This window comes from Marmota marmota, unplaced genomic scaffold (genome assembly GCF_001458135.2).
Source record: "Marmota marmota marmota unplaced genomic scaffold, marMar, whole genome shotgun sequence".
Taxonomy (NCBI): Eukaryota; Metazoa; Chordata; class Mammalia; order Rodentia; family Sciuridae; genus Marmota; species Marmota marmota.
In genome coordinates, this window is record NW_025999949.1 from 16,294,215 (window position 1) to 16,438,393 (window position 144,179).

General features: G+C 38.4%; 1 protein-coding gene and 1 long non-coding RNA gene across 2 annotated transcripts; both read left to right on the top strand.

The window, feature by feature from the left end:
* The first annotated feature begins 6,556 nt into the window (after positions 1–6,556).
* LOC125616526 lies at positions 6,557–55,855 on the top strand. The gene is made up of 5 exons (XR_007347167.1): positions 6,557–6,606; positions 9,137–9,178; positions 31,755–31,869; positions 33,196–33,381; positions 54,937–55,855. It is a non-coding gene; the product is annotated as an uncharacterized LOC125616526 (long non-coding RNA).
* Positions 55,856–60,902: 5,047 nt separating this feature from the next.
* Slc30a8 (solute carrier family 30 member 8) lies at positions 60,903–98,370 on the top strand. Its single transcript, XM_015486512.2, has 8 exons — positions 60,903–61,221; positions 70,802–71,001; positions 79,846–79,992; positions 84,029–84,182; positions 86,681–86,831; positions 88,434–88,539; positions 94,814–94,948; positions 96,292–98,370. The coding sequence occupies exons 1-8, from the start codon at positions 61,151–61,153 to the stop codon at positions 96,435–96,437; spliced, it is 1,110 nt and encodes a 369-aa protein (XP_015341998.1). The 5' UTR covers positions 60,903–61,150; the 3' UTR covers positions 96,438–98,370.
* The last annotated feature ends 45,809 nt before the right edge of the window (positions 98,371–144,179 follow it).

Genomic DNA, 144,179 nt, shown 5'->3' on the forward strand with positions numbered 1-144,179 from the left:
GACCAGCCCAAAGGGTTCATATTTAGGGTCCAGCAGTCCACTCCTCCTGTCTGCTCTGCGTGTTTATGAATTATGAATGGTGATGGACAACTTCATTCTTGCCACAGGAGAGCGGGCAAAGGGCAGTACAATGCTGGTTAATTGAGAGGCTCTCGTCTTTTCCCTGTGACAGGAGGTGGGAGATTCTGATGTGAAGCAGGCACATTTCACTGGGAAGGTAAGAACCTCCCGCAATACTTTCAGAATAAGGAGCACGCACATTTGTGTGCATCTAAGTTGTGATGTTCTTAGTGAAATAGAGAAAGTGGATTTTGTTTCTGAGAGATAAGGCATTCTCAAATTTGAGAGCACAGTATTTCTAAACTCTGTGGCCCTTCTCCTGGATTTTGTATGCAGTGATTTCCTTATGAGTCAACATAAAATCATAGAAAGGATACTGATGATGCTGTCTGAGGATCTGAGCTCTAGTGTGGATTCGTGGATTTGGGCACGTTTTAACTTGTCTGGTCCTTAGTGTTTTTATCTATAAAAATGAAAATACCCATTTTGAACTGACTACCAAAGTAACATTTTTATGGTAAGTGTTCTTTGAAAATGGCTACTGCTATACAAATGAGATGGATCATTATTCCAGTGGGCACTGGTGTCAGAGCCATCTCTATCAGTCAGATGGTGGCTATCTTCAGGTCTGTCACACTCTCTTTTGACCTCATGGAACCTGTATTTGCAACTACCCGCTTAACATCTTCAATGCAACTAGAGGCACATTCAATTTGAAATGTCTTAAATGATTCTCATTATCCTCTGAAACTGTTCTTTCTCCTCTGTTGTAGTTAATGACTCCGTGATATTCTTCATAGCTTAAGACAGAAATCTGAGGAATCCCCTCTACTCTCATTCACATCCCACAAATGAGTCTCAAGACCCATGTACCTGCTTCTATAACATCCCACAAGACTCCATCTCTTCCTGTCCATTATCATCTGTGTCCTAGGTTAGAGTCCTTGTCATTGTGGAAAAACAAGCTTCATGCTTTAGAATACATATTTTGGAATTATGCATTAGTATTCTTTTTAATGTCTATATTGGAAGAAATCAACAACAAATTTGGTTTGACACTAACTAGCAAGTAATCTATGCCTCTTAGATAGTGGAGAAGTTACAGAAAGAAGTCAGTGTGCATTACAAATACAGTGAGTAAACCCAATTTTAAAATAGCAACCCTAATCTAACAAGTGCAACTTCCTATAACAAACATATAATAAGTCAATATATATATATAAGCACAGGCATGTAAAACAAGCTTGCCATTATCTTGAAATTGAAGATTATGTTCCATAAAAGAAAACTACAAATCTTTGTATCTAGAAAGCAAAATATTCTTAGAAACCCTTGTTCCACTTTTAGCCAACTTCCCAGACCTCAATTTTATAATATCACTTTATGGAATAGTATAGATTTAATTGTTCAGTATACCTGACTAGTTGTCTTCATTTATCATGCTTTTATGGGAATCAATTGGCAAATACTTTCCAACTGTTTTGTATTTTTATGACAAAATATGATGTCTATTCACAGGACTTTGCAATCTCAAGGGCTTTTCCACCAACAGCTTTCCTTCCACTTGAGAGTTCTTACAAAGTGTCATTGTGATATGTGCTCTGTGGTTTCAGTGGCAATTTTAATCAAGTTTGAATCAAAGTTTGTGCCGCAGTCCGGCTGCAGCAAAATAACCGGGGGGTGACGAATAACTTGTGTACGTTGATACAGCAGGAGTAGGAGCCGTTTATTGCAGGACAGGAGCAGTATTTATACATTCCACACAGCTTATCTAATTAACATAAACTAGATACATCAGTCAACCAATCAGGAATCTCCACACTTAATGGCTCACTTTTGTTACTTCTCAAACCACTCCCTCTGGCATTTTGCCAGGCACCATCCAGACTTGTTTACGAACTCTAACATTCCCCTGGCAAAATGCCAGGTGTTATTTTGACTTGTTTACAGACTCTAACAAGTTTGGTTGGGTTTATGGCTTTCTATTTCTGCATAATCTTTTACTGGACTATTTAAATAGCTTTCTTACTGGTTTCCTTATCTTAAGCTTCACCTTCCTTCAAATCATTCCCCATCGTGACACCAGTGATCTTTCTAATATGCAAATACTGTTTAGTCACTTCAGTGCCATCAATGCCCAGGGGCACCCTGGCTTCAGAGATTGTAAACTATGAGAGATGTACATCATACAGGCAATGCTGTAAATGCTTTTTCTCCTTAGTTGATTTCCTTATTCATATTTGTCTTCAAAGACCACAGGACTTACAGTACACCAAAGTGCAAGCTTAAAAATCTTAGTCTAGTACACAAGCTAAGTTTTCCAATGAGCTGGTCTCTCTTGTGTCATGTCTATCCACTCTCTTCCCTGCTCTTTGGACTGACCTTTCCTATGTTCCTGTCTTTTAAACAACCATATGGATTTGTGTGTCTGTTCTTTACGTAGAATTCCCTCTTGCACTGCCTTCTCTGATAAACTCCTGCTCCTTCCATCTTTCCTCTTTTTGTTCTTTCTGAATTAAAAATGAAATATTTTGGAATATTTCAGACTTTAAAAAGTTACAAAATAGTACAAAAAATTTCCCCTTCATCTAGAGTTACCTGGCTTTCCAGGTGCTAGTCAATGTTATTGTAAAGGTATGAAAGCACAGTTTATCCCAAGCATTTCCTGTCAAAGCATCCAGATAACACCATCTTTCAAACATTTCTAGTCAAATGAATGTCTCAAGAGAAGGAATAACTATTTTTTTTCTGTATTTATTCAAAAAGAGGAGCTACTTTTTTTTCCTTTTGGAAGGCAAGAAAACCCAAAGTAATCAGATATAAAATTGGTTCCTCTGCCTTTTCTTGGCTTCAAACGTTTAAACTACAGTGAATTCTGAAAAATGTGGTTACTTATCAAGAGCAGTGAAGAAAATTGCAAAGCCATCTCTCTTAGTCATCATACCACCTTGTTATATACTCTGATTACCTAAAAGAAAGGTAGACTAAGCTCTTTTAGAAAGAACACTGCTGGATTGAACCATATGAGGTTTCTATTCCTCCAACATACACCTATTTCAGCTCTCAAGTTTGGATTTAGTTACTTCTTCTTTACTCCTCTCTTTCTTTTCTTTTCTTTTCTTTTTTTATTATTAGTTGTTCAAAACATTACAATCCTATCAAACTACTATGTCACACTGTCTTTTAATTATTATTTATTTGTTTCACTAGAGTCTGATCTCTTTGAGAAGATTCGTTATTTGTCTTTTTTGGCAGCACCTATTATGCTGCCTACCAAGTGTAGAAATTTCATGATATTTGTTTGGAAGGGACATTTTGGCATTGAAAAAAGAGGGAAGTCTTCTTGTGCCAGCTTTTGGTTGGGTAGGTTCTGTTGCTCCAAATCTTCTTGGCTGACATAAGTAATTGTAAAAGTTTCAGAGAATTGCTGGTGCGTTTTTGAACTCTATCAAGTGATTAGCACATGTAGCATTAAAAAGACCTCCTGTCCACCCCCAAAGCATCCTGAAATGCTGGCAATTGTCTCTGTTGGAGACTGGGACCATCTAAACTATGAACTTTAGAAGGTTAAAGCACAGGTGTGTTTCATCTGTGGTTTTTGAATTCTTTCTGTTTGAGACTTTTTTCTTAATTAATCCCAAATTTTTAACCAGCGAGGCAAACTTAACACTTTACATAAAATAATAAATAATTAATAAAAGGAAGTAAAAAATGAAGATATTTTTTAACAGAGAAGATTTTTAAAAACTAAATGGGAGAAACAACATGTTTCCTTTTCCATCAACTCTCTCTGAGACTAAGCATCTAGCATGAAGTTCTCTCCCTGGAACACGGTCTCAAGAGGGTCCTGTCTGAAGTCTCAGTTGCTTGGCCAAGTATTGCCCACTGGTGGTCTCTTTACTCTGCAAATATCAGGTCTCTGTGTCTCCCAAGGAGCTTGTTAAAAATACCAAGGTCAGGTGTCTGGCTCACAATGACAAAGAGAAAACCTTAGATGAACATTTCAGTACTTCTGCACTCCAGGTTTCTGATTCTTCCCATCTTTCTAAAGAGAAGAAGAATAATATCTTAGGGTGACTTGATAGTACATCTCTGTGCCTGTTTTCTGTAACCATATAACAGGATACTTTTCCAACCGAACATTTTTGGTGTCTCTTTCCTTTCACTTCTTAACTTTCTCAGTAAGTATGAACACAATTTATGTTCAGTTCTTATCAATTTGATTAATGCTCTGTTGCTGTTGGCATCTGATTTTGGTTATACTACGAGTCTATGGTCTTGGGTGACAAACAGATAAGAATAGAAGAATAGAAGAAAACTACTTTATTTCATCATTTTTGAGATGCACAGCTTTTGAATCTTAAGATCTCCAAAACTGGGATGCATCTTTTCAATTAGTAGCATTTCATAACCTCTTAGTCGTGGCTGCAGTAGCACAGTGGTTGGCAAAATTCAAACATGCATTCAAAGTGTCAGCATAAAACCTGCTGAATGGCTGTCAACAGAATGGGAAAAGAAATCCTGGAGATAGGAGTAGATTCCTCTTTTAACTACTAAAACCCATTTGTTTTTTTCAGCGAATCTGTGATCTTTGAGCCAGAGCCTAAGAAGACTACCTCTACATAATTGTAAAACCATGTTACAGGACCAAAGTACAGGTTTTTGTGATATTATAGGTATTAGGAAACGTTTCATCACCAGCTTCCTCATGAGTGCTTTTCTGGGCACAAAGAATGATTCCATGTGCAAGAACATGGATATCATTGACTTCAACTGGAAAAGTGATGAAGGTTGAGTTTTAAGGAAGTTCTAGAAATACCTTAGTCAATTTATTCCATTTGTACTTTCCTTTTTAAGTTTTATTGGTGTATTATAATGACATTTAATAGTGGGATTTATCATGCCCTATTACTACATGTGCGCAATAAAGACTGACCCTATCCTTTCCCAGTACCATCCCTTCCCCTCCATTTCTCTTTTTATACATACACAAGATAATTGATGAGAACAACTATGTTTAAGATGTGTAAACATCTTTCAATGAATATAAAAATTTCCAGTGATAAGAAGATCTTACGTTAATTAGCCACATTTTTTTTTCTTTCTTAGTGGTAACAATGTAATGGAGTTTCTTAGTCTGGGTCCACCATGGATTTCTTGGAATGAGTTCTGACAATGCTGCTGTTTACTGCTTGCTTGGTATGTGCCAGACACCCTCCTAAGCAGGTCACAAGTATTAACTCATTTAATTCTCATAAGCCCTATGAGATAGGTGCTATTCTATTCTTATTTTACAGAAAATAAATGAAGTCAGAGTTGTGATTCTGACTTTTGGCAACTTTACAGATTTTTGACTCAAGGACTTTCTTTTCTGTGACACTTGGTTTCTCATGTGCAAAATGGGCATCATAAAGTCCACCTCAAAGGACTGTTGTGAAGATTAAATTAGCTGATGTATTTATGTTATACCATGTAGCACGTGAAAAGGGCTTAAAGAAGACTGCAGTTCAACAAGTTAGAAATTCTCTTTTCTTCAGTAATAGAAATAGCAACACAATAGTCAAGTTGCTACACAACTTCTATTATTCTCTTCTACAACAGGATCTTGATTTTGTTCAGATATCTAATACCTCTGCCAGTGGCCTGTGTTCCATAGGGTCAACTAACTGATCAGAACTCTATCAGTGGTCTTTGATTTATTTTTTAGCTCATGATACTGTTCCTCAGGAACCCAGGGCTCAGCCAATCAGATAACCGTAAATCCCCAATAACAAGGAAGTGGCATGGGCATTTGGTCCAATAGGGTATGAAGACATTTGTGGGAGCTTCTGGGAAAGAATATAGATAAATATATATATTCTCTTCTGAATGTTGTGGAGTCTAGCACTGCATCAACCATTTGGCCACCAGCTTGAGGACAAAGCTGGTACATGGTGAGGGACAGAACGAAGAGAGCTACAGAGGAATAGAGCCAGCTGGAGCTACTGAAAAAGTCAACTCTGCAACCCACTCCAACTTTGATTTCCAGGTGTCAGGCCAATCTAATTCCTTGCTATTTAGATGGCTTTGAGTCAAAATTTCTTTTGTCTGTAGCAGAAAGCATCCTACCAGAATAACTAGTTCCAATTACTTTGCTCTTTCCTGCTCCAGGTAATGTTCTAGGCATCGTTATACGTTATATGCATCCTTGCCGCCCCACTATATTTATTTTAAAGCTGAGAAATATAGGTCAAAGGCACAGAATCAGAAAGTGGCACAGAAAAGGTGTGAACTTAAAAGTTCCTTTTCTTTTTGTTTTACGGTGAACTTAACCATATATTCTTGTTCAACTGGTACCCGGTACAATTTTATAAAACTTGTTAACATTTTGTTCATTGTAGCCTATTTTGTGTGAGAAATATCTGCCTGGTTTTGCCTCAATAGTTAATCTAGTTTAAGTATATCTACTTCAACATCTTCCTCCAAACTCACTACTTCCCTTTTCCTTTTGCCCCCAACAGAACTATTTGCGTCTTGGTGAAAGTGATTCCTCCTGCACACAGGCAGGTAAAGAGTGGACTGGTCCAGGGGAGGGGAAATCCCTGAGGTAGAGGTCTGGTGCTAACTCTGAGAGCACAGTGGGAGTGTTAGTCAGACAGGGTTGCTTAACAAATGCTGCAGACTGGGCGGCTTAAATAATGGAAATGCATTCTTCATGATTCTGGAGGCTGGAAATCCAAGGTTAAGGTATCAGCAAACTTCCTCCCCCCCCTCCCCCCCCTTGCCCCAGGCCTCTTTCCTTGGCTTATAAGATGGCCATCTTCCCAACTCTGTCCTCACTTGGCATTTCTCCGTGTGCAAGCATTTTTGCTGTTTCTTCCTCTCCTTATGAGGATATAAAGATGCCGGTTAGATTGGGTTACAGCCCTCCCTAATGGTCTCATTGAACTTTAATTATGACTCTAAAGGCTCTATCCCCAAATGCACTCACCTTGGGGTTAGGAGTCAAACATGAATTCTGGGGGAACATAATTCAGTTCATAATAATGGAGGACAGTGGGGCCCTGGTGAACTGGAGACCAATGGCCCATCCTTCTAAAGAGGGCCCCCATGACTGGCCGCAAGGAAGGAGGACCCAGCATGTCAGGTCTGACTTTTCAGTTCACACTTGGAATACAGATATTTAAGTGAAATATTTTACTTTAAAAAAAAATGTTGCCTAATTAACAAAATACATCTGTGGCTGGATGCCTTTCTGTGACTGGGGATTAAATAGGCAGTAACTCTAGATTTACAATGATGGCTTCTCCTTTTATCATTTTCTTCTCTTCTTTTGCCACCTCTAAGTACTATTTTGCTGGCCGTACTCAGAGAATATTTGAGTTGGACTCAAGTAGTAGCCTAGCCCCAGTGAGCCATGGGTCAGAGGTCACTCAGTTGTCAAGAGTCATCTCCAGAGTCCCTGAATTAAAGTGAGTCAAGTTTTAAGAAGTCAGCTGTTCTTCAACAGACTTATAAACTGTAATCAGTTCCACTTAGATGGAAACATATAGTTATATTTAAGGAATCAATAGCCTCAGTCAATTATTAAAGTAGGTTAATAGCTACTGAGTGTCCAAGGACTAATGCCATGTATGCAGTGATCCATACCCTGCCTTAATTATAATTGGTCTAGGTTCTTAAAGCACAGGGCACTGTCTAGATGAAGTATGCAATGACTCCCTAATGATGAAAAGTAAAGTGTATATACAGGGACAGTGAGAAAGAGCCAAGTGATTAAAAGAGAAAGAAAAAAATAGCTGACCAGAGAAAACGTACTTTCAAAGAATTTTAAGGATGAAAGTGTATCTGCTTAATTTTATCCCAGTTTAGTGGTCTTGGGCTAAGTCCCAGGGCTATAGGGTTTTCAAGTACTAGACATTCAACCAGCTAGGTTTTAGGGAGAACCATCTGGAATATCCAACAAGATATAGTTTGGCAGGCGTCTTAGGCAAGAATGTTTATTGTGATGTTGCAAAGTATGAGAGCAGGCAATTTAAAAAGAACTGAATGCCATGTAATAGGACCTATTAGAATAATGCGAAGTTTAGGACTATGAATTAATTGAGAGAATTGATGAGGGGAACCCTGGGAGACACTATGGTATAAGGTAAGGGCTTCATCAGCAGTAGGGGATGAGCCTTTTATATTTACTTTATTTATTGATTGATTTTTTTGTTTGCTTGTTTCTTTGAACTGGGTCATAAAAAGAGAAGAAAATAACTTCCTTTACTTGATGCACAGAGAGGATCTCAGAAGAAAGATCCAATCTTGCAGTTGGGAGAAAAGGAGCTTCATATATTTTCCAGAAAATCAGAGGCAGAAACCAGATAGATTATTACAAAGTCACTGGGTACAAAGTACAAAACCTCACGTGTACCAAGACCTGACTGCAGGGTAAACACCACTAGACGTGAACATGAACAGCTCCAGAGGAATATCTCCCTTGTGGCAGAAAGAGTAATCCTTCCCAAATATTCCATCTGTTTCCCCATAATTCCCAGATTCCTTACAATTAGTTGGGACCATGTGACTCCTCCTGGTCACTGAAATGAAAGCAAAAAAAAAAAAAAAAAAAAAGGCATATGTATCTCCCACCTGAAGGCAGTAAAATGTATGTACACCTGCCCTGTTCCCTTTGTGGTGGGTGCTGTGTGTGCTACCCAGTCTGCGATTAAGGAGACTGTCATTCCTCTGGCTGCTGGGAGAATTATTTGCTGAAAGGTCTCAGCTGAGTTGCTTCCAGGAGTTGTTCTCAGTAGAAGAAAACAACTACCCCAAAGTCATGCCCTCTGTCTGGAGTCAGTTCTGTCAAATGACTGGTTGAAGTTAAGATAATAAAGACATAGGCCTCTTACCTTAAGGTGAAGCAACTGTGAAAAACTACCATGACCCCAGAACACCCTGTCAGTCTGGCCAAGACATTTGTTGTTAGCGCATCACAGTTCAACAATTCTCTGTGCAATTCATTCCGCTCTCTCCCTCGCAGATATCCCTTCTGAGTTCACTTCCCAATAACCTTCCTGCACACAAGCCTTTATCTCAATCTGTTTTCCAGGTAGCCTGATCTGAGACACTCTTCTTCCTGCTGTTTAGAAAGGTAAGTGTTCCAGACCTTGTAGCTATGAAATGGCAGAGACCATTCATCCGGGTCAGTGAATGGAAAGAGACCATGCAGACCTGCAGTAGGCATCTGAACAAGTGAGAAATAATCCTTTACTGTGTGGAGACACTGAGATTTGGAGTACAACCTAATCTACCTGGACTAAATGCACCGAGTGTCGTTCATGCTGTTGGTCCTCCTGGGGAACTGGTGCCAGCAGCACGGGTCTCGTCTTCAGGCTACTTTCAAAATGACTCCACTGGGCTTTGTCAGCCCCAAGATAAGAGCTCAGAGATTAAGTAAGAGACTCTTTATACACTCAGTTCTGTCCTAAAATTTAATGTGTTTTTGACTGTAGTTTTATCTGAGAATTACATAATGGATCTATTTAATAAATGAGACCACTTAAGGCCAATGGAGTGTAATAGGCCTCCCTTTTTTTTTTTTTCCTGTTCTATGCTGTGTTGTTTCCCCAGATCTATTGACGTGGGAGGACAAGAGAAGAAGAGGAGAGGATTAGAAAAATTGGCCTCCTTATGACTCATGCTTGTGGAGTCTGGCAGTGAGAGTTTTTTCCCTAAGTAATCTGCAAGGAGACCTCTGGAGCCCTATTTGGCAGATAGGAGGTTGTATAAGTTTTCTCTAAATTTCTTCATAGTACTGAACAGAGATCCCTGAGCAGTACAGGTGGGAATTTGTGATTTTTTTAATATCAAATTTGACTATGTATTACATAAGAGAAGAAATAGGAGATATATATAGTCTTATTAGACTATTAGACAGGGATGTATACTTCTCTGCTTTGCCCCACTAGGTAGCCCTAATCCCCTTTAACAGCCCTTTGCTCACACCTAGCTACATTCTCTAGAAATTCCATTTCTTCCCCTTTGGAAAGCATTACCTTTTGTAAGTAGAAGTTTTGGATCCTTTGGTCCTTTGTTCCTCCTTTGTGTTTTTAAACCCCTGAATTTTAGACTTTTTGTAGGTGTGAATGCCCACAGTGGGCAGGTGGGAGGCTCAGGCCCCTAAGCAGATTCTTTGATGCCAGTGCAGTCTTCCCCTGAGAGGCTTATAAATGGCCTCCATGTGAAATGTTTAAAATCAAGCACTTTTTGCACAGGAATAATGATGAAGGCATCGTTCTCCTGTGAATACAACTTGAACTCCACTCCTTGTGAAATAATAGCCCTGGAATTAGGAAGCATTTGATTCCTTTCTGATGACATTGTGAAGTTTTTTTTTTTTTTTTTTTTAATTAGGCACAGTGACTGTCAGCTATTGAAGTAAGTGCTCCCAACTCAAGTTGATTATTTTTTTATGCTCGATTTTTTTCCTTTGATGAGATTTGGAGGAATTCATCATGTTTTAAGAACAGATATGCACATAACAGAGAAAGAGAAACAAATTTGGCTACCCAATCTTCATTTTCCCTTGGCTCTTTAATAAAGTGCAGGAAAAAAAAATTAAGTTCTGTTTACTGAGAAGTTGCAATATACCAAGGAGTTTATATATCTTCTATTATTAAATGGTCATGACGACCCTGTTTAAAGATGGGAAAACCCAAAGATTCATTAATTTTTTTTAAAGATCACACTGTTATTACTAGTACTCAAAACAGCAAGGATTTAAACTTGGGACTCTGTCTCCTCGTATCCAACCCTTTTCATCATTATACCCATTAGTCTCTCTGTAATGAAGTTCAAAATTATCGCAATTGCTCATCCTCTAGAAATTTCCTTGTTGATGTCTACTATAATTAGAATTCCAGGTTGTTTGTGAATGCTAAAATGTATCATTAGAGTTACTCAGATCTGAAGCAACCCACTCTAGAAGACTCTCTAGAATGTCATAAGGCAGATGAATGTATATAGACAGTGGTTTGAGAGAAAAATGTGAACATTCTACCCAGAAAGATATCAACATCATAATAACTTTCATTTATTAAGCTCTTATTATGTGACTGGGACTGTGCCAAGGAGTTCTGATGAATCATCTCATTTAATTCTCAAGACAACCCTAGCAGGCAAAAACTATTATCATTTCCATTTTATACATAGTAAACTAAGACTTGCAGCATTTAATTATCTTGTCCAAAGTCATACAGCTAATGAGTGATCTGGTGTAGTCTGATTATCTTCCATTAACCATAGAAACTTGTGTGGAATAACTGCACAAGGAGTTCAAAGGGAATTTAAAAGTTCTTATTGGATACACAAGAAAGAAAATGAAGGTATTTGTTGGACAAGTAAGAAGAACAAAGTAATTCCAGGAGAGTCCAAGTGTTTTGGATAACGGTAGATGGATAAATGGAGCAATCTGGAACTGCGCTCTCTTCCTTGCACAGGAATTGAATCAGGTCATGGCTCTTCTGACAATCTGCACTATATTTCATGTCAAAAATTAGAAATTAAGTATAAGCAGATGCCCCATTTCATGAACAGAGATTTTTGTTGGATGGATGTGTCTGTTAAAGTTGACTCTTGACTGTGTGACAACCCAGGCCATCTCAGGATCTCCCTGGGAACTGGTCACTGAAATTGCCCAGCAAGGGTGGACCCTTAGCCCTGGTGAGAGAAGATGAAGGCTCCCCCTAATGCTCTACTGCACAACATATCCTAGTTCTTAAACAGAGGGTCAAGAGAGGAAATCAGGACTATACTACTTGTAATATTTGTGTCACTGCACTCCACTAGTGGGTCTCAGCTTTAAAAGTTTAGGAATGCATAACTTGATCGCTTACAATGTGTTAGTCAACTATGGTTGAAATGACATTATATAAAAACCCATCTCAAAATATAACTGCCTTCCAACAATAAACTCCTTATTTCTAGCCCCAGCATCTGTGAATTGGGCTAAATTAGGCTGAACTTCAAGTTGTAGATTAGGGTCTAGATTGGCTCCATGGTCCAGAAGCCACCCGAGCATATACTTCCCAATGGAGAAAGGAGGTAGAAGCACAACCAGGACAAGTTAAATGATGCAAACCCACTTTAAATTCCTATTTATGTCACATCTGCTACCATTGTGTTGGCCAAGGCAAGTCACAAGACCAAGTTTAGAGTCCAGCAGTTGGAAAATATACTACCTACCATGAAGGCATGGAAACATTGTGAGAACTTGGAAACCATCTAGTTAAATCTAACATTTAAAAGATGGGTTGGGGAGAAAATAAATTATCAAGATGAGTGCTGAGAGATGTAATTGAAATCTACCTTGTATACAAGTCAGTTGTTCCTCCCAACTTTATTTTTTTCTTTACTACTAGCTGATGTGTACATAGAAGTTTCACAGGCAGTGTGACTCTCAGAGTCAGTATTTAACTTGACAGTATTCGCACCTGTTGGAAAATCTATTCCAATATAGAAACATTGAGTTATAATGGAATTTCTCAGAAGTGCAGTCCATCCAGGGATTAGATAAGAAGGAGAAAAGCATGTAATTGGGCATTTATCCTTGTCCAAAATCTAGGAAGCTGTGTTGTGCTGACTCAAATAGGGAGTCAGCAGTAATAATTCATATTAGGAAGAAATGAGAGCCATTTTGTAGAGAGTCAGAAACTTGAAACTCAAGGATGAGTTAAAATAAAAAACAGATGGTAGTCAGCAATAGCATTTGCAAGTGTGGACACTGGTGACCACAAAGGTATACTAGGAAAGCACATTTTCTGTCTTGGGAGATGTTTTTTTCTTCCTTAACCTTCATTTGGGGTGTCTCAACATCTTTTATTTGTTGGGTCATTCTTCCCTCTTTCTATTCTGTCCAAGCAACTCCAGCTAAACCTGCACCTCCTCATACTACCTTCAAGTTGGTTTTATTTTTTCTAATCTTCTCTATTTTCTCTGGATTATTCCCACATCTTATTCGTCCTGGTATATTTGATATTCTTCATTGAATTTCTGAAACTGTGATCATGGAATATTTTCATTCAGGGACTACTGACCTAACTCATTATATGACATACTTTGCGATTAATGTTTAATGATACTTTTCTCTGGCTCAATGTCAACTGCAGTTTCTCAGAGTAAATAGCTCATCTTCCCACATTTCTTTGGGACACTCTATTCCTCCTTTTTATTGTCTCCTAGTTGTAGTTTTAAAAAATGTTTTCTGTGTGTTTTAGTCTTACTTAAAATTTATTAAATTATAACTTATATAACTTCTATTTTCTGTTTCTTCCTGCGTACTTAACTCATCCTGATGGGAAAGTGGGGAGAGAGAATTGGGAAGTGGGGGGAGAAAGCGGGGGGAGGGAGGGAGAGAGAGAGAGTGGTGAAAAAAGTTAATGTGTAGACATGTAGAATGGGAAAGAAAGGGAGGAAGAACAGATAAAGGATGGTTGTATGGAAGGAGGGAGAGAGGAGGGGAAGAGGAAAGGAGGGAGAGAGAGAATGAATGGTGGAAGAAAGAGAAATAAACAGAGAATGTATAAGGCAGAGAGGTAGGAAGTCAAGAAAAACTTAGGTATGTGAGAGAAATTGTGTGTGTAAGAGAAATTGCATAGCAGGCCCTGACTACATAGGCCCTTGGTATCTAAAAGATTCACTGTAAAGACCCCTAGACCCCTTGATTGTCATGTGTGAAACATATAATCGGAAGGGAAATTGTAAGGGGAACAGAAAAAATGAGCCCAGAAATTGGAAGAAATTCTGAAAAATTCACAAATTTTGTGAGCATTGGACATGACATAGGTACCCCAGTTAGTTTTTTCTCCCTTATTCCTACAATCCAGTATCGTTAACATCTCTTAAGTTACAACAGTCCAATCATGAATATTTATGACTCAAATATCTGCTAAGAGCTGCCACTCAGTAAATATTCCATCACTGCCACTCAAGTGCCAACAGTGAAAAGCAGTCAACTCTCGTATCTGTAAACTAGATTTGCCAGTTACAGCTGCCACATCACAAGAAGCTTATAAACTCAGATGTCTAAGGCAAATTTTGTTTTCCTGTCTGCTATCTACTGAAAAGACAATACAGATATTCACTTAATAAACTTCAGAATGCTTCCACTATCTTCAGGCAAACCACTCCTTTTTCTAGATGCCCAGTGTGCCTGTAGACCCTACAAATGATTTCACAGGTGGTGGTAGGTCCTGTCCAGGAGTCTGGATGTTGGAAGCAGAGCTCACGTTTATCTTGCCATAGTAGGTGGGTTCCAGCAACTTCGCCCAGCATGGAAGGCAACACATGGATGGATCAGATGCCATCCCAGGTAGTGACTGAGCAGCCTCTCTCCAGGGAGCCATTGGTCTTGCTCCCAAATTCACTGAACATCAACATATTCTTATTTTATTAGTCCTCACCATGTATTTCACCTTATTGCTCTCTTCCTCCAGTTTCTTCCTTGGCTTCTGGGACATGAGTAGACGTCTGTTTCCTTTTTATATTTCTTCATGTTCTCTCAGATTTTCATCCATTCCACTGCATTTGTGGTGTTACTCCATCTTCACTTTACAATATCTGCAGGTGAGTTTCTTCTAATTTTCTAGCATTAACATATATGAAACTACAGCATCTTTATAATTTTCTAGCACAAAATTTCACAGATCACAACTTATGTAATCAATTGACTCATTGGATATCTCAGTGTGGATTTCCCTTAGCAATCTTGCTACCATGTTCCTAACTGAATTTTCCTTCTCTTGTTTCCTCAAGAATGATCCTTCTGTTTGTGATGATGATGTGGTAGATTCTTATATCAGCAAATGTTGCTATTATTGATTAGTTGCCCAGACCTGAATCTGACTCCTATTTGCTTCACATCCTAATACCCCAGCAGCCAGAAATCCTTATATCTCTTCTCTTTAAGTGTCCCTCAAAACATTTTCCCTTCTTTCCATTCTCACCACAGCTTCCATAGGAGGCCATTATTTCTGATAAGAATCCGGAGTACAGCAAGGTTCAACCAGCATCTGCATACTAGCTTTCTGTATTCCATACTCAACTCTGAAGCCAGAATGAGCTTCCTGCTCAATCAGATCACTTCTCCTTCCTCCTTCCAACCTTTCAAGGGCTGTACATTTCCCTTTATGTAAGGGCCAGTCCCTCTGGTGAGATGTATGCACCTCTACTCTGCCTCACTCCTGCTCGCTTCTTGGGGCACATCTTTCACCTCTCTTTTTCTGAACCCACAGGCTGGCCATGCTTCTCTCTCTCTCTCTCTCTCTCTCTTTTCTGGACATGTCTTGTTTCTTTTTGCACTTGGGATTTTGCTCTTGTTCCTTCTGCATGGAATAATCTTGATAACTCCCAATAAACATTTTATGACTGAATTTATCAATTAACACCTCTAAGTAGTCTTGTCCTCCTTTCTTCATTCATTCACACACTTGCTAAATATTTCTTAAGGACCCACACCATGCTAGGAGCTTGTCTTGGTCAGTCTGGGATGCTATAACAACTAACGTAGATTGGGTAGCTTTTTAAACAACTCAATCTCTGACAGTTATGGTGGCAAAAAAGTCCTAGCTCAAAGCACTGGCATACTGTGTCTGGTGAGGTCTCACTTTCTGATTCATAGATGGTCATCTTTTTGCTGCATCTTTACAGGATGGAGAGGTCAGAAAGCTCCTGGGGTCTCTTTATAATGACACTAATCCCATTCTCTAGGGCCTCTCTAGGGGGTGTGCGTGGAGTGCTGGTGGAGTTCGGGCAATAAAGCTTCCTTTTTGACAAGTGCTTTGTGGCGGCTCGGTGATTTGTGCCCAGCCAGACTGCGGCAGGGCCTGCTCTCATAATCTAATCACACCCCAAACTCTACCTTCTAATTCCATCGATCACATTCAGAGTTAGGATTTCAATATATGAATTTAGTGATACACAAATAATCTTTTTAATAGTAGAGATACCATACTAAATGTCTGAGCACTGTGTTTGGTGGTGGCCCCTAAGATGTCTCATAGCACCCAAACTTAACTGTATATACTTGTCATGTTGTATTGTATTTGCCCTTTATCTAAATGTTCCCTCTGCCTTGAGTACTCTTCAGAAAAAAACTAATTTCTTTCTTATTTGTTATTTTTGTTGCAACACCAAGCTTAGTGCCAAGTAGCTTCTGAAAATATTTCTGCACTGAATGTGAATAGACCATTTCTTCTTCACTCCTAGAACACAGAAACAGGTAGTAGAATATGTTCACAATTAATATGAAAATGTATTTTTTTCTTTTTCTTTTCTATTTTTTCAATGAGGCTGTTAGGGGCCTGTTCATCTCAGCAGGAGCCTGAACACCTGCCCCTGAGGTAAACCGTGGCAATTCTTCCAGCTCCTCTTGGTGTGACTTCTCTAGCATTGACGTGTCCGAGACACAGAAAGCCAAAGCCCTCTTAATATACCCCATGTCTTATTGTAGTTGATCTTGAAAGAGGCATGGCCAAAGCCAACTTCAGGGCAAGGGCATGAGTAACTGTGCCCATCAACAATGGCAATATGGTCTCCTGCACAGAATTTCTCTTATACTTTTCAGAAGCCTTTTATTTGATTTCGCTAAATATCCTGGTTCCCAGGGGAAAAGCCTGATTCACAGCCAGATTTCAGTTTCTATCCTGTCTCCTCGGCTGATCTTGGCATTGTACCAGCAAGCATATGGTAAAACTCAATAAATATCTGTGTATTGAATTATCTTGGTGGTAAGGGAAAGGAACCCTGCAGAGCCACACAAAGCCACATGGGTCAGGAGCTTTGTTCATCTTTAATCGGTTCAGAACTCTTGGGACTAGAAATAGGGTGGATACACACTGGCTAAAAAAAAAAATCACCTGTTTCACTTCTGTGTTTCTCTCATTGTCTTTTTTCCTCTCTACCTCTCACCACACAGACAAATCTTATAAGTTAATAGCATGAAGGTATTTCTATGTGCTATGTGAGACAGTTCAGTTGACTTAGACTTTGGTGGCAGTTTCGGGTGGTTCAGGTGCTCACACACTGTGTGCTGAAGAGTGTGAGTGAATGCACGCAGGGTTCTCACCATGATTCTCAGACAAGCTATGGTGTTCAAAGAAACATGAAAGAGGAAGGAATCCCACCATGTCTTTTCCTCATTTACTGTCCTGTATTAGTCAATCGCTTATGGTGAAAATGGTGACATGGAAAGATTGAAGAAGAGAGGGTAATTCTTTTTTTTTTTTTTTTGTGGTGCTGGGGATTGAACCTGGGGCCTTGTGCATATGAGGTAAGCATTCTACCAACAGAGCTATATCCCCAGCCCATCTTTTTTTTTTTTAAATTTTCAGTTTCCTTACACATCCTTCATCACCAGTGAGCTGAGGGGAAATGGAATTGCAACAAGAAGTGAAATAAAACATTGAGCTAGTTTGGGGCAGTGTTTTTATTAGTGTAGTAAGACTGGAATACTTGTATGAGTTATGAAAGAAGAATTGGGTGATTTCAGTGATTCCTCCGATGAGCTAACTGCTCTTATATTTGCATTTAACTGTCATTGCATGATTTAAATAGTTAAAGTCATGCTAATAATTTCACTGTTTATTTTTCTTTACTTAGAAGACACTGAACAGCAAATTAAAATACACAATGAATGACAAGGTGAGACTGAAGACATGGAAGGAAGAGAGAGCTTTATATCTCTAGATTTTAACTTGTGCCCTTTTTCTTGGTCTTTTAAACAAGAAGTCCCATTTTCATTTTGCAGTGGATCCAGAAAATTATGTAGTGGGCCCTCACTGCCAGATTGAGGTTGTGAACACTCATTCATTTGATGAATACAAACTTGGTACTCATTAGCACTCAGGTCTAAGGAGATAGGTTAGATAAAGAAGGAAAGATGCAATTACAGTGTAGAAAATATGAAGCTGAACTTGGAGAGGGGCCCTTAAGGTGATATTCTGGTATCTGGGAGGCCCAGAGGTAGGGCTTCCATGGACACTGCCCAAGCATGGCTTCAGTATAACATCTCTAGCATTGAAGTGCATACTCTATGCTTGGGACTGGGAGGAGAGACAACTTACTGGAACAATCCGCATTTTTCACAAGCTTTGTGGCTTATTCTGGGTTCTTCTCTGCTCTTAGTATTGCTTATATTCCCCTGTGTTAGCTAGAAGAGTTAGCAGCAAGGTTTTGTCCCTTCTAGTTCCTTCTAATCTATCCTTTCCAGAGGCCAATAGAATTAAGCCCTAACAACCAGGGTCTTTAAAAAGACAGAGCTCTGCTACCTTGAGCTTGTAGACACATTTATCTTTCCAGTTGGTCATGAGGTAAGGCACTCTCACAGCCCAGGTATCCTCCTTCTCTTTGAATGACAATAGCTCATGACAACTGTCTGTAACTCCTCTTAGACTATGACTTGACTGGAACTTCAGCAGTTTATTTAAAAGCAAAATCCAGGGAGTTGAGATGGGGTTTGAAGCTTCAACCAAAAAGACAAATGCTCCCACGTTTGCTCCTGGTTCTTGTCAGCTCTTTCTCTTCCCTTCTTCTCAGTGGTCTCTACCTGCCAAAGTAGCTGCATCACATAAAGGAACTTGTATCCTATTGGCTTATATACTTGTGAGGTTTGGTCATTGCTGGTGGTGGTGGGGGGAGTCTATTTTTTATTTGTTCAACTGTTCTCCCATTAAAAATAATGGTGAGTAACACTAGGAACTAACACTTGAGGACTGTATTTTTTTATTAGAAAAATGTTTTTATTTTTTCTGAAAATGGCACTTGTATGGCATACACTTGTTATTCATTCTGCCCTCCTCATCTCCCAAACCCTGTTAATCACAAAGTGAATTAAACAAAAAGCAACAAGAACCTTGTACAAATGCCATTCCTTGGGATAGTGAGATGATCAAAGCTGCTCAATAAGGCTTTTATAAAACCCGTGACCTCATTCATTCATTCAGTCACATATGCAGTATTTGCTGGGGGTCCTCGACTTGCTAGGCAGGAAGGAGGGTACTTGATGTGAAGTTGCAACAGGTCTGGTTTCATGGAGCTCCAGCTCAGAGTCTAGTGGGAGATGCACAGTTTTTCAACTGACCATAAACTCATACATTTGCAACCCAAGCTTGTTCCTATGAGGTAAATGTCTAAAAAAAAACCAAACAAACAAAACAAACAAACAAACAAAAAAAAAACCCACCCTGTATGTATCATCAAAAGAACAGGAAGTTGGACACAGTTTGAAAAAGAGTTTGGGGACATCTTTTTGCTGAGTCTGCTGAGCTGAAGTGCTGAGCTGTTGTAGAGGGAGCAAGTGCTCCTGTTTTCACGTTTTCTTGCTGATGTTCTTGGCCTCACTCTCTCATTAGCTCCTTCATGCCAGTTCCTGTGGGCAGAGTGGTGGCCCCGGAATCTGAAAAGGAGAAAGGGCTGTCTTGTTGCTATAGTCTCTCTTTTGCACTGTTGGGTTGGGCTTTTCCTCTCTGGGGGTGTGACTGAGGAGCGCTCACCTGCCCTGCAGCAGTGCAAGATTTGGGAGAGGCGTCGGTGCCGTCATCCATGTGTGTGACAGACATTACAATTCAACAGAGGTCTGTGTTCTTGTTGCACTTAGACAAATGAGTCTTACAGAATGTCTAGGTTGCTTCTAAATGGTTGGTATCTTGCCATCCCATCTTTCACATTTCTGCCTTGCTTGGTAATTGGAACACAATTGGTTCCATCCCAGATTATATACATTTAAAAATGATATAATATATAGGTTTGGGGCAAATGAATGCTTCTGATGCTTTGGTGCTGACCCTGATTTAAGATTTTTACTTTTAAATTAAGGAAGTTTCTTCTCCCAGATTTGCAAATGAGGCTAATCCACAATTCTGACTTTCTTGGAGCTCATTCACAAATAAGTTACTAAATGAATAGTGTCAAGTATTTGGCACCTGCTTGGTAAAGAAATAACAACTACCATTTGGAACCCTCTTCACTATTGTAGCATTATTATAAAAGAAAGGTCATCACTGTCAGGAAGCCTAGTGGGGACCATGGGTAGAAAGGCTGTGCAAGATGAGGGAGGGGTACATTGCGCTGTGAGTACTGTCAGGTGTTTCTGAGGATTATTTCAACTCCATATTCCACTTGTCCTTGAAGCTTGTAGTTCTCTTACCTCATTCTCATACACAAACCCACAGAGTCCTGAGTCATCTGTCCCTCTTTGCTTTATTAGTGCCTTTGGGAGCTGGAGATGCTGAGAAGTCTGATGGCTCCTGTCTCTTGGGAGCTCATATGGTAATGAGGAGGCAGAGAAGTTAAAAAAAAAAAATGAACAGAGTCAACCCCACACTTCCCTTCATGGATTCTCAGTCTACAAAAGGAAGAAAACTATTAAATAATACTTAATAATAAAAGTATTAAATTTAAAAATTATATAATATTGATGAAGCTAAGTAAAAGGGAAGAAGAGAGGGAAAAATATGGAGATCTAATTTAAAATTAGGGAATCTGGTCCACAATGACCTCTCTGGAAAAGGATTTAAGTTGAGAATGGCCTAATCTTTGTGTAAACATGCTTTGTGGGAAGAGTTTTTCCTCCAGATATTTCAATAATTTTATCAAACATAAGGCTATGAATATGCTTGCTGATCAATCAGGATAACTCAAAGACCCATGTTACAGTTTAAATCTCATGTGTTAGACAACTAAAGAATTTTCAGAAATGAAAAGATTAGATTTTGAGAGTTCTAGCCTAACCAGAGAGTTGTAACCTAATCTGGGCAGTAAGTAGGACTAACCGTAGGTGTAAGGTGTAGTTGGAGGAAGTAGGTCACTAGGGATACGCCTTTGGTGTTTATACTTTGTCCTTGGTGAGTGGAGCTCTGTCTGCTTCCTGACTCTTGTGTCCTGAGATGCTTTCCTCTGTTTGCCCTTCCATAGATGTTCTGCCTCATCTGTAGCCCAGAGCTATGGAGTTGGCCAACAATGGGCTGAACCTCTGAAACTGTGAGCCCCAGGTACACTTTACCTCCCCTAGTTCTTGTCAGGTATTTTGGTCACAGTGATGCAAAACTGATAAGATGACCCACTCCCTTTGTCCAGCTATTGTGGAAAAGTGGGAATGTTGAAACACTCCATTCAAAACCTCTGATATAGTATCACCTGTCCTACTTTAACCAGACGGTCCAGAGAGAGTGTGACTTCCTCCTCTCTGCAAATGTGTGTCAGGGATAGACTGCTGCCAGATATACTACAGGAATGTTAAATGCTCAATAACATTCTTTGAGAAGAGTTAATGGCATATAATAACCAAAAAAGAAACAGAGTGGCTATGTATTTGATATATAATTTTGATTTTATGTCCCAACTTCTGTTGGGATCCACATATATCTCCGATTGCTGAAGGCCTTATGGTCACCTCTAAGTCCCAATGCTTGGATATAATAGATGTTCAATTACGGCTCATCTCTTTTAATTCTGCTTTATTTTCATTTCCACACATTTCTCTTCCTAGCTACAAATGATTACTTAGAGATCTGGTGAGTGGCGAGGAACCTATAGAGGCATCCAGCCCAAGGGGTTATGAATTGTGTTTTGAGTCTTCTCAGGGATCCATGGAGGACTATCAGGGGGATGAGTAGATAGATGGATTGAGTAATCCTCAACTGCAAAGCCCAGTGGTGCCATTTTTGTACAATGAATTCATCTGAGGGTACATATAAATGTTTTTTTTTAAATGTCCCCTGATAATTATGTTTAAATACCACAAAGAGTTCTCTTTGTTTTCTGGAAGAACAAGCTGATCACCAGAGAGTATTGTTGGGCTCAGGGCTGCATGGAATGCAGAGTCACACCTCTGTGTAGGTCTCTAGGCTCACAGTCCAACACCCGTGGAGCTCTGTTCTCAAAATGTTCTGTCTCTGGCTTTCACTTCTCCTCAGGGAAAGCTACCTTGCTAGTGAAATTTCGCCCTGGGAACATCACGGTTAAGAATTTCTGATTCTATTCATTTAGGATTAGATGCTCACAGTTGGCTGGATTCCCTAAAACACTGTGCTGAACACAGAAATAATTGAGAAATGCTTCCAGACATAAAATGACAGAAAGTATGGGCCAAGTTGAAGTTGAGATTCAGCTCAGAAAAAGTGCAGCACACAACCTGGGGAGAGGATATCTACAACAGACACTAAGTGGGTGAGACAAATCCTGGAAAGCTCCCTGCAAGACTGGTAGGGGAGGAGTGGGCAGAAAAGCAGATTTGATTTTGTAATGGTATCTAGTAACAGAAAATAAACAGACTGCTTGGGATGGGGCACAAAAATTATGGAGTCACAGCATGTGGAGAAGATTGTCCTTCTGTTCTTTGGTAATACTGTTTTTAGAGAAAAACCTATTCCATTTTGTAGCTCAGCAGCAGAAGGATAGAGATGAATTGAAGGAGGCTCCGAGCAGAGGAATGAATGAGATAGATAATTGGCTTCTGGGGGAAGAGGTGATAACGGATAATACTGTTGAGGGACTCTCATAATAGTTTCCCATTACAATGCTAGAAACCAGAGACACCAAGTGGGGAGTGAAATTACTTGGGTGCACAGAGATTTAGTGGGAAATGATTGCATATGGTTAAGGATATCAGAAAATACATAAAACTGGAGGGAAACTTCTAGCAGAGAATCAATTTATCAGCAAATTGAGTTACAATGCTAGAAGCAGGAGCAACTTAATAAAAAGTATAAGATATGTATCTTTTCTCATAAACTTTCAGCTATGGAATGCTTACAGCCAAATACCAACCCTTATTCTTGAACAACCTTTGTTCTCTCCTGATGGTCTTTGCCCCCACAGTTTCTTTTGTCTAGATTAGTCATTATCTATTTCTCCTCCCTCCCACCCAGTATCTTTGAATGGCTGGCTTCATATTATTCAGGTCTCCTGTTTTCCCTACAATGTCACCTCCCCCTGTTTCAAAATGAGGCTTTGATTTTATTTATTGAGTTTTAGAGGTCTTGCTAAGGAAGTTGGTGCCTCTGCCAATATGTTGGAGTTTTAACCCCACATTTTCTTCTAGCAGTTGCAAAGTTTCTGGTCTAATTCCTAGTCAATGGGTGGGATGACATCAAATTAAAAAGCTTCTGCACAACAAAGGAAACAATTAAGATAGTGAAGAGAGAGCCTATAGAATGGGAGAGAATCTTTGCCAGCTACACCTCCAACAGTGGATTAATATCCAGAATATATAAAGAACTCAAAAAACCTTATCCCAATAAAACAAATGACCCAAATAATAATGGGCAGAAGACCCTAAATAGTCATTCCCCCAAGAAGAAATACAAATGGCCAACAAATATACAAAAAAATGTTCCACATCTCTAGCTATCAGGGAAATGCAAATCAAAGCTACTTTGAGATTTTATCTCATTCTAATTAGAATAGCAATCATCAAGAATCCAAATAATAAATGCTGGAGAAGACATGATGAGTAAAATTGTAGATCGTGTATTGTTGGTGGGATGGCAAATTAGTACAACCACTTTGGAAAGCAGCATGGAGATTCCTCAAAAGACTAGGAATGGAACCACCCAGCTACCCCACTCTTGGTACTTACCCAAGAACTAAAATCAGTGTACTATAGAAATACAGGCACATCGGTGTTTATAGCTGTGCATTCACAATTGAAACGTTATGAACCAGCCCAGGTGCCTGTGAACAGATGAAATGGATAAAGAAAATGTGACACATACACACAATGAGGTTTTATGCAGTCATAAAGAGGAATAAAATTATGGCATTTTCTGGCAAATGGATGGAACTAGAGAACATCATGCCAAGTGAAATAAGACTCAGAAATTTAAGGGTTGGATGTTTTCTCTCATAATGTAGAAGCTATAGCAAAATGATGGGAAAGGGAGGGAGGGAGGGAGGGAGGAATTCCATAAAAATAGAAAAGAGATCAGTAGAGTAGAGGAAAGGGAACAGGAGGAGGGGAAAGGGAGAAAAAAGGAAGTACTGGGAATTGAAATGGAGCAAATTATAATCCATAAATATATGATTATGTTAAAATGAACCACACTATTTTGTATACCTATAATTCACTAGTAAAAACATTTTTAAAAATTCTGAAACAAATAAGGCATTTGAATGCTTAGTAATTTGACAAATCACACCATGTCTTGCTGTAGAATCCAAACCCCCAGTATCTAAACTGCTTTACTCAATAAGAAATAGACCTTTCAATTAAAGAAAATATAGTTTACTTGATATCAGGGGGAGAAGTAATAACTTCCCATTTTAAGTCTAGGAAAAGTCAAACAAGATGTAAGAGAAGACCTGGTAACCACAGTGATTATTTGGGCTATCTTAAAGAAGGCTTCATGATGAAAATAGATGGAAACTCGTAAGAGAATGTAAGATAGACAGACTTTGTATAAACTTTGCAAAATAATTGTAAATAGTTATCATCACTTTTTTCCAGCTTTTGTTTTATTTTTCATTTGTTCTTTTTAGATATACATGACAGTAGAGTATTTTGACATACATACACATGGAGTATAACTTATTCTAATTAGGATCCCATTCTTGATGTGGATTTCCACTGATGGTGTATTCATATGTGAACATAGGAAAGTTATATCATATTCATTCTGTCTTTCCTATTCCCTTTCCCTCCTTCTCCTTCATTCCGCTTTGTCTAATCCAGTGAACTTCCATTCTTCTCCTCCCCACTCGTGTTGTGTGTTAGCATCCACATATTAAAGAGAACATTTGATCTTGTTTTTTTTTTTTTAGGTTGGCTTATTTCACTTAGTATGATAGTCTCCAGTCCCATCCACTTATCAACAAATGCCATAATTTCATTATTCCATAGGGATAAGTAATATTACATTGTGTATATACATCACATTTTCTTTATCCATTTATCTGTTGAAGGGCACTAGAAAACTTTTAGAACTCATAAATGAATTCAGCAGAGTAGCAGGATATAAAATCAACACCCATAAATCAATTGCATTTCTATACGCCAGTGATCAATCAGCTGAAAGAGAAATTAGGAAAACTATCCCATTCACAACAGCTTCAAAAAAAAATAGTTGAGAATCAATTTAACCAAAGATGCTAAAGATTTCTATGATGAAAACTTTAGAACACTATAGAAAGAAATTGAAGAAGACCTTAGAAGATGGAAAGGTCCCATGTTCTTGGATAGGCAGAAATAATATTATCAAAATGGCCATACTACCAAAAGTCCTATATATATTGAATGTAATTCCTATTAAAATCCCAATGATATTTTTCATAGAAATAGTAAAAGCAGTCCTAAAATTCATTTGGAAGGATAAAAGGATCAGAATAGCCAAAACAATTCTTAGTGAGAAAAGTGATGCAGGAGGCATCACAAAACCAGACCTTAAATTATACTACAGATCTGTAATAACAACAACCACAAAAAAGCATGTCATTCACATCAAAATAGACATAAAGACCAATAGTAGACCTTAAATTACAATACATTGCTATACTAACAAACAAAAGCATGGTATTCACACCAAAACAGATATGAAGATAAATGGAATTGAATAGAAAACATAGAGGAAAAACCCACATAAATACAGGTATCTCATTCTAAACAAAGGCACTATAAACATACATTGGAGAAAAGATAGCCTCATCAACAAATGGTGCTGGGAAAACTGGAAATCCATATGTAGCAGAATGAAATTTAATTATCATCAATCTTATGAGTGATGAATCTTACTTACCAACTAAAGCTCCTATTAATAAACTAATAAATCAGAATACTGTTATCATCAAAGGATATTATTTTTATTATTTGGTTTGGAACCAACATTGAACTAAGTGCTTTCATGCTTAGTCTCATCTAATCTTATTTATTTATTTATTTACTTTTATTTTTTTTTTTATCTCACCTAATCTTGACTGCAACCTTGTACTGTTTTTATATGTCCATTTTATAGATGAGGGGGCTGTGGTTTGGAGAGATTGAATGACTTCCTGAAGGTCACACTCCTAGTAAATAATGGAAACAAGATATGATTTGGTCAATATAAAGGCAATATACTCATCAGAAAAACCCTACAGGCTTTCAGTGCATATTGGCGATCATTTTGTAAGAATATAAAATAATTATTATTTATTATTTGCTTGCTCTATCTGAGCTATTCTACTATAGATTTTTATGTATTTATGGGATTCTTTATGTAGACATTATCTATACTTGCATAGTTTTAGTGGATGGGTATTGTCACCAGTTAATAGATAAGGAATTAAAGGATGTAGGCTGAGTGTCTTGAGAGGTCTCTCAGTGGGAAAGATACAGGTGAATTGTGCTCTTTCAATTGTCTCTCCTTCCCTCATAAAAAATATTTTTAGCATCTTTCTGCAGGTGGAGGGAGCCCAGATCTTATTCTCTAAGCACATTCTAACTTTCTTCCCCAACTCCTCTTTGAAGCTTTCAGTCCTCAACATAGAAATGCCCTCACTCTAGAGTTTCATGCTTTCCCCCCACTGTCCCACCAGGCAGGCAATGGGACATTTATTTGTACTGGAAGCAAGAAGCTGTTTTGGGCACTGGGGGCACTTGGGGATACTCTATGGTGAGCAGATAAGTGGGTCCTGAAATAGTGTTGCTTCTGTTCTTATAATTGTGAAGTCCATTTCTTCTGCTTTAGAATTTAGTCAAATCTCTAAAATCTAAAACAGCTCATGCCTTTTCATGGTAGATGCTCACTATCAAGATTTGTATAAGGAATGATTGAAGAAACCTAACCCAGATTAGGCTTGTTTTTCTATTTCTCTAGATGGAGTAATTTAGGTAATTTCATTAAATTGTTACAGGTGCCATTTTACAGTCTTCTAATGCATCAATAATAACTGTCTTCTGAGCCCCTCTTAATAGCTATTATGTTATTTTGTGTAATTTCCCAGAATGAGGCTAATCCTTTATGTATATCAAAAAACTGAAAGAGTGGATAAATCAAAGAGTGCATAGAAGAATGGTGAATGAAAGATAAGTATTGATGTAAGTTCTTGAATATTAGACTTTAAATAAACTCTCCTTTAAATTAAAAGATATTATTTTAACCTCCTTCCCTACCTTCAAACCCATATGCCTGTAGGACAGAAAGATATGAAAAAATGTGTGCTTACTTTGGTGGACACTTCGAGTAAAGGGTATGCATCTTTCTAGAGCATCATAATTGAATTTGATCTCACAGACCAAAATATGATCCACAAATAAGGGGTTCAGTGGAGAAATAATTTGGGGTTCTTGCACACAGTATCTCCCTCTGAGAGCATCTCAGTGTACATTAATACAAATTTAAGTCCAAAAGAAAAGACAAGAAAGCCATTCAACTCAAAATTATCTCAGGTATATTTACAAAATTCCCATTACCAGCCATTGAACACACTTAGGAAAAATGCAATTTTAGAGTGATAGATTTTGAAAAAAACATTTCCCTTTATTTGGATATATGCTATCTGTGAACACAGGCTTGCTATATTGTGTTCTACCTAGATATTACGTCATGGTTGAGTTGTGGGATTTCAGACTGGATCCCAATTTAAGATTAAATCATTAAGATTAAAAAAAAAATCTTCTAACTTTTGTAGTCATATACCTGTCTCCAAAGGATTCATGCAAACCCCTTCAGCCTGTGTCTCTTGTTGACTCTGTTTTCCTATCCCATGGTATGAAATGATTTTTTATTTTAATTAATTTGTCTTAAATATGTCTGTTTGTGTCTAAGGCGCATTTTTTAAATAAAATAAATGAGTTACCTAAATAATCTATCATTATTTAAATTTTCATTATAGCATACATTTATTTCTTTTTATTGATTTTTTGCCTTATAAAAAAGATGAATTATTAGACTTTTATTTAGCCCTTTCCCTTTCACCACCCGGGTAACTTTAGGTGCTGTATTAGTTTTCCAGAGCTACTATAGAAGATCAGTACAAATAGGGTGGCTTAAAGTAACAGAAACTTATTTTGTCACAGTTCTGGAGTTCAGAAGTCTGAAGTCCAGCTGTTAGCAGAACCACGCTCCAGCTGAAAACTGAAGAATCCTTCCTTGCTCCTTCCAGCTTTTGATGGCTACTGGCTTCCTTGCATTCCTTTGTCTGTGGCAACCTCGTTCCTATTTCACCTCCATGTTTGCATGGTCATTTTCTGTGTGTGTCTGGATGTCCTCGTGTCCAAATAGGGGTTAAAAATCCCATTTCCACACAAGGATGCATTTTTCAGTTCCAAGTAGATCTGAATTTTGGAGACACACCATTTAATCAAGCATAGTCTACTATCTGGCTCCCAAAAGTTCATGTTCCTGTGTGCAAAATACATTCATTCCAACATGACATTCTGAAGTCCTAACCATTCCAACATCAATTATAAAATAAACAAAAATCATTAAATAGCATTAACCAAAAAAGTTCAAAATTTCATATAAATCAAATATGGGGGAGACTTTGAGTATGGTCTCTCCTGGGGTAAAATTTCTCTCAATTTTTTTACAGAAAACAAATTATCTGCTTATAGAATATAATTATAGGACAAGCATAGGGTAGAAATTATCAATTCAAAAAAGAGAATTTGGAAGGAAAAAAGAAGTCATGGATCCTCAGCACGTTTGCAAACCAGCAAGGCAGGTTCCATTTGTTTTCAAGGACCAGGAGTGGTTCTTTGTGGTTGATGCTCTTCTGCTGGGGTTGAGGCATCAGCTGTTTCTTCTTGGCCCACAAGAGTGGCAGCTCTAGCCCCTCAGGCTATGTCTCTGCTCAAAAAGTCTTCTTTAGTTTTGCTTGAAATGTGTCACACTTAGGAGCTTGATGAGCCTGTTTCTTGCCTATGGAATCCCAGAAGTCCCATCGCCTTCCTTCTCTCCATTCCATCTCTGCCCCCTTCAGTATCTAAGCCGCAGTTTTGAGCGGTGTAACTTGCCCATCTCTGTGGATATCAAAGAGACTGTGCCATTAGACATAAAGTCTTTCCACAGACCTTCCCTGGATAACCCATCTCTATTTCTGAATTTTGCTGAGATCATTGATTGGATGCATAAATTATACCTGAAATGCTCCAGCTAAAGGTTGTCTAGCCGTAGCCTTGGTGTTCTTTTTAGAACATGCTGTCTCATGCTTTGCAATATGGAGAGGCTAAGAATATTCCCCATCATCAAGTTCTACTTCCCTTTTTTGTTTAAAAATTCCTCTTAAAATTCATCTGTTTTATTTCCCAATTTACTAGGAGAAACAAGACCACACCTCCTACACCTAGCTTGGAAATCTCATTGAAATATTCAACTTCATTTCTTACAAGTTGTACTTTCTACCCAATAGCAGAACAAAATTTTGTCAGGTTTTCTGCAACTTCATAACAAAGTTCTTCTTTTCTCTAGTTTCCAACAACATGTTCCTCATGTCTGTCTGAGACCTCACCAGTAGCATTTTATGTTCATATTTCTAAAAATATTCTATTCACGACAATACATATGTTCTCTAATACAATAAAAGCTTTATTGTCCTCATTTCTTCTTTCCGACCTCTCACTAGAGTCATTTCTACCATGTTTAATCAAAGATATTGGATCTATCAGAGCCCAGTTTTGCACCTCAAACCTCTTCCACCCTCCTCCCATGACTCAATTCCAAAGTCATTTCCACATTTTTAGTTTTTTTTTTGTTTTGTTTTTTTGATGTAGCACCTCACTTTCTAGTATCAAAATCTCTTAATCAGTGAAGATTCTCGAGAGAAACAAAACCAATAGAGCATACACACACATACACATACATACACACATACATATATGGATATGTATTTTTAAAAATTTATTTTAAGGATTTAGTTTATGTGATTGTGAAGTGTGGCAAATCTGGAATCTACAGGGATGGCCAGTAAGTTGGAAATAGGCAGGAGTTCTATGTTGCAGTTTTGAGGCAGAATTTCATCTTGTCTGATAAATCTGTTTTTTGGTCTTTTAAATCTGTTTTTTGATTGGATAAAGCCTATCCAATGCTATTGAGGTAATTTTCTTTACTTAATAGATGTTAACACATGTACAAAACACATTCACAGCAACTCCTAGGTTAGTGTTTGATTTAATAGCTGGGTGCTATAGTCTATTCAGGTTGACACATTAAATTGACCATTACAGGTGTTTGTCTCTACTTCTTTTCCACTTTCAACTTATTTCTCAAGAAACTGCAGAGTCAATTATACATAACAGTCCATGTGTAACTTCACAACATTGCCAAGAATAGAATAGAATTTTCATTCTCAATACCGAACATAATTTTTCAGATTGTTTTTTTGGTTGTAGCTCTTTATTGGACATAAATTAGTAATAAGTATTTTTTAATCTCTCATTTTATCACTTACTCATCTAACAAACATTTATACACTTCTAGAGAGTGAAAATAGTCTTTAAAATAAATGCTTTCTGCAAAAAAATAGAAATGCTTTGTAATCTGCCCTGCTGATTAGCCACATGTGCATATTGAACACTGGAAATGTGGCTAGAGAGACTGAGAAATTATATATTCATTTTCACTTAATTTAAATTAATTTAGATTTACATTTAAATACCCAAATGAAACCACTATATTGGTCAATGTAGCTCTGAATTATTAAATTTCTTTTACTAACATATAGAAAAAAATTAATTATGATTATTGCTTTAGTGAATGTTAGAGGAAGAGGAGATTTTATCAGCTGAGTTCTTTTGTAGATGAGAGTTAGAGATAAGCTGAGTTCTTAAAGGTCAGAGCCATGAGCAGAGTGCAGGATGCAGAACTTGGATTGGCTGACTCTCAATCCAGTCTTATTGTCTCAGCCTGTACTACATCCCCATCTAATTAGATCATTTGATTTTCCACTTGAAATCCCCAGCTCACTACAATTGACTGTAATTAACAAATGCCTCTAAAAATTGAACTCAACCATGCACGTGGTTTCAGAATGATTACATGTTGCCTGCGCCATGGCAGAAGGATCTGGCACTTTCTCCTTCAGAAGTCAGTTGACTTATGACACACCTGTCAGCCCTGTTTGGTGCCAACATTTCCAGTCATGCACAATCCCCCACAGGCAGGAAGAAGACCAATTTATCTGCATAGCACTTAGTCATCAGGATTGATGGAAAATGTCACCCAGACCACAAGAGGCAATTTTTACCGTAGCACCTTTCTTGATCAATCTCTAAGTGAGAGAAACAGCGAGAAGAGCATCCTATGAGTTTCTCACAGAGCCATTGATCTACTCTCTTATACTATGAATTTCTCTCTGTTCATTTCCACTGTGCAAAACAAACAGATTTCTATTGGCAATACACTTTTGCCAGGAAGCTGTCCTTGTCAAAAGGAGCTTAAGACTATTTTGCAGTTAGCAAACATAGGATGCCATATTGACTTTCATTTAATTTAATATCAACATATAAAATATAGACCATGAAGCCCTCAGAGGGAAGTTTGCCTTTGCTCTTTTTAGATAAAGCAAATTTAAGAAATAAGGGCAATCAGTTGCTGTATGAAATGGAGCTGTGTCTTGCAAAGCACATTGAATTTGAGGAGCAGATGGAAAGTGTCTGAGATGAGAACGATGGAATAATATAATTTCAAACATGCTTCACCAACAACAGATTTTCTGTCACACTGATCAATTATTGAAGATGAAATTCTTATACCCGCTAGAAATGAAGATTGTTATTTAATGGAAGGGGATGATACTATCTATCTCTTGGTGCAGACGTTCAATCCACTCTCCGTGATTGACACAACGATCCAACTTCCATCGCTCCTATGAGAGGTGAGTCATCCACCCATTGCTATCAGAGAATCAAATTTAGATGGGATATTTGAGCCATCAGCACAACTCTCCCAAATCTGCCCAGCTGAAAAATGCCAATAACTAACATTGAAAAATCTGTGGGATAAAGATAAGCCATTATAAAATCAACTCCAATTCAAAGACAGTAATTCGAGGTTGGGATAATTATTTTTACTTTGCTCTTATGGAAAACTTTCTTAAGTTATAACAAGTGCAGCAAAATCAAATCAATCCAAACATCATCTCCGTCATTCTCATCATGTCTGCCATTTTCTCATAAATCAGCTTGCTCTGAGACATATAATTAGTGATGTATAAGGTCCCTAGTTTTGGGGGAAAGCACTTCTAGGGGAGTCTATTCTTCACTATTTATCAGCTTGGTTTACATTTATGTAATTTTGTATTTTGATGCATAAATAGTATTTTCCCCATAATCAGCCATAGGGTACCAGTGGGGGTAATTAAAACATTTAAAATAACCATCAGCTGTATGAATAAAATATCAGCCATCTCCTAACAATTTTTCATATTTTAAATTTTTATTAAAGCTAATAAGAGTTTTGCCTGTGCAAGAACTGCTGGATGAGAAATCTGTGGGAGAAGCCAATGTGTATTTAAACAAGTAACTAAAGTCTCATGTTCCCAGATGGCAGAATAAGCAGGATGGTGTTTTGTGATATCTAACAGTGACCATAGCAGGTCTAATATACTATATTCGGACTCTCTCAGTTTAATATTTACACAAACTCTTTCCAGAAATGACTCCAAAGAGTAAATTTCTAGTTATGCTCTCCAGACACATCTTAAAGAAGATGACTCCAGCGTCCAACCTGAACTGACGAATGGAAAATGGTCTCTTTCTTCTCATTGTCTCATGACACTCTCACAACCAGGTCAAAACAAGTCCCCTAGACTTCAAAACAAGTCACCCTTATCCCTCTTTCATAAAAGATGAAGCCAAACTATGTTGCCTGTCTTACCCACATAGCTTCCTAGTGACAGAGATAGGATTCCAAAAATTGCTGGGACCCTTGAGGTCTAATGGATAAGCCTGGAGCTCTAGGCTTTCCTCCTGATGATCCACTCTACAAGAAGGCCAGCCAATTCCCAGGAGACAGAACAGCATTTCTAAGAGTTGAGCAGCATGGAATCTGCAGCACCCTCATCTATTCTGCTAATATATCATTATTGAGGACCTCCTGTGTATGATCCTATGGGCTGCTGTTTTATTTGAGGATCTCACAAACCTAAATTTCTGTTTTCAGTGTTATTATATAATTGAAAATTTTGTTTTTACTTTTTCAGTTTTGCTCTTGGGCAGGTCCTGTCCATGAGGTGGCATCCTGTGGCTCTAGCCTTCATTACCCTTAAGAGAAGATGGCTCCACTCATGGCTCCTGCAAAAGTCCTGAGGTTGAGTTTTCCTAGACTGATGTGCATCATGTGGACACATTTGAACCAGTCTTGGTGATCAGAGGGATTGAACACACGGGTGTGTGCCTCACCTTAAAGGTTTCTGGTGTGTGCCTCACCTTAAAGGCAGGGTGGGTGGGAACAGTCCCATGAAGAATTCATTAGAATAGGGAAGGAATGATTTCTCCAAAAAAGGAAGGTGTTATTATGATAAAGAAGGAAATAACATGGACAGGCAATAGCCATCCTTAGAGGTAAGTTACAACGATTGGTCTTTCATAAATGAGAAAACTGAGGCCCAGAGAGCTAAATAACTCCAGAAGAAGAAAGTGATGAATTGTAGGGACAAAGCCCTTAACTTATAGCTCCCGAGAACATTCTCCAAGACATCCATCACATCCCTGATCACAGGTGAGAAAGGAGCATTCCCTTCTCCTTTTAAACCTATCCACTGAAAACAGGAGAAAGCAAAAGAATTATGTAACTAGATTTTGTAAACTCCCAGAGGTGCTGAATATTTTGGCTAGAGAGTTGTTTGTTCACTGGTGTCTAATGAATGCACCTTACCTGACAATGCTGAAACACTATTTAAATACAGCATTCGCATTTTATGTGTGCTGAGGATGCATTGGTACTAAGCTGAAGAATTGCTATCTTAAAAGACTTCCTGGCTTTTTTAAGTTTTATCTCTCAAGGTAAAAATGCCTTAACAAATAGCCTTACTGCTGTTAAGGACAAATCCTGAGAATTCAAAGAAAGTCCGTTTAGGGAATGATCTAAGAGAAATGATCACCCTGGATGCCAAGCAGGAAATGGCTTCTGAGAAGAGCCAGCTCAGCACTTGGAGTGATTAAGACACTTAGAATCACCTTTCTTCTCTGACTCTCCCAAGCCCTCTCTGTTTTGAAAAATGAAACTGAAGTGCTAAGCAGAATTTCAGAATTGTTTTTTTTTAATCTCCATTACACCTTGTAAAATAGGTTTAACTGGTAAGATCATTAGAATTAAACTGTGTTGATTTGAACACCCTCCCTAAGAAAATGACAGATTATAGGACTGCTATGGACATTTGGAGTGGGCTCCTGACAGAGATGTTGAGGATGTGCAAATTCTTTTCACTCCTCTGAATTTTATGATTTGGCAACTTTGTTTCTTTTTACAATTTCCATCAAATAGGTGAAAATGGTAGTCTCACCCCTATGCATTCTGTCACTTTTTAGATTCTGATTGACAGAGCTGAGGACTTCTTTCCAGTCCCGTGGGTGTGAGTGCCAAAGAGATAAAATAAGCAGGGACAGTGATATAAGGTTCCCATGTGTCATGGTCCCCTGGGTGGGGAATTCTGACCCAGAGAATGTCCTCTAAGGGGTGGCCACCAGACTTGCAGAGCAAGACTGTAAAAAATTGACTGGATGACAGGGCAGATGTAGGGCACGTGTAGGGCACACAATGAAGCTTTGCTCTTAGGGGAAGAAAGCACACTGAGGTCCAGGGTGTCTGAGAGGATTGGGAAACTGGCAGAATATGGCGTCCATTCTTGGCAGAGCGGGAAGCGAGTAACTATGGGCACTGGTGTTGCATGTGTGTTTCTATATCCAAGTGCGTTTCTGTATCTCTCTCTGTCACTTTGCTTGATTATATGAGGAATAATCACAACCATCATGCTACTTCATACACCACCTCATTTAATCCTCACGGTAGCACTGAGGAATGAGATAGGCAGATGCAGCAGGTCATTTTTCTCACTTTACAGATGAGGATGCTAAAGTTAGAAGATGTGAGGTGATTTGCCTGAAAACAGGCAAGCATTAATTGGAGGCAAATCCTTGAGAATGTAGCCAGACCACACAGCACTATGATTAATGGCTTGGACTCAGAAATCAAACCGGCATTTAATCCTGGTTCTTCCATAACTGTCATGTTATCCTGGGAAGCTACTTAATGCTGAGCCCCAGTTCAACTGAAAATGGAGTTGTGATAAAATGCACACTTCTAGTTGCTTATTATGATAAAACAGATAATGTATATAGTACAAATCCTGACATGTATGTTCATTTTAGACATACATGACTGTAGAGTGTATTTTGTTGTATTACACATACATGGAGTATAACTTATCCTAGTTAGAATCCCATTCTTGTATTTGTATATGATGTGGAATTTCACTGGTTATGTATTCATATATAAACATAGGAAACTTATGTCCTATTCATTTTACTGTCTTTCATATTCTCATCCCTCCTCCCTTCCTTTCATTTCTCTTTGTCTAATACAATGAACTTCTATCCACCCCTTATTGGATGTTAACATCTACATATCAGAGAGAACATTTGGCTGTTGTTTTATTTGGGCCTGGCTTATTCCACTTAGCATGATAGTCTCCTGTTCCATCCATTTATTGACAAATGCCATAATTTCATTCTTCTTTATGGCTGACTAATATTCCATTGCACATATATATACCACATTTTGCTTATCCATTCATCTGTTGAAGGGCACCTAGGTTGGTTTCGTAGCTTAGCTATTGTGAATTGAGCTGCTATAAACATTGATATGGCTGTGTCACTGTAGCATGCTGATTTTAAGTCTTTTGGGTATTTACCTAAAAGTGGGATAATTGGGTGAAATGGTGGTTCCATTCCTAGTTTTCTCAGGAGTCTCCATACCACTTTCCAGAGTGGCTGTACTGATTTGCAGCCCCACCAGCAATGTGTGAGCCTACCTTTTCCCCCATGTCCTTGACTACACTTATTGTTACGTCTATTATTGATAATTTCCCATTCTGACTGGAGTGAGATGGAATCTCAGTGTAATTTTAATTTTCATTTCTCTGACTGCTAGAGATGTTGAACATTTTTTTTTCATATATTTGTTAAACAAAGTGTTTATGGTAAACACTAGTAGCTAACATTATTGTTGTTAACCAGGCAGGTTACAAATAGAGGACCCACATTTAGGAAAGAGAGGGAACTAGTTGACAAGAAATGGTGTTCTGGTTAGGATCTGGGTTTTGGAAACAAGAAGAAACCTGTTATCAGAATTCTGACAAAATGTAAGGTCAGATATTAGAAGCAGGTATCTCTTGCCTGTTCATGGTCCCTTTCTTTTTTTAGTAATAGAGGCCCAAGTTTCCTTTGGGGAACTACTCTTCCTAACTGAATTCTTGGTTGCTATGTTTCAGTGGGGATCTGCTTTCCAGCGCAGGAGGAGGTAACTACAGGCCTGGCTTTTTAGAGCGCCCTATTCAGCCTACTGTGATTAGCTGAGCTTCCAGCAAGTGGACTAAGCTAATCTAGAAGTGTTTGGGGACTTTTTGCAAATACTAGTAAAGGAAGCTCTGCCTTTCCATTGAGGCCGCTGAGCTACAACCCCGTCAGTCATCTTGCCGTCCCAAGAAGACACCTTCTTGATGGTGAAGTTCATCTGGAAGAATGGGGACCTGAAGGAATGGGGGCCACAGAGATGGAGGGAACCAAGTTACAATTACGTGGCTTGAGGTAGCTGAGTAGCAAACCAGCTTTGCTCCTGGTAGGGGTTATTTTTTCTTCCTCTTTATAATGAGAGAGTTTTATTCTCAAGTCTACAACATCTTTCTTGTTTCACAACTGGAAATGTCTAGATAACGAGGCCAAACTGTGTCTCTGGTGTGAGTCAAGTGGCCCCAGGAGGGTAAGACGAAGGCTGCAGAGATGAGAAAATAAGCAGCGGCCTCTCGTGTGTGTAAAGAAGGGAATGACACCCCGTCCCTCTCTGGTTTTGCTATTATTTCCTCCCTCCCGAACCTCACTTCCTGCAAGATTCAATGGCTGCTAGGAACAGGTTATGGCACCACCTCATGGGTTAGTTTATAAATGAGAAGAGACTTTATGTTTCCCAGAGACAGATTCATAGTGCCAGGATGACTTACACTAGGGACCTGGTGGGATGGGATTCCTGGAAAATGAGTGGTTTTAATGTGGGTTACATTTTTCTATTTACCAACTGTTTAGATAATTTTAACTAAATTCTGTTGTACTCATTCTTACTCTTAAGAAAGCCCTTTACTACATGACTCAGTTCAGAACAATAAATATTTTGTTTAGATAAAACCCTTCATCCACTGCACAGTAGTGATGTGCAGACATAGGAGTTGATTTATATGAAAGAACCCTTGAGACTCAGCTGAGTGTCAAGGTCTCTACTTCGAGGGAGAAATCCCAGGCTCTAATTGCAGCAATGCTGGAGAAAACAGGACAACTCAGACATCTTTTCCCAGAGCAAAAGCCAGAAAGCGGACATTGATTTCCTTCACTGAGCTGGGTAAGAAACATTAGCGAGGCAATGTCTCCAAAGCACAAAAAAGTATCTTGAAACACTCATTATTTTACATATAGAGACAAGAGTATATTCTGATGGATGCAGTCACAAATAAAACATGTTATTATGGACTTAACAGATAGAACGGTGGGCCTCTGGGCTATGTCTCAAGGGCTCTCTGCTCCCCCAGTCCTTGGTTTTCATGAGTGTGAGCACAGGCCAATCTACAGGCAGTGCTGTCTTTGTTTCATTGACTGCTGATTAGTTCATTAATTTGCTACTTGTTCACTGCACGTTTTACTATTTTCTCAGCACTAGATACAAAGAGTGGGTCAAGCATGGTTGGTCTTTCATTAAGTCCACACGTACTTTTTTGAGCACCTACTACGTGCCAAGCTGTGGGATATAAAGATGGATTAGTCATGGTCAGTGCCCCCTATGGTCTTTTAAAAAATTGCTCTTTTATTGGCACCTATTAATTATACAGAATGGTGGGTTTCAGTGTAGCATACACTTAAAAACATAATCTGATCAGTTTCACTTCCAGGACCTCCCCTCCTCTCGCCCCTTGGTCACCTGCTTCCACTCTACTGATCTCCATTCTATTTTCATGACCTCACTTTCCTCTTATTTTCTGCCTCTAGCCTCCACATAGGAAAAAAAAAGACACAATATTTTTCTTTCTGAGTGTGACCTATTTTGCTCAAAATTATGGTCTCTAGTTCCATCTATTTTTCTGCAAATAACAACATTTCATTCTTCTTTATGGCTGAATAAACTCTGTTTGGTATAAACACCACATTTTCTTTATCTATTCATCTCTTTATGGATTACTAGGCTGATTACATAACTTGGCTATTGTGAATTGTGCTGTTATAGACATGGGTGTGAATGCATCTCTAAAGAATGTTGATTTTAATTCTTTTAGATAATAAATACCAAGGAGTGGGATAGCTGGATCATATGGTACTTCTATTTTGAGCTTTTTGAGGAGCCACCATAACTGATTTCCATAGTGACTGTACCAATTTACATTCCCACTAATGGTGTATAAGGATTCATTTTCTTGCTATTCAAATTATGATCTAAGGACCAGAAGCAGGGGCATTTCCTACACACAGAATTGAAGACCCCCATCCTGAGCTGAATCAGAATTTCCATATAACAAGATCTCCAGGCAAATTTTATGCACATGAAAGTCCAAGAAGCCCAGCTCTAGGAAGCCTAATGTCATAGTGTGGTTTAGTAGAAAAGAAGGAAGTAGTGTCCTAAAAGCCTGGCTGTTATAGGTGGCCATCTTTTATTCTGTTGCTTGGATGGAACTGAGGCAACTTACTTATCTACGTTGTGACTCAATGTACTATCTTCAAAATACAGATCATAACATCTAACACTCCTTTTTCATGTGCTTTTGTGAAGCTCAGATGAGAAAATACCTGTAAAAGCATTCCAAGAGCAAGGTGTTTGCTCCTGTAACAGGTTTGAGAAGTCTCTGTGCATCAGGCCTGGCTGCAGTGCCCAGGAATAGGGACTTGATTCTAACTGAAAAAATTTCCTGCGTGTGTTTCTCTGTCACGGCGTTCTTATCTCTCCCATTCAGAGACGTAAATAACAGGCTTGTGAAGTACCAGCCTGCAATGAGGTTCTTACGCTTTCTAGCTATAGTATTCAGAAATTGTTGTAATCAGCATTTTATGTATTCATCTAATTTCAGTAAAACTCGCAGAGGGCTTGACCATAGGGAAAAACTACTGGGTATGGCAGGCTTGGTTTCTGCCCTCCAGTAGAGTTTAATTTAGGATGGGATGGCACAGACAAAGTGATTATTCATGGTATAGTAATGTAGGTGCTTTGAGCTTGGTGCAGACAATAGGCAAAAATATGGGTAGATTTATAAAACAGAAAACCTGTGTGTAAAATGAGAACATGACAGATTACTTAGAGACTACATTTTTTTTTAATCACTGCCCCTTTAGCAAACTTGCAGGGTAGGTGCAGGAGAAAACTCTCAGTAGATCATTGGAAAAGTCACGACTGAGCTCCAGATGGGAACAGACACCTCCTCTTAGCCAGGAAGGCAGAGAATTCAGACACATAGCAAGACTTAAAGGATCAGGAGCTCTTTTTCTCTCCCATGGTTTATACGGTTTCTCCAGGAATATGCTAATTAGCTTATTTTAAAGCTAATTAAAATTTTTCCTACACCTAGGAAAAATTGTGAGATGAAGTTAGATTTGGGTTTGGGTGAGAAAAGCAGTGCCAATGTCCATCTGACAAGACTCATAGCTCAACCCAACATTGCTGTCTCATGCCCACCCTGCCCATCTTGACCCTCTGAGTTGCTATTCAGATTCTCCAACCCAGAGTTCAAACCCCAAGTGGGTATGCTCAGTGGGAAGCAACAATTTGGTGATGTCAGAGAGAGCAGAAAATCAATCTGGAGGAATTAAGTTTTATTACTGAACACTTAAGCAGTGGGGTAGTCACCAGATTGAATTCCCCCATCAAAGGTTAAGTTGACCCTTGTCAGCTTTAAATCCCTAGCCCTCCCATTACACAGTGTTTTATTTAAAAAGTGAATTAATTGGCTTCTTAATGAGCTGGAGGCTTGCAATTTCCTCCTCCTCATGCAGCAGATTCTCAGATATGTGAGACCTAGACACGGGGTGGGGGCTGTGGGGGTTGTGTGTGTGTGACAGAAAGCTGTCCTGTTGAGTTCTGTGCTTTTTCAATCATAGAATATTCCACAGCTGTGCAAAAATGACCCTACTGGTCCCCAGGATGGTGGCCACAGAGGCCAGGAGGCAGCTCAGAAGTGAAAATGAGGAGATCTGAATTAAATTTCAGGCTCTATAAGATAATTACCTTCTTTGTTTTTCTACAAGGAAAACCAACAAGTGGAGCTGCTCTAGTTAACATGTGATTAGGCAAAGTTGTAACTCGCTAAAGATGACCTTTTCTTCCCATCAGCCTCTGTTCCAATTCCCTTTGTTCCTTCTTGAGGTCCCACCTCTGCCCCACATGACCTCTACCTTGGCTTGTCCTTGTGACATCCCTAAGTCCTTCACCAGGTTTGCATCTTATGCAATAGCAATAAGTATCCTCATTCCAATCACCCTTTCATGATTGCAGTTTTATGTCCCTCTAGAAGTAGTCTAGAGTAGGTAACCATACTCTGTACTAGAATACAGACAAAAATGTTCCCTTCTTTGCCAGAGATTCCTTTTTTTTGGTGAGAGACACAGATGCCAAACAAATGAATGAATGAAATGGGTTTATTTCCAGTTGGTAATAGTTCAAGCGATTTGGGATTAAAGGTGGGGTAAAGGTTTGGAGCCAAAGTCTCTAGATACGTTGGGTAAGTGCTTTTTGAGGCCATAGCATGGGGGCTGGGACCTAATCAGTGGGACATGGCCAGCAGCAATGCAAAGATTTGACATTCGGGCAAATGAGCCCACACAGGGGAGTCTTAGGTGCTAAGCCCTTGGTGGTCCCAGACTTTTAATACAGGAGGCTTTGGAGGGTAAACTGATAGGAAGGGGGTTTCAGAATTCGTCTGGTGACTGCATTTGCAGAGCAAGGACCATTGTTTTGTTTCTATTATGTGCTGATCATGTGCTTGTATTCTGAGCAGCTTGAGGAAGGTTTGAAGAGATTTTTAAGGAGGGGATTAAGAAATTGTTAACCAACTTTCCATATATTTCTTCTTGTAGAATTTGGTAAGAATTGGATGAAAATAAGGGGTACTGTTGTTGGAATTTGTTGTGCGAGGGGAAATGTTCGGGATGCTCTGGGACCTGAAGAGTCCAGAAGCACTTATATATACATGATGGCAAGTGTTTGCATTTTGTTCTGAGTAATGGGATGGCACTCAAGGGCTTTCATCAGAAGTGACATACTGGTGAGTTCATCTTTTACTCAGATAAGGCACCTGGTTTATGGGTATGATCAGATTACAATTAAACTGGACTAGAATATTAATGTCCCACTTCCAACACTGATATCACAGACAACTGAAGTTCTGTATAATTACTTACAATTGCTGCAACTGCAAAAGGCATATGGGTAACTCCTGCCCACAAGGGCGAGGGCTTAGATACAATGCAAAATAGAATAAAGGTCATTCCACGTGTCCTAACCGTAAATGCACCCTTTTCTAATCCTGCTCCCCCAAACCATACAGAGAATGCATGAGTTGCATAGTAGTAGGTGTTACTTTTAAGTCTGCCTTGATTTTTATTTAAAAGTTAGAAGTAGAATGTTTAATTACATTTTCTCCCAGGTGCCTCACAGGTAGGTAACCTCCAGGTCATTCTCTTTCTTCTTACCAACATTAAAATTCTCTTCTCAGTAACCATTGCAGTGAAACTGGAAATGTTCTGATGGTTTAATTTACACTCAAGTGTTCATTAGCGACAATGGCTTGCTGTTTGTTTTACAAGGAGCATTTGAACAGGAGCAGCGGTTTCAGTAGTAGGAACTCTTGGGACATGAGCAAGTTCAAGCAAAGGTCAGGACTGTGGGAGACCCAGGTTCAGTTGCCTTCCTAGGACACCTGAAGCCACCATGTAGATCTTCACCTTCACAGTATTGTTTGCAGTCTTGATGTCTTAGGACACTGCTTTCTCTTCCTACCACTGTATGGCATCCATCTTCTTGTAAAGGAATGCTGTGACATCCTAGAGAGGTTTCAGATGCAAAAAGCAAGGACAAATCTTTTGTAGTTACCTGCATTTCTGTAATTCTAGAAAGAACCTATCTACCAAAGACTTTTTCACTCATATGAAGCCAAAGGGCTCCTCTAAGTAACCCAGACACAACAACAACAATAAGAGCAGATGAGTGTAGTGTTTTCTGACTCTGTTTCCATCACGTTATTCATATTAACTCATCTAATCTTTGAATCAAGCCTGTGTAGCAGGTACTATTACCATCTCCACCAATTTCATAAACCATAAAAAGAAAAATATAAAGGAAGTCATTTATGGTAAACTCACATACTTGTAAATATGTGGATAATTTGGAAGATCTGAATATGCAGCATCACCCCCAAAATAGCCTCAGCCATACAGCCAGATCCCACAGCATACAATGTATTAATCACTCAGCTCATTTTGCAAAATGTGCCAAAGGCTTCTACTGTTGGGGAGGAGGATGCCTTATCAGAAAAATTTATTCTTTTTTGAAAATGGAATAAAACCTACAGAGAAGTTTTTGACTTTTAATTATTGAACAGTGAAATAGAATTTCAGATGGGTCTTCCATATGCAATTTATTTTATCATGTTTTATGTTGCTTTATATATAGATGTCAGGAACCATGTCTCTAAATGAATTTGGTAGAACTTAAGGGAAGACTCACAGTCCTGGCCCCAGAGATGAAGGTCTGTCTTCATCTCAGCTGAAAACTAGTAACATCTCAAGGACCAGTGTGATGAAAATTTCACTGAAACCTGAAATGATCAGAGATAGAAAGGCTTTTCAGATTCAGTATTTGTCCTCTGTGGTAAAAGTACGAGTTAATGCTAATGGTGGGGTTTGTCTCTTCTTTCCCTTCTTGTGATATTTGCCTTTTGCTTATTATGAACATGACCAAGAATTCATTTGCTAGAAGCCACCAAAATTATATAATTGTTCTTATCCCAACTTCCTAAAGACTTTAAGCGGTTACAAATTTAACTCAGAAACATTTTAGGTGATTTTTCCAGTTCAGATGCTAAACCCTTTCCTTTTTCTCTCTCTCTCTCCAAAAGGGGGAAAAAAAAGAAAAACCTTATAAAACAACAGTTGTTCACAGATAAAATAAAAGCTACTGCCCATCTGTCATCATTGGTCTTTTAAAACCACAAGTTGTCTTTTTAATTTCTCTTTAACTTTTGACATACAACTCAAAACAACTTTTCACAAGCAGGTTATATGTTTTTTTTTTCTTTAATACTGTCTACAAACTCAAGGAGGAGATTGGATTAAATTGGAAGCACAGATGATGGATACTCTTAAAATAATTGCTGCCTTAGTAGTTCAACATGTGAGCTTTGCCATTTTTTTTTACACTTTTAAGTGAACTAATCTAAATTAAAATCTTTGAAGATCAATAGCTCATTTTTTTCTACACCAAAGAGCATTCTTAATGCATTACCAGGTCAGGTAAGTCATATTTTCAGAAACTGAAAGTCTATAGCAGCCTGATGTAGATGTAGTGGAATATTTCACAGCAGTATATTTTTTTGCACACATACATTGAAAAATACCAGCTATGCCAGGTGTAAATGTCTCATAACTAGTTCTTTCTCTCAGCCCTCTTGAAAGATATCATCATTTTCTTTCAATGTGTAAAATTAATTCATCCACCTGGACTTTTATTATCTGAAGGACAATTTGAGTCATTCATCTTTTCATTGCTGTCAGGTGATGTTAAAATTTTGGTGACTTATAGAAAGAAAATAGCATAAACATTCCAGTGAATCTTGAGACTCAGGCAAAGTGTGGCATTGGAATTAAGGCAAATGTCCATGAACCTATGAGACAGACCTAAAATCCATGGGGGTTTAGATTTGGTGGAAGTTAATCATAGGCAGTACTCTTTTATTTGGCTTCCATGGCAAAGAATATAGAAGGTATAATTTCAAAAGAACAACTCCAAGTTTTGATTACCTGTATCAGAAAGATATGGGATCTAGGAAACTTTCCAGGTTGGTCCTACTTAAAGGCTAACAGAATCTTGAATATGATTTTGATAAACTATGAGAATAGCAAGCAGTTGAGAGTATTTCCTAAAGATAATCTGAAAGTTCCCCTGTATTCACAAAGCAACTCATAGCTTGAATTGTTGTTTCATACACCCATGTTTCATCCACTTGTGAGATATATGAGATCTGCTTGGGGCTGGAATTCTGTAGGGAATCTGCTTCTTTGCATCTTCATAATTTAGACTGAATTTGGAAAGGAGAAAGAAAAGGAGAATCCTGGATGGTTGAGGGTTCTGGCTGCTTATGTATCCCTTCCATTGCCACATACATTTTAGTCAAAGAGGAAACTGAGGGGAGAAGAAAAATACATTCTCCTAAAAATTATTCTGTCACCTTACTGTGACCGCCCATTATGGCCATTCTTCCTTTGCAATATCCAACTCTCCCAATCCTATGTCACGTCATCTGGTCATAAGCATGGTAATTAAGTCCAAGTTTTATTCTTCATGACTTCTATCATATAACCTTCCATATTTAAAATGCTTGAGTTTTGGGACATGGTAGAAGCTATAGTCTTGAAAAGGTGAAGTACTAAGTTAAGATGAAATGTAGGTGTTTTAAATAAATGAATCCAGTAAAGTGGCAGGACATAAAATCAATATGCAAAATCAGTTGCATTTCTATACACTAAAAATGAACTACACAAGAAGGAAATTAGAAAAAAATCTCATTTATAATAGCATAAAAAGAATACAATGGGAATAAATTAATGAAGAAGGTAAAGGACACACTAAAAACAACAAAGCATTGAAAAAAGTAAATAAGACATAAAAAAATGGGAAGACAACCTGTGGTCATGAATTGGCTGACTTAATATTGTTCAAATGTCCATATTACCTGAAGCAATCCCTGTGGAAATTCCAATGGCATTTTTTAATAGATATAGAAAAAATTTTAAAAATCCCAAAATTCATATGGAACACAAAGGACCCAAATAACTAAAACAATCATGAGGGAAAGAAAAAACAAAACATGTTTTGTAGCCAAACTAATAAAAACAGTATGTACTGGCAAAAAGAAGACATCTACAATAATGAAACAGAAGAGAAATCCCAGAAATGAAGCCATGCACATACAGTAACCTATATTTGAAAGCATACAAAGAACACATGATGGGAAAAGGATATACTCTTCAATAAATAGTGCTGGGAAAAATTGATGAGCACATACAGAATAATGAAATTGGACCTTTATCTTATATCATACACAAAATCCAACTCAAAATATATTCAAGGCCTAAACAAGATCTGAAGCTGTAGATTACTAGAAGAAAATACAAGGGAAACTCTTCATAATATTGATCTTGGCATTGATTTCTTGAATATGACACCAAAGGCATAGGCAACAAAACAAAAAATGAACAAACAAAACTACATAAATTGAAAATCCTCTGAATAATAAAGGACAATAGTCAACAGAATGAAAAGGCCACCTATGGTACTCTCTACTACTATCACATTGTTGATTGGGTTTGTAGATATGAGCTTTGGGAAGAAACAGTCAAACTATAGCACCTATTATATCCTACAACATAGATAAGTCTTAAGAACATCATGTTAAGTGAAATAAGCTGGTCTCAAAATGACAACTACTGCATCATTCCACTTATGTGATATATCTAAAATAGATAGATCCATAGAAGCAGAAAGTAGAGTAAGTTGCTAGGAGCTGGGATTGGGGGGAAATGGTGCTATGGTTTGATTGGATGTTGTTTGTTCCTCAAAGGTTCTTCTATTGGAAACCAGGTCTCCTGGCCGGTGATGTTGAGAGGTGTTGGGAGCTTCAAGAGGTGGGGCCTAGTGGGACTTGTTATTATATCATTAGGAGTGTTGTCCTTGGAAGAGATTAAGGGAGTTTCTTACGGGGCTGTGAGTTTATTCCTGTGAGAGGGGTTGCTATGAAAGAGCAATATTGACCAGTCCCACACTGGACTTTGGCTTTGTATCTCACCACCTGACCCCTTTTCCACATGTGCCTCCACCATGATGCCACCCACCATGATGGAAGCAGCCAGGGGCTGCCCCTCACCAGAGCTGGCAACATCCTTTTTGGACTATCAATCTCTAAAACAGTGAGTTAAATAGAACTTTCCCCTTCATAAGTTATCTAGCCTCAGGTTTTTGTTATAGTAAATAGAAAATAGAGTAATAACAATGAGTATACACTTTCATTTAAGTAAAATTAATAAGTTCTAGAAGTCTGATGTCCAATATTGTGCTTATACTTATCAATACTATTCACTTAAAAAAAACTTAAGGAGGTAGATCTCATGTTATATGTTCTTGCCAAAATGAAACAAAAAGATGAAATATAAGGTGTTCTTAAAGTAACATCTATGATGTGTAGAATTTTACTGAAATCAAAACCAGGATATTAGAGTGATAATTTACAATCGACACTGTTTTACTGGATATTTACAGTCAAGCTAATTACTTATTAGTAACTAGAGCTTAGAAGCAATGATAACGGTGGATTTTGCATGGCCTATAGAAACTTATTGTAATTGGTTTACAGTAGGAATTTATGTGGGAAAATGAGATTAAGAGACCTACTTGCAGCTGTAATGGTTAGGCCTGATATCCTTTAGTAATGTTAACATGTCCTGATAGCTTTTGGAGTTTAAGCAATATTCTAAGCATGGTTCATATATTGCATGTAATAATTACAACAATCCAGTACATTAGATATTATTACAATTGTCTACCTTTTGTACATAAGGAAATTAAACAAGACACTTTCCAAAGTTACCTACTCATAAATAGCAGAGTTCAGACTCAAGCCCAGGCCATCTTTCCCCAAGGTTTGTACTCTTAACCACAAGCATATGTCCTTGACCTCTCATTATTTAAACTCTACAGTTTCCAACAGCTGAACTCACCATCTAATGTGGCCTCAGACGATCCCATAGCTGAAACAGACAATTTTAAACATGTTCACACTCTCATTTGGTTGTACCTGAGAATGGGCTCTACACCATACAGAAGATCTCCCTCATTGAGGTCTATGTTTTTTTTCTTGCAAGTAAGGATCTTATGGCCTCTTTTGTCTCCTTGTTGATCACCATGTGTTTCCTTTATTCTACAGAGCATGTCAGTCTCTGCTTTGCTTTCTGTTTTTGCTCCTCTGTTTAGAAATCCTTGAGTCAGTTGCTTCCCAAGTCACGGTAGAGCTTGTTGTGGTCTGTGACACTGAACTGGACATTCCCTGTACCATTAGTCTATATACCCCAGTGGAGAGAAACCTGTTGGATTTATCCATCATTGCTGCTTCAGCACCAAGCATGTTGCTCAGCACAGAGTAGCATTCAGCCAATGTGCATTGAGTGAATTAATCCAAAGTTTCTCCATCCTAAGGAGGGCAGACCTCAGGCCAGTCTTCATTTCCCTCACCTGCACTATTTGCTCTTTGCCATTGGGAAATTAAACAGCCTCTTCTGGGCCCAAGTTTTAATATATAACAACAGACAGGCTGTGCCAACATTTAAACTTTCTCATTTACTCAGATGACACAGACTAAAGGTGTATTCCCTGACCAGAAGAGCTCATGTTTTAAAAATGTGACCTAGCTGATTTTATGCAATGCATAAAGAGACTTCAGAATAAGACTAATGGATGATATTTGCATAAAGAGGCTATCAATATTAAAATAACATGATGGAAACTTTAAATGTAACATTAATTAGAAACCTGAACTAATTTCATTATTAGCCATTAATACCCTTGGAACATGATCACATTTCTTGAAGTACTGAAATGAAAGTTTATTTGGCATCTTTTGTGTGCAGCATAATGTGGCGATTTCATAACATAAAGCAATATTTTATTTTAAAATTTGTACTTTGTTTTTAAAAAACATTTCACACTGCCATTTTTATAGCTTTATTCAGGTATAATTTACATACAACAAAAGTTCCCTTGTTTTAAGGGTACAATCCAATGATTTTTAGTAAATTCACAGAATTGTGCAGTATCACCACATTATAATTTTAGAACATAAGGTGTTATTCCTGATGTGCTTCACATACAAGGTTCTTACTTACCTTAATTTCTCAATTCATTAATGAGCCACAGAAAGGACCCTGAGATATTAGGTATTACGGATGAGGAAATTGAACAAAGAACTTTCATTTGGTATTGGCTGGTACAACTAGCTGTGAGGAAACCTCCATTCTCACACCTGTTGGGTGCACATCTTCATTATATCCTTGATAAGCAAATGCTTGGTTAATTTCAACTTGATAGAAAATGTTCAAGGTAGAGGAAAAGAAATGGAGGGATAGGGATGGGTGTAAAGACCAACTGGTTCTCATGAGCACATTTCCCCACAATGGAGTCTTTGCAGGCATTGAGACTCACAGAGAACATTGTCAGAGGATAGACCTGATTTGAATACTCACTTCCCTTACAGTAAGGTCTGGTCTAAGAGGGAATTGCAATCTTTGGCCACAAGATGAGCAGAGAAAAGGATTATGCTAATCTTTTACCATAAGAATATTCTATTAGTTAGGAGAGGCTAGTTTATGAGGCAAAAAATAAACAAGCCACAGATCTCAGATGCTTACATCAATAAAGATTTGTGCTCTCTCATATTAGGTCAGTGAAGAGATATCATTGATATCATTCAGGTACCCAGGCTGATGCTGGCTCAGTATCTACTTATATCAAGGGGGTCTCAAATTGATATTTAAATACCTCTACCAGAGAGTAATTTATGTGACTTTCATTTCTAAAACCAGTGGGCAGAATTAGCACCATGACTACATCCCATTTCCAATTTCAAGGAGGCAGAAATTTTTTCCTGTGTTCATAAAGAGAAAAAAAGAGTTGAAAATCAGTAAATAATTGTAAAGATTGCCTTATATGTAGCACTATTTAATGAAATGAGGAAAATAATAAATTGGGATACCAACATTCTAATGTCAGAATTGTTTTTAGTGAGAGAACTCTTCATTTGAGAAACTACCTTGATAGACATCTCAATGAGAGTTTTGAGAACTAACACACAGGGCAACAGAATATTATCAAGAAATTATTCCAAGGGTCTAAGTTTAAAATTTTGTTATGGTGTTTAGAGGGAGAAAAGAGAAGAAAATAAAAAGAATAAAGGAGTAGAAGTTGGCAAGATGGCAAGACTGAGATAAGTTGGATGTGAACCTTAAATGTATTTATAAAAATGACTGAAATGCTTTTTCAAAATAGTGATGTCACATGGTTGCAATCTCAGCCCTCATTGGTTTTTACTACCAGCCTTTGGTAAGTTGGCTTCATTCACCAACACACTGTGTGCATAGACGTCTGTTGTAAAGACATGAAGAAGAGTTTCTTTCCGGTACAATCTAATGCTAAAAGAAGGTAGCTTACATAGAATTGGACCCTGGAAGCAGGCAAATTCCTTCCTCTTTTGCCCCTTTTTATTCTCCATGAAAGTTGCAAAGATACAGGAAAGACTAGATTTCCACAGGCTCTGGAATTTAAGGTTAAAACCTGGTGTCTTGAGAAGCTAGGAGATCATTAGATGGTTTAATAAGACTACATCCAGGATTTTTATGAATTTTTATTCTTTTCTTCTGAACTTCCCTGTGCTTTTTAAGTTCTTTACCATTCTTTCTATATTCGTATGAATAGACACCAGCCCAGATTTGCATGACTCTAAGGTTGTCAGTGGAGGAGGAATCAGGCAATGATGCCACCAATTTTTATTTCTACTTCTGGAACCTCAGACAACGTATGAATTTTAGGAATATTTTTTCAGTTTAAGGAAAAAAATCTATGAAATGCTTTGAATGGAAGTGTGCATGGGAAATATGCTGTCAGTGGGAGTGGCACTGGGGAGAATAAAGCTCTTTATCAGCAACTGTTCTTGAGGCTTAGAAAATCAATGTGGCCAGGCTGCTGGGAAATGAAAGCCCTCCCACTACAGATTTTGCCAGGTGATTGTGCCCTTTTTACTAATTTCAACTGCAATTATAAGGATGATAAAATGGAAAAATAAATATTTGTGCAATGACTGAGAAAAGACAATTAGTTTTGCACCAGTGAGGAAAACTGCAGAACTTCTCATGTCCTATAATATTGGCTTTCTCCACATGTATCTTAAAATGCATGCTTACTGTACAAATGTACTTAGAAATTAAAGCAGCACAGTGTAAAGTAACAGAAACGAGACCACAAAACATCAGTATTTCAAGAAGAAAAAAAAATTAAATAAGATCTGGTATGTAACAATTTCTCTAGTAAATATCAGAGTTGTTGTTTTGTTTTTCCAAAATTCATCAGCTTCAACTATCTTCTCTCCTGAGCTGTCTCTTTCCTGCCTCAAGGTGAGCATGAGTTTCGAGGAGGCAGTGCAATTTCAGGCTTAATATTCCTGACACTTCCAAATATTATTACTTTTTCAGAGACATGAAAGTCCTGTCTGGGTAGCTTTTTTCCCATGTTATTGGTCTTGACAACTGGAGCTGAAAGTACCTTTGATGATGATGATGATGATGATGATGATTACTTTGATATAACAGACCACTTGATGTATTAATTTTAATGGCTTTTATTTATTGATAAATGACTATGAGTTTTATATGTGATATGTACTTTGTCTAAATCATAGCATTTAATTTTTATAACAGAGAAATTAGGGTCAGAGAAAAATCTACTTATCCCCATTTTGCTGATAAAAAACAGGTTCAGAAAGATGACAATTCAGCTGGTGATGCTAAGTCAACCTGACTTTGAAGTCTTTACTCTCAATCACTATGTAATACATTCTTAGCAGTATATTCCCTCCATCCATCATCAATCCATTCATTGAATATATATATATATATATATATATATATATATATATATATACACACACACTATTCCCCCACAGTGTGCTAGATACTCTACAGGAACCAAGAACTGGTGATAACAATAGTATGAAAAGAGCCCAAACCCCTTCCCATCAAGAGCTTACTTTCATATAGGGTAGATGAGAGACAAGCGAGCAAATAAAACAGAACCAGAGAGGGCCTCAGAAAGAGCAATGAGGGCTCTGAAAAGAAGCAAAGTACAGAATAAGACAGAAACAGGGAGGTGGCCGAGATCACGCTACCCTTCACAGGGAGATCTGAGACGGGCTCTGTGAGGAAGTGCTGTCTGCCAGGATGAGAAGACACCATCCAACTACACAGAAAGGTAAGTGGTCCAGGCAGAGAAGGCATTCAGGGTCTAATAGGACCATTTACACATAACTGAAGCTCACTCTTTGCAGTGCTAATTTTAAAAACAAGGCAACCAGTGGAAATCATCTACAATTAATGATACATTATATATATATCCTTTAGAAGCAAGACCACTGGGGTTGAGGCTGTAGCTTGGTGGTAGGGCACTTATCTCGCATGTACAAGGCATTGAACATGGGTTCAATCCCCAGCACCACACACACAAAAAATAATAAAATAAATAAGAAAGAGGCTACCAGACATGTCCTTGGGTCTTCATTAAATACATTGAGGTCACTTTTATATCTACAGGTGCCATTTTAGCTCAGCAACTCTGAAATCTAATTAACTACGTGCAACACATTTGTTTTTGAAACTTAGGAAAGCAAATCTCATGCAGAAGTTCTTTCTGGGAAAGTGATGGGCAACCCATACTTCTAAGGAGTCTTTTCACATTTTTTAATGTCTTAGTTAAGTTTCTCTTTTGGTAGCCTTCCCATTTCCTCTCATCTGCTGAATAATAAGTTGCTGAGTGTTTGTAAACACCATGCTGAAGAGTAATAACTGAAACTCTGTATGCAAAAGAGATCTGCAATGCAGAGCGACAGGATAATTTTGCCCTTAGGGTGTTGGAAGAGATATTATTTTTGTGTGTGTGTGTGCACTGTCATTACTCCCACAATTAAACTAAGCCAGAAAGATTCACCTTCTTGTGACATTTCTCAGCAAGATAGGAAAATATTTGCATGCAAGTGACAAAGTAAATGTTTCATTTAAAACATCTAACTGTTCAGAACAATAAGTTTCACTGTCTGTAATTCGAGGTCTAGAGAATGAGTTTTTATTTTAAGCCACGAGAAACTACAAGATCATATGTGATGTGTAATATTGTTTTTGACTGACAGAGTCAGACCTAATAATCCAAGAAGAATCCTTTTCCTAATTTTCAGTGTTGACACTGAGGGTGAGTGGGAGAACAATATTCACTTTTGTTCTTCCTTATTTTTTGTCCAGGCTTTGCTAATAAAAAAGAATTTAAGGATAAACTATTGGCAGTGCTGTGACACATTTGCGGGTTTGTTATTGCTATGGCCTATCGCCCACTACCAAAAGTATTGGTCTTCAAGGGCAGTTCTTTCTTGCATTATAAATTCTCAGAGAGCAGAAGTTACAGCTGTCTAAATTGTGAAAGCTCAGCATGGACTTGGAGCTTCATCATGAGACATGGGGGTTGGGAGGAAGAGAAGGATGGAGCTGAGGTGGTAGTCATTGGGAGAGCACTGAGCTCAGTTGTCTCCCAAGGCTCCTTGCTCTCACTTTTCACTTTTGTCCAATGAAAAGCAACTTCTGTGCACTTCAGCCTTTTCCTTTGCTAGTAAACAAGATAGGAAGTGGGAAAAAGTGTTGCCCTTGCTAATTCACGGGGTGTTATGGAATAGCAGCCACAAGCATCAAACCTCCCTGTCCCAGCGGGTAGAGGACAGACCTGGAAGTCTCTCAGAAACAGCCACAGGAAAGAAAATAACTTCATTATTGATGCTACCTCAGCAGTCACAAGATAGTGGCCTTACCAAAACTCTGGCAAATTTGGTTTAAAAACATCTGTGTGTGTGTGTGTGTGTGTGTGTGTGTGTGTATGTCCATAAATATTCAAAGAATTTTGTAAAGTTATTCAGAACAGTCTTTAAAAATTGACTTATTCCTGGATCCCAGGAAGAATCTTAAGTAAGAGGAGGACTTAATGTCCCTTGTCTACTTTCTTGAATTTTGAACATACTTTACCAAGCCTGCATTTTACTTGAGAAAAAATGTTCTTTAGCTAATATTTTTTACTGACAGCATATTTTATTTATTTTATCAATAAATGGCTTATCAATCTTTAATGCAATAAAATATGTGGAAAGTGTTTTGCTTAGTCAGAAGGAGAAAGGAGATATTTTCTTGATGAGAGTCTTATTAGGATTTGACTTAGTAGCTAATGACCACGAGGACTAGAGTGGGATGTTCTGAAGCTTTTATTCTGGCCAGTCAGTCATGCAAGGGATGTATTTGGGCAGACAGTGAATCCATTATATCCAAACTTTAGGACTAAACAGCCTACCACTTTAATTAGAGGCCTAGTCTTTATTAAAAAGTTGAGGAAATAATGATTTATTAAAATGTGGATTAAAACAACTGTTCCTCATTTTTTGACAGCCACATCTTTAATAGTAAAGAATCACTGGGCTTGGTGGTGTATGCCTGTAATCCCAGCGGCTTGGGAGGCTAAGGCAGGAGGATTGCAAGTTCAAAGCCAGCCTCAGAAAAATCAAGGCACTAAGCAACTCAGTGAGACCCTGTCTCTAAATAAAATACAAAATAGGGCTGGGGATATAACTCAGAGGTTGAGTGCTCCTGAGTCCCATCCCCAGTACCTCCCTTTCCCAAAATAGTGAAGATTCTAAGAATTGATGAAATTTTAGTATTCATTGAGACATTACATTAACCATAGAACTGATTTCTATGTATATTTCCTTCAACAGAAAAAGTTCAAGGGATCTCTGATTTTACTATGCGAGTTTTCTTGGGAACTAACCTGTGACAAGGAAAGGCAGGTTATGCCAAATTCCATTCTAACCATTTCTATCATAAACTGCTTATGTTGGCTGTATTAATTTGCATTCCCTCCAACAACAGCAAAACTCACAATAGCCAAGTTATGGAATCCACCTAGGTATCGTCAACAGATGGATGGGTAAAGAACACAGTGGAGTTTTATTCAGCCATAAAGATGAGTGAAATTATGTCGTTTGCAGGTAAATGGATAGACCTGGAGAACATCATAACCTAAATAAGTCAGTCTGAGAAAGAGAAGCATCATATGTTTTCTCTCATATGGAGAAACTATAGGGAAAAAAGAAAGAAAAAAAGATCTCATTAAAGTGGAAAGACCATTATGGTAGAGAAAAAGGATGGGGGAAGGGAGGAGAGGAGGAAAGGGAGATACTGATGAGTGAAATTGGTCAAACTGAGTTATATGTATATGTGAATGTGCCACAATGAAATTCTTTATTCTGTATAATTAATATGCACCAATAAAAGCTGTTCATATTGTTTATAACATTGACTTCTTTTGCACAAATAACACTTAAAATAGGATAACATTGTCATTGTGTCTTGGGTTTTTTTGTGTGGTAGCTTAATGTGAACATTCATAATGATTAAAATGAAACTTTCATTCCTTGAATGATGAAGTATCCCATCTCTGGTGAGGACACAGAATAATACGACTCTAGGTGTTCAAAGAGAATATTATTCTAGGCACACGAAGCTTTTAAGAAATCTATTGCTAAATACAATATTTTCAACGAAGTTTTGTGTTTGCTCATGATTAAATATTTGTTCTCTTTCAGAGTTAACTGACTGCAAAGAAAATGCAAGCCCTGTCATCTGTTGCCTGGCCAACATCTGGGTGATTGGGTGGAGAGCTTAGGTTTGCACTAGGTAATATAATGCCTCACTTGTCTTCGTTGGATGCAAACTCAAAGAATCACGCTTTGCTGGTGGTGGTGATTTACTACAATTGGATTAACAGCATTTTCAAATGTACACTCACTGGAAGCAAATTCACTAATATCAAAAGAAGACATGAATTAGTTGCAATGCCTTATGGTTGTGCTTCCAAGCAGAAAAGACAGCTGCTGTCCCTTGCTGCATTTTGGATTCCATGTGACAAGCAATGGCTCAGTCTTTCAAGGGGAAAACTCTGAGGAGGCTTTTGTCTTGTCTCCGGGACTATCTCCTGAGAGGCAGTCCTGTCAGCCAGGAGTCAAATAAATTCAGGCTTCGAGACTCAGAGGAGGAGATGAGCTGTGCATTTGCTCTCTTGGCATGCATCCTGGGGTCCCTGTGAAGATCCTTCTCCTTAAGACAAATTATGGGCCCCTAAGAACTTTCACTAAAGGAAACATTACTCATGCAAATTAAATAGTGCATTCTAGATGGGGTGAGAGGTCTCTATTACTAGTATTTTGTTTTTTTAATTTAGGAACTTAGGCCTTGAGTTTTCAGTGAAGCTCTGTGCTATTTATAGACCATAGAGCTGGAATATTAGACACTATGCATTTGTCTACCTTTTGCATTCCAATGCTTTGTAATCACGGTTTAGGTCTTTGTAATCCTTGCCTGCTGGTATAAATAAGAGAGACAGACATTGTTATGAGATTGTGAAACAAAAACCCTGTTGCATTAAAGTTTGTAAGACATATTCAACCATGTCTAGCCTGCTGAGTGATTTTTTTTTATTGGTTGTTCAAAACATTACAAAGCTCATGACATATCATCTTTCATACATTTGATTCAAGTGGGTTATGAACTACCATTTTTACCCCAAATACAAGTTGCAGAATCACATCGGTTACACATCCACATTTTTACATAATGCCATATTAGTGACTGTTGTATTCTGCTACCTTTCCTATCCCCTACTATCACCCTCCCCTTCCCTCCCATCTTGCCTCTCTACCCCATCTGCTGTTATTCAATTCTCTCCCTTGTTTTTTTTTCCCCTTTCCCCTCACAAACTCTTATATGTAATTTTGTGTAACAATGACAAAATCATGGAATTTGCAGGGAAATGGATGGCATTAGAGCAGATTATGCTAAGTGAAGCTAGCCAATCCTTAAAAAACAAATGCCAAATGTCTTCTTTGATATAAAGAGAGCAACTAAGAACAGAACAGGGAGGAAGAGCATGAGGAAAAGATTAACATTAAACAGAGACGAGTGCTGAGTGATTTTAAGGGTTAATTAGTTCAAATTTACAGAGTGCTTGGAAAAGAACATGTGGTATACAGAAACTAATTAATAAAATATACACTTCATAAACATGTCAACCATCCCACCCTAATCTTCCCTTCTCCAATATATTGCTAGTTTATTTTTTTATTATGTATTTGCCTTTATGAGACCCAATAAAATATTTCTCTTATTTTTTTAATATCAATATTTTATCAAGTATTTCTTTTCTCAATAAATACAAATTGCATTTTGTTGGAATATTTCTACAGCTCAATCTCTTTAAAAATAAAAATGGTAAAATAAAAAGTTATATGGTCCTCATTAATCAAGAAGAAAATAAAATCAGATGGCTTTCAGTCCATTTTCCAGTAATGTATGAAATATTGGAAATGGTTGGTGTTTTATATATGTTTACTTTAGATTTAAATGAAATTTTTATAATGCTGTCTAAAATACAACCCAATTAAATTTCTAATGTCTTTGTTTTCATATGTCTGAATAAAACATTTGAAAAACTTATTCTGTAGTAATACAACCACCTTGCTAAGGAAATTCTGCAGGAGTTGGAAATGGTATCTTTTCTGTCTGTGTGGGGGTACATAAGTCTAGACTCTTTAGTAGAGGGATGTTCTGGTTGAGTTTGGAATTCTTCCCCTGTTCTCCTAATGGCACTCTACAGGTAAGGGGGTGTTATGGACAGGCATAGAGCTATCATTTGAGAAAGTTGAATCCAGAGAATTTGAGAGAGCTACTTAAACCATGCAGCCAATGGCAGGTTAAAGTTCCCAGGACTTCTTTTCTATAACCTCTACTTCATTAATGGATAGCTCCATTCATGGGTAATTATGGGTAATTCTTAGCTTTTTGCCAAGACTGGGGCCAATTTCTCAGGAGCAGCCAAGATAATTTACTTAGACATAACAACACAGCTATGTAAAGCTGACCACAGTAGAGACTAGACTAAGACCAGTTTGTACATATCACCTCCTTTCTCTTCACAGGAGCTCTGGAAGATTCTGTTACAGCTTCCATTTTATAGATGGGAAATCGAATAACTCAGAGGTCACTTCACTTATATCTAGGAAGTTGTCAAACCACAAAAGGGAGAAGGAAGTAAATGGGATGAAAGTCCACATTATTATTTAAAAACAGGCATACTCTGTGTCTTTTTTGATAAGAGTCATAGGCAAACGGTGGCATCAGGAAACATTTTTGAAATGTGGGTTTAAGTTTGGGGAGCATGAATAGTATGAACTTGGCACTCATGTCTAGGGATGATCACAGTCGCTTTGCATAAATACATACATCCTTTCTGCCAGTGAAATATAGAACAATGCTTAAGACACTTGGGCAAATTATTTTCACCCAAGTATCAGCTACTGTTTATAAAATCCTGTTAAGACACTGTTGCTGACAAGAGTTAGCACTGGGGAGCCAAACCGGTCCTTCCCTTATGTCAGTGATGTTCTTGTGGCTGACAGAATACTTATTCCTGGAGGTAACTGTTCTGAATTGTGCTTTGCCCCTTTCATTGTTACAAACTTGTGATGGAGAGTGGGTGGGAAGGACAACCTGTAATTCAGGGTGGTTTGGAAGCCAGTTGCCTAGGAAACTGAGATGAGCAGCATAATGCTCACCCAAACCAACTGTCAACAAGAGAGGGGATTTTCTGATTTGATCCAAGCTGCTTTCCAAATATATATACCTTGTGCCTCTAGTGGAGCCTATAGGACCGTTGGCCCTTGGTGAGCATGCGGGAGTGGGCCACAAGTTAGTGGATAGGAAATTTTTCATCAACTGTGCTGACAAAATATTTGGGAGGGGGCATTATGCTGCCCTTAAAATGAGTTTGTAAGAGGATAAGGTGATCAAGTGAAGAAGAATTTACATAGCATAACATACAGGCAGTCGGTGATCATAACTTATGTGCATCCACATTTATAGCAGCAACGCTTACCTTTTTTTTTTTAACATAAAAGTTTCATTTGCTGCAATCCACTGCTCCCTGCTCTTACTCTATGCACACCAGATGCTCTGGTTTATAGTAATTATCTTCAAGAGTAGCACTTAGACATTCATAAATCCTTGATGAAAATGGTATCTAATTTCTCAAAACTTTTAAATGATGCATATTTAATTTTTAATTTGGAACGTTATCATACATGTTCACACATATATTTTGTAAGTCTGTATGTACATATTTTAGTTGAACCATTTTAAATTGCTGATATTAGAGACTGTGACAATAATAGCAATTTTGTATAGTTCAACTCATAAATACATAGAAGAAATTATAGAATAAGATTTTTTTGAATTTTTTTCCCCAATTTTTCATGGATCTCCTACTTCCTCTTTCCCTTCTCTACTTCCTACTTCCCTATATCCTATCCTATCCCACCCTCACTCTCTTTTTGCCCCGCGGGCAATCCACATTATAACCAACTATATAACTTCTACACTCCTTGTTATAATTTGGGTCTGGAATGTTCCCCAAAGGCTAATGTGTTTAAGACTTTGATGCCCAATGCAACATTACTCAGAGATGGGGCTTTGGGGACGTTACTGGGTATGAGAGCTCTGATCCCATCAGTGGATTAATCCATTCAAGGATTCGTAACTGAATGGATTATGGGGAGGCAGTGGAACCTACCTGGAGGGAGTAGGTCCTTGAGGGCTTACTCTTGGTGACTATGCTTGTCCCTGGCCCCTTCCTTTCTCTCTGTTTCTCTGCTATATGAAGTGAACACCCTTCTTCCACTAGGCCCTTCCACCATGATGTTCTGCGTCACTCAGACTCAAAGCAATGAAGTCAGCCAACCATGAACTGAAGCCTCTGAAATTGAGCCAAGTAAGGCTTTCCTTCTTTAAGTTGTTTTGTCAGGTACTTTTCACACTGATGGAAAGCTGATTCACACACTCACAGACTCAGATAAAAGTATGTCTATGTATCCATGTTCATACTAGTGAGAAAAGCTACGATATGGAATCTCTGACTCCAAGATTGATTTGGGGGTTTGTTTGCTTTGCCTGTTATCTATAGCTAGATATTCTTTTTCCTGCCTATGAATATTGCTTCTCTTTTTCCTCCTATCATTAATGGATTTCAGCCTGTTTTTAAATATTCCCCTTATTGTTTTTTAACATTAATTCACTTGAATTCTAATTCTCTTATATGTGCTAGAAACTACTTACAAATGATTCAAGCTGTAAAGCATGGTACCATTTCACAAAAGTGGGTTCATTCTTCTTTTCTGGTTTCCTAATTTTGCCTCCACAGCGTAACCTATTATTTTGCAAAGTTAAGGATAAGCACTTTGAGAAGGAAATACTTTGGTCGGTCTTCTGTAAAAGACCCAAAATTTCAGGCCATTTCCCTCAAGGACAGATGACCTCCCCAGAGTTATTTCTCTGGTTCCCCACCATCAACAGAAAGTTAAAAGTCAGTTAGGCAATAGGGCCATATGATTACACCTGGTGATTTATGTCATATGTGATGGTCTTTGAAGTCTTATGATTTGTAAGAGGGGCAGTTCCACCACAGAAGTGACAGGAGATCTTACATTCTTCCTCCTTGCCAAGGGCAGCTTCTCTTCTCACTGCCAACTTCCATCACGATTGAGCCCCATTCTTCTGATAGGGGATGATATTTATCTTAGTGAGAGAGCTTCACTCAACAAGATGGGAAATTTTCTGTGACACTGGGCCACAGGGTTATTCTGGGACTATACCACTGTTTTCAACAGAGGGAAAACAGAGGGAGAAGGCAAGGAGGGCTCAGGGTCAGGGGCTCACCGCTTTTTCCATTCCGCCCTGACTTACCTCTTTATGCATCTGTGCAAGTCTGTGGTCACATACAAATACCTGCTGTTGACCTAGCGCTTGTCAATGGGTTATAGCTCCTTCTCCTGTGTGGAAACGAAGTGTTTTGTAATGAAGTAGAATGTCAATTACCAGGAGCTGTGAATTGAAGGTCTCTGGGGAGCAGCTTAGAAAGCTCCGTTCCTGAGAGCTGTGATTGGTATGCCTGATAGGGTTTCCTGGGTGAGTCATTTATCCTCAGTAGTGTGGACCCTGGCCAGGGAGAACACGATTCACTCCAGTTCTCCTGTGAGTGAGGGATGTTATTTACTTGGAAGCAGAGTCTACCCTTCTTCTGCCTGTCAAAGGGTTTCAAAGCTGCTGTACCAGGAACAGGTTCAGAACACCGACTTCAGTGACTAGTGACCCTTGTCCTCCCCTTCAGTAGAAAAATTCCTAAATATTCCTAGGGGAAAAGAAGCAAATCCTGACAACTGCTTGCAGATCATCTTAGAACTCAGTCCCAGAAGAAATGTTTTTAGGTAGGAGGAAAGAGTGAGGCAAAATAAATAAATGAATAAAAAAGGAAAATAAAATTAAAAAATCCAAGAGACTGGTGTACAGAAGGGTAGCTATTTGTAGCTCACTCAGGTGTGCTCTGAAGGTCAAATCCCTACATCAGCATTTGGTAGGAAACCCTTAAGCTTCTCTACCTTTTAGAAAGCACAATTTAATCTCTCCCTCCTCTCTCTCTCTCAAACACACACACACACACTTCATACTTCATATGATCCCACCTGCAAGTCTCCCAGGGAGGCAGTTTCTATGGCCAGGTGATGTTCCAAGGAGGCTGTAATTTCATAAACCTACCAAGAAGATTGACGTGGGAGGCTCCTTAATTTAAGTCCTGGAAGGCTTTTTCTATTTTCTTTGGGAAGTGTGTGAATAATTGCAGTGCGGCTTTGCTTCCAAAACTGGACAGTGAATCAAACAACAACGTCGACAACAACAGCTCTTATCCGGGCCACCATGGAGTTTCTTGAAAGAACTTCCCTGGTGAATGACAAAGCCCCTAAGATGTACGCTTTCACACTAGACAGGTAACAGACATCTCTGTCTGCTTCTTCACTTTCCATGCCTTAAATATTCAACAAATGCTCGGACGCTGTTGCTTCTGAGTGTTTTGCAACTTGGGGGCATTTGGGAACATTTTAGAAGCAACTGATTGACTCATATAATACATACTCTGAAAAGTGCAATACTCTATATAGTTGATTTGATTCCTTAAATATCTATTAAGTGCATGATGAAAACATTTTTAGTAAAGCATTTTTTCCTCTGGTCTTTTTTATTTTACAGAAAATAGACATATACCATCTAATATATTTGCTTTTCCTTCTCTCAATTGCTCTCCAATTCTAGATCATAAAATGTATTAGTTATATTTAGAAACAATTAAGTCTTTACTACAATGGGGGAAATTATGGTTATATTGATCATAAAATTAATTATTTTATATCAATAGATATGTTATAGTAAACATTGCAAAATTTAATGTTCTACAGTTTCAATTCCTTTTACTGTCTCCCACAGTGCTATATGCAATGTACTTGTTCATTTTTTTCATATTCAACAAATATTGATTGGATGTACCTGTGCTAAATTTTGGATGTATGACAAAAAAGAAAATATTCCTGGTCCTAGGTTTCTGTCCTCTTGAAACTTTAGAGTCTATTGTAGAATACACATAAGAAAGGGCAATTAAAAATAGCATGCTGGGGGCATTTGATGAGACTACATCAAGGGAACCTAGGTCTTGGTTGAACTTTGGCTTCAGAGCTTTTTTTCCTCCAGAAGTTAACAGCCTAAGGATTGGAAAATAAAATGGAATTGGAGTAAGTTTGGGGGTCCCTGCATAGAATGCGGGATCAGAGAATGTATATCAGATTGAGACCATGGCACAGTAAAGAGAGAAACGTATAAGAAAGAGATCTTGGCGTGTTTTGGAAGATCAATCAGAATGGGGACTTATGAGGAACACACTCAGTATATACAAATAAATGAATTAACATCTGAAATGAATTCACCTTGGGAACAGAATTTAAGAGAATACTTACTCATAAATAACATGTAAATATGTAATGCTTTTGTTTGTTTCCTGGAACCAAATTAATATTATAAAGAATAGCAATATATGTTTGATAGCATCAAATATTTTAGTAACTGCAAAGCAATTTTTTTTCTAAAGGATATTTATAAGTTTGCTTTTAAAAAAACTATTTAACAAAGAATCTAGCATCTGTATTATCTCATATTGGAATAGCTGTTTCTTAGATGAGATGTAATTTATTTTGGTCATGAACACCAAAAACAAAGCCTTATGTTAAGTCAGGCAGAAATTTTGGGTGACAAATTTTTAACACTAAGGACATTGCTAACAGATCATCTCTATGTCATAGAAACCACAGTATTTCTTTTCTTGTTAAGATAGACTATTAGCACTCTGTGGCCTGTGTGTGCGCACACACAAACATACACACACACACACACACATACACAAAACCATTTATTGTTATAGTTCTCATTCACCTCATCAATGGGCATGGTTTTCAAGACATAGTATTTTTCGAAGTCATCTTTATTTGCTGGTCAAATAAAAAGACTAAATCTGGAGATGATTTACCCTGCTCCTTCTTTTTACTAGGTAGGCAATGAGTACCAGAGATAGCAAATGCTTTGTTTAAGGTCAGATGGCTCAGTACGGCAGAGCTGAGATGCAGACCCAGGCCTTCTGTTTGTCAGCCTAGGACTCCCCTTTCATCTGCACCTGCACGTCCATCACGTGCCCTCTGCATCCTTCACCTAGCTCCTCCTGAGGTCCTGTACACCTCAGTTCTCCTGCTCATTTCTTTTGTATACCTCGTCCATCTCCTTTGTCATGTATTTTCCCCTGTCTCTATTTCATAAATGACTTTGTTCCTTCATATTCCTTCTCTTTTCTCCTTCCTTTCTTTTCTTCTACTCATCACTAGATTGCTATTTAAAGTTTTACCTACTGTTAATTAATCTGGAGGAAACTTTACCCTGTAATTCCACAAAGGGAGTGTTTCATGTATCTGTTGTTATCCAACAAACTATCCCCAAATATGGTGGCTTGAGCAACATTTCATTTTACTACTCATGATTCTGTAGTTTGGAATTGGGGTGGACTCCATTTGGAATCTCTTGGCTTTTCCCAGGAGGCTGCATTCTATTGGTGTCTGAGCTGGGCAGCAAGGTCCAAGATGGCTCCACCTGCATGCCTGGGGTCTAGGTGCTGGCCTTTGTCTATGGTCTTGTTCTTCTTCCCATGGCTTCTTTCTCTTTACGGTGACTCACTTTATCAGGTTAGCCTGGAATTCTTTATATGGCAGTGCAGGGTAGCAAGAAAGCAGCTGTGGATACTGACAGCTCTCAGATAGGCTAGGTCCAACCCTGGCAGAGCATCATTTTTACCACCCTTAATGTATTAAAGCAAGTCTCAAGACTCAGATTCCAGAGGTGGGGCAAAAGATTCCAACTATTGATGGCATGTATAGATAGGATGAAAAGTCATTGGAGTTCATTTTATACACATTTTTTACTACAAGAAATCTTAGTAGTGGGCCCTGTAGGTACCATGAACACTATTGTGCACTCTTCACTTTCTTCTCAATTCCTGTTTTAGTAATGGGATTCATGGTAGCAAAATGATATTTGTGTAAAATTGACATACACAATTGATATGTTTTCTTGGCCCTGGGTGGGAGGAATAGGGTTTCTCTTTTTCTTCAAATCATATATTAAAGCAATGCAGGGAAGCTAGGGCAGGGACAGCTGGTAGGGATAAACTGCTGGAGTCTTTTCAACAATGATTTAACTGGTGAAAATTTACATATTCTATCTATCTTATCTATCTATCTTAAGGACATGCAGAAAATTGAATATTACTTATTCAAGAAAACCCACCAAGTCTTAGTGAGAAGTGAGAGTTAGGGGCATTTAAGTCAAGACCTGTCTATTACCTCCTCCCATCCAAAAGTGCAGTGTGATGGTAGCTGTGCTTTGAATAGTTGTAGCCAAAAGACAGAGATACCTCTCCTCCCAGATTCTAATTGAAGGCTATAGTTCATCCTTGCAGGAAAAAGTATTTTGAATCACTTATTGCTCCAGATTTATATTTCAGAACCTCTATGTAACATGTATGTGGCAAAAAAGGAAGATGGTTCCCTTTCTTCACCCAACCCACACTCATAGGGTAAAATGTCTACTCAGTAAGGTTCAGAATACTCCTGTCCCAGCTTGCTCATAAAATAGAAGTTCTGTTTTAGGCAGCACAAGCAAAGAACACCAGGGGTTAACATCTTCATTTAGCACTCTACTTACAGAGTAAGTGTCACTCCAAGAGAACTAGGTCACTCTCCAACCCACCTGCTCTTGGTGAATGGTGCAAAAATAAGGCACAAGAATAAAGAGCCATGTATCTTTCCATTTGATGATTGATGGTACACAAGTTGAAATAATACTGGAACAAAGAATAGGGATTTTCAAGCATAAGAGTGCTGCTATTGAAAACAACAAAGACTTTTCTGGTGAGCAATTACGAATAGGCTGATTGCTCCATTATAGTAACAAGTTAAAGGTAGAAGAGATAGATATTTAACAGAAGTAGATAAGGTAGGACAAAGGTAAGAAGAGCCCTTCTGGACTTGGTGCTAACCTCAAAAGTTAGCCTCAAATACCCCTAAAATAGTCTGTTATTAAATAAATGTTTAAGTTCTCCCTAAATTCATATGTTGAAGCCTGAATGCTCAATGGGGCTAAATTGGAGATGGGGCCCCTAAAGAATGGATTAAGGTTAAATAAGGTTGTAAGAGTGGGGCCTTTATCTGAGTAGATTAGTGTTCTTATAAGAAGAGAAAGCAGAGAGATCATTTTTTTCTCTTTGTGGATGTATGCTGAGGAAAATCTCTGTTGAGAATATAACCAAAAAGCAGATATCTATAAGCTATCAAGAGATACCTTCTCTAGAAACTGAATTTGCTAGTGCCTTGATCATGAGGTTTCAGCATCCAGAACTGTGAGAAAATAAAATTCTGTTGTTTAAGTCACCCGATCTATGGTATTTTATTATAGCAGCTCAGGCTGACTAATGCAGGGCACAAATTTATTGGAGCATTTGGTGTCTCAAGGCATTGTTGAAAACTGTGGAGTAGTCATCAAGCAATTAAAGAGGCCAAAATCTGAGTGTAATACCAATATAGGCAGAGTAATCAGAAGCTTAATACTGAAGCCATAAGAAGAAGCAGTCAAAATGAACACAACCAAAATAGTCTCCATTCCCAAGGGATGAAAGAAGGATAAGGATGACTGTGCATGTGGCCAACAATGTATCTAAGAGGCATGACAACAGAGTCCGCACATTGAATAAAGCCAGAGAAAATAGATTCCACTATACTAGACAAGCCACTAAACAAATAATAAGTAAACAATAATAAAAAGTCAACAAGGAGGCTGGGGTTGTGGCTCAGTGGTAGAGCACTTGCCTAGCATGTATGAGGCACTGGGTTTGCTTCTCAGCACCACATATAAATAAATAAAATAAAGGTCCATTGACAACTAAAGAAAATGTTTAAAAAAAGCCAACAAGGAATCGGTATTCAGAATTACCACAACATACTATATAAAATTTCCAGTTTTCAACAAAATTTCATGAGATGCAAAAAACAGGAAAGAACAACCTATATTTGGTAAAAAGCTAAGCAATAGAAACTGCCTTTAAGGAGGCCCAGATATTAGACTTGGAATTCAATGATTTAAAACAAATATTATAAATACACTAAAATCATTAAAGGAAATAATGTTTATGGAATTAAAGATAGATGTGATCATAATGTTACATCAAATGGAGGATATCAATTAATAGAATATATTAATTTAAAAATGTATATAAAAATGTAAATTCTAGGATTTACATGTATAATAAACGAAATTTTATAAAATTGATGAAGGGGCCTAACAGTAGAACTCTTCTACTGGCAGGATGCAACAGAGAAAAAGAATCAATAATCTTGAAAATAGAGCAATAGATACTATGCAACAAAGAATAAAGACTGCAAAGAAGTTAATATAAACTCAGGGAAATGTGATATGGAATCTAACACATTAACATAAGCATAATAGGAATGCAAGAAGGAAAGTGAGAAAGGAGAAGAAAAATATTCAAAGAAATAATGGCTGAAAGTTTTTTAAATTGGGTTATGTCATAGTTTCTTACTACAAATCCAAACTATAGGTGACAACATAAAATTTATACAAATAGGAAAGCATTGAAATAAAATATTTCATTCTACAAATAATACCATCAAGAAAAATAAACCATGGGTTAGGAGAAAATATTTGTTAATTATCAGATTAAGGCTGTGTATCAGAATAAATAAAAGATTATTATAATTTAATATTTTAAAGATAAATAAATGAACTTAAAAATGTGTGAAGAATTCAGATAGATATTATACATTTATTAAATAAATAAACATATAATAAGCATGTTAAAACACATTAAATATACTCAACATCATTAATCATCAGGGAAATAATAATCAAAATCACAGTGAGATAACTACTTCATAACCAGTAGGATGTTTACACTAAAGAAAAGATAAAATAAAACAATAACAAGTGTTGGCAAGGATATGGAGAAATAGGAGTTCTTATATGTTGTGTGTGGGAATGTAAAATGGTACAGTGCTTTGAAAGACAGTCTGGTAGTTTCACAAGGTGTTCAACATAGTTACGATATGACACAAGAATTCCATCCCTAGGTATTTATTCAAGAGAAATAAATAACTTGCATAAAATTTTCATAGAAGTATTATTCATAATTATTCCCCTGAACCCCCAAAGGAAACAATTAACAAATATATGAAATAGTATATATCCATTCCAGGGAGTATTACTTGGAAATAAAAATAATGAAATATTGATGTAGTGATATTTGCTATATTATGGATGAACCATGAACACATTATGCTGAATGAAAGAAGCCATTCACTCCATTTATGTAAAATGCAAATGTATAAAGACAGAATGTAATTAGTGGTTGCCTGAAGAGATGGATGTCAGGAGATTAGAAAATTACTGCTAATGGATAAAGCGTTTCTTCTTTTGGGTGCTGACCATCCAACTCTGAATATGCTAAAAACCATTATGTTATATATATTAAATGGGTCGGTCCTTTGCATGGTAGGTGAATTTTATCTTAATAAAGCTGCTAAAAGGTGGATGATTGGTTCATTTCCAGGACAAGAAGTTACATCTAATTATGTGAACATGCCTGTCCCCCTGTTTCCCCTAAACTACTTCTTTCCCCCCTCAAACTGCTTCTTTCACATCACTCATTTATTTCACAAACATTAAGTGAGATAGAATCCCAACACATATGTACTGGACATCTACTATGTTTGAGAAAGGCTTCCATGCTCTGAAAGTGCAGGATTATCTCAGGGCAGACAAGGAGAGTAGGTAAGCAGGGGAAACAGAAGCCAAGATATGCTAAGGAATTACAGAAATGTTCTCTCCCTCTGTGACATTTATTCTTCTTTAGGAACAGAGAGTCCATCTCCAATCTTGTTGTCACTGGAGTTGGCTAGAATAATGGGTGCAGACAAAGGGAAAGCCAAAAAATTTTGGTTTTTGATTATTCAAGGCTGTTTGAGTCAGCTTTTTTGCTGCTGTGACTGAAAGAATTGTAGAGGAGGAAAAGTTTATTTGGAGGCTCACAGTTTCAGAGGACCCAGTCCATTGACAACCACCTCCATTCCTTGGGGGCTTGAAGTGAGGCAGACAGAACATCACTACAGAAGAGTGTGGTGGAGAGAGAAGCAGCTCATATGATGATCAGAAAGCAGAGAGATTTCACTCTCCAGCTATAAACTATGTACCCCAAAGGCTCATCCGCAATGCTCTACCTCCTCCAGCTGCATACTTCCTGCCTTCAGTTCCCACTCAGTTAATCATATCATGGGATTGATTTGCTGATCAGATTAAGGCTTTCATAACCCAATCACTTTACTTCTAAGTTTTTATGCTTTGTCTCATACATGAGCTTTTTGGGGACACCTCATATCCAAACTGTAATAAAGGCTTAATTATAAAAGTGCTTATTCCAAAAGTCGTTTTCAAACATACTTTACTTTATTCTTTTGGAAGAACAATGGCAATAATAAAATGCAGTTCCATTATTTAAGAACAACTTTAAAAAAATGTACACTTATCTTGTTCCAGACACACTTGAAGTATTTCTATGAACTAGCTACATCTCACAGCCACCCTGTGAGAGATATGCTATCATGAGGAAATTAAAGCACAGAGAGGTTAAGTAATTATCCTACAGTCATAAGATTAGTGAATGGTAAGGCTGGGAGTTCATCTTAGGTGGTGGGATGCCAGCACCCACGTCCTCAGTCTCCACACTACTGCCATCTACTTAACCCCATCTCAGGAATCTGTATGCCCATCTTCTTGATGTTCTAAATAGAAACTTATGAGACATCTTTAAGTCCCACCCTTCTCTTGTTCCCTTTAACTGACATTGTATATTAGTAAGCCCTGTTGATTGTATCTCACTTTAGAAAATAAAAACCTACCTAAGATTATACAAATAAAGCTTCATTTTCTAAATCCTATTTAAACAGATTAATTCAGTTCAAGACTACTTGCATAAAATTTCTAATGTTTCTTTTATCTCTGCTCCTCTCTCTACCTTTTCTTCTTGATGCACTTTAGCCTATTATTCCTACTCTTCAAAGTTTTGACCACATTTGAATGCATGAGAATCTATTGGGATTTATTCGTTAATAGCAAATTCATATTTCATTTTTTGATGCCTCATAGCATTTACTATTTTTATAACCCTTTAAAATAATACTTCTTAGAATTCCCATTGTTTTTCAGATCCAGAGCCTGTTCTGCATCTAGAGACATCTAGATCATGTTGCTTTAATGAAGTGATGAGGAATGTATTTTAACTTTGTTTTTTAACTTCTTGTGGGGTCATGGACCCTTTTGGGAACCACTGAAGACTGTGAGCTAGTGCCTCTCACTGAATACACACACAGACACATATAAATATCATATCCAATGCTAAATCCAACCAGGCTGACTCTGATAGCTGAGAATAGGGTAAATTCTACCCAAACCACATGATTGCAACTCAGTGGATATGAATGACAGGAATACAGCAGGATCCTAACAGAGATGCAGCTTCAGAACCTGATTCCTAGTTCTACATAGTTACAATCTTATCAGTGTTAAATCTTCTATATCATTACTTTTAACTTTATCTTTAATATAGATGTGTCTTGTAAACTAAGCTCCTCCTTTCCTTCTCACTCCTACAGTTAGAGACCATGAATTCAAATCTAACCTACTGATATGATTACCAGCAATTTTTCTCTTGGTTTTGTGTTTTTTTGTGAGTCTAGATTTTCTATAATGAATATGTCTGCCTATCTATCTATCTATCTATCTATCTATCGCTTATTCATTCCAAAAATATGATATAATGTTAGAGGCCACATAATAATAATCAGCTAAACTCAAACCATCAGGTTTTTAATGGTAATAAGCCAAATGAAATCACTTCTCAAGCAGAAGCTAATTTATTGCCCTGTTCTTTCTTTCTTTTTTCTTTTTCCTTCCTTCCTTCCTTCTCTGCCCCCCCCTTCTTTCTTTCCTTTCAGATCCAGAACTGTGAAGTTCTTAATTCCAAGAATCTCATTAATATTTTCAAATAAGTTTATTTTAAAATTTAAAAATCTTATTAGTTTAAGATCCTTGGACACTGACATCTCCATGAGTAAAAATGGGTTTCAGGCATACTGATATTGGGATAGGGAAGCAGCACGTGGAATGGTAGAAGGACAATGGGTTTGGCCTTTCTGCCCGATCATTTCCTCACCATTGAACCTCTGCCAGTTACTTAACCTCTCTGAACCTTAGTTACTTCAGCTGAGAAATTCTGCAGTTGGATTAAATGCTATCTACGATCTTTCCATTTATGAAATTCTAGGATTCCATGAATGGCTCTAAATCACACTTTTATGCTCTGGCAGAACTGATACTCAGGGCCTACTTTGAGAAGGGTGAGCAGGTTTCACTCTAGCATGACGTTGATTGGTAGAGTTTGTCTACCAAGGAGTGGTGGTAAGAAAATTTTTGAAGGTCTTTACGGACTCAGAAGGACAAGTAGTAACCGGGTTGCCATGTGCCTGAACCCTCAGTCAGTCTCACATAAACATATCATGCAATGTCCCCTGGTAGATTTTATTATCGCCCAGTTCCAAGTGAAATAACTGGGGAAGTCTTGCATTAAAGTCGATCTTCCTCTTTTTTCCTGCCCTTTGATGTCTCTTAATCATTGGTTGATATGGATAAGAAAATGTTTTCGCTGAATAAAAGTAAAACTTGCAGTACTTGTGGATACAGAAGGGAATGCCTTGCTTGCTCCGAACACTCGATACTTTCTTGTAGGGGGATCTGTGAACTAAAACTTCCGGGCTGGTTAGCAAACGTCTTAACAGCAGCTCTGAGAACAGCAGGGCTGTCTGCGAGGGGTTTGCAATGATGCTCACTTTTTGCTTCTGTCAAACCCAACCACAGTGCGGAACTCCAACAGAAACCTGTGAATAAAGATCAATGTCCTGGAGAGAAGCCAGAGGCACCTGAGGCAGGAGGCATTTATCACTGCCACAGCAACTCCAAGGCCACGGAGAGCAGGGTGAAGGAGCAAGCGCAAGCCAAGTGGAAACTCTGCGCGGCCTCGGCAATATGCTTCATCTTCATGATTGCGGAGTTCGTGGGTGAGTACTGCCCGGGAACACTCCCCCGGCTAACCCAGCAAACAAACGGAATCCTGCATCATTATGGGAGGGTTGCCTAAGTTCTTCCTTAAGCGTAAGATTTAATATTTTCTATAAGAATAAAGTAACAATATGCTTACCATAGATAAGTTGGAAAATAGAAGAAGGCAAAACAAAATCATTATTTTAACCCATTTGAGTGTTAACCTCAATAACATTACCGAATATTTTGTGCAATATATTTTTTTATGCGTGGCTCACAGGTTGTTTCTTTTACATAATGGAGAGCATATTGAACGCCTTTCACTATGCCTTCACATACTGTTCCAAAACATTTTTATGCCTGAACAATATTCTATAATATGCTCACCGTAATTTACATAACCATTTCTCTGTTGTTAGACACTTAGGGAGTTTTTTCTTCCTTGTGGACAAGACTGCAATGAAAAATCTTGAATAAACTCTGTCTGCCTTTCTGTTAATCCTTTCAAAGCAATTTCTTGAAGTAGAAATTATTTGTTGAAGGCCACTGTTTTAAATCAGCTTTTTCACTGCTGTGGCCAAAAAGACCTGACAAGAATAGTGTAGAGGAGGGAAAGTTTATTTGGGGCCCATAGTTTCAGAGGTCTCAGACCACAGATGTTCAATCCATGGTCACTTGGAGCCATCCTTTCTGGGCTTTTCATGAGGCAGAACATCATGGAGGAGAGCACACTGCTTACCTCATGGCAGTTGGGAAGGAGAGAGGAGAGAAAGAGAGAGAATATGAATATGAACAAAATCCACTCTTCAAGCCATCTAGACTCCTCCCCACCAAAATTCTACCACCTCCCAACAGTCCATCAAATTATGAATTATTAATCCACTGATAAGGTTAGAACCCTCATGTTCCAATCACTGCCCAAAGGTACCCCCTCTGAATTTTACTGCATGGGGAACTAAGCCTTCCACACATTAGCTCCTGGAATCAACATGAGATTCCAGATCCAAAGCATAGGTGTCTTTTACCTTTTAATTTTTGCTTTGCCTTCTAAAAGTTTTAAATTTTACATAAGTAGTATATAAAACTTCTCATTCTGATTTATTTTAGTATACTAATGTTTAATAACCCTTCCCCTTTTATTGAGAAGATAAATGACATGTTTAATAGTTGTTCAAATTTTAGCATTTAATTTTTAAATCAATGTGAAAGTAAAATGGATTGAAATTCTTTTTTTTTTTAAATAGCCAACAGTTCTTAGCCTAACTTATGGTAAAATAATTTTCCTCATTAATATTTGATTGTTTATTATCTATCAAACTTTTATAAATAGTAAAGTATATATCTAAGGTCATTCATTGATCTGAGTTCCTATTCTCTCAATAACATAATTGATGTAGAATTTTTATATTATAAAATCTGTTGTATCCTCCTATTCTTAAGAGGAAAAAATAACAGCTATTTATTCCTGTTTGTTATTCTAATTAAACATGCATCATTTCTTTCAGTTCTCCCACAAATCTAATTGTGATTTTATTGAATATAAGTTAATTTAAGAATACAAATATTAGTTGAATAATTAAAATTTAACTATAGTTTTCTCTTTGTTGTTCTTTTCCTAAGTTTTTAAATTTTAAAATTATGTGTGCTAAAATGGAAAACAATTTTAATAATTTTCCATCCATAAAGAAACCAAACAACTTATAAAATATTATGGTTATCTCTTTCTTTTTAGATAACACTATATATATATATATATTTCATAACTGTGGACAATTGCTCATGTAAGAGATGACAAAATGTAAACTAAGCTCCTCCTTTCCTTCTCACTCCTACAGTTAGAGACCATGAATTCAAATCTAACCTACCTAGAGTCAGAAGTATGTCAGTAGGGGAATGACACTGGTACTGACAATTATCTGGATTTTGAAGGTATTGATATTAAGCTGATTTTCCTAAAACATTGCTCTTATCATGTTATTACTGTCTTCAAAATTCTCCACGTGGCTTCGCTTTGTCTAGTTCAGTGGTTCAAAGACTTTTCCCTGTTTCGGCAAGCAGAGGGAATTTTGCTGAACACTGACCTAAACTGATAAGGGTGCTTATAGCTGGAACAGACTGGTTTACAAGCTGCCACTGCGTTAGATCTCACTTGGCATACCCAAGTAAAAAGAAATCAATATATTGGAAAGCTCTGGCATCTATAACAAAATGAAAAATTCTTTCTTTGGTTTCTCAGACATTCTACAATCTTTCTACCAAACTGACTATTAATTCTTACCCCATCCTTACCTGACTACTCTGTTTTAGTCAGGGCACATATTCATTCTCTTCAAAATACCTATAGTACCTTGGAGTCCCAATAGCTTTTGCTTTAGTTGTTGTTGAATGCAAAAATCCTATTCTTATTCTCTACAGTAGTTGAAATCTTGGCCATAATTCAGGACTTGGATCCACAGTTCACCTCCTCTCCAAAGCTGTTCTTGACCCTATTCGAGAAAGTAATTATTACTTTTCAGACCACTTTTGGGAATCCAGGAAGTCTTTCTGCAGGATGTAAGCTTTGAGAAAGCCCTGGGTAGAGACTGAAATGTGGACAAACAGAAGATAAGAAGTGTTTTTCAGATGGAAGGGCCTGAATAAACAGTACCCTATTTACTGCTGTAGTCCAAGAGGTGATAAATATGAGACCTTACCTTGAAAGATTTCTAGTGGATAGGTGGGAAAGAGAACAGGGAATGATGTGTTTAGTAATGTGGGTGCCATTGTTTGAAGTGGCCAGCATTTCCAGTTTATCAAGCCTTCTCATCCCCTTTATTCTGGTTGTAATTCTGATCCTTTTGGCTTGAGTACTTCTTGCTCACAGGAAGGACTGTGGGATGCCAAACTGGCTTTTAATCAATCTCTGGGTCTTCATAAAGGAAGGCTGAGTAAAAACTCTCTGCCTTTCTTCTACGACCACTAAGTTAAAGATATAGACACCTGGAGCTTCCAGAGACCCACCTTTCCCATGGGAAGGGAGGAAGTCTGTCTATTTTAGCATAGTTAAAGGGTAACAATTGAAGACAGAGCAGAGTCCTGATGACATTTTTTTAATCTAGGAGATGGCTATATCTGATCCAATCCCACACAGATTTTTTTTTCTCATTTAGGTGAGCCAATAATTATGATATCACTGTTGTTTAAGCTTGTTTGGATTAGCATCTATCTAAAGGCAGTGTTAAGTGCAGTAGTTACTGGGGGTATAAACAGAATGGTAGTTGGAGGGTCAAGAAAAATTGAGGCCCAGCTGGGGAATGAAATTTATCCTATAAGCCTCAGGGAGAAATTGACATTTAGAACAAGGAGAAGTAAGTCACTGAGCTGTGTTTAGGGAGATCACTTTCACAGGGTATAAAGCAGAAGGAAGAAAGAACTAAGAAGGGAAGGATTTGAGCATAATATGTCCACTCTTCATGGGCCTTTGAACTTTTTGAGTCAGGGCTGTTTTTGGTTACTTGTAAAATTCCTCACTGTAGAAAAGCCATAAGGAGGAGTTATTATGCTGCAGATGGAAACTCATATCTCTGAAAAGATGAACACCCAGACACTGAGAACTCAGAAAAATAAGCTCAAGTATGTCATTGCTGGAAAAAATGAGGATGGTCAGGGAGAGGCATCAGAAGCAGGCTTATTCAGGGCTGAACAGGGTAGAGAAAACAAGAGATAACATGACAGGAATACAGAGCTGAGAGCATGCTGGGGAAGATGATAAGTATCTGAGAGCAAAAATTTTCTCACTTACTAAGAGAAAGATATAGCTGGGTGGGATGAGAAACGACATGCTTTTGGATAAGGGTACAGCCAGGGTGTCTCAGTGGCTATTTTTCAAGGTTCTTAAAAACTTAAGAAATGTTAAAACATAGCTATAAAATCTGTGGTAGATTTTAAATACTCGTTAAACAATAACTCAATGAGATTTTGATAAAGTATATTATATAGTACAGTATAATACTTCTATCTATAAGATAATTAAAATAGATTTTAAAATGTCAATTAATAGTATGCAATGTAGTGTAGCCCAGTAATGGGACACAAGTTTAATGTTGTCAGATAAACAGTCGCCTTTTACAGTCAGTCCTTTTACAGTTGCCTTTTACAGTCCTCTGTTCTCTGTGGAAAATATTATGGGGATTGTTATGGGTTATATATGAGGTATCCCCAAAAGCTCATGTATGAGACAATGAAGAAAGTTTAAAGGTGACATGATTGGATTATGACAGGCTTGACCTAATCAGTGCATTAATCTGCTGATTTAGGGATTAGCTGGGTGGTAACTGTAGGCAGGAGATGGTCACTGGGGGTGAAACTTGGGGGTTTATATTTTGTCCCTGGTGAGTGAGAGCTCTCTATGATTCCTGGTAGCCATGTCTTGAACTACTTCCCTCCACCACACACTTCTTCTGTGATGTTATTATGCCTCCTTTGGGGCCCAGAGCAATAGAATTGGCCATCAAGGGACTGAGACCTCTGAAACCAGGAGCAACAAATAAACTTTTCTTCCTCTAAAATTGTTCGTATTAGGTATTTTGGTCACAGGGACAAAAAAGTTGACTAAAACAGAAATTGTTCCCAAGAAGTGAGGTTGTTGGTGTGACTAACCTAATCAAATGGTTCAGAAGCCTTTAGAGTTGGTTTGTGGGAGAGGAATTTAAAAAAGTTTAGAGATGCAAGTTGGAAAAGCTTTAGATTGTTGTAAGCAGAGCTTAATGTGTGATTCCAGTGGGAGCTCAGAAGACCAGAATGCTAATAGGTTCTTGGACAGTAAAGACTGAGCTCCAGACGTTTCAGAGGACAAGAAGGATTCTACTGGCAATTAGAATAGAGGACATTCATGTTACATTCTGACTAAGAGATTGTCTATATTTTGCCCATGTACTGAGGCTTTATGTGAGGCTGAACTTAAAAGCAATAAATTTCTCAATTTGGCATAAGAAATTTCTAGGTAGCATAGCATTCAGACAGTGACATGGATATTGTTAGCAGTTTTTAGTGAAGTTTACTGTGCTAATCAGGAGCAGAAAACAGCAGAAAGATTTGGAAAACTTGCAGCTTGACCAGAAAACTGTGAGTACAACTGGCGTTAAGGAAGCTGTGATAGTTAAAAAAAAAAAAGAAAAAGAAAAGAATATAGCCACTAAAGAGTTGCTGCTAAGTACTCTACCCAGAAAAAATAGAAAAGATGGCATGAGAGCATCTCAGGAATTGGGAAGACCACACCCATCTCTGGATCAATAGTATAAAAGTAAAAATTCCTTTGAGAAGAGACCAGTGGGACATACTTCTTATACAGGAGGGCCTAGGAAGTTATATCACCATGCTCAGCCATCCAGGCACCCAAAGGCTGCTGCAGAGGCTGCTGTAGCCAGACCGGGGGTTGGCTACTTTTCAAAGTGACAGCAGACCTTGGCATCAACCAGGTGGTAGTGGTTCTTCAGGAATATAGGATGCTGGACTTTGGGGGTCATGGAAATTTCCACCAAGATTTCAAAGGAAGGCTTGGGAGGCCAGGCAAAGTGTAGCAGAGTTGGAGTTCCTGCAGGATGCACCTGAGAGCAATGGGTGAAGTGAGAAGGATGCTGAAGCTACAGTGGATACCGCTGAGATTAGGAGATGCCAGTACCATGGGATGTCTGCTGAGGAAAACTGCAGGAATTGAGCAGAAATAAGCTGGGAAGGATAGCACTGTGGGCCACAGCCAGCAAGACTATAGGGGAGAGCTACTCAAGCTCTGTGAAGAGAACATCATGATGCCACGTGCCCCAGATGCTGGATAAGGAGCTATAGGCTTTTCTTTCCCAGCTAGATTTCAAACTTGTTTTGGTCCCATCTTTTCTTTTGATGCTCCTATTTCTCCCTTTTTGAATAGAAATGTTTATTCTGTGCCTTTATATATTGGATATATGTAACTTGCTCTTAATTTTTACAGGGACTCACACTGTCTCAGTGGAGGTGTTGGACCTGGACTTTGGGGAAATACTGGAAGTGTTAGACTATGAGGGTTTGAAAATGGACTAAATGTATTTTGCATTGTGAGGTGGGCATGAGATCTGGTGGCCAAAGGCAGAATGTTATGGTTTACATATGAGGTGAGACAAAGCAAGAAAATTCAGAGGTAAAATGCCTCCCTTGCCTTGTTTTAAGTGCACTGTTCTGCATGTCTTACTAAGAATTCCATAAATATGACTGCTACAGCCTTAGTTTATGCCTTTATCATATTTTTCTGTGGCTTTTCCTGTAGCATTTTAACCTCTAGCTCATATCTCTGAAAAGTCTCTCCAGTCATGAGAAGTTTAACCTAATCAGTGCATTAATTCATTGATAGGGATTAACTGGGTGATCACTGCAGGTAGGTAGGATATGGCTGGAGGAGGTATGTCATTGCGAGTGTGCCTTTGAGGTTTATATTTTGTCCCTGATGAGTGGGTATTCTCTGTTTCCTGATGGTTATGTCCTGATCTGCTTTCTTCTGTCATGCACTCTGCCTTGATGTTCTGCCTCAGGTTGGGCCCAGAGCAATGGAGTTGACCATCTGTGGACTGAGACCTATGAAATCATGAATGACAAATAAACTTTTTCTCTTCTAAAATTGTTCTTTTCAAGTCTTTGATTCAGGTGGTAAAAACAAACAAACAAACAACAAAAACAGACTAAAACATGTCTTGTCAAGAATTCCATAAATATGACTGCTACAGCCTTAGTTCATGCCTTTATGGTTTTTTTCTGTGGCTATTACTTTAGCATTTTAACCTCTAGCTCCTTATCCCTTGACTGAAGGAATCTTCCATATTCCATATTTCTGGCAAAGATCTCTCCCAAATTGCAAATGCAATCATGTAACAACCTTGGCTCAAAATCTGAAGTAGATCCTCTTATCCCATTGAATAACATTCAACTTCTTTGGCATGACATACCCCACACAAGTATCCCTAACCTGCCTTTCAAGTCCTATTTCTAGTCTTGCCAATACTTCATATCAACTGATTTCCACAATTATGCCACATTCTTTCATCTCTGTATCTGTGTCCCTGTTCTTGTCTCTTCCTGAAAAGTGCTTTTCTTCTTGCTAATGCTTATTTCTCTCTTCTGTCTAAAGTTCCTCAATATTTCGAGTGCTCTCTGGTCTCCTGACTCTTTAGCAGGTCTTCAGTGCACTGAATGTTAGATCACTGAAGAGAGGTACTGTGATTTATTTATCTTTGTGTACTCTGTCCCTGGTATCATGCACAGTAAGGCTCAATAAATACGGGCTGGAAGATTGAATTAATTGTCAATAACCTCCCATGCTTTCAGGAGCAAGTGCAAGTGCACTAATAAACTTCGTCTTGCAAACAATTTGCTCTATTGGATTCAGCAGTGGTTGTCCACAGTTTTCTGGATGGTTCTCATAAGCAGCTCTGATTGTTGCAAAATGATTCTCATTCCCAGGCTTCCATATTAACATGCTTCTTCCAAAGCAACACTTCTTTCTCATTGTCTCCTGACTCCGCACAGCCTGTTGAAGAATTCCTATAGGACCATCTCCTTGACTTAGACTACAATTTCTGTGCAGCACACAGGATCATCATCATTCATTGCTGAGATTGCAGCATGCTGCTTATCTGCATGGAGTCATTCTCCAGGCAAGAAATAATGCATTATTAACACAGCTTTATTATCAGGACCAAGTTTGGCAGATAGAACAACATTAGAGGATAATTGGAAGGACAGCTGATTTGTTAGCAAAATGTTGCCTTTTGGCTAATGAATCATTCCGATTTTTGCACTGACAGCTCAGTAACAAGCTTGAAGACTACTTTGCTTCAGACCATTAAACTTTGACAAACCAGTTATTAAGTACAGCTAGAGCCAACGGTCTGTGGGGATTATTGCAATTATGAGCTATCTCTGTAATTTTTTTTAATCATTAGGCAAGACAAGGTGAGTCTGATGATGGAGGGCCTGATGACTGACAGTCCCTTGCTTTGTAGTACACAAGGCAATAAACAGCTGTAGGAGGACTAATCAGTCAGCAAAAGCTCTTTTCTGGGAAGATGTAGTAAAAGCAATAAAGGTTATTGCTCTCAAATGACAAATCCTGTTCAGGAAGAGAAGGACAAGGCTTTCCTTTAATTTCTAGTTTGGAGGCTGAGGTCTTTTCAAAGGAGAATTAGAGGGATAAAGAGGAAACATCTCAAATGGAGAGAAAAATCAAGGCTGGACTCGTGCTTGGAGTCTTGCTGGGCTCAATTCCTATGCTATTTGGACTGTTGTGGCATTCAACATGCCCATTGGACAGTACCTGCCCTTTTCCCATTCTGCTCCTCCCTATGTGTGAAAGGGATCTTGAACTCAGGTGGATAACAAAAAAACATTTGAACAAAAAGAAGTGGCAAGGACTATGGTAAAACTACAAGCCGATTAATTATACATCTGTGGGCCAGATGGCAGCATCTGGTCTGCAGATAGAGGTCCAGGTCCTCAGGGGGCATCTTGAGACCCTTTGAATCTGCCTATACCCCACAAGCATTACCTTTCTATATTCCCCTTTTTAGAATCTGTATGCTCCAGTCTAACTGGGATGTTCTCCACATGTGCCCTACACTTCCCAATCTCAAATACTTTAATTTTCCCTTGAAATTCATTTTTCTGTAATTTAATCGTATTGACTTTATGGGTCCATTTCTTTATCTGTCATATTATGAAAAAGGAATAAATTAAAACAACTTAAAGATGCCTTTCTCTTCTAAAGTTGGGTGAGTCGGTAACATTTTTTCATCAGCTATGGTTAGAATTGCTGTGATTCTAGCTGCATTCTGGGCCTTATGATATTCTGCATTCCTTAGGTGGGCACATTGCTGGGAGTCTTGCTGTTGTCACGGATGCTGCCCATCTCTTAATTGACCTGACCAGTTTCCTGCTCAGTCTCTTTTCCTTGTGGTTGTCATCAAGGCCCCCCTCTAAGCGGCTGACGTTTGGGTGGCATCGAGCAGGTATAGTTCTTCACTTGAAAAATAATAACCAAGTGGCGCTACAGAGTCAATCTAAGGGTTAAAATGGAAGGTAAAGAGTGAAGCCTTGTTCAAAAGTCTCTTAGGGATACACACCTTTGGGCCCAGGATTAAAATAGATATGGGAATGTATGTTGCTAATATTAATTCAACTAACAACCAGATGAATGGTGCTACCTCTTGTTTTATGGGACAATTGGAACACGTGTGTCATTTTAGGAGCCACCCCAACACTAGGATCTCAGTATATGTTACAATGATAATGCTATTCATTTAACTACTTGTATTCCTGGAAGAGAGGATTAAGCTAAAGTTTCTGCCATATTGCAGAACAAGACTCAGAGAGCCTAAGAGAGTTGCAGGGATTGAAAAATTTCTCCCTAGGAAGTCAGGAACACATCATGGGCCTTCCTGCTCACAGAAAGCATTTAGTCATTGCTATGGTTTGAATGCTGCCTCTAAAATGCATGTTGCAATGTAATTGTCACTGTGACATTGTTAATAGTGGAACCTTAAAGAGACGATTACATCATGAGGATTCTGTTCTTAACTAGTAGATTAATGCCTTAATTGCAGGAGAGGGTTCCTGATGTAAGGATGAGTTTGGCCCAATTATCTCTGTCTTGCACGTGCTTTTTTGCCCTTCTATTATCCTGTGATGCAGCATGGAGGCCCTTGCCTGATGCTGACACCTTGCTCTTTGGACTTCCCAGCCTCCAGAACTGTGAGAAATAAATCTCCTCTCATGATAAATCACCCAATCCTTTTTGTTAGCAGAAAAAAAATGCACTAAGAAAGTCATCAGAGAATGTCTGACTATATTGCTCAATCAGTCATCACCAACAACAACAGAAGAAAAAAGAGGAGGAGGAGCAAGAAATGAAATTTCACTTTGGGGAGCTTTTTCTTCCACTGAGTAAGTGCTTCCTTTTATCGAGGAACTGGCCTGGCTCATGGCAAAGGTTTACCTTCTGGGACCTTCTAATTTTGGCTCATTTTTACAAATTCACCTACCATTTCTTTCTCCCCAACAACTGCAATTCTACTTCTCCTCCTCTGTCCTGGGAACCAAAAGTTACAGCTCCATGTTTTTACATTGCTCGAGAAAATCAATATAAAGGAGAAGAGGGCAGAGCAAGGGCATCCATGTTGCTAGCCTTCACTGAAGTGTACCGATGGATGAGGACCACAACTCCTAGACTAACTACAGACTACAGGTTTTCAAGTTTAGAGTGACAGGAAGTTCTAATTTCATATTAAACAATTTACCATTGCAGATATTTTGGGATTGCTTTCCCTTTATCATTCAGAGAGAGATGAGATAACAAAAGCAATAAAGAGTTTGTCACCGTATAATTTGAGAATGCTTCCACCAGTCCTGAACAGAGCCACACCTGAAAACCATGAACCCATCATTTGTCTATATAATTTTTTGCATGTATTTCATTCTTACCAATTCCATTAATCATAGCTGTTTTGTAAATGTAGGATAGTTTGTAAAGACAGGATGGACTCAGAATTTAGATCATTAATGCCCTTCGTCAACTTGGTCATGGAAATCCATGAACGTCGATATTCCAGAAGACCAAGGCTGTTCAAAAGAACCCTCTGTTACGAGAGAAAATATTTCATAATTGAGTATAATATGGCTATTGAGAACTTTAAATGTGGTTGGTACAACTGAAGAATAAGAGTGGTTTTTATTTTAAACATTTTCATTTAAGTAGCCACACATGAAGGATGGCTATCATGTTAAGTAGACATATAAATGAGCCCATCCTAGTCCACCCACAAACTGGTCTGGCCAACCTGATGGCCTTACTCATCTCATGGTTTTCTTAGCAACCATAGTACCATTTGTCAGTGGTTCCTGGGGTGCTTTTTAATTTAGTTTTATTTTAACTAGTTCCTTTTGGATTTCTGTCCTGTTAAGACCTGACTCTTGTTTCTTGGTGTTTGGGCTTTACCATCCCAGCTCCTTGTCTCACTGTATCTCTCTGTTCCTGGCTTTAGAGTGAGACATGCTCTATTTCCATATCCTTATTTGGATTCTTACAGATAGGATATTTGGGACTTGATATCTCTGAATCCAATCTCTGTTTCTAGATAACCATAAATTCTTGAGTGTGGTCCTCATTAACTTCTGCAAAGGGAGTTTTAAATAGTCTGAGCAGACTAATAAAAGAATAAATATTTTTTGAGTGTTTGCTATATGTCATATTGGTTTCTCAGAGTTCCCTTATCAAAGTGCTTCAAACTGGATGGCCCAAATAAAAATTTTTCATCTCACAGTTCTGGAAAACAGAAAGCAAGGATCAAGACATCAGCAAGATTGGTTCCTTCAGACTGTGAGTGAAATCTTTCTCTCTGAGCTGCTGGGGTTCCTGGGTTTGTAGATCCCTGCTTTAATCTTTACATGTTATTTGTCCTGTGTGCATGTCTGTGTCCAGATTTCCTCTTAGAATAGGTATAACAGTCATATAGGATTATGGGACTACAATATGGCCTCATCTTAACTAATTATATCTCAAAGACCCTATTTCTAAGTTCACAGTATGAGGTACTAATGGTTAGCACTTCAATGGATGAGTTTTGGGGGGACACAGTTCCACCCATAGCATATATGTTATACATATATGGCATTATTTTTTTAATATTTATTTTTTTAGTTTAGGTGGACACAATACCTTTATTTTAATTCTATGTGGTGCTGAGGATCAAACAACAGTGCCTCATGCATGCTACCTGAATACTCTACCACTGAGTCACAACCCCAGCCCCATATATGGCATTATTTATAGATAGGGAAACTCAGGCTCAAATAGGTCAAGTGTCTTGTATAAAGTCACATGGTCAGTCACTGACAGACCATCTGCATCTGATACTTGAACTCATGCCCTAAATACCTGCACCAGCCTTTCCCATAGTATGAGAAATATTCCGTGGATGGATGGATAGTAGATGATTTTAACTGTCATAAGGACAATAATTACACATCCTAATATGCATCAGAAAATAAACTAGCACATCAAATTCATAATTTCATGGATAAATTTGTTTAGGAAGAAGCTGAGGGTGCAAAGTTGAATTTATTTGAAGAAAACATGAAGTGACTAATGAGACAGGTGGCATGTGAATATGGAAAAAGCCGTAAAGGTTGTTTGACAGAGGTCTGAGAAATAATAGCTGCATACTGGGTAGCAGCGCTTTACCTCACCCAGACTACAGGGAACTGACATCTGAGATTAGTTTAAAGCAGGTAAGGATGACAGTATGGAATGTACCTGACCAGTGATTCACAGAATATTTCTAGACCCCAGTAGGTCTTTGGAATCCACTAAAGAGGCTGAGTTAAAGATCAGGGTAGGTGTTAAGCCATGCCTAAGTAAGCAAAGGTACTTTCCTCCATGGGTAGATTGAACACTATCTTACCTTTAATATTAATGTAACTGTCTCCGTTCTGATGCTTCTTTTCCTTGCAGTTGCTCTTAAAAGGCAGTTAGAGTGTTGATAAGGCTCTGAGCTCGCCTTTGTGTTTACAATATGTCGGGTTGGCAAATGAAACTCATTTTCATCAAGTACGATTTTATTTCACTAAAGGTGCCGGTACTGGCAAGTTGTAAATGTTTTATGGTAAAATTAAGAGTTTCTAAACACATTTTACTCCTTGTGTCTCATTATTTCATCCCCTAATAAGTTTCGATCATTTTAGCACCTGTTTAAATTAAAATCCCTGAGGAAAACAGTGAGGGCAGGCAGCAATTAATATGTTCTAAAGATGCTAAAATTGCTTAGAAATGTGGCTCATAATGAACTCAGACACTGGTGTTTTACGAATGCAACATTATAGTGCCTCATGTCAGCTCTAAAATCCACCCACACTTTTGCTTCATGAATCACTGAGTGAACTAGTTTGAAGCTTCTTTCTCTAGGGAGAAAAGCAATCTTTTGACTCGAGTATAAGTAGGTGATGTGTGGGTCATTTGTGAGGAGTGTCCTTGTGTGTTTACATCCCTAGAGATCCTTGGTGCCCTGCTGTCTATCCTTTGCATCTGGGTGGTGACTGGTGTGCTGGTGTACCTAGCCTGTGAGCGCCTGCTGTACACTGACTACCAGATCCAGGCGACCGTGATGATCGTCGTTTCGGGCTGCGCAGTTGTGGCCAATATTATGTAAGTTGCCCCCATGCAAAGAGCCCATATGGTTTAACATCAACCCTGTCTAATTGAGGACTCTTTTGGAAACTCATCTACTTGTGAAGATGATAACAGATTTGACACAGTGTTCCAGTGGCTCCAAAAGTGACATTAAGGCTACAGACTAAAGAGATTTTAAATATTGGCTTCTATGACCTACCCATTTCAGTATCTCAGTTCATGAACTATTGTTCCGTCTCAGAGATAAATGATCAACAGAATAATGTTCAATCTGCCATCACTAGCTAGATCCTCTCTCTTACCAGTTAACCTGAAACTGCATTTCACATTGGCACTGGAAGAAAGAGTGTGGGCAGATCAATGCAAATCTATCATTTTGAGGAGATAAATGCTCTAGAGCACATGTACTGCTGACTGGGGGTCAATAACATCATCTTTGCATAAGGAGAACAATATGTCCTCAAGGCAGCAGGAAGAATGAAAGTATTAATAATTTCCCGAGAGTCATATGTCACATAGGTTGTGTCAATGCTACACAAAGATGAAGGATATCCCTAGCCAACTGCCACATCAATCTGGGACTTTAATGATGGAGTTCGACTTTCAAAATAGATACCATCCAAGTTTTCTTTTTACTGCGACTGCTTTTGAACATTGACCTTAACCTTGCAAGTACTTTTCATTCTTAGAAAGACAAGGGAATTGAAAAGCCCTGCCTTCCTTGTGCAAACAGATAGTTATTTATGGATAAAGGTGCTGAGTGACTGTAATGTTTTCTCTAAGAACTGAGATTGCAGGTTGCAAATTCTGCAAGACGTTGTAGTGATTGAATAAGAAGAAATCAGAATTGCAATTTGCAAATAAATTTGGAATAAATCTATTCCTTGGGGACCCAAAATCCAGACAGAAAATTCTAGTAGAAGTGGTGAAGGGGTTCTGTGATGAAGGGTGTAGACAGAGCTTTAAGGCTATTGCAGGCTATTTTTTTTCTGCCTAAAATATTCCCTCCTTTCATAACCTTTTAAATTCAGCTCACTTGCTATATCTCTCTAAGTCAGGCTCCTCTGTTGGCATTATCCATAGCAGAAATTCTTAGTAACCATATTATAATTAGAAATTTCCATTTGTGTTAGTTTGTGTGTGCAGGCGCACGTGCGTGCGTGCACACACACACGTGTGTGTGTGCGTGTGCGTAAAATCTTTGATGTCTCTAACACAGTTAAAGCTGCACTAGGGAGGGAATGCATATATTTTTATTCACTATATAACTGAAGTATTTAATAGCACTTGGTGCACGAGTTCTTAAGAAAGTTTTACCTTTTTAAATAAAACAAGTAAAAGGGTGAATGACACTGTGATGATCATATATGGCAAATCTGTAAGAGTGTCTGTTAACTGCCAGTCACATTGGGCTATCTAACTTTGAATTGTAACTCATAGCTAAGGTGTTTCTATCCAAACACAAAAATCTGAAAACTGTGCCTTCTGTAATGATCACATTTTGGCACATAGCAGTCATTCCACCTTGTGGTGATGGCTTAAGACTTAACAAACACTTTTACCTGCAAAAAGACTATATATATATATATATATATATATATATATATATATATATATATANTATATATAGTGTCCCAAGCAATAAGAGGTCTTTAAAAAGTCTTTATTCCAAAATGTTCAAAAAGGGTATTTGGCAAAACATTCCTTGTTGACCATCAGTGAAACAATTCTCCTTTTATATCTAGTATAAACTTTGTGAATGTTATAGATAAATAGAATCAGTTGCATAATTTTTAGTGACTACTACTTTATCACCTTGACTTGGACAAGAGATGCTACACTTTGCAATACGTTGTATATGTATGTGCGTGTGCACGCGTGATGTACATAAACAAGTACTTTTACAATATATTAATGTATCTTTGCTTCTAGATAAATAACTATATATACATACACAAAACACTCTCACCATATGCCATTAAGAAATTATTCAAATTTTAAATGCTCATAGAAATGAACAAAATTAAGTAAAATAAAAGTTTAAAAAAACATCCCATGATGAGATTCATTCACTATTATTTTGTTTTTTTCTCTTTCCGTTGCTTTTTGCATTTGAAACCAGTATATTAAATCAAGCTCTCCCAAGCTCAGCTTTAAGTATAAATCAGTGGCTGACATTTAGTAGATGAATGAAATTTTTCCTTTTTATTGTAAAATGTTTGGTTTTTATCAAAGAAATGTTGCTTTCCCATTTTAATGTGAAAGAGAATAACATTATGTGGATGAATGAGAAAACTGAGGTAAATTTTTATAGTTTGTCCTTGTGTGAAAAATTTAAAACTCTGTGATACACCTGTATTCAAACATAACTCCAAAATGATACATTGTAAAGCATACTTTTTTTAAACTACCTGCCATTTTGAATAATGCGTGCTATTGTCAGCTCCTTTGTTCTGCTGCCTAGGTTTGTAAGGGCTAATCTCACATGTGCCAAGAACATTGTTGTCTTTCAGACTAGCTGTGGTTTTGCACCAGAGACACCTTGTCCACAATCACAATGAAGTACAAGCTAACGCCAGTGTCAGAGCAGCTTTTGTGCATGCCCTTGGAGATGTATTTCAGAGCATCAGTGTGTTAATCAGTGCTCTTATTATCTACTTTAAGGTGAGTGCATGTGAATGTACCCATATTGTAGTAATTACATGCATTAGCACAGAGGCTGACCCTCCAATATTGCAAATACCAACAACCTTATCTGAGTTTACCTATACAAACTGCTTTGTGAGATTAAAACAAACACTCAAAGCCTGAAACCTGAGTCTTTCCCAAAGTCCTAAGAACTATGTCTTTAACTATTGGACTGCCAATCTTTCAAAAAAGCAGTTCCTTTCGCCATGCCGTTAAGGTAGACAACAATGAAACTATTAATACCTTAGAGTTCTTAGGTAGTAAGCTACAGAAAAGATCTCTGACTCATTTAAGAAAAAATAAATAAATAAACACGTGTATTGGATGAAATCTATTGAATGTATTTCAGGACGGAAATCAAGGTAGAAATATGGGCAAGTTTTGGTATCTAAATTTCAGAAATAATAACAACTTCTGTCTCAGGCACCATGCTAAAATAAATGTGACTTGACCAATTTTTTCTTCCTGTTCTTGTCGCTGCTGAGGATTTATATTTCTTGGAAGGGGAGTCCAGTCGACCCTAGTTTGGGTCCTGTGCCTGCCTCCTGGTTGGGGAAGATTAAGCACCTGATGATTCACCTGTCCTACCAATATTGCTCATAGGCAGAAGGGTTTGGTTCCCCCAAAGCAGGATTCTAATTCAAGAACCCTCTCACCCTGAACAAATAAATATGATCTACAGATTGCTATCTGTTAATATCAAGAATGAACAGGGGTGGGTAAAGGCAGGTGGGGAGGGCAAAGAAGGAAGGAAGCTTTTAGCTCTTACCTTATGCATCATGATGGTCCAAATTACAGGGACTCTTTACTGTTTTTCCTAAGATATAAAAATGTGAGAAAATTTGAGAAAATGTTCCTTGAAAACTTCAAGACTAAGGCAGAACTATTTTAAACTTGGAAGAATTAGTGGAGTTTGAGAGACCCTTTACAAAGGTTAGGTTGATGCTGGGTTTCTTAGAGAGTGGAGCCTGGACTTGCCTGTGGCATTGAATTTCATCAAGGGAAGAACAGTAGGTGTTTTACCCCAAAGTTATGGGATCCAGTAGAGAGAGAGAGAGACAGCAGGAGTGACACCTTTGCTTAGACCCTTAGGGCTGTGTCACAGATACCTATCTCAGAGTATGTGTAATAGAGGAGAAGGAAAGAAAGAGACTAACCCCAGTACACCAAGACCAAGGGCTGGTTGCACTTGGGACAAATGCAACCTCTCAGTAAATGATATCCTTTCTTGTCCTCATCATAATTAAGGCTGAACAGTCATTGCACATTGAGGGCATCTTTGTGCTTGTTTTTTACACATATCTGTACTTATATTAAGAGAATTTAAATCAGGCCTCTTAAGAATGTTTTTCACTTTCATTTTTGAATAGTCTCTACTCTTTGGTCACTGGTAATTTAGAGCTGAAAGGACAGACTGAGTCTTCAGGAAGGACATCTTGCCTTTGTGTTGGATGTCAAGTGTCAGGGGGACAGATGTGTGACTAGGAAAGAAGGGAACAGGGAACTGCAGCTATTTTATTAATCAAGCTTTCTCCAAGAGAACTATGAATTCAGTTAACCAAAATTGCTGTTTTTTAGCCAGACTACAAAATAGCTGACCCAATCTGCACATTTATCTTCTCCATTCTGGTGCTGGCCAGCACTGTCATGATCTTAAAGGACTTCTTCATCTTACTTATGGAAGGTAGGAGGGATCTCTTGATTATTCCTAAGATCAATGCTTTTTTCCCCTATGATCACACAAGGGGATGGCTGCAAGGTGTGCTCACTGTTAATTTGTATTATGGGAAAAATTAAAAGCTGATAAGGAATTTTTTGTGAAAATGAACGTTTGATTTTTATTTATATGGGAGCAGATAAAAAGTGGCTTCTACTTGTATCTCGAGCAACTGTTAAATATCCCACATCATAAATATGGTAAGTGTTTTAATCAGTGTTTTTGCTGCTGTGACTAACAGATCTGACCAGAACAACTTGTAGAGGAGGAAAGTTTATTTGAGGGCTCATGGGTTCAGAGGTCTTAGTCCATAGAAGGCCGGCTCCATTCCTTTGGGCTCTAAGAGAGGCTGAACATCATGGCAGAAAAGTGTAGCAGAGGGAAGCAGCTCACATTGTGATCAGAAAGTAGAGAGACTCCACTTGCCAGATAAAAATATATATACCCCAAAGCCACACCCCAATTCCCACCTCCTCCAGCCACACCCTATCACTTCAGTTACCACTCAGTTAATCCCTACCAAGGGATTAAATCATTGATTGGGTTAAGACTCTTACAACCCAATTATTTCGCCTCTGAACCTTTTTGTACTGTCTCACATGTGAGCTTTTGGGAGACACCTCACATCCAAACCATAACAGTAAGTATAAACATTAACAGTGGAGAAAGATATTGCCAAAATATAATTATATTCCTAATTATACCTGGAGAAGACTTAAGAAAGACAATAAAAATCTACCTCTCAGGCAACATTATATCTGAACATTTATGTCTGATTGTGGCTTGAAGTACAAGAACACCAGGGTGACTTATTTGTCAAGTGCTTACTGAGCTCTGACTGCTGGATCATGTGCTCAAAACTAGAGCTACAGAGATGAGCTGAGACTTGTTTCTGTCTTCAAGAGTGAAACTTTAGTGAGGGGAGAAAGAGATAATTCAAATAATTACTCAGAAATGGAATTGAAGTGCTACTGAGAAATGGTGTGGGAATTTGAACAGCTGGGGAAGAGAGATAGGTGGTCCCCGGAGTGTGCTGAAGAGGTGATGTTTTTTGACTTGCTCTCCCCCTGGTAGGATCTCATGCTAATTAACCTCATTCAACACAGCCAGAGTCTAGTCCTGATGACTCTCCTGGCTGATCTAGCTCCTGGGGTCTTCTAATTAGTCAGGAAGAGATGAAATGCCTTCACTGTCAAGAAATTTTTCATATGACTAAAGCTTACTGGCCACCTCTCCTGACATTATGCATTTTGCTGATTTTCTTTTCCTTTAGCAAAAGTAGTTGAAGAACTGCTAGTTTTTGCCCTTTCCAGGCTACATCTTTACTGGCAGTTAGGTTGGAGAGATATTGTGCAATTGAAAAGATAGAATTTCAGAGACCTCAGTTCAAATCCTAGCCATGAAAGTTTTTAGCACTTTAGACTTAATTCTGAACTTCAGTTTTCTCAATTCAAATCTGGGAATAATACTCACCTTGCAGTGCTGTTGAGAGGATTAGATGGATCTATGGCATCATTTCTGGAACACAGTGGTAACTGGATGTGTACAACTTCTTAGCAAGCTTTTTAATTTGACTAGAATATAGGAACTATAAAGCTAGGTTGTGGAAATGAACCCCATACTGCATATTATTCTCACATCAAGAAAGTCCCAATTCTTGGCCACAAGCTGTAGCCATAGACCTGGTCAGTCATTGATACTAATGACCTCAGAAGAGCTAGATAAGAGAGTCTTGATCAGAATAAATTCATCTTTGTCACTGGAAAAACTATTTGATACTAGGTGAAATGGGAGATCTACTGATTCACAGTGATGTTATCTTAGTGTACAAGTTGAGTAGCCATTATCCAAAATACTTGGGACCAAAGTGTTTCAGGCTTTAGACTTTTTTTTTAACATTTGCATAATGAGATATCTTGGAGATGGAACTCAAGTCTAAATGTAAAATTCACTAATGTTTCACACACACCTGTGCACATAGCCTGAGGTAATCTTATGCAATAGTTTTAGTGCTCCTGCATTTTGACTGGGACCCATTCTTGTGGCCTCATGTTGGTTCTGAAAAAATTTGGGATTTTGGAGGATTTCAGGTTTTGGGTTTTAGATTAGGGAAGTTCAATGTACTAAAGTATATTAGAGGCATAAGGTACTTGATTATATTTGCAAGGTGATTTATCATCATTATATTGACTGTTTGTAATGAACATAGATGATGTCATATTTTCTATTCTACTTATTAGAAAAACAGATATTACAGAGGATTTTGCTTAAAAATATTGATAGACTGAGCCAGCAGTTATCAAACTTTGGAGGTATCAAAATTACTTAGAGGTGTTATTGAAGGGCAGATCACTGGACCCAAACCCACAGCTCTTGGGTCAGTAGGTCTTGTGTGTGAGAAGGGGCTGAAAGAGCAAGAATATAAATTTCTGCCAAGATGTTGATGCTGCTGGTCCCAGCACCATACTTTGAGAACCACTGGATGCACCTTATCATATTTTGGGATTCCTCCATGAGGAGAAGGATGATGATAGCTCTGGGACTTATCTGGAAATCTCAATCAGATCTGGAGGTTTGCATCATATCAACTATCCAGATAATTAAAAGTATCCAAACATAGGCTGAACTTTTCTTTTTGTCCAGATCATTTTGAGTCATGGTAGACCAAGTCCCAGAGTGTAGTCACCTTCAGTAACACTATTAAGCACACATTTAAGGATTCTACTCCTTGTGGGCACCATCATTATTGGCAGATAGTGCTATTACACTGAAATGGATAATGGACATGAACATCCACTACCCATTTTCTAAACTGAGTAACAGGTGAACTTTTTGACTTTGAACTTGGGAATATTTGGTCTATCAAATCACAGGTGCCTCTATTTTCTTTCCTGAGGGCCAAGTACGAAGCTTCAGCAATTGTCACTATTATGGAAATTACTGACTTACAGAAAGATCAGAGAAAAACTGAAGTACAATTTAAGATGATTGTTTTCCACCCCTCCTATCTCAGAAAAACTCTTCCCTGGAAATTATCTCTCTTAAATTTTTAAAGGAACAGTACAGAATCTGGGCTATCTTAGCTAATTAATGAAAATGGCAGGTAACTCTTTACTGGAAGACACCCAATTTTTTAAATTAGTTTAATATAAAATAATTCCATACCTGGTAAAATTTTAAAATAAGACAGAAAAGTATAAAATAATAAATTGTTTCCCCATATTTCCATCTCTAAATTCTCAATCCTGTGCTTCAGGGGTCACTTCTATTAATAAGTAAACATACATTCATACATCTTTCCAAAAACATTCATTCATTTGCTTGCCTTTTTTAAAAATAAAATATGAGATTAAATGATGTTATTTATTTTTTCTCTATCTTGCTATCCTTCACTTGGAGATATTTCATATTACCACATAAACAATACCCCATTTTTTTCATATCTGCAATTACTCCACTGTATGAATGAATGCTTTTCCTTACAGTTGGCATTACAAACAATGTTGTGGTTACCACTACTATATGTGCATGTTTTTAACACTTTGTATCAGTGGAATAATTCACAGAATTAGTATTTTTGTTTCAAAGTTATATGTATTTTAAAATTGGATAGATTGGCTGCTTTTACCCAAGATACCACATCAATTTCTTTGCTACTAACAGCATGTGCAAACACTCACCTTTTCACATCCTCATCATCATTGAGTATTATCAAACTAGTGATTCTTTTCTCATTTGACAATTGAAGCATTATATATTATTGATTTCATATGTAATTCTTTAATTATTATGGCATTGAATGTTATTTTCAGTTATTTATTAGCCATGGAAGTTATCTTTTTAACATCTGTTTTGGATGTTTTCCTGGATACATTAATATTTTTTCAGACTTTTCCTCAATAAAAGAAGTTTCTAGGCTGTGCTGGAGCATCTGCATCAGGAGAGACATGCCTCCTGCTTGACAACCTTATAGCTTAGTATAAAATAAGTAATGGTGGCCTTTTGTTCTCCATAAAAGAAAAAAAGTAAATGTCAAATTATAGTGACATCCTGACTTCAAGGGTCCTAGATGACAACAGGTCTTCACAGAGTCACCTGAAACTCTCCCAAAAAGATGACACACACTAGTTCTAAGAATGAAATTTTTGATTCCTTTGCCTAAACTCTTACCTTCGCTTGACATGTCAATGCTCAGAGATTCTGAGCTCTCTGTCACTTATCTGTGTGGCCTTAGCAATGTTCTTAAGTTTTCTAATCCCTATTTTCTCAGTTAAGTGGGAACTACAACATCGATAACTAGCCCATAAATTTCTTAGGACTCTTAAATTAAATAATTGTTATAGATAAAGTGTTTAGCACAAACCTTATACAGGATAGGTGCTCAATAAAGACTTTTGTTATTTAGAAAATAACAATTTGCCTTAAGACTTCATGCATACTCTATGATTCATCTGAGGCAAGAATTCCTTTAGTTTCATTCTAGTGCCCTGAGACTTTTGTTGCTCATAGAGTAAAAGGATATGTTGATCAGCTCTTCGTTACTTCCATGGTACAATAAAAATGGGGTTCAATTAAACTCAAGCCCTAGAAAACTTTGAGTTAATCGGGAGAAAATCCCCTATGAGAAGATTCTTAAAGCTCAAAAAAGGTAGGTTAAGATTCCTTATTTGTATAAATAGGTGGGTTTGGCTCTAAATGCTCATTGTAATTATCTGGTAAGTATTTTAAAAGACTTATACCCAGGCTCCAGAGAACTAGATTTAATTGTCTGGGGAGTCTTGATATATTTTTTAGCATACAGCAAGACCGAAAAACATGTGAGGTCCTGCTTCTCAGGGACTCACAAGTATTAGTGTCATGGTTCTTAATCTCACCTGTGTAAAAGACTCACCTGATGAGCACTGAGGTTGGGTCTCCTCCCCAGAGAGCTGATTTCATGGGTCTTGGGAGTAACCTTGTCATCAGGATTTCTAAACTGTGCCAGCAATTTTGATGTGCACACAAGGTTCAGAATCACCCGAAGATCTGGGGTTTTCAGAACCTCACCCATGGAGCTTTCCATTAGGGGGCCCAGATAGGAGCCAAATCTTTATTACTTTTAACAAACACCTCAGGTGTTTGCATTGTGCATTATGTAGAGTTGAAATAGAGGCTACAAATGAATCATTCTTAGACATATATTCTACAGATCCTCTTTGGGTCATCTTTAGCTGATAGGGATTTACTTAACATAAGATTTTACCATTGTTGTGCTGGTTGGATTGGTATTTTTCCCAAAAAATTTTTTTTTGGAAAGTTTTTCCAAAAATTTTTTTCCAAAAATAAATTCTTATATCGAGTTGATTTCTATTTTCCTATTCCAACCAACCATCGTTTCTGTTTCTCTCTCTGAAGTTAGCCAGAGAAACTGTCCTTATACATTCATGTTCTGTCACCTTCTATATGACAGGTCTTGCAACATTTGAAAACAGTGATCACACATCTCTTGGCCTTCTCTTCTCCAAATTAGAGACACCCAGTTCCTTTGCCCAAAAGAAGAGCTGGTTGACTGTCAGATTTCCCACCTTCCTGTATTCGCCACGTGGTTTCTTTAGACACAAAGATGACAGTCAAACTATTCCATGTTCTGACCCAGCCACTGAATGCAGACTAATGTAGTAAACTAATGGAAAATTTAAAAATCAAATAATAAGATGGTATTACAATGTTAGGATCCTCTATTAGCACAGTCCATTATGTGACCTGGTAGATAACCAACATTTTTATAGCGTTACAATTTACAAAGACCCGATATCTCTTGAAGGGTTCCTCAGAGAACTCTGTGATCTACAAATTGTTCTTATCATCCCTATTTTACTACAAATATGCTGAGGATCAGAGAAGCTTCATAATTGGAGTAAATTCACAATAGTTGTAGGCAGGATGCTAACCCAGGATTCATTGAATGTCAAATCCCATGTGGCTTCATTTTGCTTTCCAGAGTACACTCGGATAATTAGGAAAAGCACAATTAGTTTAATAATAGACTAAGGATGATTACTGTTGTTGATTGTTGCATAGTAAATCCTGCAAGGATTCTGCCTGTGAACTTCTGATTGATGGTAAACCTTTGGAAATAGTCAGATTTGTAAACATTTGAAGTAGGAAGCCAGAAAAGGGGAGGGCAAGTTGGCGAGGGCTTGGCAGTGCAGTTAGCCATCTCCACCAGTTGGGTAACAACGCCTCCTGCTCCTTCCATCAGGTGTACCAAAGGACCTGAATTACAATGTTGTGAAAGAGCTCATCCTGGCAGTCGATGGTGTTGTCTCTGTGCACAGCCTGCACATCTGGTCTCTAACAACGAACCAAGTGATTCTCTCTGTTCATGTTGCCACAGGTCAGTGAGTTTTGTAAACACCCCCAGGCAAGATTCCATCCTTTTCCTGAAAAGTCAGTAATTTCTCTTCTTTTTCGAGGGCTGACCTTAGTATCCATTGCCTGTCAAAACAGCTGTCGAGTGGTTTGTACTTTGAAAACCCACCGGTTTATGGTGGTTGTCACAGCAACCATGATACCAATGACATTCTCCAGGCTGATTGCAGTGCAATACAAAGACCCAAAATGCCTCTCCAACTTCAAGGCCTTGGATTCTGAAAATTCCACTTCACCTGTTTGGCTTGGTGTCTGACCACTAAAAATATAGAAAAGAATTTAGCAGTAAATCTTGATTGAATCTCTGCTGCGTATAAGATGCTCTGCTCAGTGCGGATGTTAGAGGGAGAGACTGAGGCCCCAACCATAAAATTCAAACAAGCTAACAGATGTGCTGGTAGAATTAGGGCAGGTCCTTCCCCGGATGGTTGGAGATTCTGTGAACATGTGAGACGATTCTCAGGACATTATACTAACAGCTACTTTTTTTTTTTTTTTAATAGAAGGTGATTTTGTCTCTGAAATGTCTCGGAGCTGGGAGAAATGGGAAGTGGGAGGTCTTTCACTGCCTCAGGAGAGAGCTTAGGCCAAGGATGATGAGTTAGGCTGCTAAAATATAGTTCAAGAAGTTACTTAGTGGCAGAGGGACGGGGACACCAGTGACCGTCATTTGAGGGCTATACTTCTCAGACATTCTCATCTTCTCTGAGGGGCTCAGATCTGGCTTTGGGGAATTTACAGCATTCTCTACACCAATATTTCACTGCAAATGAAAGAATATAGTAAACAATCAGGTTACTGGGGAAGGGACTTTATAGCCTCCTGATATCATTTGGGACAGGAAAAAAGATGGCCGTGGGGTTAGCTGCTCTAAGAGAGGTCTGTGGGGAGCTCTGAATGCTTCCTGCTTCCTGTCACTTGCCTTGATATAAATTCTAATTAAATCCAAAACTACAACCCAGAGATCCCTGGGGGCTGGTGAGCAGGACTGTGTAAGAAATAACAGTTCTATCTTGGCTCTTTCGCGGGTTTGTCTTCCTTCCATACTCAGCTCCTGGGAGTGCCAGACTCCAGAGGTGACTATGGGCAGGAAGAGTTCCCATAGTGACAGGGCACTTTGCTGCACTTGAATGTCCCCTGCCTTGTCTGTGTGAACATAGCAGAGCCAATGTGGCTTCCTCTGAGTGCTCTGCCTATGCTGCCCAGCTCCCCACCCCCAGGCCCAAGACAAAGCATTTGAAGCTTAAGTCTTAGCCATGGCTCATGTGTGTAATCAATGCTAATCTCACCCTAGTTCTTTATCAACAGCAGCCAGCCGGGACAGCCAGATTGTCCAGAGAGGAATTGCTAGAGCTCTCAGCAATAGCTTTCCTGTGCATTCACTCACGATTCAGGTGGAGTCTCCAGTCGACCAGGACCCTGCCTGCCTTTTCTGTGAAGACCCTCGGGACTAATTCAGTCACACTGTCAGCTTCCTCTGTTTGATAGACCACAACATGCTGAAACATCAGAAATAAGTAACCAAAGGAAGAATTTTGAGAAAGTCACGATACAGTGTAATGCACGTTTTATTCTGAAGATGCATATAGATCCATCCGTCAATTGGCTTTTATACTCACGAGTAGCAGTGTTCAATTATAGGAAGGGTGTAAAGGTTATTCTTAACTGGCACCAAGATAACAGCTGTTTGTAACCACTGGCAATAAAAGTTTTACCTCCCTCCAATAAAGCATCCTGAAAATGAGTAGGTAAATATGAATTGAAGAAAGTCTTATCTCTTCAGTGGAAGAGACAAATAGCCACAAAATTCCCCCCAAACCTCAGGGGTAAAAGGGAATCTAGAGTCATTAGAATTTGATTTGTCCACCATCCTTAGCTAAGGTGACCTGGGCAAACATCTTCTGCTCCCATCAACATCACAACTAAATGGGGTAGAAATTCCCTCTGTCTGTTAGTCTTGGATACAAATTATGTTGTTATGTGTCTGAAACTGTTGAATTGTATTTTACTTTTCTGCATAGAAGTCCTGGGCAAAAGAAAAATTGTGAAATTACTGATTTTTGAGTGTTTTCATGTCGTATGACTTAATAATGCAAGAAAATGAGGAGACACAGAGAGGGAGAGTACTTGCCCAGGTCACATGGAAGGTAATTTGGTTAAGAATTAAGATCATAACTTTCAGATTTTGAAAAATATTGATGGACCGCTATTATTCAATTATTATATGAACTATTTAGATATATGTATGTCCATTGTTAATTTTTTCCTAACAATAACTTTGACAAGTTGGAATAAATGCCATTATTGTATTAAAAAGACACAAGACTCAAAAATGTTAAGCAACTTTCTAATGTTATTTATGCATTCATTCAAAAAATAGTTTTTTTATGTTTGCTATGAGCTGAGACATTGGTGAATGTCTGTTTTCTATTGCTATAACTAAATTACACAGACTGGGTAGTTTATAGAGATAAGAGATTTATATGATTCACGGCTCTGAAGGCAGGGAAGTTTGAAGTCAGGTGAGTACATATGGTGAGATCCTTCTGCTGGCAGGAGCTCTCTGCAGAGTCCCAAGGCAATAAGGGCATCACAATGGAGAGGTGATGAGCCTCCTAGCTCTGCTCTCTTCTCCTCTTATAAAGTCATAGTCTCATTAGATTAGGGTTCCACATGTCTGGTCTCATTTTAACCTTAATTCTCTCCCAAAAGTTTCACCTCTAAATACCACGGTTGGATTAAGATCTCACAAGAAGGATTCAACTTCAACAAGAGTTTCGGTGGGGGCTGTTCAAACATAGCTGTGACTTTTGCCCTCAAAGAATTCTTTTTCTTTTGTGGGGGAGATAGCCATTGCATGGATAAACACACCCAGGAGCATATTACAGGGAGCTGCGATGAAATGAAAGAAGAGAGAATTATGTAGATTCAGGAAAGTCAACAGTTTCTCTGAGGAAATAGCATCTAAATTGAGAGCTGAATAAAAAACATAGGTACTATTAAAGTCAATTATAAGAGGAAACATGTTCTAGAAGAAGAAAGATATGAATAGACCCCCTGAAGAACTTGGTGCATTTGTGTACCTGAGAAAGGCCCTTGTAGCCAAAGGGTACACTAGAGAAGGGAGTGAGTTAAAAAAAAAAAACATGAAGGACATGAAGCAGGAGAGATAAGTAAGGCCAGGTCAGAAAGTGGCTGGATCTATTTTGTCCTAAAGCCCATCCATACTTTCTTTGAACACTTTTTTTCTGTTTTTGTTTTGTTTTGTTTCCGACCTATAAATCGATGCCAACAATTAGTCATTGCTTCAGAAGTGCGTGAAAAATATGTATGATTGTACATTCTTCAAAAGGATGGGATAAATAAAATGTTAAATGTACAAGCTAAGGGATGACAATGTTTCCTTTATGTGTCTTGTCCATCACTGAATGTGATTCACAGGTAGCACTGGACTTGACCCTGTCTACACAACAAGTCTGTCTAAAGCAAGAGGTAACCTGAAGGAATTGGAAAGGTCATGAACTGACCTTCCAAAAGGCCTTGCTCCCTAGATTTGGGGTTATATCATTAGCATCAGAGCTCTGAAATAGAGGAGATGGAGTGGCATGGGTGGAATCTAAAACTACGGGGAGGAATAAACTTGACAGAGAATTAGAAAACACAGTTTCCATCCCTTTCTTCTTCCCCCCATGTGTCTACCCTTAAATTGGTTCTCAGTTCTCTCAGATTCTTCATTTGAAAACAGGGATTCCATTTTCACCAGGGGATTTCAATCAGAATTACATGGGATAATAAACACAAAGAACAAGATTCTTTGTGTGGTAAATATTGAGTGCTCAGTAAGTGGTCCCTCCAGTCCAGGGTTTCTCAACCTCAGCACTCCTCCTTTTGGGGTCTGGATCTTTGTTGTGGAGGCTGCACTGAGCATGACAGGAAGCTCAGCAACATCCCTGGGCCCTACCCACCAGCTACCAGTTATGCTCCCACCCCTAGTTGTAACAACCAAACAGATGCACAGACACACAGAGAGACTTCTGGGCTACAGGAAGAATGGGGGGTTGCTTTGATGGTAGAAATTTGGAACTTGAATGACAAGAACCAGAGCACAAGAAGAGGCAACTTTGGACTGATGCATGGTCACTGAGGATCCATGACATTAGGGTGACAGCCATGCTGGAGGCTCTCTAGAGAGACCAAGAACAGAGCATTCCAGACAGAGAAAGGCTGTGCACAAGGCACATGTACATTTATTCTGCTAGTTTTTAATTTGAAAAGTGAAATACAGATGACAAAGGAAACACTCAACCCTGTGACTTTTAAAAATATGTGATTCTTCGTGTGTGTGTGTGTGTGTGTGTGTGTGTGTGGTGCTGGGGATTGAACCCAAGGCCGTGTGCTTGAGGGGGGCTGGGGGGGGGAGCACTCTACCAACTGAGCTATACCCCCAGTCCTAAAAGTATATGATTTTTTGATGTAAAGTTTTTTGAGTTTTTTTTTTTTTTTTTTTACTTTGGATATTAATGCTCTGAGAAGCAGGTGGCAAAGATCCTCTCCCATTCTGTAGGTTCTCTCGTCATGCTTTTTTTTTTTTTCTGTGCAGAAGCTTTTTAATTTGATGCCCCCTCACTTATTGATTTTTGGTTTAATTTCCTGCATTTTAAGAGTCTTGTTAAGTAAATTGGAAAAATAACTAAACAGACACTTCTCAAAAAGAAGAGATAAAAACAGCCAACAAACATGAACAAATGTTCAACGTCTCTAGAAATTAGAGAAATGCAAATCAAAACTACCTTGAGATTTCATCTCACACCAGTCAGAAAGGCAATTATAAAGAATACAAATAACAATAAGCATTGGCAAGGATGTGGGGGAAAGGTACACTCATACATTTTTGGGACTAAAAACTAGTGTGACCACTCTGTAAAGCAGTATGGAGATTCTTCAAACTCTAGGAATGAAACCACCGTATGATCCAGCTACCCATTCCTCAGTATGTATCCTAAAGATCTAAAATCAGTATAGTGTAGAGATATAGCCAATCAATGTTTATAGTAACACAATTCACACTAGCCAAGATTCGGAACCAACCTAGGTACCCTTCAACAGATGAATGAATAAAGAAAATGTGGTGCATACACACAATGGAGTATTACTCATCCATAAAGAAGAACAAACTATGGCATTTGCTGTTAAATGGATGGAACTAGAGACTATCATGCTAAGCAAAATCAGACCCCAAAAGTCAAATGTTTTCTCTGACATGTGGAAGCTAGTCCAAAATAGGGTGTGGGGAAAAAAAAACAGAGAAAGGGAAACAAAAAGTGGTGTGTGTGTGAAATTCCATTAAAATATCTGTGGACTAGAAGAAGGGTTTGAGGGGGCAGGAGGAGGGGTGCAGGATAAGGTAAGAACAGTGGAATGATTCTGACCTAATTTTCTTATATACATAGATGAATATACCACAGTGAATCTCACCATCAAGTATATCTGCAAGACATTAACTAACTAAATAACTAACTAAATCAGTAAATAACAGAGAGATCAGTAGAGCGGAGGGAAGGGAAGAGAGAGAGGGAGAAGGGAGGGGAAAGGGGAAGGACTGGGGACTGAATTAGAGCAAATTATTTTCCTTGTTTTTGTAAGTATGTCAAAATGAATCCTAATGTCATGTATAACTAAAAAGAATCAAAAGAAAAGAAAAATGTCTGTGATTTTTGCAACTTTATGATGATTACAATGGTGAGAACAGGAGTCATGTCTTGGATGATTTTTGCACCATCACCAGCCTCTAGCAGGATGCTGGAGACCTAGCAGTCATTAATAATGGTCAAAGCAATGACTCTGAGGCTACCGGTGAGTCGTGTCATTATTTTTCATTTACATTGTGTTTTTCTAAAATTTCGAGGCCAAGAAAACATTGACTTTGACAGAGGAGGTCACATCTGTGCCATTTTGGCAAATCAGTCAGTGATATTAAAAAGGCTACTTAGCATTCTGCTGACAACTCTCCCTGCTGGGTGGAGACAAATAGACTGTCCCCCACCTCAATGAGCACGTTTAGACAACCAGGGTTAGAGCTGCCATGTCTGCTCTCTGAATAGTAGGCACAGTTCATGCCAAATCCTTTATTCAGTCTCAAGGGCCAACAAATGTTTCTGAATTTCCACGTTTTGTGCAGGACAGGACCTGAAGGCCAGGTGACCTGGCAACTGCACAAGTTGTAGTGCAATTGTTTGCTTTTGTTTCCTCTTAAAAATCATCCGTTAGATTTGATTTTATGTCAGAAATGCACTGCCAGGTAGTTATAAGGGTGGGGGAGACTGGTGTGTCCACCAAAGGAATTGTCCCACGACTTCTAGCTATTTCTGCTATTTCTCTGAAATTCTACTTCAGTTGGCCTGGGTGAAAAGTCTGGATGGTAAAATGCAACAAGATAATCTTGAATGAGAACTTCAAGAATTTTAAGATGAAAAATCAGATGCCACCAAGAACGTTAAGTACCATCCATCAGTTTTGACTCTCTGCCTCCCTTTTGTTCTTTCCTTGGCAGGATCAGAATTCTAGGTCATAGAAGTTAGTGGAGTAGGGTTATAGAATTCTTTTTCTGTCGTTTGTTTGTTTTAATTTTTTTTAGCTGTTTATGGACCTTTATTTTACTTGTTTATACACAGTGCTAAGAATTGAATCCAGTGCCTCAGACATGCTAGGCAAGCGCTCTACCAATGAGCCCCAGCCTCAGCTCTATTCTAGAATTCTTTACTCTGAGCCACTGTGTTCTCTCAGCTGTCATAAAGACAGGGACCTTTCCTGACTTTCAAAGGAACATGTCTCCTTCGTCTGAGTATCAAAATCAGGTCAATTTCACTGCTCCCCTCTCTCTTTAGTATGCTTCTCCATCATCCAGCACCCAGTTAAGATTTATCCAGAGCTCTCTGGTGATGTTAGGCCCTATAAAAGAAATTTATGTGTTCCATATGTTTGGTTACAGATGGGAAATGGGGATTCTGAAGGACGTGAAGGCGAAAATGTTTACACGTTGAACATCAGTTCTGAAGTTAGATAGCCTGAGTTTGAATCTTAGCTCTTCTCTTTGTTAGCTCTGCGACCTCAAGTTAGTTACTTACACACTCTGGTCTTCTATTTCCGAAGTAACAAAACCTCCCTAGTGAGGCATAAACGTGTGTAATAAATTGGGACACCTAAAAGGGATCGACCTGTGTGTAACCTGTAGTCAGCACCTGGTATGGATCAACCATTATTTACTATCAGATACAAAATCGAGTCTTATGGGAGCACAGAGTTTTTCCATCATCTCAAATTGTAAGAGCTTTTCGGCCATCCACACAACTCCCACAAGAATGGCAGAATTGTTAGTGAGAACTAAGCAGCCGGTTCTCTAGGATGGAGCAATTGAGACTTACCAGGATAAAAGTGTTGATGGAAAGAGTGAAAGCGTCATGGATTAATTTAAATAGCCCAGCCCTTTCTGACAGTCTCTGGACACTTCTACTTGTATTTTTCAAGTAAAAGCTGAATCAGCCACTCAAAGTACACTTATTATCAAAAGTACAACTGTCCAGTTCAGTGAAGGCAAAGTCATAGATCTCCTGGGTCTTAAGCCATTTCTGTGAAATATCTGTTCCTTAGCTTTTTACTACTTCCTCCTCCTCCTCCTCCTCCTCCTCCTCCATTCTCTCTTTATCTCTCTCATGCAGTCCTAACTCACTCTAACCAGGTGTAGTTAGAGGAAGTGGAAATTTCCAGCACTTAATATCTGTTCAATTTTGTGAGCCAACAAAGACCTTTGGAATTCTGCTGTCAAAAGCAAAGGGATGTGCTCTCAGTCATACTTTTATAGATTCCTGGAGACTGCTGCTTCCCATCTTCATCCCCTTCTAGGGAGATATGATCCAGAGAACCCTGCACAGAGACAAGTCTCATTCTCCACAATTAGCTCTGAAGTACCTTCAGGAAATTATTTTCTCAGCTCATCTCCCTGCATTCCCTGTTTTGGATCACGAGACAATCTGTTTAAATGACTAATTACAGCCATCACTAAATGCTGTCTTTGACTACCCGCCTTCCCAAGTTTTACAGTTCTTGCTAGGCTTGACAGTGATGAAGCCATTTAACAGTCCAGTGCAGGCGGATGTTAAAAAAAAAAAAAAGTTTAAAAAAGTGACCATATGCGGTTCAGTTTCCTAACTTTCAAATTTCACACTTAACGTTTGTCATTCTGCTGGGCACCTGTTTAAATTCTATTTTAAAATGTTAATGTATGTTGTTTAGAATAAAATAAAAAAAGAGAGAGAGAGAGAGTTCAGGTTAAGTCGACATTTTTAATCCACCAAAATCAAGACAGAAAATGTTTTCCTTGACACCTGCTGTGAGAATACACTCACCCATTCTGTTATTGGAAGGAAAAAAAAAAACCATTTGGGGAGCAGATTTTGAAATCATGGGGGAGGGGGATGGTGGTCAGAGGCAGGGGCAGTCCTTGATGGTTATAGAAAGCAATCCTGTGCTTCTTCAACTATAAAGGCCAGGAAGTGATGACAGATGTCAAGCTGAACTGCATCCCCCCCAGGGGTGTCAGTCAACATATCAATATAACTGCCCCATATTTCCCTCCTCAAAGGGTATCCACTTGCTAAAAATATAATTGTCCTATGTATGGCTATTAAAACCATATGGTTGCTATATGTAGTGCAGTGGTACCATCAAATGCTATTTTTCTAGTTCTATAGCATTTAGGAGTGCTTTGGGGGTACCGCAGAAGAAGAAAGGGGATTGCTGTCTTGAAGCTACTGCAAACCATGTCAATTCACCTGCACAAAACAGTGAGAATCAGATGTAAATTTGGGGCCTCATTTGAAATGAAACTTTACCTTGAAATGGGAGTCAGTAAGGGTCTAATATACCATGCCTGTGCTGTTGTTGTTGTTGTTTTTCCCCATCCCTTACCCAATTTTTTTAGATGAAGAGGGGATTTTATTTGGCATGAGATGGACAAACAAGAATTTAGCACTATTTTTCCACTCTAAAATTGCCTCTGGTAATACAAAAGTCCAGGATCAGAAAACTATGAGCACCCTGAGTTGGCTTTTTTTTTTAAGAAGCATACTTTCTATGAATAATTAACAGCCATGTAGGTTGAAGCCTTTGTTTCTGCTTCGACTTTCTCATGGTTTTCCAAGCCCTATAGCAATCTGGATGGAGAAAGGATAGTTCAGATTTCCCTGGCTCCTTAATTCATCAACAAGAAGCAGATTCCCTTCCATTCACTTTCCAATATTTTGTACACATAAAGTCGCATACAGGATTTTTTTTTCAGGATTGTAGATTAGATTCTCTTTCATGCTGAATAAAAAGAAAGTTCTGAGGGAAACACTGTGATCAAACACAGCTGACAAGAATATACAAGTTTTATTCTTCCTCTTTCTTATTCAGTNTGTATAATACAGATGTGTATAAGAGACAGTATATATATATATATAAAGCTCTCTAATCCTGGACTCTGAGACTTTTCATTTATTCCATTTAGCTATTCGAATTATTACCTAACATTTACTGATCAACTACATGTCAAACACAGTGTCAGAGATTATACTATTACTCTAGATACATTAATTTGGTGCAAAAGACTTGCTGTCAGATCATGACTTTAAAAAATTACTGAATACTAAACCCTAGGGGTCCTGAAAAAGGGGTCCATGTTTATGTGCTGTGCATTAACTATGAGAAGCAAACACACCTGCATTGCTTCTTCCTGGAAGAAGAGATTCCCCCAAGGGATTGCTCAAGTGCCATCAAATCATGAAATTAGTTACATTTTCTGTTTTTTTTTTTTTTTTTTTCCTGTTCACTCACTTTCCTTTTCCAGTTTCTGTGATGTGGATATCTGCATTGTATAATAGCAAATAGTGGGTACTGGAATGAGTGTTGTGTTAGGTTTGCAATGTCAGTGCTAGGATAGATCTCAGAATAGAGATGGGGAAAGTTAGAAAGGAGTATGTTTGTGGGGTAGAGCAAGATTATGAGTTTAGTATAAGGCAAGCTGAGTTATTGAATAAGAAATTAAGATGTTAAAAAGACAATTGTTTATATGAGTCTACATATAGACTCATATAAAGTAGTGAGTCTATATAGGCTGGGATGCAGTTCTAAAAATGGGAGTCTTGTCAGCTCCACAGGGTCACTCTAGCATCCAGGGTGAGAAAGGCTCTGCCCTTTTGCCCTTTTGTCAATCACATCATCAGGTAACAGTGGAAGACAAAAAAAAAAAAAAGGCAGAAAAAAACACTGACTTTTAAGTGCATCTTATGCTTGTAAAATTTAATATCCTTTAAAAATATTTATACATATTTTAGTTGTAGATAGACACAAAATATTTATTTATTTGTTTATTTATTTATATGTGGTGCTGAGGATCGAACCCAGTGCCTCATACATGCAAGGCAAGTGCTCTACCACTGAGCTCCAAATTTACTACCTTTAAAACTGACACTGCTTAGAATCCACTGGCCAAACTAATCACATAGCTTCAACATAACTGAAAGGGAACTGGGAAATCGAGGGAAGTACATGGGTTATTGGTGAGTATTCACCGGCACTGACTCAGAGAGAGAGGAGGGAATGCTGGAGTAGTCCACAAGTAAGTCAGAGGGCAGGAATCTAATGCGCGAGTAGAGGACTTGGCTCTAGAGGGGCCATTTATACACAAAGCAGAGCAAGTACAATAACAGAATCCTGCTGGTAGATGGTGGATGTGGCAGAGGCAATCCCACATCCTCTTCTGATGGCTTCATTTTTCCAAGTCAAGTCGGAAGCAAAGCCACTGACTGAATATGTCAACAAAGGAGCAGGTATTGGGAATTTAACCAAGAGGAGCAAGAGTGAGAGTCATCTAGGAGAGTAGGGGTGAAGAGATGGTGGTAATGGAAGTCTGATGGCCTGATTGTGCCCAGGTTTAAGTGTTGTTTTCCATCCCCCAACTCTCTCATTTATACTTGGCTCCATGAAGCTGGGGTGGGGATTGAGCTAACTATGGCTCTGCTCTGCTGGCTACTCCTTGTTAGGAGGCCCTAGTGGGAGATCAGAAGCCTCTATGGGCGAGAAGGGCACTTTGTTCCTTTGCATTCTGCTTGATCCTCTTGCAATCAGTGTCACCCAAAAAAGCTGATTTACCTGGAAGCAGCAGCTCATCCTTGTCCTATGGTCCCATTTTGAGTTTGCAGTTTATTCTGCACTCAGAACCAGGCTCATCACACCTCCTTGGAGCAGAGCAGCAGTTTGCTGTTTTCTGACCTCAAAGGTCCAGATCAGATGGCAGTTTCACATGGCCCTCTCTAGGCCATGACATCAGCATCAATCAAGCAGTGCCCCCTTCTCAAAGGCTGGGCTTCAGCCTCAAGGAGTTCTGTCAACTCCCCCAAACCCACGAGTGGTAAATGTTTTCAGCAATCTTACTTCTACTATTTCAATGTTCTTTTTTGCATTTGAATTTTTAAATATCTGCTTCAAGTTTTTATATGAAGCATAAAATAGTATTAAAAAACGGGCTGTGCTCTCCTTGGAGCCTGTCTGATACAGTGGCTGTCTGAGTATCAGCAAAGGACAACCTGTGTAAGCCTTTGTTTTATTCTTGGTAAAGGAATTGGGAATACTTTCTTTGGGGTCATTATGAGGATTTAATGAGAAGCTGTAGGTAAATTACTTTTCATAATGTACCACTCCTATGAACTTCTCAATAAATTCTAGTTATCATATTTTCAGTTTGCATAATTTGAAATCTTTCTCTGACATCCTATCCAATGCCCTCACTTCATTCTCAGTGCAAACTTCTCAATCACTTACTTTCTGGTGCTGTTAATTTTGTTGCTTTATGTCTGATACATTTTTATCTCTTTTCCCTCCTGAACTATGAAATTCTATTTATCTTTGAATACCTAGCACAGGGACTTAGCAAAAAGTAGTATTCAATGAATTACTTTACCTAGAGTGACACACTCTTGTTTAGAACACCTTAATAATTATCAAAAAGATACTAAAGAATTTTAATTCTTTCATATGTTTTATTGTAAACACAGACACCTACATTTAGACTGGAGCCTTAGACTCACTCCACCCTGAGCAGCTGTTTCTGATTCAGTACAACTTCTTTTGTGCTGCCTGGTTTGGAAGCAAAGTTCACTTTTTTCACAATTAAATGGGGATAATGAAAGCTATGTCATAAGCTGTTGTAATCATTAGATAACTAATGTGGCCAGCACAGAGAGTGAACTGAGTGCAGGAAAACTTCTTTCTCTATGAAATATATCCCTGATCTTAGCCATGAACTCAGGGAGCTCATGCATAGTATCATGGGAGATCTGGGTTTATTACTTAAAAAGAAAGATTGATGGCCTTATTTGGAAAACCAAAAGATCAAAATATGCCATGGAAATTGTTCTGGTTTATATCAAAGGACCATAAAATTAGATTTATTTTATTGAATGTGGAAGGAATTTTTAGAAATGAGTAGAAGATGGGAAAGATAGGTAGAAAGGAAAAGGAGTTTTTAAAGATGGGCATGGGTATGTGGGGAAGTTATAATTCAAATTTGTAGGGCCTGGCAATATTTGAAGGATGTTTGTAGTAAATTGCATTCAGAGATAATATTTATGAAATGCTTAGTGTAGTGCCGAGAATGCCAGGGAATCATCCCAGATAATAAGCTTAAATTGCTGCCTTGTCACTCAGAGAAAATAGGACAGAGAGGAATAGGGAAGAGAAGGGAGGGAGAAAAGGGTGCAGTGGAGAGAATGGTAAGGGGTTAGAAATAATAAAACCAATTCACAAGTCGTACGTACCCCTCCATGAAGGACCTTGACATAAGGGGATGAAAATGGAATGCCATGTGCATTTCCCTTCACACTTGGCAAAGTCAAGTAGAAATCAGAGTCTATGAAATACTGGTGCCAATGTAGAGCAGAAACAAAGTCACTTCAAATTGCCCCTGCTTTTTCATGAACATATTTATTTAATGATTGCCTATTTTGTGCCAGAGCCTGTAGTAAACATGGGAATTCAGGAGTGATAATAACAACAGCTTATGTTCCAGTTAGGGACATGGTCAAAAAACAAATACATATATAAATAAGGCATTTACAGATAATTCTAAGCAGGAAGAAGAAAATGGCACTAGATAACACAGTCACCAATGGGTATGGGATAGGGGGAGGCAAGAATATTTACTGTGGTTAACAGAGTTTCTTTTGAAAAGGTTGAGCTAAATGTTGTAAAGGAGTCAGCTACTAAAAGTGGAGAAGGAAAAGGAAGGACAGCATTGCTGAGCAGCATGGAGTGAGCTGAGTTGGAATGAAGAAAAGCCCTGTAGGTTGCGGTTAAGAGCTACATCCTGGGGATCTAAACCAGCCCTTGCATATACTCGGCAAGAACTATATTACTGAGCTGCATCCCCAGTCCTTTTTACATTTATTTTGAAACAGAGTCTTACTAAGTTGCTCAGACTGTCCTCAAACTTGCAACCCTCCTGCCTCAGCCTCCAGAGCAGCTGGAACTATAGGCATGTGCCACCGTGCTTTGTAGAAGCTGCAATTTCATTGTAAATGCAAAGCTCTTGACTGCATGGAACCAGCTTGGTTTCCCGAGATTCTCTAAGTTTGTATTGTTCTGGAAAACACATTTTCAAATAAATTCATCAAAGATTTACCAAGCATTAGAAAACTTCTTGTAAAGAAATGCTTCATTTAGTATTTATTACTTATTTAATATTTGTTGTTGAAAATGCACAACAGAAAGCAGAGCACGCTACACAGGGAAACGGCCCACAGCCTGTGTCAGAATCATCAGGCCCGACTGATGTGGGCTGCTGTATGTCACATGCCTCTTTAGGAGGAATTAGCATCTGAGGAGGGCTTGGAGAATGTTGATGTTGAGGTGATTACAAGCCAAACCGTTTGGTGTAGTTGGAGGCCCCGCAGGTTTCCTGGGAGTGCTGATTACACAGGGCCAGATGGTCTTTTTGGATATGTGGTTCTCAGCCACACATCCAGCCAGCTCCAGGTTCCCTGCTCAACTGAGACTGACAGACTGTCCCCATCTCTTTCTGCACACCCACAAGCACTGTAACATCTCAGCACTTGGTGCATATTAAATAACCAAAATGGCAATAATGACTTGAGCTTGGCATATCCCTTCAAAAGTCTTGGGCAAGAGATAGGAGATAACTGAACTGGGCTGCTGAAGGGAAAGAAGTATCCTATCCTGTCCTTGTTATAAATGATAAACACAACAGCAATATTTAAGTGACTTTCACAAAGCTTATAAGTAATAAAAATAAGAATCAAACCTAGATGTGTATCATTCCAAAATAGAGGCTCTAAAACTTTTTTCTCTGCTTCTTTTCTAGCCTGTTCCTCATGGTTGCTACATAAATGTCATGAAAAATAAGTTGGAGGGCATGAGAGAGCCTTCAACTCCCTCATTTGGCACCACAGAAGCAAAGTTCCTCATTAGTAGTAGAAGGTGAGATGAGGAGTTGAAGGCTGCAACGGACAGACTGAAAATAAAGAAGGAAATTTAATGCTAGATATTTTGCAAATGTCTCCTAACTCAGTACCCCAAGGAATAGCAAATTTTGCCTCATTTGAGAAAGCCAATTATACTAATAATCATGGTGATAATGATGGCCACATAGCTTCAGAGAAATTTCTTCCCAGCTGTTGAATAATACTCAAAATATTATCAAGGTTCATTAACTAAAAAATGGTAAGGGCAACTCCTACATGCTATATTCTAAGAAATTATTGGTCTTGTGTGTGCCTTGCTTTATTCTACTTAAAAATGGGAAATCAGAATTTTGTGCACCTCATTAGCTGTTGTTGAATTGGAAACTGAAACTACCCTTATTTGAGAATGTCAACATCTTTCACATTCTCTTTTGGATTATCAAGCAAAACAAGTAGAATGGGGAAATTAAAGCCTTCATACTCCATTTTCAGTCTCTGATTAGCACAGAGAGAAACCTGTAGAACACACATCTCACACACAAAAAAACACATCCAAGACTGTCACCAAAATGAAGATCATATCAATAGACACAGGTATGATATTTGACAAAAATCAAACATCCTTGCATGGTAGAAGGTATTCCATGAACTACAAACAGTGGGTAGACTCCTCAACCTACTAGAGAACATCTATACCTAACATCATAGTTCATTGCATAAGACCAAAAGTTGTGTATTTTAGCTAGGGCAACTGGAAAGAGAAAGAATTTTAAAGACACTTAGATTAGAAAGGGAGAACTAAAACTATCTGTATTTGTCAATGATATGATCTCATATATAGAAACCCTAGGAAATAAATGAAATAACTACTAGGGATAATAAATGAGTTCAGTAAGTTTATAATATATAAAATCAATACACAATATTCAATAGTATTTCTACACAATGAACGATTCAAAAATGAAATTGTTTCTTAATATTTTTTAATAATTTTTACTTAATGAAAATGTTTTTTAATTTATAATAACATGAAAAAGAATAAAATAGAAATAAACAAACAAGGGTTAATAAGACTTGTACACCCCAAACTGGAAAACACTATGATAGAAATTAAGAAAGGACTCCTGACATTTTTTTTTTTTTTTGCTTTAGTGAATTATGGAAACTTACATTTACTTGTTTAGGAATTAATATTTGTATGGAACTTCAGTGTACTTTTCATTTTCAGCCTCAAAATCTGTAATAACTTTTTGCTTTTTGAAAGACCACACATTATCTACACTTAAGGTAATCAATTCTTTTTTCTTCTAACTTGGATATAACTGGTGTCAAAAGAATGGTAGCACCTCACTCACATGCTGATACTCCACACAATGCTCTGTTCCCTAAGATACCATGGAGCACAGTATTAACACCTGTAGGGATGAGAAGGAGGCTTAGAGGTTCATCATGATTTCTCCCTATAGCCCTCTACCCCATGCATATATGTTACATTGTGACACCAGTAACTGAGACGTGCAAGAACAGCATTTTCTGGGATTGAAGCTATGCCGCTATAGCTTCACACCAGAGTTGTTTCTCTGGCTCAGGTTAAGGGAATGCCCAAGGGAACTGCACAGAAATACCTGTAAGGGATGCCTAAAGTGAAAGGGATGGAAATTCAAATATCTCATGTGAAACCAATTAGAGAGAGAAGATAATGATTAATGGATATAAGACGCATTGAACTAGCAGCTTGGCCTGCTCTCCTCATAAGGACACAAGCCCCACGGACTGAGCAGCCATCCTGCTTTCCTCATAAGGGCAAAAGTGCTATTGAACCGGCAGCCCCCCTTCTCTCCTTATAAGGTCACAAGTCCCATTGAACCAGTAGCCCACCCTCCTTTCCTCATAAAGACACCCGTCCACTGAAACAACAGCTTGCCCTACTCCCTTATGACCCCATCTTATGTAATTACATCATCATATTTAGACACTGAATTTTTAGGTACAACACCAAAAATACAAACAACAAAAGAAAAAACATAGACAACTTTTACTTCAACAAACTTAAAACATGTGTTGGTGAAAATGATACCACCAAGAACAAAGGCAAACCCATAGAGTGTGAGAAAAATATTTTCAAATCATCTATCTGTTAAAGGATTTTTAAATCTGGAATTTATAAAGAATTCTTATAACTTTAATAAAAAGACAAATAACCCAATTTTATGTTGGAAAAGGATCTGAATACACATCTCCAAACATTTACAGTTAGTCAATAAGACATGGAAAGATGCTGAGCATCAGTACTCATTAGGGAAATGAAAGTGAAAACCATGAGGAACCACCCAACACATGCTGATGGCTATAATAAAAAAGATAGACAATAACCTCATACATTGCTTGTGGGAATATAAAATGGTTCAAAAACAATTTGGCAGTTCCCTAAAAGGTTAACCATAGAGTTACCCATAAAAGCCTGCAATTGTACTCCTATGTGTGTACCCAAGAAAAATAAAACCCACTTCCACTCAAATGCTTGAACACAAATGCTGCTTACTCACAGCAGCATTATTTATAGTAGCCAAGAATTAGAAACAACCTGAATGCCTATTAGCTGGTGAATGTCCATAAAATGTGCTGTATCTATATAATAGAATATTTTCACCAGCAAACAGAATAATGTACATGCAACAACATGGTGAATCTTGAAAACATTACAGTAGGTGAAAGAAGCTAGTCTCCAAAGACCATATGGTCTATGATTCCATTTAAATTAAAGGTCTAGAATAGGCAAATATATAGAAATAGAAAGTATATTAATATTTCTTTGGATGAAGGAAGAAGAGTTTTGGGTAGTGAAATGAGAATTTTACTATTTATAGATATTAAGTTTCTTTGGGGGGAGGGTGATGAAAATAGTCAACAATTAGATTTTAGTGATGTTATTCAATTCTGTGAATCTAATAAAAACACTGGATTGGAAATTTGAAATAGTGAATATATGATATGACATATTTCATCAAAGCTATTAAGAAATTAAAAGTTCCTCAATGTTGCTATAGTTTGGCTCTTGACTGTCTCCCATAGGACCACGTGTTAAAGGCTTGGTTCCCAGGGTGGCATGATTGGGAGGTGGCGAAACTTTCAGAAAATGGGGCCTAGTTTATGTAGACTTTTAGGAGAGGCACGTGTGCTTGAAGGTCATTGTCACTGCTCCAATGCAAGGAAGGTCGTGGGGGGTTCTGGGGAAGCAGAGCTCAGTCTGTTTCTAGCTTTCATTAAAGGCAGGCTGTGGTCACTGAATGATTCTGATCCACCCAAGGGGCCAAGATCTGGGTTTGACCTTGTGCATCTCATATTAAAATTAAATTATTAGACTGTGATATCAGGAGCAGAGTACAGGTTATCCAGGTAGGTGAGAGGAGAAAACTTTCACAAAGTGAAGATTTTATTAATCGGAGGCTTGCCATATGGAAGGAAGTGTGGTGAGGGCCTATGACAGCTTAATGGAAGTTGCTGAAATATGGACGGCCTCCCACTTGGCAGAGCCTTTTAAGTGCAAAATGTCTAATAGGTGCAGAAAGCATTTCTAGAAGGTAGTGATGCTCCCATTTGTCAAAAGGCCTTCGCCAGTTGTATGCACCCAAGCAGAGAGATGCCCTGTGATTTCTTCTTGAACTCAGTTTGCTTTTTGTTCACTGACAGTCAACTGATGAAATATGTGTGGAACACGCTTTCCAATCCACTGTCCTCTGGAACACAAAGGGGCGATGTCCGGTGGAAGTTGAGCTGGGTTCTGGGGCCAGAGTGCCTGGGTGTGGATCCCAGGTCAGCTTTTGGCTGCTTGCCTGAACTTCCCCATTTGTATAATAGGTATGATCAGATTACTCACCTGGTAGTGTTGTACAGTTAACAAGGGTAAAGCGCCCAGAATAATTTCTTGCTCATTATTATTATGTCATTCTCCAGCTTAAAAGGCTTCATGTGATTTCTTGGTGCCCTTGGAACAAAATTTCACCTGCAAAATAGGCTGACCGTGTTTTCCCTCATGATCCAACTCTCTGACCTCCTCAGCTCCTCTCTTCCTTCCCTCTATCCTTCCTCTAGCTCCATTCCCCTTCATTCAAGTCCCAACTTTCTCCTTCAGGAACTTGGCATATGTTGTCTTCTTCCTGTAAGAGTCTCACCTTCATCCATGGAGAACAGGGCCAAATTCTCATGTAAGTCCTTATTTAAATGCCACAGAATTAGGCCAGGCTGAGACCTCCTATGTGGCACCCCCACAACATTCTGAACTTCCCTTTGTGGCACTAATCGCATTTCCAATCAAACATTTTTTTCTGTATTTTTAAAATCATCTCCCCACTCTGTATACATGGTGAGTGCATGTCCAGGGATGACATTTAATAGAGACGGAAGAAATATTGGCTAAATGAATGAAAGTCTGCAGAACATGGGACAATACTAGCATGGTTTGTTACACATCCCAGTAGCTGCTTCTGAACTTACCTTCTGACTAGATTCCATTGTCCTCCAAGTCAAAAGCTGATGGTTGAAACATTTGGAATCTAATACAAAGTCTGTAGAAAACATTTAGTTAAAAAAAAAAAAGAAAATAGGCTATTCTGTGATCTGCACAGCCACCCGGCCTGGTGAACCCCAGAGTCACTAGTGTAAGTATTACACAATACAAATGAACTCACCTGGAGATTGGTGCTTGGGAGGAGCTGTTACTCACAGTTAATCTGAGTGCTGGTAATGCCCAAGGTCGTGAGTGCAGCTCCTGACCTGTCTGTGCTACATTTCAGATAAGCCATTCTGCCTGCTACTGCATGTCACCTGTCACTTTGTTTTGCTCCTTTGCACCAGTGCTGTCAAAGTGCTTTCTGATCAGAATTAGCCTATCTCACATTACGACATATGTCAGGGTATCTTTCTGCCATGAGAGAATCTCAGCTGCATTATGCAGCTTTAGCCAGGTCTACAGCTCTCCTGTATCAGAGCTCCAGCCTGCCCTGTCCACTGCTGGTTTCTTGGAAGCCATGGCTTGAGCATCGCCACTCATATTCCTGGTCCAGTGGTATTAAAGCCATTCTTGCTTGACATGCAAATTACCATGATTTCAGTCTCTCTAGAAATAACACAGAGAAGTAGTTGAGAATGTGATCTTTGGGGTGGAAAGAACCTGAGTTCAATCCTGCTTCTGCTGTGTATTAACTATGTGGTTTTGATAAACTGAGTCAGTTTTTTTTTTCAGCTTTTAAGAGTAGCTTACAGTTGTCAGGAGAATTTAGTGAAGCAGTATATGATCAACACGGTGACTATTTCTATTACCGCTGTTAGTACCATGACTCCTGCTAATAGTACTATACTTCAACTACTACTATTATGATTATGATGATTATTTCAGGTCACCCCTGAGCTGATTGAATTTCACCAGTCCACACCATCTATTGGTAGATGTCCAGAGACTGTTGTCCTACATTTAAAATTACCTGAAAATGTCCAGGTAGGCATTTCTGTACTTTTTAGGAAGCCTGTAGGCAATTCTTCATAATCTTCAAACTGGTGGAACAGCTGAGATTCAAATAATGTTGAAGGGAAGAAGGGCAGATGAAAAGTGAGGACAGATAAAAGACTTGTAAATTGAAAGGTAGACTTGAGAATCACATGGAAGACCTTGCTATCCATTTTGCAAATTAGTTTGCTTTTTAATTTTCCAAAGAGCTGAGCTTTGATAACTGGAAATTCAGTAGGAAGCAAGTCTTTTGTGAATTTCTCATGCATACTGAATATTTATAATAATGAATTTCATAATATATCCAAAACACAGTGTAATATATCCCTATGTGCAAATAGCTAGGCTCTTTTGACAGGCTTTGATTTTTCAAAATTACTCTGGGTACTAGACGACTCTGCCCCTTGACTATTGGGAATGAGGGAGAACAAAGGCAGAGGCCCGGTGGGCTCTGTGAAGATGGTGCCTACCCCACATTATCTGGTGTCCTCCCCTGGGTGCTGGGTTGTGAACAGGCAGGACTTCAGGCTCAATTGTAGATCCAGATATCAGACCCAGGGCAGAGTCATATATGAAGCTTCCTCATTTCCCTTCTTTGGACTTGGGGCCCACTACCATGATTTTCACTTACAGATAAATTTCATGACAACAGTTTCAGCTTGAAACTTACATTTACCAATATCTACCACTACCTTAAGTAATTTACAGAGATGAGCTTACCATACTTGTAAATATGGGTGTGCCTGACAATATAGGCACATGCTAGTGTCTATATATCTATACACATGCAAATATAACACACATACATGAAGCATGGATACATGCATGTCTGTGTGTATAGATGTCCAATGTGGATAAATTTATACAGCTTTTGTACACTTTATAAATTTTATAACTTACAATATTTCTCAACCAGTTCAGGGAGGAGGGATTCCACAGACAGCCTCCTATGCCACGGCAACTAACCATTCAAATTTTATGTATATGACAATTTACATGTCTATGTAAATCATATTTATCACACTGTGATGATAACCTAATGCAAGTGTCAGAGGCCTCCCATCATCACTGAGGAGACTCAGGTGTCCACTTAACCCTGCTTCTCAGGCTTATCCCTTGGGGGTGTCTGTGCTGGGAGCAGAGACGAGACACACGTTTTCCACTCGTAGGGAACGTGGCACCTCTGAGGTTGCAATCTGTTCTCCGTGTACTTCTTTCTCCTGGCTTACTGGCTTTTCCTGGCTATCAGGATTGTTTTCTGAACCCCAGCAGCCTTCTGTGGATTGATGCTTAGAAGCTTCCAGCATGCTGAATGTGAATCTGCTGTCTTTGCTCTTTTGACACCAGGCAAAGTCAACATGTTAGAGACCAGATGGCATCTGTTCAACCCCCGGCACTTAATGTAGCGTGGTATCCCAGTGTTGACCCAATGTAGTTAATGGGTGCTTTCCGAGATTTGTCTTTGGAAAGGAAAATGAAGCATTTGGGGAAAACATATTTGTAGAAGTATGAAAATCTGACCCAAGATTTTTTTTCTAGACTGACATAAAATATATGAATATTGTCATTTGAACAATATTAGTCATTTATTAAAAACATAAAATGTGTCATAGGGTGTATTTGGTTGTTTTATATGTGCTTGCAATCCTTAAATTACCGACTCTTTGCCAAGTTCTGTGTGGTATTGCATTCTGGCTTCTGTTGACCTCTACAAATGTATCAGTTAGAAATTGTGGTTATACACTGAGTAAAAGAAAATACAATGAAACAGGCCAGAAAAGGAAGGGATCAACTTTTCTCACATAACAATTCTATGGAAATCAGAAGTCCAAGCAGTTGATCAAAACAATCATCTGATAATCCAAGTGCCTTCTTTTATCTATGCTACTTTTACTGTGGAGTTTTTGTCCTCATGACCACAAGATGGCTGCTGCATCTCTAGATACTGAGTCAGTGCTTCAGGCAGGAAGAGGGAAGCAGTATAAAGAGCAAAGGCAAGAGTTCATTGTTTGAGACTTTGATACTGCTTTTAATTTAGGGAAAAAGGCTCTCCACAAGGAACTATGCCTCATCTCATTGACCAGAGCTGTGTCACATGGTCATCCTTATCCAAGCTAATCTGCTCTTGCGCCAAACAGATCCAGGAAATCGTCAGGCAAGGTAGCAAGCTTTTTCCTCCCCAGCACATTTTTGCATCCATTGCGTTTCTGTTTAGAATGTTTCCTCTTGCCCCTTCCTGTACTTGGTGTCTTCATAGCTAAGCTCACACTGCGTGAAGTGGTAGCCTACCCAATAACCAGTTATCAGTGGGCGCAGCCTCCTGGTCTATCTCTGACTCTGTCCACCTTCCATAGTAGTCATTGAAGTCTCATCCGTAGTTGGATCATTCCAGGGTGTGGAGGTCACGCAGAAAGCCAAGCTCCTTGATTAGTTTGCCACTTCCCCAGCAGCTAAGCTCCACTAAAGAGCCATTCCTTCAGTTGATCTCCCAGGGAGGCCCAAAGCCAGAGGGTTTGTGGTTCCTCTTGAGTCACTTTATCCTCAGTGAAGGGAAATCAGTTCCATTCTTCTGACCAGTAAGTGGGAAACCCAGTCCTTAGAATATATATTAACAAAGCTTTTTTGCTCAGAAATAAAGACGTTTTTCTGCTCAGTGAGAGCACCCCCTCTGGATTCAGTTAGTCATTTCCAGGCATAATTTCTAAATTGCAGTCAAATCTGCTTATATATTAATCTTGTTTAATGAGACTTTTATGGAACTATTGACCCAAGGCATTGGTACTCAAACATGACTCAGACATCAGCTGTGTCTCAAATCTGAAAGTTCTAATGTAAAGCATAGCGACTGCAATTAGGAATGCTTTACTTGAAATTTGCAAGAAAGCGGAATTTAAGTGTCCTTAGCCCCTCCCCCACACAACAATCCCTGGCTACGTGAGGTGATGGATATGCTAATTATCTTGAGTGTGGTAATAATCACTTCACAATGTCTAGTCTGTGCACATCAAAACATCTCATCCTCCCAGCTAAATATATACAGTTTTTTTTTTTAAACTTGTCAAGTAAACCTCAGTAAAGCTGAAGAAAAAAAAAAATCAAAACATGGATCAGATCTCATTAGTTGTCTGTTTCATCCCCCTCAGCAATTCAAAATTTCTCCCTCCTGCATACTTGGTAGTTTTTTCAATCTCATTTTGAGAGCTCTGAATGTCTTTCCACTCCAGCTCTGGAAATTTCCCTACACCCCAGTTAGAAATGGTTTGTTTTTCTTGTTATTGTTGTTACTCTTTGCTTCTAAGTCTGCCAGCCACATTCCTCTCTCCATTTCCAGCTGAATCTTTAGCATAATATATGTATTTTTTAAAGCACTCAATTTTTTAAGAACTTCAGATTTTTGTGTTTATTTTAGAATAAGAAGATCATGCTTCATTTAAAAAATTTGTTCCTCAACAACTTAGTGAATCATATATATTTTCCCATTGACTTGAAATGACACATGGATCACATTTTGTGTTTGGTGAAGGGAGGTATCAGGGATTAAACCCAGGGTCACTTTACCACTGAGCTACATTGCCAGCCCTTTTTATTTTTTATTTTGAGATAGGGCCTCACTAAGTTGCTTAGGGCCTCATTAAGTTGCTGAAGTTGGCTTTGAACTTTCAATCCTCCTGCCTCATCCTCCTGACCTGTTGGGATTACATTGCACCTGGTTACATAATCACCTATTCAATTTCTATCTCATTTGATTCTATTTCTACATCCTCTTCAGTTTCATCAGAATTAATATTCTTGTGCAGTACAAGTACCATAGATTTGTAATCCATTTTATTAAGTGGAATAGCTAATTTTCCTCCTACTGTCATGAGCCATCCATGGGCTGTGTGTGTGAGCTATATGCATTTGAGCATCTGAGGGGAGTGGCCTGGTGTGTGCTGATTGGGCTGTGCGAAAGAATGCCTTTCCTCTCACTCTGAGATCCCACATAGCACCTGAGATGGGTGTGACTTGTCAAGATGTCAATCAATCTGCTGACCACAAGACATCACCAAGCAAGACTCCACCCTTAGAAATCTTACCCCTTGCCTTATTGGGTGGAATATTCTATTGACTGCCTTGTCCCCAATAAATAGGGTGTGCTTGCTCTCTTGCTCTTTCCAGTACTGCCCAGTGTGGTGCCGATCCTTGGGGTCACTGAGCAGTCCCACTCTTGACCTTAGAAATTCATTTCGTATGTTGCATGGTTTCTTTGCCGTTTTCTTAGTCATTGCTGCATCCAGCTCCTTTGAACCCAGCACCTCTGCCAGCCCGGCCAGCTGGCGACATCCTGCTTTTACAGAATTTTCCCACATGGTCTGCATTCATCCAACGACTATTTATTATTTATCACGTGCCTCACACACATCATTCTAGTCCCTGGAAATGCCATCATGAGCAAAAAGAAGAAATTATAAATACGGCGATACATGAGAAAGAAATTAAGACTTAGAGAAAACCAGAAAAAGGAAGGGGAGTGGGGCCTGAGGTCCGGGGAGGGTGAGTTTCAGGTGTGACATCACTCAAGTGGCATTTGAGTGGAGACTTCCGGGAGGTGAGGGGTGAGGGTTCAGGACAATGAACGTTCTATGTTGAACAAACAGGAAGTGCAAAGTCCTTGTGGGGGTGGGTATGCAGCTTGTTTCCCAGAAATATGAGTCCAGGGAGACTAGAGAGAGGGCAGAGTATTGGGAGGTAGTTCAACAGGCATAAGGCCCATGGTACTGGATGTTGAAGGTCATGATAATGATGGTGTCTCTTGCCCTGCATGCAGTGGGAAGCTAGGAGAAGGTTCGGAGCAACAGTTATAGTGACATGCTCTAACTTAGGGGTTTTTTTTGGGGGGCGGGGTTGGGGGAGCTGTACTGGAGATTGAACTCAGCTCAGGGGCACTCAACCACTAAACCACATCCCCAGCCCTATTTTGTTTAGAGACAGGGTCTCACTGAGTTGCTTAGCACCTGGCTTTTGAGGATTTTGCGGATGCTGGTTGAACTCACATTCCTCCTGTCTTAGCCTCCACAGCCACTGTGGTCGCAGACATGCGCCACTGCACGGGCCTCTAACTTAGGTTTAAAAAGGAATTAACTGGCTGCCATTTTAAGAGTATACTGTCAGGTAACTGTAGGTGCAGGTACAAGGGACCAAGCTGAGAGACAAGCTGTAATTCCCCGGGAAAGATGATGTAATTTGGACCGGTAATGCAGTGGAGGTTATGAAAGGTAAACAGAATCCAAACACTTTTTGAATGTGACATTGGAAGTATTTCCTGACTAATTGGATATGGGATATGAGAAAAAATAAATATTTAAAAACTCTAAGGATTCTCTCTCTCTCTCTCTCTCTCTCTCTCTCTCTCTCTCTCCCAATAGAGGTTGGAATTGCCATTAACTAAAGAAAAGGAAGACTACAGGTGGAGTGGCTTGGGGAAAATCAGCATCTTGTTTGGATACATGATTCTATGATGTCTTTGGATATCTGAATGGAGATACTAAGTAGGAATTGGATAGACGCCTCTGGAGTCTGAAGAGATGTCAGGGCTGGATTTATTACATTTAGGAGACTTCATATAAATGACACCTTAAAACATGAAACAGGCTTTTATGATTTTTACATCAAATATACAATGAAAATTTTATTTTTATTAAAATTAAATTGTTTATAAATTAAATTAAAGAGGGCTGGGGATGTGGCTCAAGCGGTAGCACGCTCGCCTGGCATGCGTGCGGCCCGGGTTCTATCCTCAGCACAACATACAAACAAAGATGTTGTGTCCACCGAAAACTAAAAAATAAATATTTTTTAAAAATTCTCTGTCTCTCTCTCTCTCTCTCTCTCTTTAAAAAAAAATTAAAGGAAGTGTTGTCATTCTCCTACTGGAAAATAATCTGTATTGTCCAAGTGTCTGGTTATTCAAGTCTTCGTTTTAGTTTCTAATCTGACTTTTATGTCTTCTTCATAGAGCTATTGACAAGTCTTGTTAAATTTATTTCTAGGTATTTTATCACTTTTCATTACAAAATATAAACATTATGTTCTTTGCATCAACAGCCATCAGCAAATTTTTTTTAGGGATCCACATAATAAATATTTTAGGCTTTAAAGGACACATAATGACTTTGTCATTGTATGGGGTGGGGAGGGAGCTCACATGGTGTGTATATTATAATTCATTTAGGATGTAGAAAACATTCTTGCTGGATTTGGGGCTCTAATTTGTCAATCCCTACTCTATTTGTTGTCTAATTAGAAAAGAGCTGGTGCTTTAAGTATATATGCATATATGTGATACATAAATAAATATATATTTGAATATATATGCATACATATGTTATATATTTGCAATTTAAATATCAAAATTGGTAACATTAGTTAATTTTTAAAAATAATCTAATCAAATAGGCTGAGTTACTTTGAGTTTCCCAACATACAATCATATTATTTGAATAACTTTGTCCTTTTATTTCCAATTTTAAAATATCATATTTTTTCTTATCTAATGATGATGGCTACTATCTTCAAAAATCAGTTAAATAATAGTAGTGTGTTTTACCTGACTTAAATGAGATTTTTATAGAGTTTTAGAATTATTGCTGAATTTTGGCTCAGAATATGTATTGTAAAATTATTTTCAGAAAGTATTTGTGCCTATATTATTAATTTTTAATTTTAGAGATAAATATTAAAATTTCATAAAAAGTCTTATCAATACTTATGGTGAAACTTACATTTTTTTTTCTTATTTGGTCTATTGAAATTTTTATTTAAATGGGTATTGAAATGATGAGTGGAATGTGCTAGACAGAATAAGTGTCTGTAAGGGCCAAGGAGGGCTCTTCGCAGAAGGAGTCTGATTGAGGAGTGCTGGTGGGAGCTGAAATCCTGCCTCCCTCTTCCGTTGGCACCATTCCCCTAGAACACAGTTTTCCCTCCTTAGCATGCATCAGATTCACTTGAGGGGCTTGTTATAGCACCGATTACCACTTTTGGATTCAGTGGATCTGAGTGGGACTGACATTCTGCCTTTCTAACAAGTCCCCCAGTGAAGCTGATACTGCTGGTGCTGGGATCACAGTTTGAGAACCAATGACCTCGAAGAAGAGCTATCTTTTTCTAATTTGCACAAAGGAACCCTAGTGGCTAATGGCTATCTTGGTAGACAAGCTTAAAATGTGAGCAGCCTGTGCAGTGGGGACAATCTGAAAAAAGACACGGATATAAAACACTGTGCAAAATGGATGGTTTGTAGTCCAGCTTGTATAGACTGTGGGCTATCCACAAGATTCTATTGAGAACATTCAAAATATCAGTTTTAGTAAAACGATTAAATTAAAGACCAAATTTCAAGAGGTTCAAACTGAATGATACACTAGGAATTAAGAGGAATAATTTGGGTAACAAGAGAAAATGAACAGGTAGAAAGAAGAGACTGTAATTACCAAAGGACAAACATGGAATAGACACTTGTAGAAAATAAAATAGGAAGTGATAAAAGTTTTTAAAAGAGTGTTATTAAGGAGTTGGGGTGTCATGGTTTGAATATGAGATGTGCCCCCAAAGTTCCTGTGTTAATTCAGAAATATTCAGAGGTGAAATGATTGGATGTTAGAGTCATCACCTAATCAGGACATCCTAGATTGAATGCACTAACTGAGTGATAACAGCAGGTGTGTGGGGCGTGGCTTCAGGAGGTGGGTCACTGGGGTATGCCCTGGGAGGACTCATCTTCCTGCAGTCCCTTCTGACCTCTCTGCTTCTTGGCTGCCACAAATGGAGTGGTACTTTTCCACCATGACCTTCTGCCATGATATTCCACCTCACCTTGGGCCCAGAGCAATAGAGTCAGACCACCATGGACTGGACCTCTGAAACCGGGAGCCAAAGCAAACTTTCCCTGCTCTAAAGTTGTCCCTGTGGATCACTTTTGTCACAGCAATGGAAAGCTGACTAACACAATGGGGCAGCCAGAAATACCCAGTCCCGTGGCTGGGTCTGCTTTGTTCATCGTGGAAACTGTGGCAAAGGGTTTGAGGCGTGTGTGCTTTGATTTGCTTCTTGATATGGCAAAGTGCAGAAGTAGAAAAATCTATGAGGAGTGATGCCAACACAGTTGGTGTCATTAATAGGTTCCTAGCTTCCTTCCTTTTCCTCTGGGGGAGGGAAAGAACTCCCTCAAGATACATAATCAGAAACATTGCTGTGATAACAAAAAGTAGTAGGAAAAACCAGACCTACTTGAAACTTTTTTGGGCTGCCAAATGAAGTCTCTTCTGCCTCTTCCAGCAGAAGATGCCATGAGGTAGGTCTTCTCCTTTCCCACCCTCCCCTCTGACACAAACTGTCCTTCTTTATTTTACTCAATTGCTGGCAGAAAAGAAAGACCAGAAATAGCTAGCTCAGGGTCAATACTTTGCACTGTCTTTGGCAGAAATTCTATAATGACCCAAGACATATGGGGGACAAAACATTCCATGCACGAAGGCCTCCTGGGAAGCTGAGATAGAAAGTAAACCTGAAAAAGTTACCAGGAACTTTCCTTTTCCATTGAACTCAAAACCCTAACAATAGATAAATTGGAAATTGCTGTAATTATAATTGGGAACAAAAGCAATCCCTCCAGAGTGAAGACTTGTGTCCACAGAGTGAGCTGGGGATTCGGGTTGGGCTGCCTATGTGCACATGTGTGTATTCTAGCCTTAAGTAAGTGCAGTGTGGGAGTTGAATTGGGCACTCTAAAGAATGAAACATTTAATTCATTTACTACAAATCAGCATGTGATCTGGCTCCAAAGGGTTCATGAATTTTGAATAATGATTTTTTTCACATTCTCTGGTTCTTTTGTTTCCTCCAACAACCTGTAAAAGTGATGTCCTTAACTGCAATGAAAAGAACACTGGTCTAAAATGAGTTAAGAGCAAGATCATTATTAATATTACCAATGTTAATAATGTTTAATACTAATTCATATTCACGTAGGACCTACCAAGTACCCATTACTTTGCATGCATCATCTCTAATATACCTGTCAGTATACTGTGGGGGTAGATACAGTGGTTCTCAGCTGTGGACTCTTGTACCTGGGGGTACAAGAGTCCACATTTGGCACTGTTAGGAGATATTTTGGGTTGTCATAACTGGGGTGGAAGGGTGGGAGAGCATATTAGGGGGTAGTCAAAATTGCTTCTGAACATCCTACAATGCACAGAATGTTTCTTGCAGGCAATTACCTCCATCCAAGTGTGAAAAACACTGAAAAGGAGAAACCCTGCTCCACACCCCAGTGTACAGGTTAAACTGTGAAACCAAGACTCCAAGGGTTAAATCCAAACATGCAACCAATGTTGTTCAGGGCAGATTCAACATCAATTCAATTTGCTGGGCAATTTCCATTGTTCCTTTAGAGTACACTGGTTTCTAATGTACTGTGACCTTAAGTAAAGCATTCGACTTCTTGGTAGCTCTGTGTTCTTATCTCTGAAAATGAAGATAATACCATCTGCATGGCTCTTTTGAATATAGTGTTCACAATAATCAAAGTGTCACATATGCAAGTGACATAAAAAACAAGATGTTAGACTCAAAGGCAAGCTCTATTCTTGCTTTCACAATGACCTTGACCAACTTTCTTAACCTTCCTGTGTCTCTATTTTCTCAGCTGTAAAATGGAGGGTGAATTAGTGTCTCTCAGGAAAAAGATTAAGTTAGATAATAATTATGGATTTAGGAAAGTGCCTGGAACATGCTAAATAAGTTATAGCTACTATTATCATCTTTTTTGTAAATGCCCTTATAAATAACTAATTAAGAAAAATCTTTAATGATTTCAGTTTTCCCAGAGTATGTTAAGTTAAAAATCCAGGTAAGTTCCCAAGCCCATACCCTAACCACTCTGTCAATATCCTTTATTGTGATACTGTGAACAAATCTTTACCAATCCAAATTATCCAGTAGTGCAGACAATGGAAGAATTTCTCAGAAGGAAGCAAACAACTACAGATTCCTTCCCCCACAAGCTGCAGAAGACTAAAAATGAAATTGAGAAAATGAAATCAAGGTTGAATTACCCGATACAGGGTTGAAAGACTGTATTTAGACAAGCTCCAGAGTGTACTCATTAAGAGCTACAAAATGTTTTCTTTAGGAAAGAAGAAGCCCCATGGCATTAATTATTGCAGAAGAGCCCCACAGGATTAAATCCTAAATGGACATGTGTATTGACCTTCAGGCAGTTCCTGTAGATTTTCATTAGCAGAACCCTCCTCTCAGAAGCTGGATAAAAAAGTTCTAAATTGATCTCTTTTAAAAGGTATAAGACCAATTTAATATAGAAATTTAATTCCAGGCTGCTGTCTTTGATGCAATAAGAGGACCTACATGACTTTTAGGTCCTGGTTCCCAATGGAGTACTGGTCTTGCTATGAACTAAATATAAAGTCACTCCACTTTAGAAATGATTTTATTACTTCAGTTCTGTGCAGCCACACTGGCTGTGTTCTTCTCTCTGACCATTCCAGCAGAGAGTAAGAAAATCGTTAAGAAAATAAGGCCCACAGGCAAACATTCTCATCTGCCGTAAAACCAGGTTAAAAAAAACAATCATTCATTCGAAGTAGTTATCAAGTACCTTTCCTGTGTGTCAGTCATTGTTTTAGGGACTGGAAATAAAATTGTGAAATACACAGGACCTTTGTCCTCTGATGAGGGGAGAGAGACAATACACAACTCAACAAATACATAAATATGACAATTTTGGAGAGTATTAAGCTCAGTGTAGAAATATTCTAAAGAACCACCAGGGAAGGGCTGGGAGCTGCAAGAAGAAGGTTTTGGGGGAAATGAACACCCAATCATGCTTTAAACTCATTGAGAAAATATTTGACAATCTGGAAATTGAAAACTGGTCATTGGAGATCTTGGATCCTTCCAGCATTTTAGTCTTTAATTCACCCTCCAGGTATCGCCCTTGTTCTCAAGATGGTTCAAGATGCATTCTAGCCATCACATCCAGGTTCCAAAGAGCAAGATGGCCAAGATGAAGACAAGGAAGCACCTCATCCCTTTGGAAGACTTCCCAGGGTTCTACGGAACACCAGCTGTTGCTATCTCTTCAGTCTGACTTAAGCCACTCAATCTTCTTCACCTGCAAGAAGATGCAAAATAGAGCCTTTGAATCAGGTAACAATGTACCCAATGAAAAACTGCACTTTTGTTAATTGAAAAGAGAAGGTAAATGTTGGGTAGAAAACCAACAGCATCCACTATGAGGGTCACTTTAGAGGGTCACATGGTCATGATTGATTTTTAAGCAGAGAGAGTAACTGAGCTAAGGGCTAAGGAGGAGCAGAGGTGTGAGCAGCTTCAGGAAAAGCATGAGCAAGTGGTAAGAAGCAAAAGCCCTGGGGTGGGCCCAAGAATGGCATTTTGCAGAAGGGAGAAAAGATGGGTACCGGGTGTGAGTGAAGTGCTGTGAGTAGTCTAGGTGAGGCTGGAGGGGTTGGCATGGACATATTCAAAATGTCTTTTTGACTGCAAGTTATGGAAGATTTTGAACAAAGTAGTGACATGATCAGATTTGCAAGTTTGTAAGATGACTCTAGAGAGTCTGTGGACAATGGAGAATGGAGTGGGTGAGTGGATATTTAGAAAAAAATATGCCTATTTCCCAAAACCCTCAAGCAGAAGGCATGAGAGGAAGGAAAGAGAGCACATCTATTGCTGTTCTGGATGTGTTCATTGGCCCTCCTAATCTGCCTCTGACTTCCTCTGCCCTTCCCTGATCTGCTGTATTGATAGCTTCCCTTGTTCTCTGGCTTTTCTGTGCATCAGATAAGGAGTAGGATGGGGGCTGGGACTCTAGCAGGAGATCACGGAAATCAACAGAGGGAGTTTGAGCTTTTTTTCTTTTTGGTTTGGTTTTTTACCTCTCTCCCTGCTGGGGTGCCATGGATTGACTGGGTCTGTCTACTCTACCCAGTTCCTACTGGGTGGTCTTTCCACATCTGCTCTCAAAACTGGTAATGACCTGTCATGGTTCAAGGCTAGGAGCAATGATTGCTCCCTGCTGTTGCCAGCCCTGTTACAGCTATGGTTCAAATATGAATAATGTCCCTGAAGATCCCTGTGTTAAAGGCTTGGTCCTCAGGGTGATGCTAATGAGAGGTGCCTTGATCCTATTGGGCCTCACAGGAGATTTTTAGGTCATTGAGGGCATGAGCTTGAAGGGGATAAGAGAACCCTGTTCTCAGTCTTCTTTTCTGCTTCCTGCCTCATGATGTGAGTGGTTTGCTCTGCCATAGGCTTCCATCATAATTTACTGACCTCATCCAAGGCCCAAATAAGTGGATCCATCCCGTAGTTGACTGGAACCTCCACAATCATGAACTACATAAACCTTTTCTCTGTATAAGTTAGTGGTCTCAGGTGCTTTTTTATAGTAATGCAAAGCTGACTAATAGAAGTTTCCTAAACTTTACTTTCACATTTTGTGAAGAGTCCAACAATTAGACATTCTGAATATGCTGAATATTTACTTCCTGGACAAAGGTGGTATAGATGCCTGCAAAGAGTTGGGTACTACACAATATCTCATTTAATCTCCAAAACAAAGTTGCAGAGTAAGAATTATAATCGTTGCCTTAAACATGAAAATATTTACTACTTAAATGCTAATTAACCTAAAAGGTGGCAGCAGGAAGCAGGTAGTTTGACATTCCATCCTGAGACCTGTAATTCTCTGTATTCTAAACTATAAAATATGACTTCAGCATTTTTTCTTTTTTTTCCATTTCAGTGTTCAAAGTCTATTTTCTCTTTCTCTCTCTCTCTCTCTCTCTCTCTCTCTCTCTCTCTCTCTCTCTCTCTTCTTCCCTCCCTCTTTTTTCCCCTTCCTTTGTTATACACATTACATATGTGCATTTGAGGAACTCCTCTTGTCAATGTTTTTATGGATAGTCTGTGAAAACAAAGGTACAGAGAAGGCCATTTCTTACCCACCAGAGGTACATAAGAGCAGTAAAGAAAATAAAATTCAATTCTTGCAAGTGACAAGCACAGATAATAGATACTAGCAAAGCAGGAATTTGAGAGTGGGTTGTAAATCAAAACAACACAATACACAATCAAATACATAGGGAATAGGAGCGATAAAGGCACTTTTCATCTATATATTTATCCACTCTCAGCAAAAGGCACTGGCTCTGGAGAATTTGAGCTCCTAGAAATGCCAAATCTCATTGCTGAGCAAGACTGGATGTTGACATGTTATTTCACACACAGCCTTCAAGCTGCCACTCTGGCCTTTGTGGCAGAATCTAGCAACCCCCTGGGGAGGCTGTGATGGAGGGGGCACACACTTTCCACGGTGGTAAGGAGGACAGGGTCCAGCCGTGGAAGCATGCACCAGAGTAGAGGTTGACAGATGTGTTGACAGATGTCTTGACAGTAAAAGGTTGGAATGTTCCTTCCCTGAAATATCATCAGAAGCTGGATGGCACCGTTATACCATAAGAGCGATGATGCTTTTTAAGATTTATAAAGCCTCCTTTGTTCTGAAGGAGTTAGAGAGAGGGGAAACCACAGAGAGCATTGGGAACTTTGCTCATGTGGTGTGAATTGCCCTGGTGTCATGACGGTTTGTGGAGTCTGGAGAATATAACAGGCTTGTGCAGGCCTATCTTGCTTCCAAATTAATGTTTTCCTGGTTCTAAAAATATGGTATCAGTGAAGTATATGGTGCTGAATTCAGGCACATGAACCATGACATTATTTTGTTTTCCTAAATTGATTAAATTTAGTTCTTGGTGCCCACAGAGCCATGAAGGGGCAGCCAATGTCTGGTTTGGCTGAGGAGCTCTTCTTTTCACCTTGGTTGGTCTGTGTCCCAAATGACTTATGCATCCCAGTGACTGTGAGCCAGGGTGGGTGAGCTGCCCTGTATTGAGGTTGTCATTCCTCTTACTCTTTGCCCAGGGCTTCATTCAGCTGCACTACCCGGTGCTAAACTGGGACACAAAGCATCTGCCCATGGCTCCCAGGGGCACTGTTCTTGGTGTTTGCCTCCCACCCCAACCCCTTTGAAGCCCAGGCATGATTCCATCTATCAAAAGTACTTTCAGTCGTAGGCCTGAGCTTAGCCTCCTCCACACCTTGCACTTTGCTCTCCCTTGACAGGTCTCTACCACCAGTCGGCCAACTACGTGAGACCTACCTAAAGCCAGATCTTGCCAAGGACCTATTTATTTACGACCTATAACAACAACAACAAAAAAGTCTTTACATGTTTAAATAGTAACATTTTAAAATAATTACAGAGATACTTATATGATATCCTTTACTTTTCTTGGCTAAAATACTTAGTATATGACCCTTTAAGAAAAGTTTGCCAATTCCTCCTCTAAGTTTCCACACAAAAGTGTCCAGACATCTCTGGTTCAGACCCTGACAGGGAACAGTCATAACAGCCCCACAGTAACCAGAGACAAATTGTCAGTCAATTGTGAGGAAATGGGGCAAGGAGGGAAATTGCACTTTGGTAATCTTCTAAGATATTGTTGCAATGTGAGAAAACAGAATTGAATATCTCAACAAAGTATCTTGGCATGGAAAATCTAAACATTTTCTAAGGAGAGGAATTAATTTTCATTTCATCCCTAGACGTGAAGCTAATTTTATTGCTGTAAAAAAAAAAAGAAAGAAAGAAAAGGAAAAAAAGAAAGAAAATCTGTCTTTTTTTTTCACATCTGACTGAGGGTGGAGGGGTACTTTGTCCACTGACTGGTCAAGACTCTTCCTCAGGCTCTGAAGACTTTATTTTCCTGATAGCAGGGGAGTCCAGGAATACCAAGACTCAGTACCAACAGCTTTGCTCATGAAATACCTCTGATATTTTACCACTGGCATAATAACAAATTGCTTTGATCCTTATGGTTTTGTTTAAATCAGTTTTATTAACTTATAACTTACATTCAATAAAATATACTTCTCTTAAGTATTCACTAGGAGTTTTGACAAATGTGTGCACCATACAACTACACTTAAGTCACAGGACCTTTCTATCACTCCAAAAAGTTCTACGGTACCACTGTGCAGTGTGTCCATTCTAGAGGATGAATATATTTCTGGAACAGGAAACTACTGATTTGCTTCCTGCTACCCTGCACTGGTTTCCATTGCTATAGAATTTCATACAACCCAGTGACCTTGAGCAAGGGCCAGCAAACTTCCCTGCCTCAGGGCTGTCATTTTGAGTGCCCTTCAGCACCAAGGATGAAAATAAAAGGAGAGTGGTCTGGTGGTCTTGTGCAGTGATCTCTGTTGATGGTAGACACCTATCATGTAAATGGTAAAGATACTATAAATATTCTTTTAGCCTAGCTTCTTTTGCTCAACAATAAATTATTTTTTGAATTCATCCATGCTGTGATTACCCATCCATGTTATTTTATGTATCTTGATTTGCTCATTTAGTTGGGCCATTCTGAATAAAGCTGCCATAGACATTTGAATACAAATTTTTGTGTAGACATAATATGCTTCTGTCTCTTCAGTAAAGACGTAGTAGGTATAGAATTGTTGAATCATGTGGTAAGTACATGTTCAGTGATATAAGATGCGGCAGCACAGAAGATGACAGTATTTCCTGGTGGATGGGATTTTTTTAGCACAAACGGCTTTTTCTTCATTTGCTTCCATATTAAAAAGTGGACCAACTTGTCCCTAATCACAGGGCCAAGAAGGTTGATGGATCATCCTGGTTTTCTTCTAGATTGGTTCTTTGGGTTCCAGAAAATCATGACAAGTTCTGGTTTAGTATTCACTTATCCAAAAGATATATTTTTTTCTCTTTAGCTTGTGTTTCTTATTAACCATTCTGTGTGTGCCAGCATGCCTCTACCTCCAAGCCAGTGTTTCTCAACCATATTTATCCAGATGCTCCAAGGATGAATCTACAGTTGGTTTCCTGCCATTTCCCATCAGCTGAAATTATTTTGCTGAACATGACTTTATGCAATTTGTATCATGAAACCCCTGGATATTTTGAGTGTGTTTTTTCAAACCTACCCCACCCCATCTAACCTTGAGGGTCACTGCTTGGAGCCATTGTTCTCACCTTGCCATCTCACACATCTCATTGGAAACATTCCACAATTCTGAAAGGGCATGAGGACCCAATTTGAGAACCTGTGAGAAAAATTTGAGCACAGGGTTGGTCTTCACCAGGGTCATGTGGATAGAGGCAGCAGGGCAAGAGGCAAACATATGGCAACACTTAGATAAGATGGTTCCAGATTACCCTGAACAACTGTGTATCACTGGATTTAGATTCCAGCAAAATTAAAATATAAGATGTAAAACATTAGCATAGAAAACTTATATCCCAAATTTGTCCCAAGAAATCCCAAGAGTATATCTGAAAGGAGCCAAATTTTGAGAAACACTGTCCTAAATAACACACACACACACACACACACACACACAAGTTGGAAATTTAAGACTCCCTTACTGTGAAGTTTGTCTCTAGAATTGCAAGATTGTTAATTTCCTTCTGTGGTAACTAGTGGTTATGGTTAATTTCTTTTCTAATAAAGATATACACACAGCTAAAAAAAAAAAAAAGATGCTAATGTTTCCAGAGTGATAGTCCCATTTTATAATTCTGTCAGCAACATTTGAGAATTCTCATTGACATGTATAATGGGATCTCAATTTGAATTTAATTAATCTTTCACTGATGACCAATGATACTGAGCATCTTTCACGTGCTTATCTCTCATCTTCTTTGTTCAATCTCTTCAAATCTTGTGACCATTTTTGTCAGATTACTATTGAGATGCGGGAGTTCTGTAGGGGCTCTGGCTACAGTCATTTGTCATATATATGCATTGAAAACATGTTCTCCTAGTCAATGTCTCATATTTCCATTTTCTTAATGCTGACTTCCAAAGTGTAGCAGTTTTTAAGTCCAATTTATCAGGTTTTTTTTCTTTTATGGTTTGTGCTTTCGGTGTTTTAGCCAAGAAAACTTTGCCTATCCTAACTTTGCAAAGGTTGCTCCTTCTGTTTTAATCTTTGTATTTTCAGGAATTGGTAGCATTTTACTTCCCTACATCTTATGTTTGTTCTATAGTTAATATTCTGATCATTTTCTGATATGAGGGGCATAAGGTTATTACCTCTCTCTCCTCCCTATTTCATTTCTTTTCTTTCTTCCACAATACTTTGAAGAACTAAATATAGGTTTGAAAAACCGATACTACAAACATTCATTGCATAAATATGAAAAATTAATAAAACATGACATTCTTAAATAGGTAAACAAGAATGCAAAACACACAGCGACATGAAATCTCTATGTTGCAGAAAAAGAGAAAAAAATAAAAACTAACATGATATATAACTAGCATGATACAGTTATGACTGAGGGTTGTTTCAGTAACCTATGTTTTTAGGTGTTGGGAGGCAAAGTAAGAGGCCTGAGATACACATAAATCTAGGAGTTGAAGTTAAAGACCATTGCATAATTCTGGGACCATTGAACTGAACCTGTTGTGAAAGATTATATTTGAAAAAAAATCTATGTATTGAAAGAGGTAGATGGCAAAGGATATTGTCTGTCTAGGCTGGTTGCATGACAGAAAAAAAAGAATTACACACTGCAGATTTATGTCTCATTCAGGTTTGTATTTTGAGCTTACACCACCCATGTAGGATGGAACCCCAACCTAAAACTTCCACACAAACATTGGCCTCCAGCAATGGCTGTCATAAACAAATTCAAACTAACGCTTAAAAAATATTCTAAACTCTGGGTCTCATAAATTAGTCAAGTCAAACAACAATAACAACAAAAGATGTAAGCTAAAGATGAAATTATTTTAAGACAGCATCTGAGCAAACAATTTAAATGAATTAGTGTCAATTCACACTACAACAGCAGAATCTGTGCCATAAAAACTTGAGGTATTAAATGAAAGTTTAAAAAGGAACATAAAATGATTGTAGTCAGGACAAATAAGAGTCAAAGAAAGGAATAAAAGCTGTCAAATACACACCCAACATTACTTGAAGAGAATAAGAAGATTTGGAAAAATAAATGAAACTTTGAGAAACATAGAAAAATATGTATAATCACTGGGCCTAAAAGCTCAGTAGATATGCATAACATCAAGTAAACACATTTAAAGGAAATGAATGAACAGAAACATGTATTTGAGAAAAAAACAATAGTGCATCATGAATGGTAAGATTCAAACCAAAGAAAAGCAGTATTTAGAAACAAAGTAGAGAGACTGAGAATTTCCAATCATACATCTAATCGAAATTCTAAATGGAGTCACTAGAGAGAATTTGACAGTGAGAATATTCCTAACAGATAATAGCTGCTAATTTTTCAAAATTAAGCAAGGAAAGGAATCTTCCAATTCAAAAGTAGAGCAGAACTGAAGAATAACAAGTAGAAATATTTTAAAGTCATAAAGAATAATAAATAACATTTGGTAGACAAAAGTAAGCACACCAAAATGAAACTTCTTAACAGCAATAACAGAGGTTAAAAGACCTTTGATGTGGAGGGAAAATGATTGATAACTTACTTAGTGGAAACCATATAAAGTGGCTGAACTACATGAAATTGCTACAAAATGGCAATTGCATGTAGTTTAGCCACACAACAGATTCTGTTTGGACAAATTCTTCACTCAATAACAAAAGTAAAATCATGACATTTTCAGAAAGCAAAACTTTGCCTTTCACACAAGGATTCTTTTTTTTTTTTTTTTTTTTTTAGTACCAGGAATTAAATTCAGGGATACTTAGCCACATCCCCAGGCCTAGTCTGTATTTTTTATTTAGAGACAGGGTCTCCCTGAGTTGCTTAATGCCTCACTTTTGCTGAGGCTGTCTTTGAATTCGCAATCCTTCTGTCTCGGCCTACCTTATAGGCATGCACCACCATGCTTGGCCACCCAAGGATTCTGGATGAAATAATGCACTTCAGGAAGAGGAGGAATGAAGGCAGAGGATAAAGACAAATGCAAATTAGTTGAGCAGCAAATAATTTAACATGGCTGGACTGAGATCTAAACAAACATTGGTTTCATTAAGCCCTCAAAAACAATGACTAATCAGATTACATAAAACCAAGGGATAACTAAAACAATAAACATCCATCATCTGAAAGTAAAAGAGGAAAACATTCAGTTACAAACACTCTAAGAACCACATACAGTTTAGAAGAAGGATCAAGATGGTGTTTCCTTTTATATTTTGGTTACACATAAAAGACTGTTAAAAATGTAATAGTAATCTTTGAAGAATAGAACTCAAATACATAATGTTGAATAAAGGAGAAAAGTAAAATAAATTGAATTAATACTTTAGAAGGCAAAAAGGAGAATAAAAGAAATAAAAAGAAAAATGCCATTAAACTGAAAGCAAAAAAAAAAAAAGATAAAAAATCCAAATATACAAATATACAGCAAATATTTAAAGTAACTTTATTTGTCATAACCATGAATGGGAAGTATCATGAAGACCCATTTACAGGTAGATCAATAAAGAAAGTGGTACATCCAGACAGCACGGTCCTCAGGAATAAGTAGAGTGTTGATTATTGATGCTTCATCAACGTGAAGAATTCCCAAATGATTGGGCATAATAACCCCAAGCCTTCACATGACAAGTGGAAAAAGCCAAAGAGAATACATACTTTATGATTTCATCTATAAAAATTTCTACAAAATGCAAATGAATGTCAAGTGACAGAAAGCAGGGAGGGGTTGGTTTAGGGGGATAATGATATGCTCATCAAATTCATTATGGCAATAGTAAAGGGTTGATATGTGGCAGATATTATCCAATTGTACAGTTTAAAAATGAGCAGTTTACATGGCAATAAAGATATTTCTAAAAAATCGGTGTCTATCATAGTCCTAGATGTCCTACTCAAGAAACTCATAGATTAAGAATCAGTAAACTCTGGTCTCTGAACAAACTACCAGTTTTTGTATATAGTCTTTTGTTGTAACATCCATAACCATTCAACTATGTTTTGATGATTTTTACTTTCATGCTACAATGGCAGAATTGAATAGCTGTGACAAAGGCCACCTGGGACAAACATCTAAAAGGTTAGGCCTCTGACCCTTTGAGGAAAAAGTCTGATGATGCAAGATCAAGTTAGGTTGGAAGTGAAAATGGACAAAGGTCCACAGTTACTGCATCATTTGAGGAAGAACTAGAAGAGAGGAGTTTGGAGACTCCAAATTTAAGGAAAGGAGAAGGAGATGGAATTCCCTGATTTGATTAGTGAGTGCTATGTACATGATTTGAAATATCAGACTGTACCCCACACATATGAACAATTATTACGTTAATCAAAAATGAAAAGCACTAATTTTTTTAAAAAAACTAGAGTGACTATATTAATATGTAGTAGACAAAGTTGACTAGAGTTACTGAATGAAGAGAGAGAAAGAGGTATGATGACAGAAGACCTCATTAACCAATCCTAAATAGTTTCTGCACTTAACAACAATGCTTCAAAAGACCTGCAGCCAAAACCAACAAAACTGAAAGGAAAGCGACAAATCCCAAAATACAGTTGGCTATTTCAACACTCCTCCCCGTAATTGATATAACTAGCAGACAGAAAACAAAATATTTTCTTAAAATATTTGATAAATCATTTCCAAGAATGTTTGATATATATATAGGTTTCTCTTGATATCATATTCTCTGAAGTAGAACATATGTACATTAAACATATGTCAGACAGTCTGATTTATATTTAATTTCTTATTCCATTATAAGCCAATATAAGTGCTTTTTTGTATTATAATATCTGTCTGAATTTTCTGATTATAGAAATAAAGCAATTATGTAGCAGTAGCTGGGCTTCCAGAAAGTAACAGATACATAAGTGGAATATTTTGAGAATTGCACAATGATGAGAAAAAATTAACTTGGGTTTTTTTTGGGGGGGGGTATATTTGTTTCAGTTTTCCTTTGTTTTCAGTATGTGTTATTATTTCAGTTAAGATTTTACTTAAATCTTCCATTTGTAGCAGTGTAATGGAAATTAGAACCAGAAAACTCTCTAGGAACAAAACACCCTTAAACACTGGGAAAATATATTTTTAAAGTACAAAGTGGAGGTGATAAGAAAAGAGGAAATCTTCCAGAGCTGCCAAGAAGAAGCTGCAAATTCAACAGTTGCACTTGGGACAGGTCTGCTGGTTCAAGTGGACAAAATTCAGTAGTCACACAGGGGCCAGAGGTATAATAGCCCCAAGCCTTCACACGACAATGAGTTGGGGTTGTACCTCAAAACACTGCAGCCTGTCTGCAAGGGTTTGACTAGAAATGACTCATCCACTATCAGGAGAAGAAGATCCCAGAGCTTTTACATTTTTACCTGGAATTTGGGTGGAAGAGGAATACATCTGAGTACATTTGCAGTTGGCAATGATGCTTGGGGTTTGACTTTCCACTACCTATATTTTCTAATATCACTCAAATAGATATTAACAATAGAACAGCTTCAGGTTAGTAAAACTGGTACATTGAGTGGAAACAAACACTGAATCTATTTCTTTCTTTTTTTATTATGTCTTTTTAAAAATATCTTTATTTTATTTACATGGTGCTGAGGATCGAACCCAGGACCTCGAATGTGTTAGGCGAGCGCTTTACTGCTAAGCCACAACCCAGCCCCTGAATCTATTTCTTAAGACACACACCTTAAATCCAGACCTGCCAGGGTTTCTGCTCCTGAAGTGTGCTCACAGGTCCAAGTTAAATCTCCAATGCAAAGCAGCAGGCAAATAAATTAAGCCAGTGGCCAGTCTCCCTAAAGCCTCAGAAAATACTTGCTCAAACTGTTAGAATATTCTCTTGCATGGACTATTAGCACATTTCATAGTTAATTTAACTTGAACATTATTTATTTCTTTAAACTATGGCCTTCTGCTTCATAAAAGCCCCTGCTATTTGTCACAATATAATAGTGTTCTGAATTTACAAAAGAAATGTGTGGACTTCACAGTCATTTATTTCCAGTATTGGGACTTGCTCAATAATTTTACACATAGTTCTCTCTTTCCTAATATTTTTAGAGATCTCAAATTCTTTTATATTTTTCTTGTTCTTGAGGTATAATAGACATAAACAATATCACATATAACTTGAAAAAAACATTTTAAATTTAGAGATAAGTGCTAATTTGTGCTAAAGCAGGAACTAAAATTTAATGTTTTTTATATTAGGGTTTAATGGTTTTTAGCACATGTCGAATGTATATGTGGGTATATGTATGTTTAAAAATGCCTACAACAGGCTAGATTTTTTTTAAAGGAAGTATCTAAAAACAAAATTGGCCAAGAAAATTTTATCATATTATTTTCATTTTATACAGCAATCGAAATTTGAGATTTTTTAGTTTAATAGCCATTTTCTTTTGCAAGCCCAGTTTGTAAGGTATTAGTAGGCTGGGCTCATTTATCTTCTGTGTGAATCATGAAATGATTGGTGCAGCTTGGTAATGACCCTGTTTATTTTATATTAAGCATTTAACATCACCTGCATTTTAAGTGAACTTAGGATTGTTTTATAACAGATTGCTCTTTCCAGTGCTGCTCTAATTGTGATTTGTACGCAGTCTACTGCTCTCACAACTGGTGTGAATTCAATAGTTTCAAGGACTTCATGCATTATGTGCTGTGGACATAAAGGATCTTGGCTCAGGTGTGTTTCTGGAAACCATGTGGATATACAGGAAAAGGAATCTGACTAAATCCACCATAGTCTCCCTACCCAAGTCAGAATTGTGGTTTAGAATGACCCACTGCTGAAGGAAAGAAGGAGGGAAGGGAGGAAGAAAGAGAGAGAAAAGACAAGACTAGAAACACTCCAGCTTTGCACATGTAGATCAGAAGTCCCAGGGATGCTTGGAGAACTGGTGGGAGTAACTATGAAATTTCTTTTCAGGATCTACTTTGGGATTTTCCAATCTGAACTTCGGATAGTCCTAGAACTGGAAGAACTGAAGGGGTATAAATAAGAGAGTATGTGGCCTAGGCCTTCAAATTCTGAAATTTTTAAAAAGAGATTTCAGTAATTTCATGGTCCCAGGATTCACCCAAGGTGACTTCATCAGGGCAGTAGTACTAGCATTGGCCCAGGCTGAATTGTTGGACAAATGATGTGTGACTTCTGATTCCTGGAACATTGTATTTCAAGGGCTCTCCTCCATGAAATCATAACCAAGGGGCAGACAACTGACCAACAATGAAGAGAATCATGGAGCTGCTATGAGGTTTGTGGGGTGTTCAGTTTCTGTCTGAACATGTATCTTGGAGGATTAACACGAAAGTTAGGGTTGGGGGGGTGATGATAGGCTGAGACCTGGAGGAGTAGAGTGTAGCCAGGTGAAACGAAGGGGAAGGGTGCTCCAGGTGGCTGGCTGGCTAAGGGAGATAACCGGGGGCATGTTTAGGAGAGGGAGAGTAGTCCTTGCTCAGCATGCACCGGAACACCCTGGCATCTCCATGAGAAATGCTGGGCAGCTGCTATTTTCAAAAAGACTTTCTTTTTAACTAACCGATATTGGCAAACCAATGTGGACAGGTGGCTTTGGAGCCTGGCACTTTTAAGATGTGTTTAAGAATAAGTTCTTTCCAGAAGATTGTGACAACATGACTAGTGTGAAACATTTCTGCAGGGTGCATTTTATCTAAGTGGTTGAAATTTTAAGTTCTATACTTTAAGGTGACTAATCCCCTACAGTGGCAGAGTCGGTTGAGATATGACCTTCCTGTGTGGCTATTTCTAGAGTTCATCCTAGAGTTCAGTCAACAGACATTTAATAAGTGTATTCTCAGTGCCAGGCATTGTACTGGGCCCCAGGGCTAAACTGACTGGGTTAGGAAGAGCTTCAGGGAAACTGAACCCAAGATTTGCCTTCCATCTATCTACCCAGATATGAGGGGCTTCCTGGAGGAGGCGACATTTATTTTAAACAAATAAGACCTCTTTGTGTTCCTCAGAATTATAAAGGAAGAGAGAAACTGGAAAGAATTAATTGAAGTGATGACAAATAAGAAATGGTGGAATAATGAAGGGAAGAGGTAGACAAGGAGAAAGGCTTACAACCTGGGATGGAAACTCCAAATGCCAAGATCAGCAGATGAGAAAGAAATTTCAGTAATTTCATGGTACCATGAAAATAGTTTGGTGTGGTTATTTTAGGTGGGTGGTAAGATGTGGTGGCAGATGTGGTTGGAAACATAGGCAGGGCTGGCTAATAAAACTCTTTTAATCCTCAAAACCACTCAAAGCAGTATCCTACCATCACCCAAATGGCAGCACAGTTCCCCGCCTCCCCCGAATCGGAATCTACAGGTACAAAACCAGACCTGTCCTTCCCCCACCAACTGCTGCTTCTGCAGATCTCTCTGACTCTTCACAGAGCACCATCCTGTCTGTGTCTAGTTGCTCAAGTCAAAATCATCCCTGGCTCTTCTCTTTTCCTGGTCTCACATTATCTTGTCTCCAGTAAATTCTGCTGATTCCATATTCAAAATATGCCCAGAATCCAGCATGGCTCCTCACTTCCTGACCCAAGGGGCCCATCATCTCTCATTTAGATAACTACTACAGCCCACTCAGCTATCTCCCTGCTTTGTCCTGGCTCACTCTGGTCCTCTTCTTTTCTCATAGTGGCAGTCAGACTGACCTTTCTAAACTCTAAGATCATATGACTGCTCGAAACTTTTAAATAGCTTGCATTTTGCTGAAGTTAAAGGCCAATATAGTAGGAAGGATGGGGAGCCCTATGAAGTTTGGATTCCACCTCCTATTATTCTCCTGGTCTCTCGCTGTCCACTGTCTCCCCTAACCCCAGCCTCCTTTGCAATCCTGGAGCTTAAGCATTCTCTTATAGCTGAATCTTTCCTTGCTGCTCCCCAGTTGTCCTGTATTGTTCACCCCATCATTTGCTTCTCATATCTACTGCAATGTTATAGTATAAGGAGGACCCCCAAAGCTCCCCCAATTTAAACCTATAGCTGCCACTTATACTTCTATTCTCCTCCCCTGCTATATATAATTTTATAATCCTGTCCATAGTCCTCCCTCCCTCCCTCCTTCCCTTCCTTCCTTCCTTCCTTCCTTCTTTTCTTCTAGGGATTGAACCCAAGGCACTTAACCACCAAGCCACATCCCCAGACCTTTTTATTTTTTGTTTTGAGACAGGGTCTCCCTAAATTGCTTAGGGCCTTGCTAAATTGCTGAGTCTGGCTTTGAACTTAACAATCTTCCTGCCTCAACCTCTCAATCTTCTGGGATTATAGGTAAGTGCCAAGGTGCCTGGTTTCATTTCATTTGTTAAAGTTATCTAAATCTTCTTAGTAGAATGTAAGTTCAAGGAAGAGATTTTGTTTGTTTGATTTTGGGCGAGAGGAGCATTATTGAAATAGTTTTAACACCTAACACAGTTTCTGACACATAATAAACACTCAAAATATTTGCTAGGTGAATAAGTTGTCCCCATTTTACAAGTGAGGGGTGGAGGTACAGAAAGGTTAAGAAACTTGCTAAAGGTCTCACAGCAACATGTGTGCCATGCTGATCTTGGCTGGCTATTTTATGGATGGGTGATGAAAGTTTTATAGAATTGAAGGTTTTTATGCTGGGACATATTGTTTTAGGCATATTAAAACTAGAGTCCAAGCAGAGACTGATGAGGGTCTGGGAAGCCCTTCAGGGCCTGTGAGTACCAACTCCCTGTGTTGTGGAAGGTGGTAGGAAAATGACCCCACACAACTGCCTACCCTGGGTTTCAGCCCCTGTAGTCTCTGATCAGTAGGTCAGGGGATCTTTTTGCTCTTTTTTTTCCCCCAGTGACTTTTCTTCTTCCTCCTTTCCCTCTGGGTCAAGAGTTCCCTTTGAAGGCTCAAATAGGATGGGTAGGGTGCAAGGGATTTTAGGGGTCTCCATTATGAGATGGGCACCACTGGGCTAAAGGAATGCTTTGAAGACTTGCTTCTGAAAAGGTCCTCAGATGGTTCCATGGGGTCAGCCTTTCAGATGCACTGTAGAAGGAAAAAAAAAACCTTTATGATAAAAATTACCTATATTCTTTGACTATTTTTTGATAAATATGTGTGGAATTTAAAATCTCATTTCAAAGAGGAAAAAGTGATCTTCATTCAATGGAATTCTATGAGAAAAAAAAATCAATTGGCGAGAAAAGGGATTTATCTATTGTCAATGCAGCTTTATGGAGGGAGAGAGGCTTTGATGTAACTGATAGCTTGGTTATATAATAGCCCAAGATACAGAAACGGCATGTGATGTATTATGCAGCACTTGAGACCAAAAGTTTGCCTCTCTTAAACTAGCATGAAAGTTCAGGCCGAAAGCTTTTGTTGCAAAGAGGCTTTCTTTGTAATAAATCAGGAGGACCTGTAAAAGTTATCTTTAGTAGTCACCTCATATACACTTCGGGGAGAAAAATTGTTAACTCATTAAGCTTAATGGCCCCCGAAGCCTCCCAGGATGCTACAGAAGCTAACCCTTTAACAAAGAGCTTCACTTCTAAGGAGGTAAGTATTGAACCTACACAAGAGAAATTCTTTGCAGGGAAGATTAGAAAGCTGAACTATTATGAAGGACACAGAACAGAAACCAAGTCATTCTTTACTAAGGGCATTTAACAATTCCAGAGATGGGAACTGTAAATTGTGTACACCAGGAAAATCCTTAATAATGGTTGCCTGATTGAAAAAATAATAATTTTAAGTGTCAGTTATCCAGAGGATTTAAATTGGGAATTGTAGGAACATGTGTGTGTGTGTGTGTGTGTGTGTGTGTAATCACAAGCAAAATATTTATCCTGGAGATGGTGCAAATTGTCAGAAAAAGAAATGAAGCACCATAAATTGAGTACTTGATCTTAGGTCTTCAATTAGTTATATGCAAACACAACACTAAAATATTCTAGTTCCATGGTCATGAAATTGCACAGAAGATGTAAAACAAAGTGCAAGCAAAAGTGAGACATCATTGCACAAAAGGTGACACAATACTTTCTGAATTCTGCATTGAATTCAACAATAAGAGTGTTAAGCTCAGTGCCTGGCTGATCACAAGAGCTCAAACACTGTTAGTGACCAAACACAGTAGCAGTCATAATTCTTATCATCATTCTCATGTAAACCATCCTTTGTGTCAGCGGATTTATAGGGATTATTTGATTTAATTGCACACATGAAAGGGTAAGAAGGCTGAATGGGCGATTCTATTAGACCAAAGTTGAGCACCAACAAATTTAAAAACCTCAAGCAATCTAGATATGCATCAAAAAGATCCAATTCCACATTTGCCTACAGATAATTCCTCTCCTCTGACCATATGAAACCACCAAATGAAGTAGGCATTGGACAGATATATGGCACAGCTTACGTCGAAGCACTTTTCTAATAGTTCTGATGTTTGTCTTCCTGATTTATTATGGCCAGATACCCACTTCCAGGTCTCTTCCCATACTTTCTTCAAACACTGAAGCTCAGGCTCCCATTTGTCATTCAGAGATATACTACTTGTCTCGTTCTTGTCCAAATTATTTGCAAAGATGCTGTAATTTAGTGTGGGCAACTTGGGTGAGTGCTACAGCTAAAATTATTGCTTGCCTACGGTTTCATTTTGGAATCCTGATAAGTCATTTTGAATGTGAGCCATGTTGAGTACATTTCAATTTATTACTTTTTCTAAGTGAACTAATCTAAATTAAAATCTCTGAGAATCAATACCTCATTTTTATCATAGAGCATTTTGATTCTACCTCCCAATCATTCTTCTATTGTTCACTATGGCTTGGAAATTTCTAACAAAGACAAGGTACTTTATATCATATTATGGAAATGACATATTTGTAGCTTCTCGTTTCCTAAACATGAGCTGAAGTTCTATAGTGAATGTTACATTGCCTTAACCCCCTCATTTTACTTATTCTGCAGAACATACCCAAAATATTTTATCATGAGAATTATCTAATGCTTATTATGGGTTCACAGTGTACATGATTACCATCTGAAAACTGTCACTAAAAATTGTCTCATCATTTGTTTGGCTTCAATTTATTGTTACAGTAACAGCCAGCAGCCTAGAAAAATGGGTGGATATCTTCATGTTTTTCCAACTCTATTCAGGGCCCTCTGCCCAGTGTATTCATTTTGAGCATTTCCTGTTATTTGTAAAAGTATAGTTCTGATTTGGAGGTACTGCAAAAATTTTTAATGCTATGTCAGTCTCTTAATATATTTCCATTTCTTGTGACCTAGAAAAGAACAGAAGCAAAAAAAAAAAAAAGATTTGCAATGAGACATTCCAATTTTTTTAAAGGCACCAATGCATTTGCCACCATAGAAAAAAATAAAGACTCTGAGGAATCTGACTTAGTGGGAGTGTGCTATGTGTTTAAAAAATGTATGTATTAATCAAATACTGGGGAAGAGACCCACAGAAGTTGTGGAGAATTGCCTAGTTGGTTCTATGCCAATTTAGCCATAAATCATTGGTTACTTGATCCTATAATCTCCAGCAAATGAGATGATGTATGATTGGTAAACCTGAGAGGATGAAAATCACTGACTTCAAGGTATTTATAGTCCAGCCAAAGATGACGCACACAGACGTTTTTAAAAAATGACAACAGAAAAATATGGAAAATGTCTACTGAAACAAGGACAAAGAAACCCTATGGGGATGGGCTTGGATGGACAGAGGAGGCTTCAGGAAGGTTTTGGACAGGATCTCAGCCCTGAAGAGTAGACAAAATTCATAAATTTGAGGGGAAAGATAATTGGGTAAGAAAGGAATGATATATTTTGGGAAGAAGAAATGGTGTCCACTAGTGGTGTTTGGATACAAGAGTAACGATAACAGTAGCTAGAAATGTTTGGACAGTAACACTGATAAAGGGGGGTTGTTTCGGAAGATATTCAGTAAAACAATCAAACCTGGGTTTGTGCAAATACCATAGTCAAAATGAGAACTGGATGGGTCTAAAGTCTTTATAAAATACATAAATCATCATTGTTTTAACCACAAATATATCTGGCCCCTGATTTTAAATGAGTCATTTGGCCAAG

What these genes read in the sequence shown, in the direction of transcription:
- Slc30a8 (XM_015486512.2), top strand. Translation starts at nt 61,151, where the DNA reads ATGGAGTTTCTTGAAAGAACTTCCCTGGTGAATGACAAAGCCCCTAAG. An exon ending in CATGATTGCGGAGTTCGTGG is followed by an intron (nt 71,002 to 79,845) that starts GTGAGTACTGCC and finishes TGCATTCCTTAG; the next exon opens with GTGGGCACATTGCTGGGAGT. An exon ending in CTTCATCTTACTTATGGAAG is followed by an intron (nt 88,540 to 94,813) that starts GTAGGAGGGATC and finishes TCCTTCCATCAG; the next exon opens with GTGTACCAAAGGACCTGAAT.